At 39.6% G+C, this 144,179-nt stretch overlaps 1 protein-coding gene across 1 annotated transcript; it reads left to right on the forward strand.

Annotated features, from left to right (window-relative positions):
• Nucleotides 1-31,041: 31,041 nt before the first annotated feature.
• On the forward strand, nt 31,042-79,412 carry TES (testin LIM domain protein). The gene is made up of 7 exons (XM_080664109.1): nt 31,042-31,235; nt 53,345-53,430; nt 65,338-65,590; nt 66,087-66,422; nt 68,339-68,554; nt 69,005-69,163; nt 77,945-79,412. The coding sequence occupies exons 1-7, from the start codon at nt 31,209-31,211 to the stop codon at nt 78,131-78,133; spliced, it is 1,266 nt and encodes a 421-aa protein (XP_080520235.1). The 5' UTR covers nt 31,042-31,208; the 3' UTR covers nt 78,134-79,412.
• The last annotated feature ends 64,767 nt before the right edge of the window (nt 79,413-144,179 follow it).

A 144,179-nucleotide genomic window follows, 5' to 3' on the forward strand; every position in this document is an offset into this window, starting at 1 on the left:
ATGTATTACATTTTCTAATCAGCGGGAAGGCTGGGGAGTGTTGGGGAGGGGGAGAAAGAGATCAACCAAAGGACTTGTATGCATGCATATAAACACAACCAATGGACACAAGACACTGGGGGGGGGGGTTGAGGACATGTGACAGGGGGTGGGGGAGGCTGGAGGAAGGTCTATGGGGAAAAAAAAAGGAGATATATGTACTACTATATGTAATACTTTAAACAATAAAATAATTTTTTTTAAAAAAGCCTATCCTCTATTTGCTATATTATAATTAAAAAAATAAATAAAGACAAAGAGAGAAACTTAAGGACAGCAAGAGAGAGACAGTAAGTTACCTACAAGGGAGGTCCCATAAAACTGTCAGTTGATTTCTCAACAAAAACACTGCAGGCCAGAAGGGAATGGCATGAAGTATTTTAAAAAATGAAAAGCAAGGATCTGAAACTAAGACTACTCTATCCACCAAGGCTATTATTCAAAATTAAAGGTGAAATAAAGAGTTTCTCAGACAAAAAATCGCTAAAGGAGTTTATTACCACCAAACCAGCATCCCAAGAAATGTTGAAGGGACTGCTGTAAGAAGAAAAAATATTGGACAACAGAAACAAAGAAAAAAATAAACAAATGAGACTATAGCAAACTAAAGAGTTTTTGTACAGCAAAGGAAACCATCAACAAAATGAAAAGACAATATGGAAGAACATATTCTCCAATTATACATCCGATAAGGGGTTAATATCCAATATTTATAAAGAACCTATAAAACTCAACACTAACAAAACAATCCAATTAAAAAATTAGCCAATGATCTTGATAATCAGAATGGTCTTTTCCCAGATCCTGTCTCCAGATGCCATAGAACGAGCTTCACAGACCAGAAGACTTAAGCAAAAGTATGGAAAATTTATTATAAGCAGATTCAGACTCTCTGATGGGGAAGGTGTCCAAATAATGGGTTTCCCACGAAGCTAGTTGGTCTAGGGGTATCTATGGGTTACAAGCCTGCTTTATATCTATATGTGTCACCACATGATTGATTCCCTCATTGTTTTTGCCCAGCAATGGACCTGAACTTTTCTCTCTTCTATGCATCAGTACACCTTGTTGCTTTAGGCCTTTCCTTGGTTTCTCATGCCTCCCGCTCCATGTTCAAAAACATTTTATTATTTCAACATGGTTAGTTTCTGTGATTAGTCTTGCTCAAGCTGTCTGTCTGCCCCTGCCTATGTTTCCCACTGGACCCTGCCCTGTCTGTCTGCATTTTAAGCTAACTTCTCTCAGTCTGAATAGACATTTCTCCAAAGAGGACATACAGATGATTAATAGACATATGAAAAGATGATCAACATGTTTAATCATGAGATAAATGCAAATTGAAATAAAAAATTGGTATCACCTCACATGTGTCAGAATGGCTACCATCAATAAATTAACAGACAACAAGTGTTGGCCAGGATGTGGAGAAAAGGGAACCCTTGTGCACTGTTGGTGGTAATGCAGATTGATACAGGCACTGAGGAAAGCAATATGAAGTTGGAACTGCCTTATGACCCAGCTATTCCACTCCTGAAAATTTATTAGAAGAAATCAGAAACACTAGTTCAAGAGACTATATGTACCCCTATGTTCATTGCAATATTATTTACAATAGCCAAGATTTGGAAGCAGCGCAAGAGTCCTTTATTAGTTGAGTGGATAAAAAAGCTGTGGTACATTTACACAATAGAATACTACTCTGCCATAAAAAGCAAATAAATTTTACCTTTTTTCCCAGCACAGATGGACTTGAAGAACATCATGCTAAGTGAAATAAGCCAGTCAGAGAAAGACAAGTACCACATGATTTCACTCATATGTGTCATTTAATGAACAAACTGAACAGCAAAACAGACTCATAGATAGAGAGCAGGCAGATAGCTTGGTGATGCAGGGAGTGGAGGGATTAAGAAAAAAAGAAAAAAAAAGAGGGAGAACTCATGGACATGGACAACAGTGTGATGATTGCAGGGACAGGGGTGGAGGTAGAAGAGTGCATAAAGGTGATAAATGGTGACAAAAAAATAAAAGAAAGAAGAAGAAATATATCCATTTGACAGGTGCTATAAAAAATAACAGATATAAATGTATTACATTTTCTAATCAGGTACATACGGGAATTGAATGGATAATACTAATGGGATCAGTCCAGGAAGATGATACAACCCTGGAAAACATACATGCACCTAAACTATGAGTACATAAATATATTTTTAAAAGTCTTGGAGGACTTTAATGGAGAGATCAACAGCAATATAGTCATAGTAGGTGACTTTAACACCCCAATGACATCACTGAACAGATCTTCCAGACAAAAAATCAACAAAGAAACATCAACCTTAAACAACACACTGCATCAGATGGATTGAATTGATGTTTACAGAACATTTTATCCCAAAGCAGCAGAATATACATTCTACTCAAGTGCATATGAAACAGTCTCAGAGATAGACCACATGTTAGGATAAAATGTCTTAACAAGTTCAAGAGGATAGAAATCATATCAAAAGCCTGAAACTAGAAATGAACTACAATAAAAAAATAGTCAAAAACATTAAAAAACATGGAAACTAAGTAGCATGTTATTAAACAACAAATGGATTACCTATGAGATCAACAGAAATAAAAACTTCCTGGAAACAAATGAAAATGAACATATAACAATCAAGAATTTATTAGACATGGAAATACAGTCCTGAGAGAAAAATTCATAGCATTATAGGCCTACCTCAAGAAACAAGAAAAATCTCAAATAAGCAATTTAACCATACAATGTAAAGAACTAGAAAGAGAACAATAAGAAAAGCCCAGAGTAAATAAAAGGAAGGAAATAATAAAGATCAAAGCAGAAATAAATGACATAGAGACTAAAATAACAATACAAACAATCAATGAAACCAGGAGCTGGTTCTTTGAAAAGTTAAACAAGATTGAGGAATCTTTAGTCAGATTTATCCAGAAACAAAAAGAGAGGACCCAAATAAATAAAATCAGAAATGAAAGAGGCAAAGTGACATTATAGAAATACAAGGATTATAAGAAAATACTATAAGCAACTATATGCCAACAAACTGGACAACCTGGGCAAAATGGAAAAATTTCTAGAAACATATAATCCTCCAAAACTAAATCAGGAAGTATCAAAAAACTTGAATAGGCTGATAACAACTAATGAAATTGGTGCAGTAATCAAAGAACTCCCAGCAAACAAAAGTCCTGGTCCAGATCACTTCACAGGCAAGTTTTACCAAACATTCAAAGAACAAACACCTATCCTCTTCAAACTATTCCAAGAAATTCAAGAGGATGGAAGACTTCCAAGCTCTTTTTACAAGGCCAGCATTATCCTAATTCCAAAAGCAAATAAAGACACTACAAAGAATGAAAATTATAGGTCAATATCCCTGATGAAAATAGATGCTAAAATCCTGAAGAAAATATTAGCAAACCAGATCCAGCAATACATTAAAAAGATCATACACCATGACCAAGTGGTGTTTATTCCTGGGATGCCAGTCTTGTAAAATATTCACAAATTAATAAATGTGACACATCCCATAAATAAATGAAAGATAAAAAAAATCACATGATCATATCAATAGATGCAAAAAAAAGTATTAGACAAAATCTAGCACCCATTTATGATAAAAACTCAGCAAAGTGGAAATGGAGGGATCAGACTGCAACATAATAAAAGTCATATATGACAAACATACAGCCAACATCATATTCAATGAGCTAAAATGAAAAGTGCTTCCCTTAAGAACAAGAATAAGACATGGATGTCTGCTTTCACCACTTTTATTCAATACTAGAGGCCTGGTGCATGAAATTTGTGCATGGGGGGGGGGTCCCCTTAGCCCAGCCTGCACCCTCTGCAATCCGGGACCCCTTGGGGGATGTCCAACTGCCAGTTTGGGCCAGGATCGGGCCTAAACTGGCAATTGGACATCCCTCTCACAATCCTGGACTGCTGGCCCCTAATCGCTCACCTGCCTGCCTGCCTGGTTGCCCCTAAATGCCCCCCCACCAGCCTGATTGCCCCTCACTGCCTCTGTGTGTCAGCCTGATCACCCCTAATTGCCCCCCCTGCTGGCCTGGTTGCCCCTAACTGCCCTCCGCTGCCGCCAACTGCCCCCTCCCTGCTGACCTAGTTGCTCCTAACTTCCCCCTCCCACTGGCCTGGTCAGCCCTTACTGCCCCCTCTGCTGGCCTGGTCACTCCCAACTGTGCCCCCTGCTGGCCTGGTTGCCCCCAATTGCCCCCCCGCCAGCCTGGTTGCCCCTCATGGCCCCCCCACTGGCCTGGTCCCCCCACGCAGCCTGCTGTTCAGTTGTTTGGTTGTCCCTCACTAACCCCCCTGCCGGCCTGGTCATAGGCAGCCATCTTGTGAGGGTGTGAGGGTCAATTTGCATATTACCTCTTTATTATATATGATAGTATTGGATGTCCTAGCCATAGGGATAAGACAAGAAGAAAAAATAAAAGGCATCCAAATTGGAAAGGAATAAATAAAACTCATTATTTGCAGATGATAAAATATTGTATGTAGAAAACCCTAAAGACTCCACCAAAAAACTATTAAAGTTAATAAATTAATTATGCAAAATAGCATGGTTAAAAACTAACATCCAGAAATTGATGTCATTTTCATATACCAATAACGAACTCTCAGAAAGAGAAACTAGAAAATCAATCCCATTTACAATTGCAACAACAACAAATAAAATGCCTAGGAATAAACTTAACCAAGGAGGTAAAGGACCTGTGCTCAGAAAACTATAAGACATTGAAAAAAGAAATAGAGGAAGCTATAAACAAGTGGAAGCATATAATGTGTTCATGATTGGAAGAATTAACATCACGAAAAGATCCATAATACCGAAAACAATCTATAGATTCAACAAATTTCCTATTAAAATACCAACAGCATATATCACAGCTCTAAAACAAATATTCCAAAAATGTATATGGAACCAAAAAAGACCTTGAATATCCTCAGCAGTCTTGAGAAAGAAGAACAAAGTAGGGGGGAATCACAATATCGGATATCAAACTGTATTGCAAAGCCATTGCAATCAGAACAGCCTGGCATTAGCACAACAACAGGCATATGCATCAATGAAAGAGAATAGAGACCCCAGAAATCTACCCATACCATTATGGTCAATTAATATTTCACAAAGGAGGCAAGAGCATACACTGGAGTAAAGACAGTCTCTTCAATAACTGGTGTTTTGAAAATTGCACAGGTACATGCAAAAAAATGAAACTAGACTACCAACTTACACCAGACACAAGAATAAACCCTAAATAGATAAAAGACTTAAATGTAAGTCATGAAACCATAAAAATCCTAGGAGAAAACATAAATAGTAAAATATCATACATCTCATGTAGCATTATTTTCGCTGATACGTTTCTTGGGGCAAGAGAAACAAAGGAGAAAATAAACAAATGGTACTAATCAAACTAAAAAGTTTCTACACAGCAAAAACAAACAACAAACAAAAAAACATCAACAAAAAAAAAAAAAGGAACCTACTGTATGGGAGAACATATTTCCAATGATACATCTAATAAGGCATTAATTTCCAAAATATATAAACAACTCATATAACTCAACAACAGGAAGACACACAATTGAATTAAAAAATGGGCAAAGAACCTGAATAGCCACTTCTCCAAAGAGGACATAAAGTTGGCCAATAAACATAAGAAAAAATCTCAATGACACTAATCATCAGAGAGATACAAAATAAAGCTACAATGAGGTATCATTTTACACCTGTCAAAATGACTACTGTCAATAAATTAACAATAAGTGCTGGTGAGGATGTGGAGAAAAAGGAACCCTCGTGCACTGCTGGTGGAAATGCAGACTGGTGCAGCCACTGTGGCAAACAGTATAGAGTTTCCTCAAAAAATTAAAAATTTTTGACCCAGTGATTCCACTTCTGGATCTATATCCTAAGAATCCTGGAACATCAATCAGAAAAATATATGCACCCCTTTGTTCATAGCAGCATTATTCACAATAGCTAAGATCTGGAAACAGCCCAAGTGCCCATCAGTTGATGAGTGGATAAAAAAAGTGGTGGTATCTTTACACAATGGAATACTATGTGCCTGTAAAAAAAGGAAGGATTTTCTACCCTTTGTGAAAGCATGGATGGACCTGAAGATTATAATGCTAAGCAAAATAAGCCAGTCAGAGAAAGTAAATATCACATGACTTCACTTATATGTGGAATCTAATGAACAAAATGAACTCACCAACAAAATAGGTCCAGAGGCATGAGTGCATGGAACAGATAGACAGATATTAGATGGAAGGTGGGTGGGGGGATAGAAAGAGATTAACCAAAGAATATACATATATATACATATACATATATATATCCTATCTAATAAAAGAGTAATACGCAAACTGACCATCACTCCAACACACAAGGTGGCTGCCCCCATGTGGACACAAGATGGCCGCCACAAGATGGCCAGCAGGAAAGGGCAGTTGGGAGGGACCAGGTCTGCAAGGGAGGGCAGTTGTGGGTGATTAGGCCAGCAGGGAAGGCCTGCAAGGGAGGGCAGTTAGGGGTGACTAGGCTGGCAGAGGAGGTAAGTTGGGGGCGACTGGGCCTGCAGGGAAGGGCAGTTAGGGGTGACCAGGCCTGCAGGGGAGGGCAGTTAGGGACAAACAGGCTGGCAGGGGAGCAGTTAGGCATCAATCAGGCTGGCAGGGGAGTGGTTAGGCGGTGATCAGGCTGGCAGGCAGAAGCGGTTAGGGGCAATCAGGAAGGCAGGCAGGCGAGCAGTTGAGAGCCAGCAGTCTTGGATTGAGAGGGATGTCCAACTGCCCGTTTAGACCTGGTCCTACCAGGATCGGGCCTAAACGGGCAGTCGGACATCCCTCAAGGGGTCCCAGATTGGAGAGGGTCCAGGCTGGACTGAGGGACACCCCCCCTCCCCGTGCACGAATTTCGTGCACCAGGCCTCTAGTATATATATATATATATATATATATATATATATATATATATATATGCCAAAGTGACCATTACAACTGGTTGACTGGTCAGTATGATGAAGCACTGACCACTAGGGGCATACACTCAATGCAGGAGCTGCCCCCTGGTGGTCAGTGCACTCCCACAGCCAACTTCCCATGACCGGCCAACCTCCCGCGGTCCCTGCCCCCAGCTGGCCAGACCCAATTGGCTCTGATCAGCCCCAGTTGGCCCCGATCAGCGGCCAGGCCAAGGGACCCCATCCATGCATGAATTCGTGCACCAGGCCTCTAGTAAGCCTATATGTATGCATAGCCAATATAATATAGACAGTAGTGGGATGGGAGTTGGGCAAGTTGGGGGGAAATGAGGGACATCTGAAATACTGTGAACAATAAAAAAATAATAAGTTAAAAAGGAAAACTTAGCACTTTATTATATAACAGCAACATAGAGGTAACACAGAATGTGGTCGTTCCTGAAAAGCATTATCAATAGTTAAAAAAATATTTCTAATATGGAAAATTTTCTGCATAGTATAGAAAATTTTAGAAGCTTTATAAACACTAGTTTCTGTTTCCTTCCTACCCGCTACTTTGTGTCAGAAGACAGATGTCAACAGAAACCCAAAGAAAGCTGGAGTGGCTATTCTAGTATCAGACAAAATGGACTCTAAAATAAAAATTATTACTAGAGACAAAAAGGACCTTTTATCATAATAAAAGGAGAATTCTTTAATTAGATAAAATAATTATAATATATATGTACCTAAAAACAGGGCTTCTAAACACAGAAAGCAATAAATGACAATAAATGGGAGAAATAAGATGATTCAACAATAATTATTGGACACTTCAATACTCGAATTTAAGTAATACATATAACAAGAAGATCAACAAAGAAATAGAAAGTTGATCAACATTATAAACATTGTGATTGATAGAGAACATCTATAGAACACTCCCCCAGCATTAGAATATAAATATTTTTGTCAAGTGCATATGGAACCTTCTCCAGGGAAGATCATATGTTAAGTCATAAAACATGTGTCACTAACTTGAGAAGAATTAAAATCATACAGTGTGTTCTTCAACTTCAATGAAACAAAATTCTATCTAATAAAAAGGGAATATGCTAATTGATCATCACGCCCTCACAAAGATGACGGTGCCCACAACCAATAAGTAGGGAATATGTTAATTGCTGCTATGCCTTCAAAGATGGCAGTGCCCACAGCCACAAGATAGCAGTGCCCAGTCCCCTCAGCCCCCCAGCCGCCCAGGGCCAGCCCGAGGCACAGGCAAGCCTCGGATGGTGGCTGCCCAGCCCCAGGGTTGGCCCAAGGCACAAGCAAGCCTCGAGGCTCAGGTAACCAGGGCCAGCCGAGACTTGTGCTGCTGGCAGTGGCAGCAGCAGAGGTGTGATAAGGGCATCGCCTTCCCCTAATCGCTGGGTCACCTCCCACCCCTGAGGGCTCCCAGACTGTGAGAGGGAGCAGGCTTGGCTGAGGGACCCCCCCCCTCCAGTGCATGAATTTTCACAAGTCCTATATAATAAAAGGCCAGCCATCATAAGCGTAACAACAAGGATGACCAGATACCAGAACCACCACAGCCCCTCCAAGGGCTAGCCCCGCCCCCAAGCAAGCAGTTAAGGGCAATCAGGCAGGCAGGCAAGTGGTTAGGGGTGATCAGGTAGGCATACGGCCCCTCACAGGGCTGGCCCCACCCCCCAGTAAAGAAAGCGGGAGGCCCAGGCCACCAGTGGCAACTCTGTGGCAGGTGTGCAGCTGGCCAGCAATAGCCCTGCAGAGGGAGGCCCAGGCCAGCCAAGCCATTGCACCCCATGCCTGTCACCTGCAGAGGGATCGGGGGGGGGGGGGTAGTGCTGCACAGATGGCAAGCAGTGGCAGCGGCAGGGGTGGGGCCAACTGCCTGCAGCTGGGGGAAGGAAAGCCCCGATAGGCCCTGATCTCAGGCCAGGCCTAGGGACCCTATCCGGGGTGTCCTGGATTGTGGGAGGATGCAGGCTGGGCTGAGGGAGACCCCCGTCCCCCAGTTCACAAATTTTCGTGCACCAGGCCTCTAGTTAGAAAATAACAGAAGGAAGTTTGGGAAATTCACAAATGTGAAGTTAAACAACACACTCCTAAATAATCAAGAGATCTACCTGAGCAGTCCAACTGGGCAGTGTTAGTTCTGTAGATGATGGTTAGTGACCAGCCTCAAGGCTAGAGCAGAAGTTAGGCAAGGCCTAAGAAATGCTGCTGTGTTCAATTCCCAAATATTTCTTGAGCTTGTCTTTGTCTGTAAACAAACAAGTATGTATTTAATGGCTTCCCAGATAAGCTCTCGACCCCATTATAATCAAACCTATGAATCTATTGGTCTATGACTCATTACTGCCCAATCCAACTGCCCAGCTGGGTTGATCCCCAAGTTCTCATAATTCAGGATGTGCCTTCACACCCTCTGTGCCTTGGCTGTGCTATCTTCCTCATTTTGAATATCCACTCTCATCTATTGCTGCCTATCCAGACTCACTATAACATCATGTAAATGCCACATTTTGTAAACTATAAAATAATACATAAATTTTAACTACATTTCCTGAGATTTACTCCCTTCAAGAACCATTTTATTAAGTCCCCCTCCTCCCAAGAGGCCTTACTTAATCACTCCTATTAATTTCTTTTGAATCTTTCCAATATAAGCAAACACACCCATGTTCTTCCCTGTTTTAAAATGAAAAAGTACTTAACCTATTGAAAGGAGTTTAGAGACAGGAGAGGCAGATTAGGTGGAGTGGGGGTCCAGGGGAGAGGAATGCATACCTGATGGGCAGAGACAAATTGTTTACAAGAATGTTACAAGATAAGGGGAAGAAGAAGAGAGGGGCACCTGGTGAGCTTTGAAACACATACCATGCAGGGAAAAGGGGAAAGTGGTCAATTAGGAAAGAACAAAGGACATAAAATAAGGAAGGGTCCAATTAGAAAGTAGAATGAACAAAGAATTACAAGCATTTATAAACCCATAGACAAAGAGACTCACTGGACTAGGTTTTTTCCCATTTTAGAGAGAGCAGGTTTTCACCAATTTGGAGACCCCCTCCTCAGGGAGTTTACCCACTTGGGAACCCCTCCCTATGTGGGAGTTTGTATACACTTCCAGTAAATTTCCACACTTTTGCTAAAAATCTTTTTGTCTGCGAATTTATTCTTCAAACTTCGTGAGACAAGAACCTGTGAGGAGAGTCCCAGCTTGCCATTCGAGGTATAATTATCATATATAAATCTTTCCCTATCTGTATACAGAACACTTTCTCATTCTTTATCTGTGCATAACATTCTATGAAGTGCATGTATTATGGTTTTTAATAGACACTTGGATGTTCTCAAATCTTTTTCTAATACAAGGTTGCAGATAATAACATAGGTGTGTGCACATGTATTACTGCAGGATAAATTCCTGTGAGTGGGTCTCCTAGCTCAAAATGGAAATACATCTATAATTTTGATATGCATTACCAGTGCACTTCATAAAGGATGTACATTTTTATACTCATACCAATGATATATGAATGCTTATATCCCCGCTGCTTCATTAAACTTAGATTTTCATAATCTAATAGGTAAAAAAATAAATCGCATTGTAATTTAATTTGAAATTGTTTTTATTAGGAGAATGTTGTACAAGTTTTTCTTATGTTTATAGTCATTTGTTTAATCTGTGAACTAGCTATTCATTTCCTTTGCACATTTTTCTCTTAGATTGATACTTTTAAAAAAGCAATTCCCAGCATATTAATTCTTAGAATTACACAAGTAAGAATTTTTCTCTCTGATTTATAATCTGTCTTTTGACTTTTCATATGATAGTTTTGCCACAGAGAAGATTTTTTAATGTAATTAATTCATGAGTTTTAAAATAGCTCAGAATTTTTAATCAAAGTTAGAATGTGCTTTCATAATCCGATTTTATGAGGAAATTCTCTTATGTTTTCTTTCGGTATTTAAATGATTTTATTTAAATCTTTGGGTTTTTACCAGTGTATAGTATAAAGACTGGATCTAACTGTATCTTTTTCTAAGTGGAGCTACCTAGTTGCTCCAATATATCATTATGTAGAAGATTCATCATTGTTGATGCATATGACTATAGTTCATTCATTTTATGTGTTAAATTCTATTGTGTGACTATAAACAACTTATTTAACTTCTCCAATGACAATGAGCATTTTGATTATTTCCAGTGTTTCATAATTATGAACAGAGCTGTTATAAAAATGCTAATACATATTTTATTTTAAAAATCTGTAGGCCTGTCTATCACTTAAAACTTGTATTAATTGAATGAATGAGCTACTATTAAGCTATTTTCTATTACTTACTCACTCTTTTCACACTAGAACTTTAGAGAAAGAAGATAACCTTACATCTTTGGGCTATATACCAAATTGACTAGGAGAGGAATGAGCTCTCAGTAGGATATAGATTGAATTGATTTAAATTAAATTGAATGTAATTAGTAGCCTGCTGTAGGCAATGAAATGTAACATGAAATAGTTTATTTCCTATGAATTTACCAAAAGCAGAAGCAACAGGATAAAATTAACTGTACATATTTTAAATGTGTATATGTCTTTATTTTTTTAAGGTTATGGAGAAATTAAATCTTAACAAGAAGCTTACAAGTCAATCCATTCCCCTTTGATACTCTTGGAATTTCTCCTGTGCATATGAATACTTAAATAGCTTCTGAGATCTATCAAAAACAGATGAAATGTGATGAAAATTTTATTGCACAATTTACTCTTCACACATTCCAAAAGAGTAACTTGGCCTTATTTGGCATCTCTAACATCATTATTTTGACTAAGTCATTTGTTTAACTGATAGGCATCTAGAGGTGTTAGTACATCCTCTTATGGTAAAAGCCTTCCAGAATGCATTCCAGACTACAGTTTTATTCAGAGCTTAACAGCCTGAGTTTTAAATGAACAAAATTTATATCTCTTTCAGAACTATAATTGATTTTCTTCCTTACCCAGCTATTACAGCAGCTGTACACAAAATAGTCACCAATACGCTTGTGCCATCCCTTTTTAGGACTGATTCAACTTATGAAAAACAAATTACACTGAGGCTTGCCAGAAACTCATATTTATATTACAGTTAAGAGGCGGTCTTAAAAGTGCACATTTCCATTAGTCATAACATATTGAGCTCTTAGGAAACGCTCTACCCAAAGAAAAGCAGTTTAAAAGTGAGATCTTGTGTACATTTTTAAACGAATAAGTTATTAAGTGACAGTATGTTAGCTAGAGAAATCTTTTACTAGGAAGCAAAATGGTGGTTTTTACTATTAAGTAGTAATACTTAATATTATTAAGGCAAAAGGTTGTGTTATAATTAATGTGGAATTAAAGTGTCTGTGAGATTTGAGCCTTGTAGAACTGCACTGAGCACTGTATTTCACATATAAGCCAATGCCTCTGTTTCTGCACTAAAACACTGCTCTGGCTGTCTCCTAGAAAAGTCATAATTATGATCTTCAGAAAATAATTTGCTACAATGGCTAAAAGAATGTAAGACGATCATAGTTGCTTAGCTTTTGCATAGGTCTTGTTTTAGTCTGTTCAGCTGCAGTAACAAAAGTAGCATAGACTGGGTGACTTCACAACAACTAGCTGTCTGGTGAGAGCCTGTTCCTTGGTTCAGAGTCAGCAGTCTTCCTGCTGTGGTCTCACATAGTAAAAGGAGCAGGGGAGGTGGGTGGGGGGGGACTGAGATCTCTTCTATAAGCACATTAATCCTATTCTGGAAGGCACTCCCCTCATGACCTAATTACCTCCCAAAAGCCCCAGCTCCTATTAACATCGTCACTGTGGGGATTAGGTTTCAATATAGGAATCTGGGACAGACATAAACATTCAGTCTATGGCAGTGCTCATGGTTTCTTATTCACAGAATGTTTCCACAGCTGTTTTTATTACTGAGTAAAACTAAAAATGCCCTCATTGCTTATTGATAAAACATATTATTCTACCAAGGGAGCCTGTTGACATAGACAATAATTCCATAAATACCACTCATTACTCCCTGCATTTATTTTCAAAATGATGTAAAATTCTCCATTCCAAGACGCACAAGGATTCCACACCAGTTACCTCAATAAACTGTAATGCTATAATGTGTCATATTTTTATTTTATAATTCTTTTATATCACATTTTCCTTGTTTGTCTAGGGAAGTAGTGAGAAAATACTTGGTTAACATCATTGTTAACATTGAACATTGACTTGTGGAAGAGGCAGATTATATCTTTTCTATCTGCTTTTTACATCATTTCTAAATTCATCCCGCAATTCAAAAGGTATTCCTCAATGCTCTGGTCTTAGGTTAAAAATAAATCTTACTATTGGTACAATAGTGTGGAGTTTTCCCAATCAAAATAATTTTTAGAAAGTTTTGTTCCTAGAGTAGAAAAATGAGCATTTGTGCCAGTGTTTGCCTTAAGATTATAAGGAACAGAAGTGGATAATAACACCTTGTGACACCTCATTTTAATGAGAATAGAAATGAGATCATTCCAAGGATTTTTCAAACTTGAAGTTGTAAAGAAGAGCCACCTTTTGTTTGGTTATGGAAGATGAAACCTGGAAGTATCTAAAGCTGTGTCCCTCATGACATGGAGAAGCTAGTCTGAGAGAATGAATCCAAAATGCTATAAGGAAGGGAGAAGGCGAGTGGGAGAGAAGAGAGTGAGAGTGAGGGAAGGAAGGAGAGAGAATTCTAATAAAGCTAGTACATTTTCTTCCTTACCCAGCTATCCCAATTGGTTTAAACATGTTCAAACTGTGTTTTTGTCATGTGAAATTAGATAATGGCAACTCATTAAGAAACAGTGGGATACTGCAAAGAAAAGATGTGATTCTGGTGGGGGAGGGAGGCCATAGTGTTAGCAATGCTCTAAAACAATATTAAGAGAATTGGTTAAAATTTCTTTTTACTTTTCTGTTAGGCCACAAGCCATACTGGTGACTCCTTGCAATCTTCAGTAAGTACAAGACAGAGACAAGCAAGGTTCCAAGCTGGCTCATCAGAAAGAAAAAACGACTATTGGGATCAATAAATAGTTTTGTCAAAACAAGCCTTTTCCACCTGTCATCAGAAATCCAATGTAGTGGAAGGTCAAAAATCCTGCTGAATTACAAAGACTGAGCACTTTGTCCTATACCCAGTACAGTGTGCTTGGTGCTTTTAGAAGGAGTCAGAGAAATGGGGATTGTTTAATCTCACATGACTCACTAAATCATCTTCTGTGTACTATCTGCCTGACTCCCTTTCCAAGCCTTCATTTCAAAATACGGTAACCTGGTATCAACACAGCAGCAGAGTGAAGCTTTATATCTGGTTTTTCTAAGTCAGTGGCCTAGAATAGGCATTTAAATTGAGGATTAGAAGGGGTAGATAGAGACCCCAAATTTTTGCTAATGGATAAAATATATGGCTATAAGCTAGAGCAGTGGTCGGCAAACTCATTAGTCAACAGAGCTGCAGTTTGCCGACCACTGCTCTAGAAATGTGCCATGTTCTAAAGTAAAATCTTTGTATCTCTAGCTCAGTGGTCGGCAAACTGCGGCTCGCGAGCTTCATGTGGCTCGCGAGCCACGGTTTGCCGCTCTGTTGACTAATGAGTTTGCCGACCACTGGGATAGGGGCTTAATCACAAGGAACAGCAGCCTGTAATTATTGGAATCGAGAGTCTAGGTCAGTGGTCGGCAAACTCATTAGTCAACAGAGCCGCAGTTTGCCGACCCCTGAGCTAGAGATACAAAGATTTTACTTTAGAACATGGCACATTTTATTTTCCAAAGATGGCCACAAAAATATCTCCCATACCACATTCTTACTATGTGATATTGACATTCTTCCTATTGCATAATACCTATATGTCCTTGATCCTTAGTGGACCTCTGTGCCTGCCTTTACCAAAAAAAAAAAAAAAATAGTGAAAGTGGTGCCATGAGACTTATGAGGCTAGTTTAGAAAGTTGCCATGCAATTTCACCTTGCTCTATTGGGATATTTGTTCTTAGAACCCAGCTACCAAGTGTGAAAAAGTTCAAAGTAGCCCATGCAGAAAGGACACATGCAGAGGCCATTTGTCAATGCTCTTGCTGATAGTACTAGTCAACAGCCATCATCAATGAGACACACGTGAAAGCACCTTCAGATAATTCTATCCCACAACCATGTTTCAAGTCTTCCAGTTAAAGTTCCAGACACATGGAAAAGAAACAAGCCTTTTCTATGTCTTGGGTCTCCAAGGCCACACTCAGTTTTAATAATTCAGTGGGATTTACAGAATTCAAAAAAGCCACTATACTTATGGTTTATTAAAGTGAAACAATAAATTAAATAATTATAATAATTAAAATCAGCAAAGGAAAAAGGAATGCAGGGCAGAATCTTGGAGAGATCAGGCATGGTTTTCTAGTAGTCTTCTCTAAGTGGAGTCTAAACACAGCCCTGAGCCCAGCTGGGGTGACAAAACTCATGAAATATTGTCAACCAGGAAAGCTCACCTGAGCATTGTTGTTTAGTATTGTTATTTGTGGTCATTCACATAAGTATGGAGTGCCTGTTTGTCTGCCTTAGTTACTTTGCTTATAGCTCCTTAAGCGATCAAACTGATACAGCATGGCCCAAGGCACTTACCACAGGCCACATTTTTGGTGTGCTCTAAGTCTCTAGGTATACAATGACATTCTTATCAGGCAGAATATCCCAAGGGTTTAGAGGGTATCTCCTAGGATTCAGTCAGAGCCAGTCTTTATTTAGAATGTTTCGGTTTTGAACAACCCAAGTTTGCTGAGTTAACTACTGCTCAGAAGGCTCATTCAGAAAGAAGCCATATACTTCTACCTTGCTCTCTGAGATATTCACTCTTGGAATCCAGATACTTTGCTGTGAAGAAATTCAAACTAACCAAGGCAGAAATAACACATGGAGAGATCATATATATTAGATGTCCTTGCAGAGTCCTGGTCAACAGCCAGCATCAACCAGGCATGAGAAGATACATCCATATGATTTTGGCTCCCACTGTATCATCCCCAGCCTCCAAGACCTCCAGCTAAACCCCCAGACGTCATGGAACCAGACTTTCCCACTATGTTCTGTCCAAGTTCCTGACCTATCTAAGCCTACTAAAATGGCTATTTTAGGAAAATAACTTTGGGGTGCATTTGTACAAGGCAATACATACTACACCAGCTTTTGGACTCTTGAAGTAGAGTGCTGCCAAAAAAAATCTAAAACATGTGACATTGGCTTTGGCAAAAGTGAGGAGAAATTTGAAGGGTCTTGAGGTTACTATTTGAAAATCTAAAGGGCTTGTAAAAGACAGATGAAACTAAAGGGCTAAAAAGAGACTTTCAGTGAAGGCATAAAGGAAAGTAGGGATATGTTACTAGAAGCTGAAGAAAAGAAAGCAATTGTTATGTAGTGGCAGAAAGTTTGCCAATATTATTATTTGTAGTAATGTAGAAAATAGAAAATACTGAGAACTAAATGGTTGCGAATATTAAAAATGCCACCTTTTTAATGCCACCTTTTTTACTGTCTGAATTTATGATTTATGATAAAATGTGAGAGGAGAGAGGAACTAAAGAATGCACTGTTAAATAAAAATGGATTAGTATATTCTGGATTCAAAGTAAAACTGTTTCTTATATCCAGCATTTTCACATGGCAATTTTTTTAAATGAAGAATTAAGAAGTGATTTCTGGGTAAAGATAAAATCCAGAATTGTTCTGAAGCCTTTCTTAATACTTCAGAAATACCTAACATAGTGACTCATATATAACCTTGCAGATAGACAGCTCCTTAAGGATCTTAGGAGTAAGTCTGCATTTAAAAGAGTTTCTAAGCATACTAAAGAATACTAAACGTGCTATCCCACGGAAATCTCACACTGGGAGCACAAGATAGAGAAAAAGTAATATCAAAGTGTTTGTGGGTGTGGCTTTGGCTTAATAGAATGGAGTATATATTGATACATGAGAAACACACAAGGCTTTTTAAATAATTATAACAGCTGGGACTGAAAGGCACAGAGTCAGTACAAAACAGAAAGAAGCTTTTGGACTCCCAACTTTTGCATGGAAGACTCAGGTTGAGAACATGGTGCACACATGGAGTACTTTTGATGGAAAAGGAGAAAGCAGTCCAAGGAGTTGGAATGAGTCTTAATCAAGAAAGTGACATGTTCCTAGCTGGGTTTCAGAATTGCTATAAAGCAGTGGCTGTTATGTGCTTCTTGTTTTACCTATTTTCAACAATGATCATCTATAGCAGATATTCTAGCACTCTCCCACTATATATTGAGTGAGTGTGAGGGACAGGTATTATGTTTCTTTACCACAGAGATTTTCAGATCAAAAAGAATGATGCTCAGAGAGCTGTAACCAATTAGCTACACCTAAGGAGCATTATCCACACTTGGACTTAATTTAAGTGATAGATACTAGCTAGACTGAATTGAGGAGACTCAAAGAACTTTAAGGTGAAATAATTATATTTCATGTGGAAGTGATATAAATTTTTATTACAATAGGGCACATGGTAGCATATTATATTTTCCAAAGAAGATTGCAACAGTATCTCCCATCCTATATAACTACTCTTCTTAAATCGTGATTTTAGCATCCTCTCATCAAGGTGGGTGTCTGTCTCCTTCCCTTAAACTGGAGCAGATCTTTGTGATTATCTAAAACAATAGAGCATGATGGCAGTGACTCTATGTGACTCTCATAGCCGGATCATTAAACTGCCATAAATTCCAGTTCACTGTCTTGGAACACTTGCTTTTGCAGCCTAGTCATGATGCTGTAAAGAAGCCCAGGCAGCTCAGAGAGGCCATGCTAGAGAGCAGCTGAGGCCTCCCACCTGCAAACGTCACTGAGGTCCCATCCAACAGTCAGCACCAACATGATTCATGTGAAGCCATCTGGCATTATTCCCGTTCACCCATCTCAGTTGATGTTGTATAAAGCAGGGACAAAGGATCCTTGCCTTTCTGCTCAAACTGAAGATTTGTGAGTAAAATAAATGTGTGGTTTTTTAATTTTTTTATTAAGGTATTATATGTGTACATATCTTACCATTGCCCCACCCACCCCACTCCCATACATGCCCTCACCCCCCAATGTTTTGCATCCGTTGGTTACTCTTATATGCATGCATATAAGTCCTTCAGTTGATCTCTTATTTCCCCCACCTCTCTCTAACCTTACCGCTGTAATTTGACAGTCTGTTTGATGCTTTACTGCCTCTGTATCTATCTTTTTGTTCCTCAGTTTATACTGTTTTTCGTTATCCCCAAATGTGTGAGATCCTGTGGTATTTTTCTTTCATTGACTGGCTTATTTCACTCAGCATAATGTTCTCTAATTCCATCCAGGTGCCTACAAATGGTAATAATTCCTTCTTTTTTATGGCAGCATAGTATTCCATTGTGTAGATGTACCATAGTTTTCTGATCTAGTCATCTGCTGACAGGCACCTAGGCTGTTTCCAAATCTTAGCTATTGTAAATTGTGCTGCTATGAACACAGGGGTGCATATATCCTTTCTGATTGGTGTTTCTAGTTTCTTAGGATATATTCCTAGGAGTGGGATTACTGGGTCAAATGGGAGTTCCATTTTCAGTTTTTTGAGGAAACTCCATACTGTTCTCCACAGTGGCTGCACCAGTCTGCATTCCCACCAGCAGTGCACGAGGGTTCCTTTTTCTCCGCATCCTCGCCAACACTTGTCGTTTGTTGATTTGTTGATGATAGCCATTCTGACAGGTGTGAGATGGTATCGCATTGTCGTTTTGATTTGCATCTCTCGGATAATTAGTGACTTTGAGCATGTTTTCATGTGTCTCTTGGCCTTCCTTCTGTCTTCTTTCGAAAAGATTCTATTTAGGTCCATTGCCCATTTTTTTATTGGATCATTTATCTTCCTTTTATTAAGTTGTATAAGCTGCCTGTAGATGTTGGAGATTAAACCTTTATCATTAATAACATTTGCAAATATGTTCTCCCATATAGTGGGGTTTCTTGTTGTTTTGTTGATGGTCTCTTTTGCTGTGAAAAAGCTTTTTATTTTGATGAAGTCCCATTTGTTTATTTTCTCTTTGGCTTCTGTTGCCCTAGGGGCAGTATCAGTGAAGAAGTTCTTTTGGCATATGTCTGAGATTTTGATGCCTGAGGATTCCTCTAGTATTTTTATGGTTTCCCATCTTATATTTAAGTCCTGTATCCATTTTGAGTTTATTTTTGTGTATGGTGTAAGTTGGTGATCTAGTTTCATTTTTTTGCATGTATCTGTCCAATTTTCCCAACACCATTTATTGAAGAGACTGTCTTGACTCCATTGGATGTTCATGCCTCCTTTGTCAAATATTAATTGCGCATAGTGGTTTGGATTGATATCTGGATTCTCTATTCTATTCCATTGATCTATATGTCTGTTCTTGTGCCAGTACCAGGCTGTTTTGAGGACAGTGGCTTTGTAATACAGCTTGAAATCTGGTATTGAGATCCCTCCTACTTTATTCTTCTTTCTCAGGATTGCTGTGGCTATTTGGGGTCTTTTTTTATTCCAGATGAATTTTTGAAGAGTTCTTTCCAGGTCTGTGATATATGCCGTTGGTATTTTAATGGGGATTGCATTGAATCTATAGATTGTTTTGGGTAAATGGACATTTTAATGATGTTGATTCTACCAATCCATGAACATGGTATGTTCTTCCATCAGTTAACATCTTCCTCTATCTCTTTTTTCAGTGTCCTGTAGTTTTCCGCATATAGGTCTTTTACCTCCTTGGTTAGGTTTATTCCTAAGTATCTTAATTTTTTTGGAGCGATGGTAAATGGGATTGCTTTTTTAGTCTCTCTTTCTGTAAGTTCACCATTGGTGTATAGAAATGCCATAGATTTCTTGGCGTTAATTTTGTATCCTGCTACATTGCCGAATTCATTTATTAAGTCTGTTAGTTTTTTGATGGAGTCTTTCGGGTTTTCTATGTACAATATCATGTCATCTGCAAATAAGGACAGCTTTACTTCTTCTTCTCCAATTTGGATGCCTTTTATTTCTTCTTCTTGTCTAATTGCAATGGCTAGTACTTCCAGTACTATGTCGAACAGGAGTGGTGAGAGTGAGCATCCCTGTCTTGTTCCTGTTCTTAGGGGAAATGGTTTTAGTTTTTGCCCATTGAGTATGATGTTAGCTGTGGGTTTATCATATATAGCTTTTATTATGTTGAGGTATGATCCTTCTATTCCCACCTTGTTGAAAGTTTTTATCAAGAAAGGGTGTTAGATTTTGTCAAATGCTTTTTCTGCATCAATTGATAGGACTATGTGATTTTTCTCTCTCAATTTGTTTATGTGATGTATCACATTTATTGATTTGCGGATATTGTACCATCCTTGCATTCCTGGGATAAACCCTACTTGGTCATGGTGTATGATCTTTCTGATGTACTGGTGGATCCGATTTGCTAGAATTTTGTTGAGGATTTTGGCATCTACGTTCATGAGGGATATTGGCCTGTAATTCTCTTTCATTGTGTTGTCTTTATCTGGTTTTGGTATTAGGGTGATGGTGGCTTCATAGAAGGAGCTTGGAAGTGTTCCTCCCTCTTGAATTTTTTGGAATAGTCTGAAGAGGATAGGTTTTAGTTCTTCCTTGAATGTTTGGTAAAACTCTCCTGTGAAGCCGTCTGGCCCCGGGCTTTTGTTTGCCTGAAGCTCTTTGATGACTGCTTCAATTACTTCCATAGTTACTGGCATATTGAGCTGTTTAGATTCTTCCTGATTGAGTTTTGGAAGGTTATATTTTTCTAGGAATATGTCCATTTCCTCCAGGTTGTCCAGTTTGTTGGAATAGAGTTGTTCATAGTATTTTTTAACAATCCTTTGTATTTCGGCGGGATCTGTTGTTTTTTCACCTCTTTCATTTCTGATTTTGTTTATTTGGGTCCTCTCTCTTTGCTTCTTGGTGAGCCTGGCTAGAGGTTCATCAATCTTGTTTATCCTTTCAAAGAACCAGCTCTTGGTTTTGTTGATCTTTTGTATTGTTTCTTTGGTCTCTATGTCGTTTATCTGTGCTCTGATCTTTATTATTTCCTTCCTTCTGCTTGCACTGGGCTTTTCTTGTTGCTCTCTTTCTAACTCTTTGAGTTGTAGGGTTAGGTAATTTATTACCATTGTTTCTTGTTTTTTGCAGTAGGCTTGTAGAGCTATGAACTTCCCTCTCAAGACTGCTTTCGCTGTGTCTCATAGATTTTGGATTGTAGTGTTTTCATTGTCATTTGTTGCCATGATGTTTTTTATTTCTTCCTTTATCTCTCTGGTAACCCAATCATTGTTTAATAGCATGCTGTTTAGTCTCCATGTGTTTGATTTCTTTAGGTTGTTTTTATTGTAGTTGATTTCCAGTTTTATGCCACTGTGGTCTGAGAAGATGCTTGTTATGATTTCTATCTTCTTGAATTTGAAGAGACTTTGCCTATGTCCCAACATATGGTCTATCTTTGAAAATGACCCATGTGCACTTGAGAAGAATGTATATTCTGTGGCTTTGGGGTGAAATGTTCTGAAGATGTCAATTAATTCCATCTGGTCTAGTGAGTCATTTAGGATTGATGTTTCTTTGCTGATTTTTTGTTTAGAGGATTTGTCCAATGGTGATAGTAGGGTATTAAAGTCTCCTACTATGATTGTATTGCTGTCAATCTCTCCCTTGATATTCTCCAGGAGTTTTTTTTTATGTATTTGGGTGCTCCTGTAGTGGGTGCATATATGTTTACCAGAGTTATTTCTTCTTGTTGGATTGCTCCCTTTAGTATTATTAAGTGGCCTTCCTTATCTCTTGTTATGTCCTTCACTTTGAAATCTAATTTGTCAGATATAAGTATTGCTACCCTAGCTTTTTTTTCAGTTCCATTTGCCTGGAAAACCTTTTTCCATCCTTTCACCCTCAGTCTGTGTGCGTCTTTTTTTTTTTTGAGGTGGGTTTCTTGTAGACAGTAGATATATGGGTCTTGTTTTCTTATCCAATCCGTTACCCTATGTCTTTTGATTGGGGCATTTAATCTATTTACATTTGAAGTTATTATTGATAGGTACTTATTTGTCGCCATTTTTATCCTTTACCCCTGTGTTTCTTCTTCACTTCCTATTTCTTTTTTTTTTTTTTTTTTTTTTTTTTTTTTTTTTTTTTTTTTACAGCAGACCCTTTAGCATTTCTTGCATTTCTGGTTTGGTGGTAATAAATCCCCTTAGTCCTTTTTTGTATGTGAAGCTCCTGATTTCACCTTCAATTTTGATTGATAGCCTTGCTGGGTAAAGTATTCTTGGATTCAGACCCTTCCTTTGCATGACTTTGTATATTTCATTCCATTCCCTTCTGGCCTGATGAGTTTCTGTTGAGAAATCAGTTGCTAGTCTGATGGGGGTTCCTTTGTATGCAACTTTCTATCTCTCTCTTACCACTTTTAAGATTCTTACTTTGTCGTTGGTGTTTGCCAATTTAATTATGATGTGCCTTGGCATCGGTCTTTTGGGGTTCATTTTGCTTGGGACTCTGTGAGCTTCTTGGATTTGTGTGGGTTTTTTCTTCCCTATATCAGGGAAGTTTTCTGTCATTATTTCTTCAAACAGGTTTTCTATTCCTTGCTCATCTTCCTTTCCTTCTGGAACCCCTATTATGCGGATGTTGTTTTGTTTCGTGTTGTCCCAAAGTTCCCTTAGGCTCTCCTCCTGCCTTTTAATTTTTTTTTTTTCTAGGAGTTGCTCTACTTGGGTATTTTTTCCCATCTTGTCTTCTAGCTCACTGATGCGGTCCTCTGCTTCTTCTAGTCTACTCTTGATGCTTTCTATTGAGTTCTTTACAGCAGCGATGTCATTTTTCATTTCTTCTTGGTTCTTCTTCATTTCCTCTTGGTTCTTGCTCATATTGTTGAATTTGTCTTCCATTCTTTTCAGCCACCTTATGACCATTTCTCTGAATTCTTTCTCTGGAAGGTTGCTTGCCTCCATTTCGTTTACTTCCTTTTCTGGTGATGCCTGCTTTCCTTTCATATGCAGGCTGTTTCTTTGTTTCCCCATGGTCTCTCTTCTCTGGGTGTCTGGTTATGTAGTTCTCTCTCTCCTTATCCCAGGCGAAATCTGACCTTTCCGTGGTGGAGTGTAGAGCTCCTCTGAATCCGCGTGTTTGTGCCAATTGGGGACCGGTGTTCTGGGGCTCGCAGCTGTTCCGTGGGTGCCGCAGTTGTCAAAATAAATGTGTTTTTGTTGTTGAGGTTTAAAGCCACTAAGTTTTGAGGTGGTTTGTTACACAACAATAAATTATAGATTTCTGGTATCATTTAAAGTAATGATTCTCAACGGGAAACAATTTTGCTGTCCAAAAACAACCTGCAGACTCTTTTGGTTGTCACAACTGGGTCAGGGTGCTACTGGCATCTGGTAAATCAAGACTGGGGATGCTCTTAAACATCCTACCATATGCAGAACAGCCCCCTACTACAAGAATTATCTGGCTCATTATGTCATTGGTATCATGGTTGAGAAATACTGATTTAAAGTTCCGCTGACATAAAAATGACAGGCATATGGTTACCTTAAGTCTCAAGCCTAGCAAAACTGGCCTACCACTTATTTCCTTATTGGAATATCTCAAATATTCCAATCCTTCAAAAGGTGCTTTTATGGTAGCACAATTCTCTAGAAAAATCTCAAACAATACCTTTCTTGGCATTCACCTTAGGGTCAATGGATAAGGAAGAGCCTTTCAAAAGTAACAATCCAGTGCATCTAAAAGGGAATATGAAATAACTAATTCCATTGACAATAAAGTTAGTTCTGATATGCCCGATTCTGGAAGATATAGTGTTTGCCACTGATTGGTCTGTTTTTCAAACCATGAGTTTTATTGTGCTACTAGAGGCCCGATGCATGAAATTCATGCATGGGGGAGGTTCCTCAGCACAGCCTGCACCCTCTCCAATCTGGGACCCCTTGAGGGATGTCTGACTGCCCGTTTAGGCCCGATCCCAGTGGGATAGGGCCTAAACGGGCAGTCGGACATCCCTCTCACAATCCAGGACTGCTGGCTCCCAACTGCTCGCCTGCCTGCCTTCCTGATTGCCCCTAACCGCTTCTGCCTGCCAACCTGATCATCCCCTAACCACTCCCCTGCCAGCCTGATTGATGCCTAACTGCTCCCCTGCCAGCCTGTTTTCCCCTAACTGCCCTCCCCTGCAGGCCTGGTCACCCCTAACTGCCCTCCCCTGCAGGCCTTGTCCCCCCCAACTGCTCTCCCCTGCAGGCCTGGGTCCCTCCCAACTGCCTTTCCCTGCAGGCCTGGTCGCCCCCAACTTCCTTCCTCTGCCAGTCGGGTCACCCCTAACTGCCCTTCCCTGCTGGCCTGATTGCCCACAACTGCCCTCCCTTGGAGACCTGGTCCCTCCCAACTGCCCTCCCCTGCTGGCCATCTTGTGGTGGCCATCATGTGTCCACATGGGGGCAGTATCTTTGACCACATGGGGGCAGCCATCTTGTGTGTTGGAGTGATGGTCAATCTGCATATTACTCTTTTATTAGATAGGATAGAGGCCTGGTGCATGGGTGGGGGCCAGCTGATTTGCCCAGAAGGGTGTCCCAGATCAGGGTGGGGGTTCCCTTGGAGCGTGGGGCAGCCTGGGTGAGGGGCCTGTGGCGATTTGCAGGCTGGCCACGCCCCCTGGCAACCCAAGCGGAGGCCCTGGTGTCTGGGGTTTATTTATCTTCTACAATTGAAACTTTGTAGTCTGGAGTGGAGCCAAGCCTTCTGCTTGCTCCGTGGCGGCAGCCATTTCTGTTGGGGATTTATGTATCTTCTATAATTGAAACTTTGTAGCCTTAAGCGGAGGCCTGGGCCGGCCAGGGCTGCAGAAGCTTGGCTTCCTCCATCACCAGGGGCAACCCTAGCCTCCTGCTTTTTTCAGCTCCGTGGCTGCCACCATTTCTGTTTGGTTTTATGTATCTTCTATCATTGAAACTTTGTAGCCTTGAGTGGAGGCCTGGGCCGGCAAGGGCAGGTGGAAAGCTTGGCTTCCTCCATTGCTGGAGAAACCCAAGCCTCCCTTCTACTCTCTGTGGCCGTAGCCATCTTGGTTGGGTTTATTTGCATATCTGCTCCTGATTGGCTTGTGGGCGTGGCTTGTGGGCGTGGCTGTGGGCGTGGCTTGTGGGTGTAGTGGAGTGAGGGTTAATTTGCATATTACTCTTTTATTAGTTAGGATGTTGCTTTCAGTACTCCACTGCAGTGGGTTGACTGTTGTCACCCCACATTCATTATCTACTGAAACCTCAGAATCTGACCTTATTTGGAAATAGGTGTTTTGCAGATATAATTAGTTAAGATGAAGTGATGCTGGATTAGGGGTGATCTCTAAATCCAGTGAAAGGTGTCGTCATGAGAGAAAGGAAAGAAAGGTTCACACACACACACACTCACACACACACACACACACATACACACGAGCCATGTGAAGGTGATTCCTCAGGAAGGGGCATGAGAACTGTGTTTCCTGAGTCTTACCTTGATAAAACTTTGCCTATGCCCTTTATTCATGAAAGTCATCTCATATAAAATCCTGGCTCATGCTAGCTTTCTTGAATATCTTTAATATGTTACTCCTCTTTATTCTGATCTAAAGGATTACTGTTGAAAATGTATCTAATGTATTTTTCTTCCCCTTACCAGTCATATTCATCCCTCAATCTGGAGGGATACCCAATGTATTTTTTTTCCTATTTTTCAAAATCCAGTAATTTTACCAGAATATGTCTTGTATTGGTTATTTTGAGTCAATATTCTTAGGTACGCAGTAAGTTTTTAAATATGTAGTTTCATATCACTTATTTTTAATTCAAGAAAGTTTTCCGGAATCAGATATTTTAGTATATATTTGTTACTTTGGTTTAGTTTTTGTCTGTGGGGACTCATATTGTCCACATGTTTGATCTTTTCATCCTAATTTTTTTTTCCTTTAGAATGTGGATGAAAGGAGCCACATGCTAACCTGACAAGCTCAGGGGAGGCCTGCATGGCAGTCTTGCAAACTCAGAGACCTAAAATAACCACAAAAGATGGTCTGAAAATTAAATATTTAACTACAAACAGGTTATAGTGGGTAGTCATGTCCTAGGCCAGTGGTCCACAAACTGCGGCTCGTGAGCCACATGCAGCTCGCGAACCGCGGTTTGCCGTTCTGTTGACTAATAAGTTTGCCAACCACTGGGATAGGGGCTTAATCACAAGGAGCAACAACAGCCTGTACTTATTGGAATCGAGAGTCTAGGTCAGTGGTCAGCAAACTCATTAGTCAACAGAGCGGCAAACTGTGGCTCGCGAGCCGCAGTTTGCTGACCACTGGCCTAGTCCATGTCTACTTGTTTCTATGGCTTGGGCTTCATTGGTCTTCCACTCTCCCCTACATCATTTGCTAATTGATTGTCTAGCTTGGGAGCACTAAGCACAGCCTGGATCAAGAGCAGAACTCTGAATCTCCAGTGCTGGGGACCACTTATCTTTCAGAATATCTAAATATATTCTTCCCAACTTGTCTACATTAGGGTGAGAAATTTTGGTCATGAAATGTACTTTAGGTGCTGCCATCAGTTATTCTTCTGGAAGGAATAGTTCAAGTTTAAAAGTCCCTCCCTCAAAGGGGATTCCTGGGGTCACATGAAAATAACAGGTGTTGCTCTCCTCTGGTTCTGCTTTCATGCTGGCAGTAAACTCTGCCTGCAAACACTCTGGTCTCCTCGGTAATCCTGCATGGCAGCCTGGCCATCTTGTCAGATCCCTGTTAGGACTCTGGCCTAGTCTCTGACTCCACTAACTTCATGCATGAGTCTTATCCTATTTTCAATGTTTGTTTCTTATCTATAATACTTTATATTTCTCTTTTCATTTCTTTTCGAATTTTTAACAAACTTTCCTATTGGTGTTTCCTTTCCCCAGTGCTTTTAGTATGTTTACTGTGTCTGTGTTTATATGCACATATGTATTTGTGTGTATGTATATGCCTGTGTATTTATAATCAATCATCTGTATCTCTCTCTCTCTCTCTCTTTCTTTCTTTCTTTCTTTCTTTCTTTCTTTCTTTCTTCTTTCTCTCAAGTATATTTTATTGATTTTTTACAGAGAGGAAGGGAGAGGGATAGAGAGTTAGAAACATCCATGAGAGAGAAACATCAGTTAGCTGCCTCCTGCACACTCCCTACTGGGTATGTGCCCACAACCAAGGTACATGCCCTTGACCAGAATCGAACCTGGGACCCTTGAGTCTGCAGGCCGACGCTCTATCCACTGAGCCAAACCTGTTAGAGCTATTTATATCTTTCTTGCAGGTGAAAATCTTAGGGGAGGTTTCAGGAGATTGTCTCAATAGAATTTTGATCAGCTTTTCAGATATGCTCTTTCAGGGTTGTGGTCTCCACTGATTGGCCAATGCCAGGACAGGGGGTCCTGAGGCAGCCACAGCATCACTTGTCTGGTTTTGCTGCTTTTCTGGGCCTGGAGCTGGAATACAGTGGAGGCCTAGATGTTATCTTTAGGGACGAAAAGGTCACGGGAGTCTAAATCACCTGACTGGTGATATGAAAGATCAGGAGTCCAAACCACATGACCAGTATATGCTAGGGGAAAATAGATTACCCTGAGGGTGAGGTTCTTGTTTTCCCAGTTTTGCCCCTTTCTAGGCATCTGGGACTTTCTGCCCTGGTGAGTTTCTGTACTTGGCCCATTGTCCTTGCTCTGCTCATGTCTAACAGCTGGCATTTCCCAAGTTTACCAATGATTTTCTTTTTAAATCCAATGGGTATTTGATCCTCCTCTACAATTTGATATTGTTGACTAATTTCTTCTTGAATTTCCTCTCTTGATCATTGGGACTCCACTACAATAGTTTTTTTCTCACCCTTTGACTAGTATCATCTCCTTTCTGTGCTTCTCTTGCTCAGTTTTGCTCAATTATAGTCACTGATATTCTCTTATTTTGCAATCTCCCATGCTAATCTTATTCCACTGTAGTTTTCAATTATTTAATTATGTAGGATGTTTACTCCTAAATCACTATTCCAGTCCAGGTCTTATCTTATATTTAGCTACTTCACTTCAATATCTCAACCTAAAATCCAATATATTTAAAACAGTGCTCTTTATCTCCACCATCCCCCAAATAAAGTAAAACTAAACAAAATCCTGCCTCTCATTCTATATTTTCTTTTTTCCTGAATCTTTTACAAAGGTGATCAAGCCAGAAACGTGTGTATCATCTGCTAATCATTCGTCTATCATCAACACATCTAGTCACCAAGTAGGGCAGTTCTAACACATTAATATCTAGCTTAACACTTTAATAGCTGAATAGGGACTCACAATCTAAGCCTCCTAACTTAGCACTTATTCACCTTAATTTTATTTTCTGTATAATTTGTACAGTAATGAGTCCAGATAGAAATCACTGAATTTCAATTTCCATCCTTGCCAATGATACACATACAAAGTGATGCTGGAGGGTGGGCAGGAGAGGAAGGGCAGAATGTAATAGTTAAAATCAATTTTTAATGGTTACAGATTCCTTAGTGTCATCTCTGAAATCCCACCAACTAAACCAAAAATTTCTGTTACATTTGTTTGATGCCTTATTTAAACTGTTTTACTGGATATTTTCCACCTGTTAATCTCCCTGAAAGAGACTGAATTGCCTTGTCATAAACTCATGTCAATGGATTTTACACTGGATAAACATTGTAGGAGACCAAAGTTTTAGGATGCTTTGGGAAAACAGGATGGGAAAGATTTACTTCAACTAAGTAATAATCCATTTTGGCCATTCCACTTTTAGTTTATTAATAAGATAAGGAAAACATGCACATTATAAATCAATGTTGTGTTGAATATTGTTAACAAATAGCTAAGTAGGCAAAGGGTTGGAAGTATTGGCTTAAAATAAATTTTGAATGTTTTCAGTTACCAAATTTTTGGAGGCAAAGGGGAAAGACATCTGGACCCAAACATTTACTTTATTTGGGATTGTTTTCATTTCATTTCATTTATTTTCTTTATTAATTAATTAATTAATTAATTATTTAATCTTCACCCGAGGATATTTTCATTGGTCTTAGAGAGAGAAGAAGGGACAGAGATAAAGAGAGAAGCATCAGTTGCCTACCATATGTGCCCTGACCACAACCCAGGCATGTGCCTTGATAGGGAATCGAACCCATAACCTTTTTGGTGCATAGAAGGAAGCTCAACCAACTGAGCCACCCAGCTGGGTGAGACTTTTTCATTTTATTTTTTAAACATTTTTTTTTGTTGAAAGTATTACATAGATCCTCCCTTTCTTCCATTAGAGACTTTTTCATTAAAAAAAAAAAAAAGGCCGAAACCGGTTTGGCTCAGTGGATAGAGCGTCGACCTGCGGACTGAAGGGTCCCGGGTTCGATTCCGGTCAAGGGCATGTACCTTGGTTGCAGGCTCATCCCCAGCAGGAGGTGTGCAGGAGGCAGCTGATCGATGTTTCTCTCTCATCGATGTTTCTAACTCTCTATCCCTCTCCCTTCCTCTCTGTAAAAAATCAATAAAATATATTTTAAAAAAATAATAATAAAATAAAATAAAAAAAGGTTGCAGATTAGGAAGTCACCTGCTGTCCACCATATATTATATATATATATATATATATATATATATATATATAGTCATAACATCAAACAAAACCTGAACTTCATTCTTTTATTTAGTGAAAATGCTGTGTTTACATTCTCAAACATGCTGGATACATTGCTTAAATACTTATGAGCACTAACTGCCCCAAGAGACTCTGCAATTGAGCAGGTCTTTGCATCTCTGGTATCCGCAGTTTCCTGTAAAATTAGAAAGTCAGATCCCTTCCAGATCCTCCAACCTGAGGGTATTTATTTCAATTGTCCCTGAATGAGGCCATGAAATGGATCCCGTGCTGGTGCTCCAGCGGGGCTTCTTAGAGCTGTGAAACTGCTTCCCCAAAGCAGGAAGACACCTGAGCAGCCTCGCACCACTCCCCACAGCAGGGTCAAAAAGGCTCCACTTCCAAAGGAAGGACACAACCTGTCTCACCATTCTCACACCATTCTCACACCATTCTCACACCATTCTCACACCATTCTCACACCATTCTCACTTGGGAACAATCAAATGCTCAGAAAACATACATAACAATCTTCACTGATGCTGAGACTATGAAATGATGTTCCCCCCTTTTTTTAAACCATGCTCCCAGGGTTCCCACTTAACACCCTAAGTCTCTCTCACTCCACCCTAGAATCAAATCCCAAGTCCTTATGTTTACTTATTTATTGAATTTATTGGAGTGGCATTGGTTAATAAAATTATGTAGGTTTCAGGTGTTTAATTCTATAATAGGTTCTTTGTCAGTGCTTGGGACTGTGGAGAAAGCATTTGCGAAAAGGCTACCTTCACAATTCAATAGTGAAATGTGGGTGCAATGCCCATCCTCTACAATATCTTTGCTTTCTCCTTGCCCTGAAAATAAACCAAGAAGCTAGTGGTGGGATAAGCACTCCTCAGCATACAGGTGGAAAGCAGACCCAAGTACAAGCTGCCAGAATGGAAAGGGCTCTTCCTCATCTGAAACTGGAGGCACACCGGGCCCCGTACGTTACAAGCGGGTCTGCAGATGACCCAGGCAACCACAGAGGCACTGGGTCCCAGCAGGGCGAGGGCGTTCCCAGGGCGCTGCTCGGGCCGTAGTCCCGCCCCTCACCTTGACGGCGCCGCATTCCGGCCTCTTAAGGTGCCTGCAGCGCTCGCTGATTGGCGGCGGCCCGGCGCTGCCCCGCTGCCATTGGCTGCCCGGGCCTCTTTGTTCCCGGTCCTCCGCAGGAGGGCTGCGGGGCTGCGGAAGTTTGACGGCGCCGGGGTTCCCGCAGTCACCCCGACCTCCCTCACCCCCAGTCGCCGCGGCGTAGCCTGAGGCCAGGCGAACCTGTGGGTGAGATCCTGGGCGGGAGAAGGAACCTCGCCGATTCACCAACATGGACCTGGAGGCCAAAGTGAAGAAGGTACGGGGCGCGGGCCGCCGCTACACCTGGCCGCGGGCGGTGGGTGGGGCGCGAGGGCCTGGGACCCAAGCCTGAGGCACAGGTACCTGCCCCCGGGGGTAGAGGGGGTGCCCGACTTCCCCCTGAACTCCTGAAATCCCGGGAACTCTCTGGTCTAACCGCGTCGCGTCCGTGGTTGGAAGTATTTGAAACTTTCCTTAAGCGGTTTCAGCTGCGCCTCGCCGCCCGCAAGAGAAATGGGAGAGCGGAGGGGCACTTGGGGCGAGACCCTGACACCACTTCTTCCGGCCTCAGGAAGTTCAACTTTATGTAGCCTCTGTGGCTTAGATACTGGGGTGCCTTTGACCGCCCAGACCGCCCCTCCCAGCGAGGCTGCGGTGGGCTCTCCAAAGTGAGTGCTGATTTAATGCCCTTGCTTCACACCCGAGGGGGTGATACCGTGAAAAGTGATTATTGTGGTGTGTGGTGTGTGTGTGTTTTGCCATTCATTTCTTTACTTCCAAAGCACTGCCTCCCTCCTAGGAAGTTATCTCTTAAAAAGAAAACGTTCTCCCTCTTGGCAGCGAGCCCCAAAGGCGATGGTCACCAGTGCTTTCAGCGCCCAGAGATGATTCCCGCCGAGACCCAGGGCACTACCCGAGCTGCTCCCTCTTTTGCGGGAGCCTCGCGTCTCCTGGGAGAAAGGGATGGGGTGCAGGCTGTGACTCATAAGGAATGCTGATGTCACATTCCGGTGTCATGTTCCGTGTGTAAGGTCTGGTTCCGAGGAATTGCTCATATTTACTTTGTCATAAAGTTAAGCCAGCTGCCCCTTATCAAATAGGGAAGGAAGTTTTGCAGAGAGAGAAGAGAACCTAATGTTCTTCTCCTGCCCACTATGGTTGTCCTCTATGGCTATTATTTTATCTTCTAAAGACAAAGTCCTGACTTGAGCATGAATTCTGTTCATGCCCCAAATTGGATTTTTGAAAAGGTATGAAAATTCAAATATTAGGTTAGGAAGCTGTTGGAAAAACTTGCAGTGGGAAACAGCTCGTCCCTTATTGGAACCAGCATTCAAAGGCAATCTAAGGACAGGAAAAGAAAATATAAATTTCACAAGTAGTGTGATTGCCTTCCAGTCTTTTCCCACTTGGTTTCTTAGTTCTTTAATTTGCTTTTAAATGACACTAATGTTTTGTTGCTGTTAATATTGCTTGCCACTAAGAAAGCATTTTGGTTGCTGCTTAGTTAGCCTTCTGTTGAGGAACATTGTTTTTTAAATGGGTAACAGTTAATTGAGTAGTTGTCTAAAGTTTGGAGGGGTCTTTAATGCTTATAAATATTGATTCAAAACTACTTTTAAAAGTCCATATTCTGCAGGTGCCCAGCTAGCTCAGTCGGTAGAGCACGAGACTCTTAAAAGTTCATATTCTTTGGTGAGGGAGGGAGTGAGGGAGGGCTGAATAAGTGAAAGAGAGGTTTTTTATTAGGTCAGTGAAGTTATTTTGTATGATACTGTAATGGTGGATACATGTCATTATATATTTGTCAAAACCCATAGAATAAAAAACACCAAGAATGAACACTAATAAAAACTGTGGATTGTGGGGGGATAATGATGTGTCCATGTAGGTTCATCGTTTGTAACAAATATACCACTGTGGCGTGGGATATTGATACGGGGGGTGGGGGGAAGCTGTGTGTGAGACAGATATATGGGAACTCTGTTCTTTCTGCTCAGTTTTGCTGTGATCCTAACACTACTCTGAAAAATAAAGTCTACTTAAAAAAAGAAAGTCAACATCTAAAATGATTTTGAAGATATTTGAATATTGTAATGAAAGAAGATTTGACTTTGAGTGGTGGGCACACAATACAATATACAGATGATGTAATATAGAATTATACACTTGAAACCTATATAATTTTATTAACCAATGTCATCCCAATAAAATTATTTTTTAAAAAGAAAAAAAGAAGTACTTGAGACAAAGAAGAAATATTTCCAAGGGAGAAAGTTCAAAGTTAAGAATTAACTTTGTGCTTGCAAGGGAAAAAGGCAGACATTATTTATAAACCATTTTCTTAGTTTTAAAATGTGGGTTATGATGAATAATGCCCTTGATATATGGTATAATTATTTTCCTTCATCGCCCCTTTACTTTAAAAGGTTATCTTTTCAACCAAGAATCTTACCCTTCTCTCTAATGTTCCTCCTTTCCTTCCTGAAGAAAAAGGATACCATAAATGTGAAACTTTTACAGATAATCTCATGACAATAACAAGTCCTTGTTTCACTACCTTGTCCTCAATCAGTCAATTGGAAACTATTAAAAGATCCCAAACATAACCAATTTGACTGCTAACTATACGGTCTCTGTGGCTTTGTAGGACTCTTGAAAGAATTGATGTTCTGTGGGTTCCACAAAAAGTTTCCCAGTCCAAAGGTTAGAGATTCCAGGAATAAACTTTATAGTCTTAGTCATAATCTAAAAACAAACAAACAAACAAAAAAAGCCCTTTCATTCCCTTTATAAATTCTTTTCTAACACATCAGAAGAAGGACTCATTACAAGATTATCTCTGATCTACTGGCAAAGCCCTCTCACCCTATTTTGGTACCTAGATAGTGTTCAGGTGTCCTTTTTTACTTGGGTACAAGAACAGTAATAGTTTGCGTGTAACTTTTAAAAAGCCAGGTCAGAAGTTGGAGCAAAGACACAACCAACTATTTAAATAAAACTAAATTTGACTTCTGTTTTAAGATATGTGGCATTTTCCCCTTCTAAAACCCGTATACTGTTGTTTTCATAGGAATTTCCCCCAGGTAGATAAAAGATGTTATTTTTTTTTTCATTAACATTTTGTATAAGAATTAAAGAAGGTTGTCTTTATTCCACAACAAATGAAGTGAATGATCCTATTTTAGGATTCTTGGTTTATAAAAGGAGAAGTTGGTTTCCATTTATCATTTGCACACATTTGGATTAATTACCAGGTAAAACCCATCATCACAAAGACAAGGGTTTTCATAAGTAGATTTCACTATGTTTTGTTTTGTTTGAAGTAATTGAGTTGTTGCTAGGATGTGGGAGCTAGTTTGGTTATGCAGAGTTTTTGTCTTAATATTTTAGAGTAGAATTTGACTTTTACATCTCTGCACTATCTTCTGAATTATACATTTATATCTCTTCCTTATGTCTCAGTCTCTTCATTATAACTGACTTTGTGTAAAGAGAGCCTATGTCTACTTGGCGAAAAACAATGGCTTTTGGAAAGCAGGAACAGAGTCTCATTTTGGGGTGAATGGTAAAGCATGGCCCACAGCCAGCTGTTTTCCTCTTTCATTTCTATGTTACTCTCCCATGACAATCACTTTTTTTCTTTTCTTTAAAAACATACCAGAGAGAAAGAGAACCATGCTAAAAGGAAATAGAACTCCAATAATTCCCATATGCTGCCTGAAATTGCTACAAGGATTTTAATTTTGTACCTTATTTATTCTGCCTTCTAACTTCTGTCTTTTGATTCTTCCTAACATCTTGCATTTCTTGCTAGTACTCTTCTTTGTTTATTTTATTTTGTTTTAAAAAGATGAGATGCACCCTGGCCAGATGGCTCAGTTGGTTGGAATGTCGTTCCGTACACCAAAAGGATGTGGGTTTGATTCCCAATCGGCACATACTGAGGTGGCATGTTCTATCCTGGTTGGGCATGTTGGGAGGCAACTGATCAGTGTTTCTCTCTCACATCAGTATTTTGCTCTTGTTATCTCTCTCCCTTTCTCTCTCCCTAAAATTAATTTAAAAAAACAACATATTCTTGGGTGAGGATTTAAAAAAAGATGAGATGCATTTTAAAGATTATAGGTCACTAAAAATCCTCTTTCTTAGCATCCAAACTTTGTTTTAAAAGCTTTTGTCATTAAACAAAAAAAATCACAGTGAAACCAATTGGAAAGAGTACTGAACCACAGATATTATTTCTGTTAGAAATTAAAATAAGCATTTTCTTTTAGGTGGATCCTGATCGAAATGGAAAATGCAAGTATATAGTGACCTTAATGATCAAATCTGTAGTTGGATTTCTGCATGAAGCCTGTCTTGCTGCAAGAATCATTGGCAAGGCGAGGTAGAATGGAGGGCAGGGCAAGGTAGTTCCAGGGCTTTGCCTTAGAGGCAGTTACTCTGTCTTTGAGAACAAGTACAAAAGGAAGTGAAGTGGTCCTCAGCTTGGCTTTTCTCTCTTCTAACCAATGATGTGATTCATTACATTAATTGGATATGAAAAATCACTTTCTCGAACTTGCCTTGAATATTGTTTTTGAATAGAACTATAGTAGGTTTTCTATTCCTCTTGTTCTATTATGCTATACTATGAAGTAGAATTGGGGATTTATATCTCAGCTGGCTATTAGCTGTGTACCATCCATCACCTTACCCCTTGGCTTTACTTGCCCATCTAAAACACTGTATCTTACTCATCCTTTAAGACCCTCTCCCCCACCATGTACCAACAACTTCCATGAAATATTTCTTCTTGTTCCTAAGCTAGATGCAAAAATCTCTTCTGTAACTCTTAGGACAGTGTTCTGTAACTCTTAGGACACTCATCACTTTTTCCCTCTAGATCAGTGATTTTCAATCTTTATCATCTCATGGCACACATAAACTAATTACTAAATTTTTGCAGCACACCCAAAAATATATTTTTTGCCAAACTGACAAAAAAAAAAAAATACCCAATCAGAAGAGAAAAAAAAAATCCAAAAATATGAAGAAAGTATAAGGATCCCTGGGACAACTCAAGCAAACCAACATTTACATTATGAGGGTGCCAGAAGAAGAAAAGAGACAGCAAGATATTGAGAGCCTATTTGAAGAAATAATTACAGAAAACTTGTAAGAAATAGACTTACAAGTCCAGGAAGCACAGAGTCCCAAACAAGAGGAACCCAAAAAGGCCCACACCAAGACACATCCTATATAGTAAAAGCCTAATATGCAAGTGTCCGGTCATCTGGTTGGCTGTTCAATCAAAGTGTAATATGCTAATGATATGCTGAGGCCACTCGCTATGACCTGCACTGACTACCTGGGGGCAGACAGTTGACTGGTCAGTTGTTATGACATGCACTGACCACCAGGGGACAGACAGTCATATGATGTCCACTGACCACCATGGGGCAGACACTCCAACTGGTAGATTAGCTTGCTGCTGGGGTCCAGCTGATCGGGACTGAGTGAGATGGGCTGGACATGCCCTGGAGCCCTCCTGCGGTCCCTCCCTGGCTGGCCAACCTCCTGCTTCCCTCCTCAGTCCTGATCGTGCACTGGTGGGGTCCCTTGGCCTGGCCTGCGCCCTCTCGCAATCTGGGACCCCTCGGCGGATGTCGGAGAGCCAGTTTCAGCCTGATCCCACAGGCCAGGCTAAGGGATCCCACTGGTACACGAATTCGTGCACCGGGCCTCTAGTCATATATAAATGCCAAAGGTTAAAGACAAAGAATCTTAAAAGCATCAAGAGAAAAGCAGTTAGTAAGAAGGTGAAGGAAAAAAAGATTAAAAAATATGAACAATAATTGTATCTAAAAATCAAAATAAACAAACAAGGAATCTAATGAACAAAATAAACTGATGAATAAAATAGAACCATAGGCATGGAATAGAGTGATGAATCTTAGAAGGAAGTGGTGGGGGACTTGGAAGAGATTGACCAAAGAACTTACTAGTATATGCATATATGCATTACCTATGGACACAGACAATAGGGTGGTGAAGGCCTGGGGTGGGGCAGTAACTGGTTGGAGGAGGGTAATGGGGGGAGAGAGAGGGGGCACCTGTAATACTCTCAACAATAAAGAGTTAAAAAAAACTGTCTTAAGTGTTGTAAATAGAGAATTACATTTTGATATTTTGCTTTTCAGCTCTCCAGCTCCAGTCAGATTTAGAGTAGTTTTACTTGTTTTTTTCAAAGCAATCAATCTACCCAACTCGATCTACTATATAATGGGGAATTAAAGAGAGAGGGGTATGTATAACTATAATTTTCTAATGCAAGTTCAGGCTGTGACCCTATAATGACTTTTCAATTGCTTTCCTCTTTCTTAACCAACCTGTTTAATTACTATATTCATTGTCAAAAATATTAGAGAAGAGCAGACGGTGGTAGGGAAAAATCTACAAGAAACTCACTAGCTGCCATTGGAAGCAGTGCTGTGGAAGTATTTCATGTTTCTGTCACACTCAGTATATACCTATAAAAATTGGTTGAATCCAGGTATTACTACCTTTATTTTAGATACTAGAGGCCCAGTGCACGAAATTCATGCCTGGAGGGGGGGTGTCCCTCAGCCCAGCCTGCACCCTCTCCAATCTGGTACCCCTTGGGGGATGTCTGACTGCTGGTATAGGCCCAATCCCACAGGCCCGGTCGCCCCCAACTGCCCTCCCCTGCAGGCCCGGTTGCCCCTAACTGCCCTCCCCTGCTGGCCTGATTGCCCATAACTGCCCTCTTCTGCCGGCCATCTTGTGGTGGCCATCTTGTGACCACATGGGGATGGCCATCTTGTGCAAGGGTGTGATGGTCAATTTGCATATTACCTCTTTATTATATAGGATATTAAAAAAGGATAAAGTATAGTTTAAGTTACTAATTTCTCTGATCCTTAGGTAGTTTGCTAAGAATTGGGGGCTGCCCTAGCTGGTTTGACTCAGTTGATAGAGTGTCAGCTTGTGGACTGAAGGGTCCCAGGTTCGATTCCAGTCAAGGGCACATGCCTGGGTTGCAGGCTCGATCCCCAGCAGGGGTTGTGCAAGAAATATCTCTCTCATCATTGATGTTTCTATCTCTCTCTCCCTCTCCTTTCCTCTCTGAAATCAATAAAAATATATTAAAACAAACAAGCAAAAAAAAAAGAATTGGGGGCTGCTCAGGTTTGAGCAAAGAGAGGAGCTGTATGAGAAGCCGGCAATGGGAATTGCTGGGATTTCATCTGCTAAATGACAGTAAGACTACTATTATGGATACTAGAGGCCTGGTGCATGAAATTCGTGCACTCAGGGGAGAGTGGGATCCCTAAGCCCGGCCTGCATCCTCTTCACAGTCCGGGAGCCCTTGGGGGATGTCCAACTGCTGGCTTAAGCCTGCTCCTTAGCGCTGCCTTGGAGGTGGGAGAGGCTCCCACCACTGCTGCTGCACTCGCCAGCCATGAGCCCGGCTTTTGGCTGAGCAGCACTCCCCCTGTGGTAGCACAATGACCACCAGGGGGCAGCTCTCGTGTTGAGCTTCTGTCCCTGGTGGTCAGTGCGCGTCATAATGACCGGTTGTTCCGCCGTCGGGCCAAAACCAGCTCTCCGACATCCCCCGAGGGGTCTCAGATTGCGAGAGGGTGCAGGCCAGGCCGAGGGACCCCACCAGTGCATGATCGGGGACCAGGGAGGGACGCGGGAGGTTGGCCAGTTGGGGAGGGACCGCAGTAGGGCTCCAGAGCGTGTCCGACCCGTCTCGCTCAGTCCCAATCAGCTGGACCCCAGCAGCAAGCTAACCTACCAGTCAGAGCATCTGCCCCCTGGTGGTCAGTGCACGTCATAGTGAGCGGTTGAGCAGCCTTAGTATATCATTAGCATATTATGGTTTGATCAGTTGAACAGCCAACTGGACACTTAGCATATTAGGCTTTTATTATATAGGCTATGTTTAATCTCTGAAATGCTGAATCATCCTCTTGTGTTTATTATAATGACATTCACCACGCACTATTGCAAAAGCGATTCTTTGTGTCCACTGCACAGCTTTTTATCTGACCAGCAAAAAAGATTGAAAGCCTCAGACAAAATGCCTTGGTGATGAGTCTACTAATAAGTCTGTAGCCACAGTGAACTTGCCTTTGCTTTCTTGAAGATACCATGTCTCATTGAAAAATGATCATGCAGATATTATGTGGATATTTTGTTTCTCTGAGTAGCATCATGAAAGCCATGACAGAATGAGTCACAAAGTGAAGGTAAAGAAACTTTGCCTCCATTTACTGGTATTGGCCTACAATAAAAACAGTCGGGACTAAACAAAAGAAAGTTAACCTTTGTGTTTCATAGAGATTATTAAGAGGGCAATTTAAATGTAAAACTACAGAAAAATCTCAACTCAGTTTCTATCAATATTACCTTTTGAGCTCTTATTCCCCAAAACACTGTGGTATCAGCTTGGGCAGATTTTAAAAAATGCAGGCTGGCAAGCTAGCTAGTGGGCAAGATAGGTGTGTGAATTAACTACAATGCTGGATAAAATGAATAAATGCTATAATATGGTATTTCTCAAAATATCTGTGGTGCTAAACCATTAATAAAAATGAATTACTAAAAAAAGACAAATGCAAGGCCAATTAAAAAAATTATTAAGTGCATCAATTTGCTTACTATTTGCTAATTGCTTACTCTCAGTTTGCTTATGTGTCTCATGGACAGCCACAGTTTTTGTAGTGCTATAATAATAGGAATATAGACCACTATTATGAAGTCTCAGAAGCAGAATTTATGTAATTATGTGGATTGGGAGTATTTTATGGCAGAAACAACATTCATAGGAAAAATTCAGTTTCATTGGGCAAAAAAAAAAAGGCTTTTCAGGAAGAATACATAACATGAACCGAAAGAACATGGCTGTGAAAAGTCGGTAAACTCTTGCTATTCATACTATTACCTTTTCAGTTTTGGTTCTTCTACAGTAAAGCCAAGGTACATGGTCAGCAGTAATTACTCATTTTTCCAGGTCACGGGTTTGAATTAAGGAAGTGTGTCACTGAGCTAGCATAGGAGCCAAGCCTACAGTTAAGGATCTATACCTCTATCCTACTTTTGATTCTTTTTTAATACATTTTGTCAACTCTTGAGGTAGAGGAGGAAATGTCACACTGAGGTTTAGCTGATGTAGGCTGTGCTTGGCTCCCCTTTTGGGTCGGGACCATGTTGACTCCACAAATCTTTCATCTTCCTTAGATCATTGGATACCATTGGATACCTTTAGCAAAAGTTTGGAGCACAGGAGGGCGTTGCAGCAAGACTGATTATCAGCATTAGAATCCTGGGTTCACTTCTTAGCCCTCGAACTTACTGTGTGAATTAGGCAAAGTTACTTAACCATCTAAACTTCAGGATCATTATCTGAAAATGGGTTACAGCCACCTATCTTACCAGGATAAAAGGATAACGGAGATGAATATTTTAAAGCTGCTGTCGCCAACCAGTGGTCTGTGAGGTCCGAAAGGTTGGTGACCGCTGTTTTAAAGCACAAAGTATAGTGTCTGCATAGACAGTAAACAGATGTATCATAATCATTATTGAGAAATCCAATGTTCAGGGAGGAAAATCCTTCGTGGATCTTCAAACCATTCAATTGGCACCTGAATATATTATCAAGCATTTTATGACAACATGTTTTTCGGGAAACTATTGATACTTGGTGCTTTGTTGGGCACAAAGAAATGTTGATTTAAAGTTTAGTATTTTAGATATATTAAATTATTAGATTTAATTTTTTCCTTTTTATAATTTGCAAATTACTTTGATTTCAATTTTTATGATAAAAGTAAACATTTATAATTAATCATTTTCCATACTTGTTTGAGTACCTACCAAAGCTATATTAATTAGGTTCTCTAGAGAGGGGGCATTTGATTTAACATGACCAGGTGTTCTGGTCTAGTATAGGGAACAGATATGTTTTCCTAAACAGAATCTTCTTCAGAGTTTTTGTGGTAAATTGCAAATATGGCCACAATTTTTTTTTTAATTTTATTTTATTGATTTCTTACAGAGAGGAAGGGAGAGGGAGAGAGAGTTAGAAACATGGATGAGAGAGAAACATCGATCAGCTGCCTCCTGCACACCCTCTACTGGGGATGTGCCCGCAACCAAGGTACATGCCCTTGACCAGAATTGAACCTGGGACCCTTCAGTCCGCAGGCCGACGCTCTATCCACTGAGCCACGCCAGCCAGGGCTGGCCACAATTTTTTTACAGCACTTCCTATTTAGAAATGAAGTCTATTTTCCTACCTTGTGAATTTGGGCTGCCAATGGACTGATGGAAGTAGTGTTATGCGAACTCTAAGCTTGTACCTCAGGAGACCTTTTTGCTTCTACTTTCTTGGAACCCTGCTGCTACCATTTGAAGTAGCCCAGCTCAGCCTGCTGGAGGATGACAGACCCCATGGAACAGATGAAACATCTCAGCTGAGGCTCCTCTAGAGCAGTGGCCGGCAAATTCATTAGTCAACAGAGCCAAATATCAATAGTACGACGATTGAAATTTCCTTTGAGAGCCAAATTTTTTAAACTTAAACTTCTTCTAACGCCACTTCTTCAAAATAGATTCGCCCAGGCCGTGGTATTTTGTGGAAGAGCCACACTCAAGGGGTCAAAGAGCCGCATGTGGCTCGCAAGCCACAGTTTGCCGACCACGGCTCTAGACCATCTGTCCCAAGGTGCCTGCAGATGCAGTGTGTCCAGCTGAACTCAGCCCAGGGTGCTAAAATGCAGAAGCATGAGTGGAATATCATGATCAGAAACTACAGTATAAACAGTTATAACAAGCCACTATGTTTAAGGGTGATTTTCTTAGGTAACAAATCATAACTTACACTCCCGCTACTACTGGGATGCAAGTGAGCTATGGAAAGGGTTTTCCCACTCTGAATTACCCTCATAGCCCTCTGTACATATGAAAGAATAAAGAGTCAGGATATTGTAGCTTCCTTGATATCATTGGTCATTTCAGAACAGCCCTCTTTCTAATATAGTCAAATCTAATTTTGATTTGCTGGTTGTTCCATCAAGATAAAGGGAAATTATATTAATTTACAGCTAAAATTTGATCCTAGTTGTCAAAAGATGGTATAGGCATGTTTTAAAAGTTGTCTGTTTCCTCTAAATCATTAGAGAAATCTAAAATGACGTCTATGTACCTTTCATGCTGAGAAGTCCTTGGGCTATAGTCTAAATACAGAACAAAAAGCATATGAAATCAAACCACTTTTCTAATAGAAGAAAAATCAAAAGATGGGTCAAAAATTAGTTAAGATTCTTATGTTTACACACCACATGTAAACACAATTCATTTTTTGCAGGGTAAGGGAAGGTGTGAAAAGGCCTGGCAGTAAGTAAGTAATTTAAGGCATCTGGCAGGAGAGTTCCTGCATCTCTCCCCTCCTTTTCTCCATTTACTCAAGACCCTCTATTTGCGCTCGAAGATTGTTTTTGTTCTAAATGCCCCTGGATGCCATTCTTGAGTAAAAGTGGGTGTCTGTTGGACACCCCCTCCCCCAATTCTTGTTTTCTGTGTCTTCTCTTCATTGGGTTTTACTCCCTAGGTCCCTTGGATCCTCCTACTCCCCTGGGTAGCCTCCTCGAATGGATCTCTCAGCCAGTGCCCCAAGACTTTCCCTTTATTCTCTGCTCTGTGAAAAAACACATCTGTACAGTAAAACCTCGATATAAAGGACTAATTCCGGTGAGGGGGCGTGTCTGTTAAAGGTAAAAGTCCGTAATATAATAAAGTAGGTTTTCCAAATGCATATGTTAAAAAATTCACAAATTAGTTTACCTATTTTTACTTATGTAGACATGTTTGCATAATTAAAATTTGGAACAGACTGTGGAATCTCAGGGGGAAGTCAAAAATCCATTATATAATAAAGTAGGTGTTCCAATACATTACGTTAAAAAATTGACAAATTAGTAAGTTTACCTGTCTCTATGTAGACACGTTTGTGTAATTAAAATTAAGTATGTATGAAAAGTTTAATTTCACAGAAAAGTTTTCTATATGTATTACTATAATTTTAAATTTATACTGAATAGGTCTAGTTACTATGCATTCACCAGTCACCATGAGTAAACAAATGAGTACGGCTGGGGCGGGGCTTAGTGCACGTGGGAACAAGGGCTGGCAGGTGTTAAAACTGCTGCAGAAAGTCACCTAAGTGACAACAGAACCAGTTACTGTGGGTGATTGATGTAATCATGTGAAGTAATCACGTGCTAATCGTCTGTCAAACATTGTTTACAAGCAGTGACACTTGAATGTAAATATGTAGACTATAGTTGTATATATGTAATATTTGTGTTGGCGAAATTACTACAGTGTTTTTTCCAACATGGGACCTATTTGCTAAAATTTGTTAAAAATAACTGAATTAATAACAAAAAATAGCCAGGTAATTTCATTATAAGCAAATCTTGGTTAAAATCATTTTAAAATTAGCAGGGTGTTAATTTTCACATATGACACATGGACCGGAAATTTTGTCCATTTAATCTGAGATCTGCAAAATTGAGGGTTTATTGCACTATTTTCTTTTCTTGCATGTGCTCTGATTAGATATTTAGGGAATTAGTGCCAGTAAGTCACATGATTGTACAGTCACCCTCCCCTTGCCCTCACCCATCTGTTACAACAGGTTACTCCTAAAGAAATAATACTACAGCCCTTAGGTCTGGCACAAATGGTGGCAATATTCAAGTGTTGGGTTACACAGAATCTATAATAAAAGTATAATATGCTAATTAGACTGGATGAAACTGGGGCTGCGAGGGAAGCCCGGGTCCCGGCAGCTGGGGGAAGGAAGGCCTGCTCTTGCACGAATTTCGTGCATTGGGCCTCTAGTATACATATAAGATAGGTAGATGAATAGACATGTACATATACATACAGACAGACAAAGGAAGGGGGAATATATATATGTACATTTCATATAATCTACTTTGATCAGCTTCATTTCAAGATTATTAAAGAAGTCTTAGTAACACTACCCCTTTTAGTAATGACATGTTTCCTTGCTCCAGAAGAAAATTTAGTTATGAAAACAGCATGATCAGATGATCTCACCCTGAATAATGCATAATATCTTCCAGATCCAAATGGTCTCCAAATCACTCAAACTATGTTTGAAACACTATATGTTCCCCACCCTTCTTTTTTTTTTCTTCCCTCCATCTGATATTCAATACCCTTTTCTGGGTCTGAAGGGTCACCCGAAATGTTGGCTGAAATTATGAATATGGAGAAATTTATTCCATTCCCATTTCTTACTCTAAAATAAGCAGGGGATAAGAGGGTATTTGGAGGCACAGATCATAGGGATATAAGTTTGGTATCTGGAGCCTATCGTTAAGGATATTTAAAAACTTATTTTTCTATGACTTGTATTTCAGGATAAATATTATGGTTGTTTTTATATTTTCAAAGGAACTTGGTAGGTATTCTCAAAGTCTGACTATAGTTTTTACAAATATAGTCAATCAAAAAGATCTGCTTTCTTTGGTACTGAAGAAGAAATCTTAATCTGTTATATCCTTGTATGGATGCTGTCCAGAATGTGTTACTAAAATTAAGTGAAATAGACAGCTTTGGGACTTGTCACCAAGTGTCACTTCTGCAGGGGATAATATATCATATTTACTGTTGAAATAATTACATGCAACAGAACTGAGTCTTATCCCTCAGAACTTAAAGTTTTTTTCTTTCCTATGTGTACTTTATGAACTATTCTTCCAAACTAAGTTCAGACAATTCTGAGCCAATAATATATTCGCTTTCTCAAATAATTATTTTCTATTTAGTGTTTAAAACATTGAGCAGATGACCATATTGAATAACAAACTAAGATAAAGTTAATATGAAACATAATTTGCAGTCATAATTATAGAATTAAGAGGTGTCTTCAAGTTTATGTAGTTGATTAGTCATAGATAAAGCCTGGGGCGGGGTGTGGGGGGTGGAGGGGGAGACGTCTAAAATCACTAAAACTTGACAGTGATGCCTTGTGACCAGATCCCAGTTTTCCTGACTCTTCTCCAGTAATCCTTCTACATTCCTATAGTTCTCTCTTTCTTTAGTTCTCTAGTATCTATAACCATGTAATTTTTAAAATTGAGACATAATTGATATATTGCCATGTAATTCTTAATCATTTCACTTTCTTAACAGTCAGGGTGCCTTAGCTGAGGAGCTTGCTGGGCTCTCCACCAACCCCTCGCACATACCTTTCCTTTTCTTACCCCTCACCACAAATTCTCAAGCCCAGACACCTGGGCAGAAACTAACCTACATAATCTAGATGTCCAAGAGGAACAGTTATGGCTCTTGAGGAAAGGAGAAGGACCCTGCCCGGAGGGTATGGTGTTTGTTGAGGGTAAAGAGAAGGGAGGAGGTATAGTGAGAAGAATTCTGGGTCTTGGACTGAGGGAATCCTGAACACAGCATGAAGGAGGGAGAGAAATTAGCTGGACAGCTTGGGGCAGGTGAGGTTTCAGATCTTGAACTGAGACTAGGAAGAGTTAGGGAATCCCAGCTCCTGTGAACCTCGGCCCCGAAAGGTATGGGATTCAGCCTTGAGAAACTGTGCCTGGGCAGCTCTGGCTCTGAAGCACATTTTATTATAGAGTAGAATTAGTACCAGTACATTTCCTTTATCTGATATGTGCTTGACTTGTGAAGGGGAGAATACTGATGCCTAAATTGGGTTGGGAACAGAAGCAGAAGAAATTTGCCTCACTCTAGTAGATATAATGTCTTCTCCAGTGCAATGTTATATACATTGGGTTTAACAGGATTAGAGAACACTCTGGTTATAATTCAGTCTGGAACATGCAGTCTACTAAACAGAGAAAACATTAGCTTTGAACCACTTATCTTTGTTGTTTGAGTGGCATTGTGGTTTTTTTATCCTCACAGGTTGATAAAGAGGGTAAGGATATGAAAGAAATTGCCACCCAGTAATGTGGTATAAGAGATCTTCAGTGCTGAGTGTCAATTAGGTTTAAGTTTTATAGCTATACTAGAGGCCCGGTGCACGAAATTCATGCTCGGGGGAGGGGGTTGTCCCTCAGCCCAGCCTGCACCCTCTCCAATCTGGGACCCCTCGAGGGATGTCCGACTGCCCATTTAAGCCCGATCCCAGTCGAACATCCCTCTCACAATCCAAAACTGCTGGCTCCCAACTGCTCGCCTGCCTGCCTTCCTGATTGCCCCTAACCGCTTCTGCCTGCCAGCCTGATCACCCCCTAACCACTCCCCTGCCAGCCTATTTGCCCCTAACTGCCCTCCCCTGCAGGCCTGGTCACCCCTAACTGCCCTCCCCTGCAGGCCTGGTCCCCCCCCCAACTGCTCTCCCCTGCAGGCCTGGGTCCCTCCCAACTGCCTTTCCCTGCAGGCCTGGTCGCCCCCAACTTCCCTCCTCTGCCGGCTTGATCGCTCCCAACTGCCCTCCCTTGCAGGCCTGGTCCCTCCCAACTGCCCTCCCCTGCTGGCCATCTTGTGGTGGCCATCTTGTTTCCACATTGGGGCAGGATCTTTGACCACATGGGGACAGCCATCTTGTGTGTTGGAGTGATGGTCAATCTGCATATTACTCTTTTATTAGATAGGATAGAGTCCTGGTGCATGGGTGGGGGCCAGCTGGTTTGCCCTGAAGGGTGTCCCGGATCAGGGTGGGGGTTCCCTTGGGGCATGAGGCGGCCTGGGTGAGGGGCCTGTGGTAGTTTGCAGGCCGGCCACGCCCCCTGGCGACCCAAGCAGAGGCCCTGGTATCTGGGGTTTATTTATCTTCTACAATTGAAACTTTGTAGCCTGGAGCGGAGCCAAGCCTTCTGCTTGCTCCATGGCGGCAGCCATTTTTTTTTGGATTTATGTATCTTCTATAATTGAAACTTTATAGCCTTAAGTGGAGGCCTGGGCCAGCCAGGGTGTGCGGAAAGCTTGGCTTCCTCCATCGCCGGGGGCAACCCTAGCCTCCTGCTCTTTCCAGCTCTGTGGCTGCGGCCATTTCTGTTTGGATTTATGTATCTTCTATCATTGAAACTTTGTAGCCTTGAGTGGAGGCCTAGGCCGGCAAGGGCAGGCGGAAAGCTTGGCTTCCTCCATCGCCAGGGAAACCCAAGCCTCCCTCCTGCTCTCTGTGGCCGTAGCCATCTTGGTTGGGTTTATTTGCATATTTGCTCCTGATTGGCTGGTGGACGTGGCTTGTGGGCGTGGCTTGTGGATGTAGTGGAGTGATGGTTAATTTGCATATTACTCTTTTATTAGATAGGATGTTTATATCTATAAAATAATTTCTCTAAACAAAACTCCCAAAGGAAAATAAGTGCATTTCCAGTCTGAAACTCTCTCTTGTTGCTTTAGCTACTAACTAATTTTGGAAACTATGTTTGTTTTTTATTTGGGTGTTTATTTTAAATTAGAACTGTTTCCGTGGGGTTATCATAGGAGAGAGTGTATCATATTGCCACGACCTCATTCCACTCTCTTTCATGTACTTGTTCTCTCTCTGGGATATTTTCAGAGTCCCTCTCACTCCTTGTGTTTGAGCATTTGAAGAAAATGAAATGCAGGGAGGAAATACTTTTTTTAGGTGGTCCCAACTGTGCTGGAAGGAGCCTAAATGGAGATGAATTTGGGCTTCCAGTCAGGCGAACTAGGATGGAAGAACACTGGAGCAATGCTTTCTGAGCTTTCCAGGGGAGGCAAAGCCATTTCCCCAAATTACTGCTTTTCTCAGTCAGGTCTCCTACTTTCCCTGAGGGTGCCCCCTCTGAGGTTTGGGTAGCAGAGATGAGAGGGGCTCTTGTCCCCCACACTCAGCCCCGTTGCCTGGGTTTTTGTAGCACTTCTCCCTTACAGTCTCATCCTGTCTGGGAATATCTTTTTCGCTGTTAAACCTGGTAGCCCAAGACTTGGTACCAACTACTTGAGAACATTTATTTATTCCTTGGGAAAAGGAAAGGAAGAGGGAGGAAACACCCACTCTGTCTACTACAAGGCTAGCCCTGTCACCTCTTGTGTTCGAAGATGTCTTTGGCTTCTACCATGCCTTCTTCTGCCACAGGCCTTCCCATATGGTGTCCCCTCTGCCTTGAATGAACTTCTTCCTCCTCTTTGCTGACTTAGATTCTTCCCATTTTTAAAAAAATCACAATTCAAGCATCACTTGTTCAAAACAGCTTTCCCTACTTCCTGAAAGATTCAAATCTTCGCTTTCTAAAGCTCTCTGAAAGCCTTCCTGAGAGGCGTTGCAGGCGGCTTTGGAGGCTTGCAGTCCTTTTCCTTGAAACCAGAGTGAGCCAGGACATCTCTTCGGAAGACCGAAGGGCTCCTGTTGGACACTCTATAGCGGTCTCCCCCTCAGCTCAGTGGAGCATGAGCCAGACATCCCGTTTTAGGTTAACCTGCTGTTGACTGTGTGACCACGAGCGGGTCACCTCCTCTGGATTTTATCTTCCTGATCTCTTATATTGGGAAAGCCTAGGCCTGTTCAGCACTAAAAATGTGTGGGACACTTTATTTTTTTTTATTTTTTATTTTTTTAATAAATCTTTATTCAGATTATTACAATTGTTTCTCCTTTTCCCCCCCATAGCTCCCCTCCACCTGGTTCCCACCCCACCTTCTGCCCTTACCTCCCCCCCACTGTCCTCATCCATGGGTGTATGATTTTTGTCCAGTCTCTTCCTGAACCCCCATACCCCTTTCCCCCTGAGAATTATCATTCCACTCCCTTTCTATGCCCCTGATTCTATTATATTCACCAGATTATTCTGTTCCTCAGGTTTTTAATTCACTTGATTTTTAGGTTCACTTGTTGATAGATAAGTATTTGTTGTTCATAATTTTTATCTTTACTTTTTTCTTCTTCCTCTTCTTTAAGAATACCTTTCAGCATTTCATATAATACTGGTTTGGTGGTGATGAACTCCTTTAGCTTTTTCTTATCTGTGAAGCTCTTTATCTGACCTTCAATTCTGAATGATAGCTTTGCTGGGTAGAGTAATCTTAGTTGTAGGTTCTTGCTATTCATCACATTGAAAATTTCTTGCCACTCCCCTCTGGCCTGCATAGTTTCTGTTGAGAAATCAGCTGACAGTCGTATGGGTGCTCCCTTGTAGGTAATAAACTGTTTTTCTCTTGCTGCTTTTAATATTCTCTCTTTGTCTTTTGCTCTTGGCATTTTAATTATGATGTGTCTTGGTGTGGTCCTCTTTGGATTCCTTTTGTTTGGGGTTCTGTGCGCTTCCTTGACTTGTAAGTCTATTTCTTTGACCAGGTGGGGGAAGTTTTCGGTCATTATTTCTTCAAATAGGTTTTCAGTATCTTGCTCTCTCTCTTCTTCTGGCACCCCCATAATTCTGATGTTGGTACGCTTGAAGTTGTCCCAGAGTCTTCTTACACTATCTTCAACTTTTTGGATTTTTTTTTTTTTCTTTTTGCTTTTTCGGTTGAGTGTTTTTTGCTTCTTTGTATTTCGATTCTTTGACTTGATTCTTGTGTTCCTCTAGTCTGTTTTTGGGTCTCTGTATAATATTTTTTATTTCAGTCAGTGTATGTTTAATTTCTAGTTGGTCCTTTTTCATATCTTCGAGGGTCTTGTTATATTTATCGGCCTTTTCTAGGATATTCTTGAAAAGCCTTATAACCATGGTTTTGAATTCTATATCCAGTCGTTTGTTTTCCTCCATTTCTTTCGTTTGTGATCTGATTCTTTGACGCTGCATTTTCACTGCTTCCCTGAGTTGGTAAGGTATATTTGTGTGCTAGGTTTCCAATTTGGCCCAGTGGGTCTGCCTCCCCAGTTAACCTGAGGTGGACACTCTTGGTGAACCCCTTTGTGGACTGTGTGTACAGCCTTGTTGTAATTAAGTCTTGATTGTTGTTGGTATCACTGGGAAGAATTGACCTCCAGGCCAGTTGGCTGTAAGGATCAGCTGTGTCTATGCTGGGAGAAGTTCGGTGCTGGAGACAGCCTTATAGGATTAGACTTGCCAAATTGCAATAGCCTCTGTGCTCGGCTTGGATGGGGTGGAGTCTCAGGGCGGAGCAGACAGTCTTGGCTTCCCGTCAGCCTTGCCCTTGCGCGCACGCGTGCGCCTTCAGACCTCTGCCTTCCCCGGCTCCCGAGTCTCCGCCCAAGAGTCCAGACTCCCCCCACAAGAGCGTGGGTCCCCAAGGGCTCGTCTGGAACCGGGGTTCAGTGCAGTCAGAACTGGGGCCCAGTGCAGTCAGGAGCCTCCAACTCCCTTCCACTAGGGAAAGCCTGTGGCAACCTCCACAGCCTTTGTGCGCACTGGCACGCACGCGCCTTCAGACCTCTGCCTTCCCCAGCTCCCGAGTCTCCGCCCGAGAGTCCAGACTCCCCCCGTAAGAGCGTGGGTCCCCAGGGGCTCCCCCGGAACTGGGGTTCAGTGCAGTCAGAACTGGGGTTCAGTGCGGTCGGGGGCTTCCTTCCCCTTTCCGCCAGAGAAAGTCAGCCAGGTTCTCAGCCACCCTTCCTCTCTGCGTGCACAAAGACCCTTTGCCGTACCTCCAATTCTCTGTGAGCTTTTCTCTTTCCTTCTAGTTGTAGAATTTTCACTCAGCCAGCTTTCCTGTGGTTCTGGATGGTGTCCGTTCTGTCTTTTAGTTGTAGTTTTGAAATTGTTGTGTGAGGCAGCAATTTAGGTGCTTATCTATGCCGCCATCTTGGTTTCTCTCTGGGACACTTTAAAAGAGCAGATATTCATGGAGTACTACCAGTTTTAATAATTCTAATAAAAATTTTATAGCTATTTTAAGAAGATAAAAAGCAGTTAGGAAAGAAACAACTTGTTCTTTTCCAAGGCTGATTTTGTAGATCAGCAGTGAGCTACTTAGTGTAAAATGTCTGCTATCTGAGGTTCTATTAGTGGTATTAGCTGACCTTCCAAGTTTCATTCAGAAAAAAAAAGGTAATGGTATTTTTTCAGTATGTTTTAGTATTTTGTTAAGCCCAGTGCTGCTCAGACCAGGGGATTCAGATTTAAAAACAGGCAGGAATTTGTTTAGGTGCCCATTTCACTTAGAGGCAGAAGCATACTTAGTCTCGGTTATTTGTTTCAGGGTTTACACATACTTATACACACATGAGTTTGTATGTGTGTATGTAAGTTCTGTGTCATGAGTAACATATTTCTAACTGTGAATTATACATCAGAGAGTTTAAAAGTAGTTGATTTAAGCTGAGTTATGTGATTAAGCCTTAATAATGTAATCTTAATTTTCATTTAAGATCAGAGTTTAGCAGGTGATGCATGGAATACAGTAGGAAGCAATTCCATACACCAGGTGAATTCAGGATTATTAACTTTCCTTAATGAAAAACTAGAAAGGGCTTGAAAAAGAATACACCTTTGTAGATTAGCTGTTCATTTTACTATGAGTATTGTGATGGAGAAAACGCTTTAATTGTCCTATCTAATAAAAGGCTAATATGCAAATCAACTGAATGCCAGAACAACCAGTAGCTATGACATGCACTGACCACCAGGGGGCCGACGCTCAATGCAGGAGCTGCGCCCTGGTGGTCAATGTGCTCACACAGGGGAGCACTGCTCATCCAGAAGCCAGGCTCATGGCTGGCGAGCGCAGCAGTGGTGGCGGGAGACTCTACTGCCTCTGCAGCAGCGCTAAGATGTCCGACGGATGGCTTAGGCCCGCTCTCTGTGGGGGAGCGGGCCTAAGCCGTCATTTGGACATCCCCTGAGGGCTCCCAAACTGCAAGAGGGCACAGGCAGGGCTGAAGGACGCCCCCCCCCCCCCCGTCAAGTGCACAAATTTCATGCACTGAACCTCTAGTGCATTTATAAAAGACCAGAAAACTCGAATTAGTCATCTCTGGCTTTGCTTAGCCCCTTTTATTTCTGTACTGCAAACTATAATCATCTGTGATAAGGAAATGATTTGATTCCTCAAAAGAAAAAAAAAAGGTGTATTCTAGTGTTGAAGTTAAATATACAATTTGGAGAATTATTCTTTTGAAAATTGGTAATGTAGACATGGCAAAGGTGATGAAGTTTAGTTAATGTTGGACAGCTTTTTTTCACCATTGGAAAGCATGCTTGAGATGGTCTTACTTAAAATAACCTGGGTTCTCCCAAGCAGCTGGGTGGACCAGCTGGTTTTGAATATGCCCTTAGTTTTGGTAAGAGGATGTGGTGTTTTTCTTCAGGAAAAAAAGGAAGGGCTCTCTTTATGTAAAAAAAAAATTATTAAACTTCAGGGCATGGCCGAGCTGATCTTTCAATAAACAAGTTATAATGTGATTTTGAATACTTAGTGACAAACACAATTTGGTAACATTACAAAAAGGTGCCATTGAAAAAAATCTGTTACTTGTCTGTCTTGAATGAAATATTTCTCCAGGCACTAGCAGATAATGATTTTTTCAGTAGTCACTAATGTGGTATTTAAAACACAAAATAAGCTATTTTTTTGGCCAATGTGCTGATACAAAGCCTTTTGATCTTTTTTACTATACTATCAATAGTTGGGTAAAAGAGCTTCCATTGCCTTCTTGTGTCCTTCCCTCATCTCCTCCTCCCCTACTCAGCACTCAGGTCATGTGACAGGAAGTTCCTGAGAATTATTATTTAATATGGTAAAGAAAAATATCCTTTTGTTACAATAAGGGCAATCGTAATTCCCCTCCTCCCACCCTGGCATAAAAGCACATGCCTCAGAGTTAGCCAGACCTGGACTTATTAACACTTTGATCTTAAACAAGTTCCATAACCTCTCTGAATTTCAGTTGTTCATCTCTAAAATTGAAAATAATGTTGTCTACTTTATAAGCATTTTATGAGGGTATACATACTTATCTCAATTCCATGGCATTCAATATATGTTTGTTGTTGCTATTATTATATTTATCATGATGTAAATAATACTTGTACTGCCTAAAATATTTCACACAAAATAGGTCATTTGGGGCCAGGCTTACTTTCTAAGCTCCCTGTACATATTGTATACAGGGCATGTAGTGGCCAAAGATATCAATTCATGACTTTTTGCAAATTGCAATATTTGTAGTTTTCTATATAGTTTTATTCTGATGCTTTTCATGAAAAAAAGCAATAAGAATACAAGTATGTTATGTATGTACTTGGAGTCATCATATACATACTTGAGTGTCATCATTGAGTGTCAACAGTATAATACTCATAAAAGATTTGTTTGAAAGTTTTATAAACAGGAGTGGTAAGTGGAATTAAAAGTGCAAATTATTGAATTTTTTAGATTTCTAAAATACGTAATAATAAACCTACATTGTTTTCTTTTTAACAGATGGGCTTAGGTCATGAACAAGGATTTGGAGCCCCTTGTTTAAAATGCAAAGAAAAATGTGAAGGATTTGAATTGCACTTCTGGAGGTAATAATATTTTGAGAACTACAACCACATTAGGAATTTCTACTGTTTGGCAATGCTTTCTCAGACAGTGCAAATCTCTTACAAGTTCTCTTGCTTGGTTGCTAAGTTGGAGATCTGTTATTTTCTTTTATAAGAAATAAATAAAAAATAAAGCTAGTCTGTCTTCCTGACAAGTTTCAGCTAATTGGGCCATAGTAACTATATTTAGAATTGTTTGATTTGTTTGCTGTCCTTCAGATTTCTTGTGAATCTAGAATACTGAGTATGTCTCTTTATGGTTTGTGGTAATCTCCCAGGACTGTTTATTAATTTAATGATTAGTCTTTTTATAATTATTGGTAACTTTGCACATTTTGTCTGTATATTTGCAATAAACAAGTATGAATGATGAATTGGGCATTCTGGTCCAGATTGTCAGGAAACTTGAATCTGGATTTCTTCAAAATTTTCAGCTATAAATTTATTGCTGAGAAACTTTGAAGCACTTGAATTTATAAGAATAACAACAAAATGATAACTCATTGCCAGTGTCTTGATTTGAATCAAGTGCCTATATATGGAGGACAAATATTAGTAGGTGAAAAATGTGAATTTTGTATAGATCTTACCTTCATGTTTTAAAAGTAATAGTGTATATCATATAAAGCTAAAATTGTATTTAAAACCTGTTCTTAGGAAGAACATGAATGGTGTTCATCAGTGGTTGTCAAGACCATAACGGTAGTTTCTAAACCTGTTCAAAGCTAGAATCAACACATTATTGTTAGAAGGAAAAAAATAATCAGAATACATCATTAGGATGTCAGCTGCCTGTTAGAATGAACCTCACTTGAGAACCACTTCTGAACTTCCTATTTCCATAGGAAACTGTCTATAGGAAAAGTCTGTGTACAGCGTAAGTTAAAAAAGAATGTAAAAAAGTAAAAATAAACGATGGGATATTAGGTTATTTTAAAGGCCAATTTATTTAGCCCTGGCCAGTGTGGCTCAGTTGGTTAGAGCATTGTCCTGTTCACTGAAAGGTTGCTGGTTCTATTCCTAGTCAGGACACAAACCTAGGTTGGGCACATACAGGAGGCAACTGATCACTATTTTTCTCTCTCTCTCTTCCCCTCTCTCTAAAAGAAAAAAAAAAAAAAAAAAAAAAAGCTAGCTTTTAAGTTTTAGGAAACAAAAAGGCAGTTGTTTTAAATAGTGAAGACAACACAAACCTCAGCCCTCATATCGTTTTTTTATTTGTAGGGAGCTACATTTTTCCAGGGAGTTTTTTAATTACTACAAGACTTTAATAGCTCATCTTTGTGCTACCTTTTCAAGGATAACTGTTAGGCAATATGTCTGACATGTTTTAGAAAAGTAAAGTCACTAGACAGACACACAATAGTTTTAATGGGTTAGAATATTTCAACCCCTTACATGCTCACCATTCTCTGTTGTGCTCATAGGGCTTTGTGGAGAGCTACACTGCCCTCTGCTGGGCATAAACTTTGCTATTTTAAAATACTCTAGTTCTGCTATACAGTTGCCAAAAATTGCTATGAGATTTTTAAAGCTCATTCCTAAATGATAACATCTTTTCTGTAAACCAGAAGGTTAGTTTAATGTAATTTTTGTTTGCTCTATATTATTTTCCTATTTCAGGTCATAATCTCATATTTTAAGGTAAAAATATATCAGATAAGAGCAGATCTTTGTGGCATGAAAATTACAATTTTTTCTGTCACAGAATCATTTACTTGTCTAGGTGTAGTCTTAGACTATGTTAAGAGCCATGATAGACTAGGGCTTTCGCATGTCCCCCAATCTAACTTGGCCCCATCCACATGGTACTAGTTCTGTCTTCTTCCTGGCAGGAGTCCAGATACGTTTTTCTGAGAATTCTTGATAATTCTTTGACTTTTTCACCACAACTGGAAGGCTTTGAGGGTACTGCCCTTGACCTACAGATGACCCATTTTTTTCAGTAGTCTTTGAAGTAAAATATTATAGGCTGGTTGTCCTGAGTGTAACAAAGATTCCAGGTCGAGTCTAGGGCCACAGAACTGCTGTGATTAAAGTGGGGATGGGGTCCCAGGAACCTGCCCACTTAGCCTCCTTCTTCGTTTTTATGGTGACCCTTGACTTCTAGGACCCATGGGTTTCATGAGGCACAATGTGAATGTCAGAGCTAAATTATTCTCCACTTTATATCAGTCTGTCCTTCTACACAGCCACAAGAGTGGTCCTTTGAAAATGGATACTATTATATACTTCCCAATACTTAAGAACCTTTGGTGCTATCCCACTGAACTTGATCCTTTAGGTTAAGTCTTTGTCCTTTGATTTGAAACCTCAGTGTCTGGCCTCAGCTTGCTTTTCTAGCCTTCTCTCCCACTCCCCTTCCAAGTACCAAACAGCTTGGATGGATGCTGCTACCAGAAATTTCTGTGCCTTGTTGCATGTGCCTTGTTGCCTGGAAAGACCATGTATCTCACCACCAGGAAACACAAAGTCCTTCCTATTCTTCATGCTTCAGCTCAAGCACTACCTCTGACAAGTCCTCCTTGCCCCCAGTATTAGTCTGTCAGGCTTCAATAACAAAGTACAATAGACTGTGTGACTTAAACAACAGAAATTTACTTCCTTATAATTCTGGAGGCTAGTAGTCTAAGATCAGGATGCCAGCATGGTTGGGTTTTGGTGAGGAGCCTCTTCCTGGTCTGTAGACGGCCACCATCTTGCCGGTCCTTACATGGCCTTTCCTCCTCAGTGAGTGTACATGGAAAGATATCTCTCTCTCTCTTTCTTTCTCTCTCTCTCTCTCTCTCTCTCTCTCTCTCTCTCTCTCTCTCTCTCTCTCTCTCCTCTCTTCCTCTCTTCCTCTTGTTTAAGTCCTATTAAATTAAAGCCCTACTCTTATGGCCTCATATAACTTTATCTCCTGAAAGCTCTCCAAATATATTCACATTGGGGGTTAGGGCTTCAACATAAGATTTTTTGGTGGGAGGCACAAGTTAAAACAATACCTATTAATAGACTCAATATCCGTTTATGCATTAGGTCAGAAGTCTGGGCAGGCTTATCTGGATTCTCTGCTTAGGGCCTCAAAAGGGTGAAATCTTGGCCAGTTTGGGCTCTTATTTGGAGACCCTGGGGAAACAATCTGCTTCCAGACTCATTCCTGATGTTGGTAGAATTCATTTCTTTGAAGTCATAGGCCAAGTCCCAGTTTTCTTGCTGGCTGTCAGCCAGGGGCTGCTCTCAGCTTTCAGAAGCTGCTCATATTCACACAGAGCCACCTCCATCTTCAAAGCCGACAACAGTGCTTAGAATCCTTTCTGCACCTCATATCTCTCCTCCTTCCTCTTCTGTTCTCAGCCAGAGAAAACTCAGCACTTGTTAAGGGTTCATGTGATTAGATTAGGAAAATTTGGATAATTTCCCTTCTGCCATGTAAAGTTACACGATCATGAAAGTAACACTGGGAGTAAAGGTGATAGGAACCATCTTAAAATTCTCCTTATCACAACATTTTATGTACCTGGTTGTACCTTTGAGATAAGTGGTAGTTTTCCCATCCTATCTAATAAAGAGGGAATATGCTATTGACCCTCACACCGTCACAAAAGATGGCAGCGCCCACAGCCAATAAGGAGGGAATATGCTAATTGACTGCCTCGCCCTCAAAGATGACGGCGCCCACAGCCAATAAGGAGGGAATATGCTAATTGACTGCCATGCCCTCAAAGATGGCGGTGCCCACAGCCACAAGATGTCGATGCCCAGTCCCCTCAGGCGCACAGCAAGGCTGGGTCCGCCCCCGCCGTGCGCCTGCCTCTGGAGTCCCCCAGTCCCCTCAGCCCCCCAGCCGCCCAGGGCCAGCCCGAGGTGCAGGCAAGCCTCGGATGGCAGCTGCCCAGCTGCCCAGGGCTGCCTGAGGCTCAGGTAACCAGGGCCAGCCAAGGCTTGTGCTGCCGGCAGTGGCAGCAGCAGAGTTTTGATGGGGCATCACCTTCCCCTGATCACTGGGTTGCCTCCTGCCCCTGAGGGCTCGCAGACTGTGAGAGGGGGCAGGCAGGACTGAAGGATCACCCTCTCCAGTGCATGAATTTTCCTGCACTGGGCCTCTAGTTTTATATATGAAAAGTCAAAGACTTAGGAAAGTCAAATAACCTACCAATGACATAGTTTAAAGATGGCTGGAGTTTGGATCCAAAGCTTGCCAAAACCTTCCTTATCACCACCACCTTTCTACATGGCAGAGCAGAAACTAGAGCCCAGGCTTACACTGTCATGACCAGTGAACATCAAACAGCATTAGGCTATCTTCTCTAAAGTGTGGTATTTTTGTGATATAGACATCTTAGTGGACAATGGGATCCTTTAACTATGAGCTCTCCCCTTCGTCAGTCTTCAGTGTGCCAATGATTACAAGACTAGAGGAGAATAAAAGATTAAGGATGCCTGACACTTACTGACTAATATTTAACTATTACACTTTCAAGTAATATTTAGAGATAACAAATATGTATGAAATGTAAGACATAAATCCAAGATTTTAAGAAGTTTATAGCCAATTATTTTATATTGAAAGTATAGCAATATTATTGGAGCCATAGATCAGTTGAGAGAATGTCTGATTGGTGTAGAGCTGGCTGAAACTAAAAATTTCCCACCATAAATGGACTCATGCCTGTGTTGAATTCTATAACAGAGGCCCACACTTAAGTCCATATATGTATATCCCTGTTATAAAAGGGCATCTTCCAACCCTTTTAAAATTAGGGTTTGTAGCAGTGCCTTGGCCATGCCTCTAAATCACTGTGAATGCTGGCAACTTGTTAGAGCACTCCAGTTGCTACTACTTGCCTTGGGAAAATAATTTTTACAAATAGAGACATAAAAATATTTCTCTTTTCAGAGGATGAGAGATAGTTTGAATGCCTTCAGCTTGAAATTGGAAATCTATGTGTGTGTTTTTGAGGCAATGCTTTTGGTAAAATTTGGTACTGTCTAGGATTTAATGAAAGAACACTGAAGTTGTAATGTAAAATTGTGAATATGAAGTTTTGATTTGTCATGCATATTAAATCTTTGTATGTGTATTCGTTAACATGCTAAACTTTTTTGTACAATGAGCTTTTTAGTACAAATAATCCTCCTCTCCCAACACCTTAGAGTTTCCCAGTCTACCAGTCTTCCTTTGCATTTTTTAAAAGTCATAAAAATGGCTGTTTTAAACTAAATTCTGACATTCCTTACCCCCTTTTCCACCCCGTATAATTACCATCCCATGGAGAGTTTGGGGAGAATTACTCTACAGAACAGTTTAGAAGATGTAGAGATTTGGCAATTGCACTTGAGTATGGGAATTGATTTATATGCTCCTGAAATAACTGCTAGCAATTAGTATAACTCAAATGAATATAATAAGCACAAAGTATTCTAAGTGTACATATATCATCAAGACTTATTTAGGACTCATTTGAGGAAAGATACTATACTAACTTACAAACGTAGCCCCTACCAGATAGGTACTGTGCTTACCCATGTCCTGTTTTTGTTTTCATTTTGCATAAAACCATTTTTTAAAATTCCTTCATTTTCTTAAGAAGGATGGAATCTGGGTTACAGACTGAAATTAAATGAGATAAATGCTCCACTCATTCTCATGCCTTCTTTTGGATAACAAGATACCAGTATCCTTTTCTTCCCCAATTCCTTAGTAATGTTTTCCTTTTAATACTAGAGACACGGTGCACAAAATTCATGCACTTGCAGGCGGGGAGTACCTCAGTCTGGCCTGTGCCCTCTTGCAGTCCAGAAGCCCTCAGGGTATGTCCTACTGACAGCTTAGGTCTGCTCCCCATGGGCCTAAGCCGGCGGTCAGACATCCTTAGCACTGCCGCAGAGGCAGGAGAGGTTCCCACCACTGCCGCTGCGCTCGCCAGCCGTGAGCCCAGCTCAGGGCTTCTGGCTGAGCAGTGCTCCCCTTGTGGGAGTGCACTGACCACCAGGGGGTGGTCATATGTTCCCTGGTGGTCATCTGTTCCCTGGTGGTCAGTGCGCATCATAGCGACTGGTCATTCTGCCGTTCGGTTGATTTGCATATTAGCCTTTTATTATATAGGAAGTTTTTCAGATATCTACCAAATGACTTTAAAAGTTCTTAAAACATATTTCTAAAAAATAAATTTTCCTAATTTAAATATGGGAGGTTAAAATATAAAGCACTGCTGCAAAGGATTTAAAACAATTTTTAAAAACTGGTTTAGTAAAGAGCACAGGTTTCCACAATGGATAGCTCTTAGGCCCTGGCCCACATTTTATAGATTTCTTTTTGTGTGGTGTTTTGTAGCCGTCCCTTTTTATTGCATAAATGAAACGCAGTGTAAGTGTTTGGAAGGTATGTAGTCATTGCAACTGTTTCAGTGATGACAACTCCAGCTGAAAGAGCCATTCCATCTTAAGTCACATTCCTGCCAAGTGGTCTGTTAGTACAGGTCACCTTGCACCTGTTGGAGCAAGGATGCAGATGAGCCTTGTTATATATTTGTGACTTTAAATATTCTAATTAATCAATGATAGGTTTTTCCCCCACTCAGAAAACTGATAATTGAGCACATTATGACTTTTTTAGCTACTTCTTTTCCCTCATTCTTGCTGCTATTGGTGTACTGTTTTAACCTGATTTTTACTTGCTTAATAAAGGTATATGGGGTGGGTTAAGGGGTCAGTAGAGAAAACAGATTTCCTCAAAATGTGAATCTTCCAATAATAGCCAAGACAGAAAGTAAGAAAAAGTATACAGGTGGCTCTGATATCATTGGTTAATATGCCTTTATATATATAACACTTCCATAGTAAATGTAATTTATTTATCCATGCTACTGTTTGTTATAGTTCATGCTTTAGAAGTCAGCAGGCTTTATTTCACTTACTCTTTTACTATTTATCTTGCAGTTTCTAAAAATCTAACTCCCCTTGTTTTGTGGTGCACATGTTATATAGCTGTAGAAGCCTAGTATTCATCACATATCCTTGTGACATTATTACTTCTTTAGTCAATCACTTGCTAATTACTAGGATGTATGCCATAATTCACAGCCATATATGAACCTCATTATCTATATTCAGAACTGAATTCCCACCCACCTCCTTTGCCTCAGAAAGGTGTGATTTTACACTTGATCCAAAAGCAGTGTGACAGTTTTATGCTTAATTATATTGTTTTTGTTAACCAAAGAACAAGAATGAAGACAACATCCTGTAGTAGAATAGTATGTTCCTTTCCACTAGATGGGAGTATGAGATAACCAGATGTAAGAGTCTTTAATCAGAATATGCAAACTCTTCAGCAGATTCTTGCCAAATAAACATTTCTGACTAGTGTGTGTTCAGAGAAAGTAGTTTATACTTCTCCACCCTTTATACTTCTCCATTGCTGTCTCTGTCTTTCTCTGCTTCAGTTTTTCACTTTCTGGAACTGTACAGGTCAGATCTAATATCTTCAGTTTGTAAAACTCACCTCAAGAAAACTCAGAACATAAAAATCTGTAATTATTTAATAATTTATTTGGCAAAGAAATTCATTTAAGAGCTTTTGTTGGTTTCTTCTAACTTCCTGATGTAGAGAAGTCCAATTACTTATATTAACTTCAAATCCAGAAAACTTATTAAATTATTTTTTTTAATTTATTTTTTTTCTTTATTGATTAAGGTAATACATATGTGTCCTTATCCCCCCCATCGTTCCCCCCCCCCCCCCACACTCATGCCCTCACCCCCTTGGTGTCTGTGTCCATTGGTTAGGCTTGTATGCATGCATACCTTTGGTTGATCTTTTCCCTCTTACCCCCACCCTCCCCGACCTTCCCTCTGAGGTTTGACAGTCTGATGGATGCCTCTCTGTCTCTGGATCTGTTTTTGTTCATCACTTTATGTTGTTCATTATAAATTCTTATTGATTCTAATGCATTGCATTTTATATGATTAGTCACAACATCTATGAATAACAATAGTTTCTTTCTTTTTGATGACTCCTTATAATTTCCATTTCTTCAATTGTTCTTGTTTGCTCTGATTAATACCCACAGGGCAATATGAATGAAGTAGTGATAGCAAGGTTGTTTTCTTGCTTCAGGTCCTAAAATGAATGTACTAAGTATGATGTATGCTGAGTTTTTTTGGGTTGTTGTTTTTCCCAGAAGCCCTTTCTAAAATTATTTCCAGTTCTCTACAATAGCTAAAATTAATAAACAAATTGTAATCAGAAAAGATGTTGGAATATGTTATTGAAGGCTTTTTCTGCATTTACTTTTATTAGTTTCTGCTATTATCTTTATTTCCTTTCTGTTTTAGGCTTACTTTGCATTTTTCTAACTTCTTGAATGGAACACTTGGCTTATTAATCTTTTTTCTTTCTAATTTAAGCATTTAAGCTATTTATTTCCCCCTAAGTATTCCTTTAGATGTGTTCTACAAGTTTCAAGAAGAAAGTTTTCTTTTTTTCTGAAAATATTTTTGTTTTAATTTCTATTGTGATTGTTTTAACACTGAGGTTTGTTTTGTGGTTTTTTTGTTTTTTTTTTTTTGTAAGAAGTATTTTCTAGTTGTTTTATTGTTGTTGATTTTTAACATAATTGCATTCTGTTCGGATACTGTGGTTGATGATCAGTCCTTGGCATTTCTTGAGACTTGCTCTATGTTCAGTTTTTCCCAGTATTTCAAATGCCTAAAAAAGAATGTGTATTCTCCAGCCACTGTTTATGGTATTTTTTATGTGTCTTCTAGATAAAGCTTATTGTCTGATTCAAATCTTTATTTCTAATTTTGTTAGTTTCCCTATATGATGGGTTTGTCCATTTGTTTCTTAGAGTTCTTTATTTTTGCATATATTTTGTAGATAGGTTATTAGGTTACTATTAAGTTCAGAAGGTTACATCATAGAGGTGTTTTTAAACTTTTGTCACTGTGTAGTGAGTTAATACTCATTAAAGGAAAAAACAGCCCTGGCTGGTGTCCCTAAGTTGGTTGGGCATTGTCCCATGCACTGAAAGGTTGCCAGTTTGATTCCGGGTCAGGGCAGGTGCCTGGGTTGTGGGCTCCACACGCTGTAGGGGGCATGCTGCAGGCAACCAATTGATGTTTCCCCCTCAACTCTCACGTCAATCTCTTTCTCCCTTCCTGTTGCTCTAAAAGTCAATTTTAAAAATCTTAAAAAGGAAAAAGCATTAAAGCCCAATTTGTATTATATTAATAGAGGTATCGAACTTAATTTTGCTGGTATTTGCCTGTACTATCTTTTTGGATCTTTATACTTTCATTCTTTCTCTGTCCTTAAGTTTTAACTGTCTTTTACAATAGTATATAGTTGGATTTTGTTGTATTATCCAATGAAAACCATTGGCTTTTAACTGTAGAATTGAGTCCATTTATTGTTACTTTTGATATATTTGTATTATACCAGCCATTTTAATTATTGCTTTCTACATGTCCTAATCTCCTGTTTCTTTTTTCTTGTTGCCTTCTGTTTGACTAATGCATTTTATATTTTCACTAGGGGCCCAGTGCACAAATTTGTGCACCTTGAAAGGAACTGTGGGCCGTGGTGGACACAGGGGTGGGTCTCGGCCCATCCTCCACATCCCCGCCCGGCCCCTCTCGCCACAGCCCCCTGGCCCCCTGTCTGCCAGCAGCCCTGCTCCCACCACCAATGCTCCCATGCACTGATGGTGCCGGCCCCGTTCACACCCGCTGATGGGGCAGAGTGATTGGGGCTGGCACCAGCAGCAGGTGCGAGCAGTGGCTGCTGCCCCGATCACCTCTCAGGAGCAGGAGGAGGTGAAGAAATCCTCAGGGGCAATCGGGGCCGGCAGCCGCTGCTCCAACCCGCTGATGGCGCCAAGCGATCAGGACCGGCACCAGGTGCCAGCAGCGGGTGCAAGCGGGGCTGGCGTCGGCAGCAGGTATGAGCACCAGGCGGGACCACGGCATGCAGGAGCAAAGAATTTTCAGTAACCACCAGAGGCTTGCCCTGATGACAGCGACCAGTGCCCCACCTTGGTCTGGCGCCCCCGTTCACCTGCTCCACCATCCTGCCGCAGTCGACGCTCCCCATGTTCCACGCTCTGCTGCCTGCTGCCGACGCCTGCCATGTTCCGCACATGCCCCCTGGTAGTCAGCACGTGTCATAACACTGTTCAGTTGTTCCACCGTTCGGTCTATTTGCAGAATAGTGTTTTATATATATATATAGAGAGAGAGAGAGAGATTCCATTTTTTCTGTTAGTTTAGAAACTATATGCAATACTTCTCTCTTTAGTTATCTAGATATTTTTAACATGCATACTTAACATCTAATGTTAATTTATATCTTTAATATTTTCCTGACAATGTAAGGATATTAGAATGTTTCTTAAAACTCTCATATGCCCCCTGATTTACATGCTATCATTGCCTTGGATTTTGGTTTGTTTTTAGCACCACAGTCTCTCTATTTCCAGTTTTCTCTGTCACATTTTCCAGATCTGCTCTTCTGCCAGATTCTTTCCTGAATCTTCACCTTTTTTCCTCCACTCCTTCCCCGGATTCAACTCATGATGCATATTCATCATTCCCTGGCTCTTGAGTTTATATATTTTAACAGGCCACAGTTTTAACACTAGATCTGTATATCCTACAATGTACTTGAGATCTTTACCCAGTCTCATAGATATTTCAAAATTAACAGTAATTCAGTTGTGGAGTTCTCTCATCAACCTTTCTCCCCATACCTCAGATCTGTTTGTTTGTATTTACTTTCTTAATAAATTACATTTGTTCTACCAATTTACTCATTCCAGAAACCTGTATTCATTTTATGACCCCATCCCTTTTTGATAAGCCAGGCCTTCCCTTCACCATCACTACATCCAAATCAACCACAATGTGTGGTCAAGTTTACATTCAAGGAGATCTTAAATTTGTTCTTTGATTTGTTCTTTAAAACCATTGACATGTTAATTGGTCTCCCTACTTCCAATTATGTGTATCCCTCATCTTCCCTCCACAGGGCAGGTATTACAGTTTTTTTAAATGATAGATCCAATCATGTAATTCTGTTACCTAAAAGCCTATAGTACCTCCTGAATGCTCTTACAATGAAGGCCGGATCCCTAAAGGTGTCCTACAAGTCCCTGTGTAATCTCATGGCCACCTCACCATTATGTCCTAGTATCAAGTACATTGCTTGGTATACAGACACTCATATATGTTGCATGAATGAATGAGTAATTATGTACTAGACCAGATTGGGGGAGCTGGCAGTGTAAGAAAGCAGAAACGTTCATGTATCTCTTTATATACATAATGGAGCACATGGTAAGTGATCACTAAGTGTTTGAAGAAATAAAAGAAGAGGGCAGAGAAAGGAGGAAAGAAATGGAAAATGGGAAAGGAAATTGGTCAGAAAAGATAAACCTAAATCTAGAGTTATAGTCCTTGATGAGAAAAGTTATATCAATCTCTCTATTTCTCCTTTTAAAGAAAAACTTGAGTAATGGCTATGAAATGTGATTATTTAAAAAAGAAAAGAAAAGAAAAGAAAATTCTTGCTGTGATACTTTTCTGCTGGATTTATTTATTTATTTATTTATGAGAATGAAGAATACCAGGTGGTGTTACTCTCAGAATGGCCCCTTGGGCATGTATTTTAAAATAAAAAACTAACTTTTTTAAGGTCTTGTAAAGTGAAGGTAAATTTTTATGTTTCCTTATTTAAATTTATGGATAGCTACTTAGTATTTCCCCGACAAAAACAAAAGATTTTCCCTTGAGTACTATAAAATGGAATATATGTAAAAGTATTTTATGAATTATACGTGTATGCATATAATTATAATTGATTTTGTAGAATTAGTCATTGCCTACTTTTCTCCAAAATCATAGAAAAATATGTCGTAACTGCAAGTGTGGTGAAGAAGAACATGATGTCCTATTGAGCAATGAAGAGGATCGAAAAGTGGGGAAACTTTTTGAAGACACCAAGTATACCACCCTGATTGCAAAGCTAAAATCAGATGGAATTCCCATGTATAAACGCAATGTTATGATACTGACCAATCCAGTTGCTGCCAAGAAGAATGTCTCCATCAATACAGTTACCTATGAATGGGCTCCTCCTGTTCAGAATCAGGCATTGGTAAATAAGTGGGGGGCGGGGTAGGGGGGTGGGGAGAGTCTCTTTATTAAGCTTCCCGAACTACTTATTTAGGGCAGTTCCTTTAGTGACCTAATCAACTTCAGTGATGAGAGAGAATCATTGATTGGCTGCCTCCTACACTGCCCCCCACTGGGTATTGAGCCTGCAACCCGGGCATGTGCCCTTGACCAGATCGAACCTGGGACCCTTCAGTCCACAGGCAGATGCTCTATCCACTGATCAAAACCAGCTAGGGCAAAAATCTTAATTTTTTTGAAGAAAAATGTGTTAATTTTTATTGAATTAAATCTATTCTGTATATCACTTTTCAATATGCTAATATCTCAAGATATTTATATGATGAAGATAATTTGTTGGTAATAGATAAAACCAACTTCTTCGTTAAGTAACTTGCTTCTGATGTGTCTGTAAAATAATATTGCCGTCCTAATGGCCAAGTCATCTCCTAGTTAACACTGGTCTCCTTGTGGTTCAGGCCAGGCAGTACATGCAGATGCTGCCCAAGGAGAAGCAGCCAGTGGCGGGCTCAGAGGGGGCACAGTACCGGAAGAAGCAGCTGGCAAAGCAGCTCCCTGCACATGACCAGGACCCTTCAAAGTGCCATGAGTTGTCTCCCAAAGAGGTAAAGGAGATGGAGCAGTTTGTGAAGAAATACAAGAGCGAGGCTCTGGGAGTAGGAGATGTCAAACTTCCCCGTGAAATGGATGCTCAAGACTCCAACAGAATGTACATCCCTGGCGGAGGCAGAAGCACCATGGCATCAGTGGGGACCATGGAGGACAAATCGGCAGAACACAGAAGAACTCAGTATGTGAGTACAGTGGTCACATCATTGGTCCAGTTGGTATATTTTACAGGTTCTTTCTCTTTCTTTGAACCTTTTTGGAGACCACTCCTCTGTTTCCAAAAGGGAGTAAGTGAGGGAAATAAATTGAATTAAAATTTAGTTTATGCTGATTTTAAAGAATCATCATGTTTGAAACCTCTGTCTAGAGCAGTGGTTCCCAACCTTTTTGGGCCATGCCCCACCTAAGCATCTCTAAAATCCTGATGCCCCCTCAACCTTCATGACATATAATTCTTACTATTCAAAAAGTGAACTCCTATTCACATGGAGGAAGCCTAAAAGGCCATTAACTAGGTCTAAACAAGCTTCCAAAGAACATGGCATCCATGAAAGAGAAAAATAAAAGAACGAAAGGACAGTTGAAGTACTGAGGAAGAAAGCATTAAGAAATTGTTAAAAAAAATAATAATAATGTGAAGTGATATGAAAAAATAGCAAATAAAGTTTCAAAACATATAATAGAGAACTGAAATGCATAAATATGTCACTATATATTTATATACTTTATATGAGGTCCCTAGAACCATAAGAAATGCAAAAAATTCACTGTTAATAACTCATTCTCGAATTGACCCCCCTTAAAAAAAATTGCCACCCTGTTGGGTGAGTGCCCCACATTGGGAACCACTGGTCTAGAGCCAAGTTTTCTGACTATTGCCAACAATAATTGTGAGTTTTAGGTAAACACAGTAGTTAGCATTGGTATCAAGCTGGAATACAGCATGCTAATCTAGAATCTATTTCTAAACATAATTTTGGTGTTAATTATTTATTCCCATAAATAAGATTAATATATATGATTAGATTAATTAAGTTTTGCTTGCTACATTGCACCTAAAATTAAAACTTAAATTTATGTGGATATATATTCAATCACAGTTTTTAAAATCTCTCCTAAAGAGGGAAATTGAAGTCTTTTTTATGGCTTGAAGAAAATTGTGATACAGATGTACAAAAACTTTTTTTAAAAATTTAAATTATTTGTTGTTGAAAGTATTACATATGTCTGCTTTTCCCCCCATTGACCTCTCCCTGGCTGCTCCCACCCCCCAGCACATGTCATCACCCCCGTACTGTCTTGTGTCCATTGGTTATGCTCATATGTCCATTAGTTATGCATGCATACAAGTCCTTTGGTTGATCTCCCTGGCGGCTCACACCCTTCTTCTCCCCTCCCCTGCCTTCCCTCTGAGGTTTGATGGTCTGTTCGATGTTTCTATGTCTCTGGATCTATTTTTGTTCATCAGTTTACGTTGTTCGTTATATTCCACAAATGAGTGAGATCATGTGATATTTATCCTTCTCTGACTGGCTTATTTTGCTTAGCGTAATGCTCTCCAGGTCCATCCGAGAACTAAACTTAATGTAATATATTTCTCATAGATTCTATTAGCACCTCAACAAATAAGACTTAGTTTTATAAAAAAAAAAAAAAAATTCTTTTTAAAAAGTACTAATAAGCTCTAAGGTAATAATTTTTTAGAGACCCACTCAAAATTTAGGTGAAAATTTTCTTTTTTGCTCGTTTTTCTCACTCCCAACAGCCCCCTGCAGGGTGGAAGGGCATGGGTGGAGGTGAAAGAGGGCACAGAGAGGATAAATGATGATGGAAAAATGAAATAAATTTAGGTGAAAATTACTATTAGCCTTTTTCCATAAGTGCTTTAATTCAGGAAACATTACACACATGGTGCAAGAATTAGGTTTGAACAGCCTTGAGAAAGTCAAGGATTGTTTCACCTTATGTCTACATGAACAAACTATAATTTCAGTAGAAATTATTTCTCTTTAAAGTGGTGTCTCTGAATTTTTACTAAAGCTGATGATGAGAAATGCCAGTTGTGTGATGACTAGATTGTTTTGGATGGATTCCCTTTCAGTCCTGCTACTGCTGCAAACTGAGTATGAAGGAAGGTGACCCAGCCATCTATGCTGAGAGAGCTGGTTACGATAAACTGTGGCACCCAGCTTGTTTTGTCTGCAGTACCTGCCATGAACTCCTGGTCGACATGATTTATTTCTGGAAGAATGGGAAGCTATACTGTGGCAGACATTACTGTGACAGTGAGAAACCCCGATGTGCTGGCTGTGATGAGGTAAGTTCTCTGGGGCCACTTGCATGCAGCCTCATTTTGTACCCCCATATGGTCCCCTTACCATCATAAGGCTCCCCTTAGTGCAGCGGTCGCCAACCTTTCGGACCTCACGGACCACCAATAATCCATGGACCACCAGTTGCCTTAGTGAGAAAGCAACATAAATTAGCCAGGCATCAGTTGCTTTATTTACATCCAAAGAAGTTGAATGAAAAACTTTAATTTCAATCATTCTGTGTGCTGTGTTGTGTTGACTAAGGAAAGGTTGTCCAGAAACGTAAAAAATTGATTTGGACTAAACTAATGACCTAAGTTCAAGTTTTAGGTTATTTTCAGACAAGAAAGTAAGTTGATGTACTTGTGGATCTAAATCCCTTATTGTCTAAAGAGCCTAGCTTTGTTATTTGTAGCAAAAATACACGATTTATCTTATTTTCATCCTCTTCCCAGCTGATATTTAGCAATGAGTATACCCAGGCAGAAAACCAAAATTGGCATCTGAAACACTTCTGCTGCTTTGACTGTGACAACATCCTCGCCGGGGAAATATACGTGATGGTCAACGACAAACCCGTGTGCAAGCCTTGCTATGTGAAGAACCATGCTGTGGTAAGAAGCATGCTAGGGGTACCTGCTTTATCGCTTGACTTTATGCCTTTATTTAAGCCTCCTAGAAGTGAGAAATAGAAAGTACTACTTCAAATACGAAACGTAATTCCTACCTCGGGTGTTAAAATCCGGATAATGCAAAAACAATATGTGTGTTCACTGTGGGCCACCTCAAGATTTCTATCTGTGCATCCTAAATGCTACTTGATAATCAAATTCCCATTTTAAAAACAGTTTCTTAATGAGAGTGGGATTGATTGATTCTGATCATGCAGATCAGATTCCATTTAAATTAAGATTTCTGGGGGGCTGTTCATATTCTTTAGATTTGTTTTAGTTATTTGTGGTTTCTGTTCATGTTACTAGACCATCCACCAGAGCTTTGTTTTTGCTGTTTGGAGCCTGTACAGAGCTTTTATTTATTTATTTATTTATTTATTTATTTATTTATTTATTTATTATTTATTTATTTAAAATATGTTTTTATTTTTTTTTAGAGAGAGAGGAGGAAGGGAGAAGGATAGAGAGATAGAAACATCAATGAGAGGGAGACATCAATTAGCTGCCTCCTGCACGTCCCCTACTGGGGATTGAGCCCAAAACCCAGGCATGTACCCTGACCAGAATCGAACCAGAGACCTCTTGGTTCATGGGTTGACGCTCAACCACTGAACCACACCAGCCAGGCAGTGCACCTTTTTTAAATGCTCATGGAATTAATTTAGTATAACAAAATTTGGCCTGCAAGTTTTGGTTTGGATTTGTTAAATCTAAATGATTTACTATGTACTATTGGGTTGCACTAAATAAATCTAAATGATTTATTTGAATGGACCAAACACTCAAGTATTTAATATGAGAGTATTTTTTTTTTTTCTTGGATCTTCCCTATGTACACAGAGCTGCTATTGCATGATGGCCAAGAGATAATTTAGTAAATAACAGGTTGACCGCATATGGTAAATAAGCCAGGGGATATGAAAAGAATAGACATCTTTTTATATGCAGAAAAATACATACTCATTAAAGATACTCCTGAGCTATCAAGTAGTGGAGACTCCTCATTAAGAAATAAAATGACATATTTATATAGTTCTAGGAGTGTGATACTATGAAAATAAGGTAACAAGTTTCGGTGTCAATGCCAATTTTCAACTCTTATCCATTGTCCCCAGATATAATTAATTATTTTTTATCAATTTTGCCTCATCAACATATCTCAGAACCTTACATTTACAGCTACTCTACTTCAGACCTTTATTTTTTGTTGTTTGGATTATTGCAGTGGTCTCAAGTTTGGTTTCCCACATTCACTCTTGATCTTATTCAAAGCCACCTTCCATAATGATGGAAGGTAATCTTTCAAAATAACATATCTGTTCCTTAAGCATTTGCTTAACAGATGCACCAGTCTCTTCTTGCCTATATAGCTGCTTCTACTAGTTATCCAATCCAAATCATACATTTCTATAAGTTACCAGTATTTCCTAGCTTATACACTGTTCTTTATCTTCTGCTCACTTATTCCTTTGTCTGATATACCCTCCTATTACTGTTTTACCTGACTATGCCAGCACTTTCCTCCAGACTCAGTTTAGCCTTAACATATTTCAGAACACTTTTCCTAATTCCCTACCGCAAGTCCCACCCCTTTGTCTCTGACTAGGCTGGCTACCTCTCTGTTCCCCTGAGTCCCTGTGTGTGCTTGCACACATGTGTGTGCTTGCACATGTAACTCATCTGTCTCCTCCACTAGACTATAAGTAGTTGGAACATAGAGCTTGCCTTTTTATTTCCATATCCTCATTGTCTGTACCTAGGAAACATTTAAGTAACTGACTTGCGCTCTGAGATTTTCATTTGTTTTGAGGTCAACATGGACCCTCCTTATACCTGGGGTAAAGATGCTGAATCATCATGTGGCCTGATACATAATTTAGCCAAAAAACTGCTTTTCTGAATAGAGTTGCAAGTTTCTCTACAGAAGAGGGATGTCATAATGTGTATTTTATTGTAGGGTGAGTGACCTTGGTCTCAAGGACTACAATGCAAACTCTACGAGGGCAGGGATTTTTGTCTGCCCTGTTTTCTGTTCTATTTCTAACACTAGAAGAGTACAATAGATAATAAATACTTATGAATAAAGCTTTAAATAGATGAAGCTGATTAACTGTTACAAGCTTCTCTACATTGCATTTTATCAATTTAGTGGAGGATTATAATCACATATACGATTTTTTAAAAAGAGATACTCTCTAAATTTCGCTTTATAATATGATATGATTTTAAAAGTTTACTTTTATGTAAGATATACTATGATCCTTTCCCTAATATCAAAATGAATATATCACCACCTAAACAAATTCCAGCTGGTGGCAAAGAAAGTATGCAATATGCTAAATGATGTAAAATTTTGAAGAAGGTTATTTAGTGTAGGGGATTGATCTACTTAGATCCTTTAATTTTCTTTTTATACAAAAGGAGAGAGATACAAATTATGTTTATAGTAGGTCCTCGGGTTACATTGGAGATCCATTCCTACGGCACGATGTAAAGTGATTTTCGCCATAAGTCGGAACCCACCTACATAAGCACCTGCGTCACTCACATGGAGCACATACACAGCAGTAATGAAGTGAAACAGTAAAAAAATTTAAAAGAAAGATAACAATTCCTGACCTTTACTTGTGGTAACAAATAATAAAAAACATAAAGCACATATGTACATATGTCGAAATGATGGAACTTTTTTTTTATATATAAATAAATGGGAGACGGTGACGTAACCACGAAACGACATATGTCGAGTCCGAGGACTGCCTGTAATCTAAAGATAAGAACTCAGCTCAACACAAGGCATTTCTGAGGAAAAACCCTAACCTAGAAGGAGGATAATGGGAAATGCACTGAGCTTGTCTCTGCACGGTCTCTGGAATTCCAGTATCAAGTGGCCTTCCCCTGAATTCACATCTACAGCATTTCACAGGGCCCTGCTGCCAGAGCGCTCCTTACAGCAAGTGCCATGAGCTATTTCACCTTGTGTTCATGAATAAAATAAAAGAAGTAGGAGGGCTTGAAGGAAATAAGAGCTCTGAAATATTTAAGCACATCATCTCCCTGCAGGGTTCTGTAGTCCCCCAACCCTCAGTGAGGGCTGGGCTGCTTCCAGGTTTACGAAGAATCAGAGATCAGTACATTTTACCTAGGATTATGTGTCAGACCTTGGGATGCATGGCAATCAAATTATTAATAAAACTAAATTTTATGAAACCATAAACAAATTTAGTGTGTTCATAGGTTGTGTTTTAACATAAATAGTTTATTTAATTTTATGTATAGTTGAATAGTAGTTACCTCTTATAAGTTACAGATAATAGTGTGTGTTTTAAAAGATTATAAAAAGATCCAAAAATGTAGGCTTAGATAAAAAAGATAGTTCATGATATAAAAGCAAGGGAATAAAAAATTGAGTGTTAAGTCCTTCTATTTTACATAAATAAGTTTTAAAATATTGAAAAGTTAATATAAAGTATAGAAAACTACAAAGGAGAACATTCAAAATGAATTATAAATCTATAAGTGAATATATAAAAAGCAATTGTTTTCATGGTGCAGCTAAAAATAGGAGGGTATTTGTAATTAAAACACTAATTTTTGTTATACTCAGGAATTCTGTGTTGATTATGCAAAGAGATTCTCTCCCTTGCTTCTCAGGGAAAACTGGGTAGACACTGTGTGAATTAAGCAGCTACAGTTTCTGTAATTAAAGGTCATGGAGCGCTAAAAAATATGGAAAGTATACTGCAGGCCCGAAATAGGTATCTGTAACAAGGTCTCACTTCACACCCTAAGCAGTTTGCCCACTGAGGAACAGCCACATTTTGAGGTCTAGTCAAGTAAGGAGGCTCAGGCTGGATGACCCTCCTCAACCCACCTACCCCTCATCTCTCAGAGTGCCAAAGTTTAATACTGGACAATCTTGTTGGCTTTTTCACTTGTCATGAAATATTTAAAGCAAAACTTTATAGAGTCACACTCATTCAGAATATGCATAAACAAGAAGGCATATGAAAAATATAGCATTTTGGAGGTCTCAACTGTAGTTTGCTTTCTGGTATAATGAGGGTTATTTATTTTCTTTATATATATATATTCAGTTAAAGAAGGTAATCATGTCTGTTATGTGTGTTTGTGGGTGTGGATATCATAAATATTTGTATGTAACATATACACTGAATGCTATACGGCATTTAAGAAACATTCTATAATATGTTTATACATAAATTAGAGGCCCAGTGCATGAAATTCATGCATGGGTAGGGTCCCTAGGCCTGGCCGGCGACCAGGGCCGATCAGGTTCCCCGCCTCCCGGCCGCCTCCTTCCCTTGCTCCCTCAGCGTGCCGCTGCTGGTCGCCTGCCATGTTCCACACTGCCCCCTGGTGGTCAGTGCACGTCATAGCGAGTGATCGAACTCTCAGTCTCCCGGTCAAACTTCTGAGGGGACACTTTGCATATTAGCCTTTTATATATATAGATTATGACTTATGACAGAACAGAAGCCAATTAACTACAAGTTATGTTTTTATTGAAAACTAGTTATTCTCAAACACTGTATTTTTAATTAAGTCCTTAATTACTTTCAACATGATTTTCATTTACTACTATCTAGAAATTAGTGGTGTTAATAATCTTGTGTCATAGGTAAGACTGATAAAATTACCACTTCAAATTCTAAAGGAGTGAAGAAAAGTCTTTTATTAAGACTTTTTGGGGAGCAGTTTTAGATTTACAACAAAGTTGAAAGGAAAATAAAAGACTTGCCATATACCCTTTATCCCTACATATGAATAGCCTTGTCCATTATCAATATCATTCACCAGAATAGTACATTTTTTACCAAGGGTGAATCTACACTGACACATCATAATCACCCAAAGTCCAGTTTACCTTAGGATTCACTCTTGGTGTATATTCTTTGGTTTTGGACAATGTATAGAATGGACAAATTCTTTATATATAAATACCTATATATATAAAACCCTAATATGCAAATAGACCAAATGGCAGAACAACCGGTCGCTATGGCGTGTGCTGACCACCAGGGAGTGCACACAGAATGTGGCGAGCATCGGCAGCAGGCAGCAGAGTGCGGAACATGACGGGCATCAGCTGCGGCAGGATGGTGGAGCAGGTGAGCTGGGGTGCCAGACAAAGGCAGGTCACTGGTTGCTGTCATCGGGGCGAGCCTCTGGTGGTTACTGAAAATTCTTTGGTCCCACTGCGGTCACTCGGGCCCTTGCACCCACTGCCGGCGCCAGCCCCGCTCTTACCCACTGCTGGCACTGGAGCTGCTGCTTGCACCTGTGTCCGGCGCTGGCCACAATTGCTCGGCACCATCTTTAGGTGTGAGTAGCAGCTGCCAGCCCCGATTGCCCCTTAGGGTTTCTCTACCTCCCCCTGCTCCTGAGGAACAGTCGGGGCCAGCAGCCGCCTCTCGCACCCACTGTTGGCACCACCCCGCTCACACCCACTGATGGCGCTGGCCCTGCTCGCATCCGCTGCTGGCACTGGCCTCAATCGCTTCGCACAGTCAGTGAGTGCAAGCAGGGCAAGCACAGTCAGTTGATGGGAGCAGCAGTGGTGGGAGCGGGAGCAGGGCTTCTGGCAGACAGGGAACTGGGAACTGCAATGGGAGGGGCCGGACGGGGGCATGGATGGGCCGAGACCCACCCCTTTGCCCACCACAGCCTCGCAGCCCACAGTTTCTTTCAAGGTGCACAAATTCGTGCACTGGGCACCTAGTACATATATCCTACCTAATAAAAGAGTGATATGCAAATTAACCATCACTCCGCCATGCCCACCAGCCTATCAGGAGTGAGTATTCAAAATAACCCAACCAAGATGGCTGAGGCCACGGAGCAAACAGGAGGCTTGGGTTTCCCCGTCAATGGAGGAAGCCAAGCTTTCTGCACACCCTGGCCAGCCCAGGCCTCCACTTAAGGCTACAAAGTTTCAATTATAGAAGATAAATAAATCCCCCAAAAAATGGCTGTGGCCACAGAGCAAACAGGAGGCTTGGCTCCACTCAAGACTAGAAAGTTTCAATTATAGAAGATAAATAAACCCCAGATACTAGGGCCTCCACTTGGGTCACCGGGGGGCATGGCCAGCCTGCAAACCACCACAGGCCCCTCGCCCAGGCCACCCCACGCCCCAAGAGAACCCCCACCCTGATCTGGGACACCCTTCAGGGCAAACCAGCCGGCCCCCACCCGTGCACCAGGCCTCTATCCTATCTAATAAAAGAGTAATATGCAAATTGACCATCACTCCAACACACAAGTTGGCTGCCCCCATGTGGTCAAAGATGGCTGCCCCCATTTGGACACAAGATGGCCGCCACAAGATGGCCAGCAGGGGAGGGCAGTTGGGAGGGACCAGGCTTGCAAGGGAAGACAGTTAGGGGCGATCAAGCCTGCAGGGGATTGGTTAGGGGGTGATCAGGCTGGCAGGCAGAAGCGGTTAGGGGCAATCAGGAAGGCAGGCAGGCAAGCAGTTGGGAGCCAGCAGTCCTGGATTGTGAGAGGGATGTCCGACTGCCCGTTTAGGCCCAATCCTACTTGAATCAGGCCTAAACGGGCAGTCGGACACCCCTTGAGGGGTCCCAGATTGGAGAGGGTGCAGGCTGGGCTGAGGGACACACACCCCCGTGCATGAATTTCGTGCATCGGGCCTCTAGTAAATTTGTATTTATACTAGAGGCCTGGTGCATGAATTTGTGCACAGGTGGGGTCCAGCTGGCCCGCTCCGATGGGAGCCCATCGGGCCGGATCGACCAGGGGGAGGGGCCGTGGGCCACTGGCCAGGTGGTCCCACCCCAACTAGAATGTTGGGGGCTGACGGGGTGGGGCCAGCGGGAGGGGGGGCCCAATCAGGGCCCAGATCAGGCTAGTTGGCTGCTGCAGTACATGTCATAGCCACCGGTCATTCTGATCGTTCTGCCTTTCTGGTCGCTGGGCTTTTATATATATAGACTAGAGACCTTGTGCATGAAATTCATGCATGGGGGGTCCTCTCAGTCCAGCCTGCACCCTCTCCTATCCAGGAACCCTCAGGGGATGTCCGACTGCCGGTTTAGGCCCGATCCCAGGGATCGGGCCTAAACCGGCAGTCGGACATCCCTTTCAAAATCCTGGACCGCTGGTTCCGAATAGCTCACCTGCCTGCCTGCCTGGTCACTGCCCCTCCCTGCTGGCCTGATCACCCTCACTGCCTCTGTGTGCTGGCCTGATCGCCCCTAACTGCCCCCTGCCAGCCAGGTCACCCCCAACTGCCCCCTCCCTGCCTGCCTGGTCGCTCCAACTGCCCTCCCCCCCTGCCGGCCTGGTCACCCCTTTACTGCCCCCCCTGCCAACCTGGTCACCCCCAACTGCCCCCCTCTGCTGGCCTGGTTGCCCCCAACTGTCCCCCCACCTGCCTAGTCGCCCCCAACTTCCCCTCTGCCGGCCTGGTTGCTCCCAACTGTCCCCCCACCTGCCTAGTCGTCCCTCACTGCCCCCCCCGCCAGCCTAATCGCCCCCAACTTCCCCCTCTGCCAGCTTGGTTACCCCCAACTGTACCCCCCCACCAGCCTGGTTGCCCCTAACTGCCCCCCCCCTGCCAGCAAGGTCACCCCTCATGGCCCCCCCCAATAGCCTGGTCACCCCACACAGCCTGCTTGTTAAGTTGATTGGTCGTCCCTCACTAACCCCCTTGCTGGCCTGGTCGTAGGCAGCCATCTTGTGAGGGTGTGATGGTCAATTTGCATATTACCTCTTTATTATATATGGTAATATTTACATATTTATATAAAATTATATATATATGTATATATATATATACATATATATATATATATATATATATACACATACACACACACACACACACACACACACACATATATACCTACACACATCATTATACTGTCATAAAGAGTATTTGCTGTGCTCTGACTTTTTATTTCTTTATCTCTCCCACCTCCCTACCACACATTCCACTCCTGACAACCACTCATCTTTTTATTGTATCCATAATTTTGCCTTTGCTAGAATATCATAGTTGGAATCATACACTATGTAGCCTTTTCATATGAGCGTCTTTCCCTTTATAATTTTCATTTAATTTTCCTCCATGTCTCTTTCTGACTTGATAGCTCGTTTCTTTTTACCACTGAATATTTCATTGTCTGGATATACCACCATTTATCCATTCACCTAATAAAGGAAATCTTGATTGCTTCTAAGTTTTGGCAATTATGAGTAAGGCAACATCCAGGTGCAGGATTTTGAGTAGACATAAGTTATTAACTTCTTTGGGTAAATATGAAAGAACATGATTATTGGATTGTGTGATAAAAGTATGTTTAGTTAAGAAACTGCCTAATGGCCTTATTTTGCACTTCACCAGCAATGACAGAGTTCCTGTTGCTCCACAGCCTCCCTAGAATTTGGTGTTGTAGGAAAAATCATAAACTTTTTTGTAATTACTAATGTGCAATTATAATAGAATGCCCTTGAACCAGATGCACTGCTTTGTAACTTGACATCAAGATTATCTGCCTTGAATACCATGGGGATATTTTGCAAGCATCAAATTACCTGCTTGGCCTTCACCTGTTATTTCTCACTGTGCTCAGCATATAAACCCCATTAGCAGTTGTTGGCTAGAAAGATTAATTGAAAGGTCAATCTCATCTCTTTTTTTTTTTTTTTTTTTTTGTATCATTAACTTAACAGGTATGTCAAGGATGCCACAATGCCATTGATCCCGAAGTGCAGCGAGTGACCTATAACAATTTTAGCTGGCATGCATCCACAGAGTGCTTTCTGTGCTCCTGCTGCAGCAAGTGTCTCATTGGGCAGAAGTTCATGCCCGTGGAAGGGATGGTTTTCTGTTCAGTGGAGTGTAAGAAGATGATGTATTAAGAAGAGAGCACCAAGCAGTATTGAGCCACAGCTATCCAAAGTGGTCTGCATTCCTACTGTAAAATGCAATTTAGAAAAATAAATGGAAAAAAAAAAAGAAACTATAAAGGAAACCAGAAGATTTTAAGTATCTCTCTTTGCTGTTTTTCTCTCACCTTTTTTTCATCTCAACATTTAAAACCTACTTTAAGCATTTAATTTTAAAACGGTAAAGAATGTTATCTTTCTTTAGCTTTCTAGATATAAAATCTTTGAGTTGGAAGGTTGGGTTTATATCTTTATATCTCTATTCCCCTTTTGCCAAACAGTATATCTGAAACACTTAAAAGGTAGTGTGCTGAATGGAGAGATGAGCATTTCTAGTTCTATATTCTTGTTTCCCTCTAGTGTAAAATGAAAAATAATAAACTTTCCCTAATGCCAAAGCTCTACATTTATTACCTCATCATATTCACTAACTTTGTAGTGTACACAGTGAATTCTTTTGACAGAGGAAATAAAAATGCAACATAGTTTGGGGAGCTGTTATTTTAATGCCAATGCATTCACTGTTTTCTAATTTAGGCAGAGGTAGCTTCATTGCATTTCTTATAAAAAAATTTTTTCCTACCTCTTAGTATTCTCTTTGTAAGCTGGTGACCCCCATATGTGGCCTTTAATATTTTATTGTCACAAGTGGCATTCACACTTTTTACTTTAGATGATGTTCAGCTTGGACTTAAAATCCATGCCACATATTTATAAATTATTTTTTCAATCCAAAGAACATATATACTTTTTATACCCAAGAAACTATAATTTGTACTGACTGCACTTACCATGATTTGAATATATTTGTGCATGGTTTTTATTTTTTTCTAATGGATACTGTCCTGTGATGCTACTAAGCCTGTATATCGAAAGTCTTCTTCACCCATATACTTCATTCCATAGGTATCCCTAATGTTTATTTTTCCTTGCATACTTACATATACTATGCACTATGAAAAATAAATAAAATTAATGATATGTATATTATTCAAAATAAAATTTCTTTTACTTTAATAATTGTATCTTTATTCTTCATATTCTTTTTAAAAAATTTTTATTGTTAAAAATATTACAAATGTCCCCATTTATTCCCCTGTTGACCCTCTCCACCCTCTCCTGCCCCCTCCCCAGACCTTCCCCTCACTTTTGTTTGACCATTGGCTGTACATATAAGCATATAAGTACTTTGGTTAATCTCTTCCTGCCCCCTGCCCATTCCCTCTGAAATACACCAGTCTGTTATATGCTTCAATGTCTCTGGATCTATTTTGTTCATTAGTTTATTTCGTTCTTTAGATTCCAGATATAAGTGAGATCATGTGATACTTCTTTTTCTCTGACAGGCTTATTTCACTTAGCATAATACTCTCCCAATCCTTTCATGCTGTCTCAAAGAGTAAGAGATCCTTCTTTTTTACTGTTGCATAGTATTCCACAGTGTAAAAGTACCACAGCTTTTTATCCACTCATCTACTGATGGGCACTTGGGCTGTTTCTAAATATTAGCAATTTTAAATAACACTATGAACATAGGGTGCATATATTCTTTCTGATTGATATTTTGGGATTCTTAGGATACATTCCTAGAGGTGGGATCACTGGATCAAAAGGGAGTACCATTTTTAATTTTTTGAGGAAACTCCACACTTCCATAGTGGTTGTACCAGTGTGCATTCCCATCAGCAGTGTACTAGAGTTCCTTTTTCTCTACACCCTCATCAGCACTTGTTTGTTGACTTATTGATGGTGGCCATTCTAGCAGGTGTAAGGTGGTAGCTTGTTTTAATTTGCATCTCTCTGATAATTAGTGACATGGAGAATTTTTTCATGTTTCTTGGCCATTTGTCCTCTTTGAAGAAGTGTCTATTTAGGTCCTCTGCCCATTTTTTAATTGGGTTGTTTGTCTTCCTTTTGTTGAGTTGTATGAGTACCTTATGTATTTTGGATATTAATCCCTTATCAGAGGTATCATTGGCAAATAGGTTCTTGCATATAGAAGGTTCCCTTTTCAATTTAATAATGGTTTCTTTTGCTATACAAGCTTTTTATTTTGATGTAGTCCCATTTATTTATTTTTTCCTTTGTTTCTCTTGCCCTAGGTGATGTAGCAGTGAAAATTCTGCATGAGATATCTGATATTTTTCTGCCTACATCTTCTTCTAGGATTTTTATGGTTTCACATCTTATATTTAAGTTTTTTATCCATTTTGAGTTTATTCTTGTGTATGGTGTAAGTTGGGGGTCTAGTTTCATTATTTTGCATTTACCTGTCTAATTCTCCCAACACCATTTATTGAAGAGACTGTCTTGACTCCATTGTATGCTTTTTCCTCCACTGTCAAATACTAACTGAGCACAATGGCTTGTGTCATTTTCTGGATTCTCTTGCTGTTCCATTGATTTATATGCCTGTTTTTGTGCCAGTATCAGACTGTTTTGATTACAGTGGCTTTATAGTATAATTTGGTATCTGGTATTGTGATCCCTTCAACTTTGTTCTTCTTCCTTAAGATTGCTGTGGCTATTTGGGGTCTTTTTGGTTCCATATGAATATTTGGAATATTTTTTCTAGATCTGTGAAATAAGTCATTGGTATTTCAATAGGGATTGCATTCAATCTAGAGATTGCTTTGGGTAGTATGACCATTTTAGTGATGTTAATTCTAATCCATGAACACGGTATATTCTTCCACTTGTTTATATTTTCTTCTATCTCTTTTTTAAATGTCCTGTAATTTTCTGGGAACAGGTCTTTCACCTCATTGGTTAAATGTATTCCTAAGTATCTTAATTTTTTTGTTGTTGTTGAATGATAAATGGCATTGTTTTTTAGTTTCTCTTTCTGAGTGATCATTATTGGTGTATAAAAATGCCATCCAATCTGGGTGTTAATTTTGTATCCTGCTACATTACCCAATTCATTTATTAAATCTAGTAGGTTTTTTGTTTGTTTGTTTGTTTTTGTGTGTGTGGAGTCTTTAGGGTTTTCTATGTAATATCATGTCATCTGCAAATAATGACAGTTTTACTTCCTCCTTTCCAATTTGGATGCCTTTTACTTGTTCTTCTTGTCTGATCACTGTGGCTAAGACTACCAGTACTATGTTGAAAGAGGTGAAAGCAGACATCCCTGTCATGTTCCTGTTCTTTGGGGGAATGCTTTTAGTTTTTGCCCATTAAATATGATGTTGGCTGTAGGTTTGTCGTATATGGCCTTTATTATATTGAGGAATGATCCCTCTATACCCACTTTGCTAAAAGTTTTTATCAAATATGGGTATTGGATTTTGTCAAATGCTTTTTCTGCATCAATTAATACAATCGTGATTTTTGTCTTTCAGTTTGTTTGTGTGATGTATCACATGTTTTGGTTTGTGGATATTGTACCAGTCTTGCATCCCTGGGATAAATCCCACTTTTTAAATATATTTCTGGATCCAATTTGCTAATATTTTGTTGGAGATTTTAGCCTCTAGGACTAGGTTCATCAGGGATATTGGCCTGTAATTCTCTTTCTTTGTAGTGTCTTTATTTGGTTTTGGGAGTAGGATAATGCTGGATTCATGAAAATAACTTGGAAGTATTCCTTCCTCTTGGATTTCTTGGAATAATTTGAGGAGGGTAGGTGTTAGTTCTTTGAATGTTTGGTAAATTTCTCCCATGAAGCCCTCTGGACCAGGGCTTTTGTTTGCTGGAATGTTTTTTGTTTTGTTTTTAATTACTGCTTTAATTTCATCAGTTTTTTATTGGCCTATTCAGGTTTTCTGATTCTTTTGGATTACGTTTAGGAAGATTGTATTTTTCTAGCAATTTGTCCATTTGTCCAGATTGTCCTGCTTGTTGGCATAGTGCTTTCTTACAATCCATTGTATTTCTGTGGTTTCAGTAGTAACTTCACATCTTTCATTTCGGATTTCATTTGGGTCCTCTCTTTGTTTCTTGATGAGTTTGCTTAAGGTTCATCAATCTTGTTAATCTAAAAAAAAAAAAAAACAGCTCTTGGTTTCACTGATCTTTTGTATTGGTTTTTAGTCTCTATGTAATTTATTTCTGCTCTGATCTTTATTATTTCTTTCCTTCTACTTTGGGCTTTTCTTGTTCTTTTTCTAATTCTGTTAGTTGTATAGTATTAGAGCTTTTTCTTGTTTCTTGAGATAGGCCTGTAATGCTAAAAACTCCCTATTATGACTGCTTTTGCTCTATCCCATAGATTTTGGATTGTTGTGAGTTTATTTTGGTTTGTCTCCAGGCAGTTTTTTATTTAGTCCTTGACTTAATTGGTAACCCATTCATTGTTTAATAACATACTATTTAGCCTCCATGTGTTTGAATGTTTTTATTGTTGATTTCTAGTTTCATGCCACTGTGATCTGAGAAGACGTTTGATATGATTTCAATCTCCTTGAACTTGTAGAGGTTTATTTTGGGTCCTATCATGTGGTCTATCTCTGATAATGTCCTGTGTGTACTTGTGAAGAATGTATATTCCGCAGCTTTGGGGTAGTATGTTTTGTAAATGCCAATTAAATCTCTCTGATCTAATTTGTCATTTAATGTCTCTGTTTCCTTATTGATTTTTCTGTTTGAAATATCTAATTATTGATGTCAGTGGGGTGTTAAAGTCCCCTACTATGACTGTATTACTTTTGATCCCTCTCTTAAAATCCTCTAAAAGCTTTTTTTATTTATTTAGGTGCTCCTGTTTTGGGTGCTTATATGTTTATCAGGGCTATATCCTCTTGTTTAATTGATCCCTTTAGTGTTATGCAGTGGCCTTTTTTTTTTTTTTTTTTTTTTTTTTTTTTGTCTCTTGTTATGGCCTTTGCTTTGAAGTCTGTTTTGTCAGATATAAGTATTGCTATTCCTGCTTTTTTTTGTTTGTTTGTTTCCATTTGCATAGTAAATTTTTTTTCCATCCTTTCACTTTAATCCTGTGTGAGTTTATGTGCTGAGGTGGGTCTCTTGTAGATAGCATATATGCATGTCATGTTCTCTTTTCGGCTTCCCTGTGTCTTTTGATTTGAGCATTTAATCCATTTACATTTAAGGTTATTGGTAAGTATTTATTGCCATTTTTATTCTTTATGCCTATGTTTCTCTTTCTCTGTATTTCTTATTACAGATGTCCCTTTAACATTTTTTACAATGCTGGTTTGGTGGTAATAAACTCCTTTAGACTTTTTAGTATGGGATGTTCTTTATTTCACCATCTATTTTGAATGATAGCCTTGCTGGATAGAGTAGTATTGGTTTCAGATACTTGCTTTTCATGACTTTAAATACTTCATGCCATTCCCTTCTGGCCTGTAGTGTTTCTGTTGAGAAATCAGCTGACAGCCTTATGGGAGCTCCCTTGTAGCCGCTCCCTTAAGATTCTCTCTTTGTCCTTAAAGTTTGCCATTTTAATTTTGATGTGTCTTGGAATGGGTCACTTTGAGTTCATCTTGTTTGGTACCTTCTGTGCTTCCTGAATTTGTGTGGCTTTTTCCTTCACCAGCTTAGGGAAGTTTTCTGTCATTACTTCCAAAAGGTTTTCTTATCACTTGCTCACTTTTTTCTCCCTCTGATATCTCTATGATGCACATATTGTTTCGTTTCATGTTGTCTTAAAGTTCCCTTAAATTGCCCTCATGCTTTTTAAGTATATTTTTTTCTTTTTGCTACTCTTAATATTTTTTTCTTCCTTACCTTCTAATTCACTATGTGATCCTCTGCTTCATAGAGCCTGGTTTTAATTCCTTCCAATGTATTCTTGATGTCAGATATAGTATTCTTCATTTCTGCTTGGTTCTTATTCATAATATCGATATCTTTTTTCATGCTGATGTAGCTTTCACTAAATTCCTTGTAGTACCCACTAACTCCCTGGAAGTTCCCACTAAGTTTATTATAGTTCTCACTGAGTTTCTTGAGCATCTTTATAACCATTACTCTGAACTCTAGGTCTTATAACTTGCTTACCTCCATCTCATCTAGGTCCTTTTCTGGCAATTCCGCCTCTTAAATTTTAGGGATGTTTTTCTCCCCATGTTAGTTGTCTCTTTGTGTTTGTATCTATGCATTATATATATATATTTGTTATGACTCCCAGTCTTGTGGGGTGGGCTTTTGTAGTAAATGTCCTGTAGTACCCAGTGGTGTGTTTTCCTTGTACTACTTATCTGTATGTGTGTCCCTTTTGTGTGTTATTTGGGTTCTCATGTTGTGATTGGGTCTAGATTGTTGTTGTCCTATTTGTCAGAGAGCTGTCCTCTCAGGCTGGCTAACTGTGGGGCTCAGCCACAACCACACTGTGTGAACTGTTGTACAGGTGATGACAGGGCAAAACAAAACAAAACCGACAGGAAATAAACTGGAACATACAAAATATCCCTATAACCATGATTAAAACAACCAAAGAGAATTAGGAAAGAGAAAAGAGAACACAAATACTAAGGCAATAAAAAAAACAATGAAAAGGATATTGCTAATATTAAAAAAAAAAAAAAAGTAAAGAGGTTACTGGGCAGAAAAAAATGATTCTGAAAGAAAGGAGAGCAAAAAAGGGTAGAGAGTAGGAAAATGAAAACAGTAAAAAAGACAAAGAAAAAAATGCTATGCAAAGGTAATGAGATATAAAGCAAAGGAAGGAAAAGAAAAAGAGGAAGGAAGCCAATAAGAAATATGAAATAAATGAGAGAAAAGCAAAAACTTAATAATTATAATAATACCAAGGCAATAAAGCAGAAAATATTTAAAATAGAACAACAAAAACAAGCAAAACAATTTTTTTTTTTTTAAAAGAAAGTAAGCCAAGTGAAGTTTGTCTCTGCAATGCTCACTGTTTTGTATACTGATTTCAGGCCTCCTGAGAGGTGCCTTTGTGTCAGCCAATGGTAGGGGCTGTACAAGTTTGGCTCTTGGTGTCCATTTGTAGCTGGTCAGTTTGAGGCTGAGGACTGCCTCCATCTGTCAGCTACTCCACTTCCCCTCTGTAGTTGCCTGGTCTTTCTCCAGAGTCTTTTGAAGAGTGTCTTTAGGGTGGAGTCAGGCTAACATAACTAGGGCTAGAGGGCCCATTCCTTAGAGATTTCGCCATCAGGCACTCACTGAGGGGAGATTAATCTCTGCTTTGAAGCCAACTCTTCAGTCTGTACCATGTCCTCTGACCTTAGTTCCCCCTAAAATGGCCTGATGCAGGTTCTGTTTGGATACAGCCTGCTGCCTTTTCTGTATGGGCAATTTCAGCTGTCCTGGGTTCAGTAGGATTGATCAAAAGAGTCTCCGGTGAACACATTGCCTTCCCAGCCCCCAGAGGGATGTTAAGCTTTTCCTCCTGATCCCAAACAATAGTCCATGAGAGTCTGACACTTGGAATGTCCTCCTCTGAGCTGTTCTCCCTTTCTCCACCAAAATTTGCCCAGTGGGAGTATCTGGGGCTTCAGAGAGCTAACCCAGCCCCTTTCCTATTGGGGGAGGTGCTCCTAGCCTATAGGAGAGGTAGATGTACTCCACCTCACCTTTCCCAGTAACCTCTGGCTGAACTCACAGGGCGTTTGGGTCAGCCTCGCCACAATGCAGACAGAAAGTGTGACTCTTGCTGGTCTTTCTCCCCATTATAAGACTTCCCAGTGGATGTCATGGGGTGCCATCCAAAAAACAAAACAAAACAAAACAAAAAAACGACAAAAAAACCCCATAAAGAAACAAGCAGAAAACTTGCTTTGCAGGGACTCATCGTCCTTGCACTCCTATCAAGGAAAAGAGATTACAAAGTCAGCCCCATGCAGGTCTGCACACAGCTGATCTCAGTAAAGCTGAGGCCGAAATTCCCAGCTCCGCTCATGATTCCAGCTTTCTTCAGTGTGGGTCATATATCCCTGCTCTCTGCCCAACCAGCATAGCTCAGTGGTTGAGTGTCGACCCATGAACCAGGAGGCTGTGGGTCGATTCCTGGTGGGGACACATGTCCAGGTGGAGGGCTCTATCCCCAGTGTGGGGCGTGCAGGAGGCAGCCGACCAATGATTCTCTCTCATCATTGATGTTTCTCTCTCTCCCTCTCTCTCAATCTCTAAAATCAGTAAAAATACATATATTTTAAAATCCCTGCTTTGCCCTGCTGGCAGCTGCAATTGCAGCTCAGTCTCTCTCTGGAGGTGGGAGGACCCTCTTTCTCTTCTCTCTGCCACACAATTTAGATGCTTGCTGGGGCTCTGTACTATGCCTTTCAGGAAAGCAGAGGGTCACTTTAGGTCACCGCTGGTTGCAACCCACAGGCTGCTTTCTATTCTGGAGCCACACACCCTGGTGAATCTCTCCTGCTCTTCTGCTGACATTAGGCGTGTTCTTTCCCTGGGAAAGCACAAACCCGGCTTCCCAGGCAGACTGTTCCCCTGGGTTCCTCTGCCCAATGCTTCACGGGCTCTCCTTCCATCTCCATTGCTCAGGGTTTGAGATCCTTGCATTGGATGCTAGTCCACACTCCCTAAGTAAGAGAGCTTTGCAGCCACTATCTGTTGGGCCTCTCAGTTGAGCACCATCTCTGGGGGGGCTCCCCCTTTCTGCAACTCCCCCTTGTGCTCCTTAGACAAAATACAGTCCAAACAGCTATACTTCCCTTGTTTTTTCAAGCAGGCTGTGCAAAATTTTAGCTGTAAATTCAGTCTATGGAACTAGGGCACTCAGCCTCCTGTTAGAGTGCAGCCATCTTTGCTCCTTATCATTGGAAAGCAAAAAAATTAAAAATAAAAAAATTATCCTTCTGCAATTAAGCACTTATTACAGCAGGGGGAGCTGTCTCCAAGGATTAAAAAGGACCCAAAGGCTGCTTCTGACAAAACAGAAACTAGACTTTCCATTATAATAAAGGGATACGTTTTATGAAACGTTAAAAATAAATCAAGGCATTTAAGTTGTTAGTTTTCAAGTCATGTGGGAGTTTTTTTCTTTTAGGAAGAAGGAAAAACTCTCTTCTCTTGAGGAAAGTCTAACAAGGATTACTCCGATACTCAAATTGCAACTCTATTTGGTTTTCTAAGAATTTTTTCATGGCAACCTATTGTGAAAAGGAAACAAATGTGAAATAGTAGTAGAATCATTCTTCTTCAGATTAGCAAATCATGAATGTTTTTTCCCTCAGTGTGAAGTATTTCTGTATAGTGGGAATAGCACCTTACTCTGGCAAAAACCCAGAATAATTTGATTTTTTTCAGTTTCTGTTTGTTTGACTGATATTGCTTCTCCTTAAATTCACTCCCTCTTTCCCCCAAGACATGGCTAAATGGGAATAAATTGAAACAATTTTCCTACATACTAACATGGCCACTCTTCATATGTCTGTCTGCCTAGCCTCCACTCTTTTGGGTCTGAGGTAGAAACAGACTGGTTGGGGGATGTAAAGGCCCAAGAAATTTGACCAAAGCCACAATTCACTACAAAAGATGGTAACTGCATCCATATTAGGAATTTCCTAGAACAATAAACTGCTTTGCCTGGGAGATACAGAATCACTAGATTTGATTCCTTGTCCTGATTTATGTTTAGTTTGGCCTTATAAGAGAATGAACTCTCTGTATGAAAGGTTTTAAAGTTTCCTGCCACTTTAAAGTGTTAACCAGGTAAAAAGGAATTGTTTCAAATACACTGTCCTATGAACACTTCACAAGAGAATAAGATAGTTAATAGATTAGTTAAATCCTCTTGCAGTGAGGAAAAGATAGGGAAGTAATAAAAGTTTTTATCTAGATTCATGCTTTTTTTTTCAAGGTAGATAATGAATAATCTTTTGTTCTACTTATTTCCTATTGGTCAATAAATGAAAGTTTCTATCATCCAAATGCCATTTAAGTTCTAAGATATAGCTTATCCTTTTTGCACTCCATATAGCAGGCATTTAACAACCATATTTGTGCAGTTAGCAGTAGAGAGACCCTCACCCTGAAAGGGATTAGATTAGAAGGGAGAAAATAGCAAAATATGAACCATGATAAAGGTACCTTAGAGAGTAAGAAAAAAGCTGTGCTTTTCCCTTTGGCAGAAGCCACTATCTTGGATCTTAGAGAAGGTATAATGATGAATTCTGATTCTCTTACCCCCTAATCAGCAGTGGGTACTTGAGAACAGAGGGGTTACACAAGAAAAAAGAGGAGAGAAATGTCTTTCCTTAGACCCAGGAAGTTCAAAAAAAGATTTTGACACAGATTTTGACACATTAACAGTTGCTAAAGTATATTAAGGTAATACATTTACTATCTTATTGGAACAGACCATTAGAATAATAAATCATGAACTCATTCACAGAATGTACACATATCCTATTCATCTCTAAGCAGAAGAAATCTTTCTTGTAACACTTGGATAGCAGTTATAGTTTTGAGAAATCAGTGGATTGGGTTATTTAATTCCATTAAGAAACACCAGTTGCTCAAGAGACTCACTGGCCTTCATGTTTGTTGTAAGGTATCTTTTTTTTTTTTTTTTTTGGAAATGGGGAGCTAAGACTTGTTTTTCTTTAATCAAGGATAGGCGAAACTTCTATGACTCTGAAGTCTTCCCGCATAGATTTCAAAATCTGACTTTGAAATATTTCAGCCCAATTTCATCAAAGGCAAATGATGTATTATTGACTCACTCTTAAGGAATTTCCAACACAGTGTTTAAGCTCACCCAACTTCACCATGGTTACGAAGTAGACACCACCACCCAAGATCTGTATTAAGCCTTTGTCTCAAGATCGGCCCTAGCAGATCTGAACTTGTCTTCTATGTGCTCACTTACTTCCTCAGAAAACTTATGATTCCTGTACTGTCTCCATTTAACAGCACTTTACCACAAATTCTTACTAGCTTCTCTCTGCCCCTCTTTGACCACTCCTGGTTTAAGTGTTCAATGTCAACTTTCATGATTATACTGAATACTGTCATATGTGAAAAGGAATCATTGTGTTGGGTACATGGGTGCATTTTTCATATATTTACCATTAGCAAAATTATATTTAGCTTAGCTAATTATTTTCTTCTCTTCATGGGAAACAACATGCCATTGTAGTTTCTATTTAATCTGATAATGTATTTTGAAATATTCAAAACAAGATATTAACTTTCATGCCTGTTTTGAATTGCATTTCATGCTCACATTTGTGAATGCTACTATTGATTTTTATTCAATAATAATCTTCCCCAGGATATCTTTTTTAAAAATCTATCATTTTATTGATTTCAGAGGGGAAGGGAAAGGGATAGAGAGAGAGAAACATCAATGATGATGAGAGAGAATCATTGATCGGCTGCCTCCTGCATGCCCCACACTGGGGGTCGAGCCCACAACCTGGGCATGTGCCCTGATCAGGAATCAAACCATGACCTCCTGGTTCATAGGTCAATACTGAGCCATACTGGCCGGGCTTCTCCAGGATATCTTGACCTTCAGACAATAACACACATCCACACACATTAAAAAAACAACACACAAAAACAAAATCTTTATACACAGTTATCTTCACTAGAGTCAACTATTATCAAATGCAGAGAGAGACATTTGAGTTGATATCACCAGATATAGTGATGTGAAGGCATTATGGTATAGTTCAAAAAGGAGGGCTATGCTTAGGAGTCCAGAGACCTGGCCAAGTCCCATTGATTCTTCCTCTCCTCAGAGTTACAGCTAAGTAGGATAGAGGACAAGATTGTTAGATTTGAGGAATTTGGGAAATAACAGTCCCAAATGTGGATGGACATCTGTGAATATGTTGAAGTCACCAAGAGTAACAAGGAAAATAGTGGGGAGAAGAGTGATCTAGAGGCTAAAGTTATCAAAAACACAGAGTGTCCTGGAATTTGATAGATGTCAAGTAAGGGTAGAAATGAGTGGTTAAGTCTGAGGTCATTTACTATACTTCAAAGAACTTTGATTATTAGGAAGAAGAAAAAAAAGGAATTAGTGGAAATAACAATGGAGAATAAGTAAGACACCTACCTCATAAGCACTGGGAAATGCCCATATGGAGAAAAAATAACTGGTCTCTACTTGAAGTACTACAGAAGAAACAGAGACCTCGCTGGGTAACAGATCATCAGCTGGAGCAAACAGATGAAGATGTTGAGAGTACAAGTGAGCTTGCAGTTCACAGAAGGTGGACTCCCTAAGAGGTAATATTAGGGAGTATAGGAAGGATAGGGCCAGATTAGGGGATTTACAAAGCAGAATGGATATCAGGTTCCCAAATGAGGCCAAAAAATATAGATGCCTAACGTAAACAGGGCTGAGTGGCATACCAAGGTTAGTTCTGACAGTTTGCTAGAGAGGGATGAGTCATCAGTTAGGAATGCTTTTGGCAATAAGTAACTAAAAACTAAGAGTGCTTTAAAGACAAGCATAGCCTAGCACAAATTTGGCTTCTAAGAAGCTTTCTTTTAATCTCTCTGCTATGCATCCTATATGTGTTCCATTCTCCGGTTTATCTTTTTATTCAAGCACCACTCCCTCACATAATAGCACCCAAAGTATAAAGCGGAGAGAGGGAAAAGGGGTATTTTGTTCTCTTAGCAAGAAGGAAAATCTTTTTCTGGAGCTCCTAACTGACTTACTCGCCTAGTGTTCCATTTCATGGGCTAGAACTAGGCCACATGCTCAGAGGAAAATAAAATAGTAGCTACGGTTGACTTATCCAATCATAATTCATGCTCTGAGGGCTGGGCACAGAGCTACCCAGAACAATAATTTTCTGATCTAGGAAGAAAGGAAATGACTCTTGAATTGGCAAATGAGAGGGAGCACTATGATGCATAATTATTTAGAATTCAGTCTTGAGCTGGAAGATATGCGATTGCCAGGCAGCTGTTTAGTTCTGAAGCTTGGGTTTCTGTTGGCTGGAGAGATGAAATGAGCATCATTTGGGGACATCTTTCTTAGGCAGGGTGCCTCTTACATAGCCAGGGATGGTGTGGAGTCAGTGCAAAAGACATGAGGAAGTGCCTGAGGGGACTGGTTCTGGAGTATGCTTGGCTTGCTCCCCTCATCATTTCATTCTTATCTGACCCATTTTCAAATCACAGGTAATTGTTCTCTCTTGAGAAAAAAATGATGAGTTTGCTTTGGAATTTGTTGAACTTGAGTCAAGTGGAAGGTTATGGTTTGGAACCTGAAATCTGAATCTGAAAAAACAACCACCATGCACACACAAAAAAACAAAAAAGCAAACCACTGGTTGGAGATGAAGATGAAGAAGCCAGTGGATAAAAGTTAAGTTAACATCTTATATTAACTTACAAAAAGAGTCCTATTCTTCTTATCAGATGTGACTATATGTCAATGATAGTTTTGAAATGTTTTTCATGTTACTCTATTTTTCTCCAGGTAAAATTAAGCGAAATTCCATATATTTCCTTTTTTTTTTCTGAAGAAATAAATAATCACTAGACATTGAATGTTCTGAACAACCACGAAAATTCTCTGTCTTAATTTCTCATCTATAAAATGGAAATATAAATTCCTAAGTGGAAGATTGCGTTTTCAAAATAGTCATCGTAATATTTCTGGTCCCACATGCTGTTCCAGAGCCTTGTCACTCATTACCTAGGGTCTGTCTTCCCTCTCCTTGAACCTGAGAGGGACTTTGTGACTTCCTGGATGAACAGAATGTGGCATGCCTGCCTTCCTAGTTTAGGTCATACCAAGTGGTAGGACTTCCCCAGGCTCTCTGTCTCAGGGATGAAACCCATTATCGCCCTGTGAGGAAGCCCAGGGCAGCTCACTGGGAGCGTCCATGTGGAGAGGTCCACATGAAGAGAAACGGAGGCTATAAGCTCAATACCAGCATCAACGTCGACAGGTGACTAAATGATTCTTCAAATGATCCCATTCCCCTGCCTCGCTTCTTTCAAATGAAGGCCCTGACATGAGCAGAGACAAGTTGAACCACTCAGTCCTGTCCAAATTCCTGAAGCATAGATTCCATAAACTCACATGAAGGGTTGCTTTATTTCATAAAAGTTTGGGGTAATTTGCTATGCAGCCATGGTATCTGCAACCTCTGTTGAACAGAATTATTCGATACATATAGGAGAATTCCTGCAAAACGTGAATTTATTCTGCATGCTACTAAGTGTTGTTCTATGGAGTTTATAAACATCAGGAACATATAATAACCTAGACTCAGAAAACCTGGTGAGTACTATTTCATCACAGTACATTCCAGGCTATAGGTCCATGATCTGGGAGCAAGCAGGAGGCTTGTATTCCCATGGAGAGTCTTCAATTTTTGAATTGTTTTACTCGACAAATAGAATCCTCAGCACTCCAGTTGCCAAGGTAAGAAACACCTTTAATGCTGCTAAAGATTCAAGGGGAAAGTACTTAGAATACAGGGCCATGTTATTCTCCAAAGTCTATGAAATATAAGGAAAATTGAGGGAAGATTTACCCATCATCCACAAGCTCCTAAGTACTGTGGGTATAAAACTATATACATTATAAGCCTTGCCCTCAAGAAGTTCACAATCTCATATCTCATAAAGGAGACAGGTATTTAAATTAGCAACCCATTGAAGAAAATCAAATAGAAGAGAGAATCTTGAGATTAGACCAGAAGTTTGTCAAGACATATAATTTACAAAAAAAAAAAAAAAGAAGAAGAAGAAGAATGGCTTGTGATCCTGTTTCTAATCAGTGATTTACCTTATTTCTTGAAAAAAAAATTGAAATTGAAAAATGAATTACTTCCTTTGAATTGTAATTTATATAACTTAGGGATCATACCCTTCAAACTTAAGAGTGTATGTAAAAGTGAATAGCAAGGGAGCACATGAGAGTTTTGGCAGCCCTGATTGACAAAGACTTATAGTACATTACTTTTATCCACACACATTCTCTTTCCCCTGTTCCAAATGAAGTTCTGCTAAAGGGCTCGAAATGGGGGCTGGAGAAGCGGGGAAGAGAGAAGCTGGAGGACAGCAGAGGACCACAGTGGCATACAATACTTTCATTCTGAATTGATTGTCCACCAAATAGCACTGTACCCAGTATTTTCCAATATCAAGAAGTGCCCTGGAGAGTTTTGCAAAATCTACGCGCTAACTGTAAGGCACTATTGTGAAATCATCCTCATCAGGGAATATTTACTAAGGGTTTCTCTCTGCCCACTCCTATGGCAGCATGAGACAGAGCGAGCAGGCAGGCGAGGTCCCTGTGGCCAGGGGTGCCTCCCCGAGGGAGGGTTCAACATTCCCATCAAAGGCTGAGAATAATTCCTGCTTTTTTTACTTATAAAATGAACATGGGAATTTCCATTACTTATCTGCAGCCAAAAGACCTTTGGGGGATAATCACAGAGCATTTATCAGAATACTTAATATGGATTTTACCAAAGGAAGAGTTAATAGCTTTACAATGACCTTTCTTGTATGTGTATGTGTTAGGGCAAGCATTATCATGTGAGAGAAAATTTTGGCTGAAACATTTTTTTAAAACAAAATTCATTCTTAGTCATTCTTTTCTGTTAAAAATTGCCTTAATATCCTTTTTGAAGAGCTGAGCTAGTCAGTGTTCTAAATGCTCTATACATATACAATCAATCCTCATAGCAACACTGAAGGTAAATACTTTAAAAAAATATTTCCATTGATTTCAGAGAGGAAGGGAGGGGGAGAGATGGAAACATCAGTGAGAGAGAATCTTCAATCAGCTGCCTCCTGCCCATCCCCCACTGGGGATGGAGCTCACAACCCGGGCACATGCCCCTGATGGGAATCGAACCTGGAACCCTTCAGTCCGCAGGCCAATGCTCCACCCACTGAACCAAACCAGCTAGGGCTGAAGGTAAATACTTTTATTATGTCATTTTATAGATAAGGAAACTGAGGACAGTTATGTAATCTGATCAAAGCCACTAAGTGAGGACGCCTAAGAACCGTAATTTGAACTCTGGTAATAGACCCGAAGGTCTGAATTCATATTTATTTCACCGTACTGCCACACTCTGTACGTGTCCCTTCCCTTCCGTATAAACCATGTCAGATACACATGAAAGTAGTTTTCCTTTGCTTGTTTGGTCTTCCACAGAGATTCTTCCATGCACCTGTGCATCTCCCAACAGCTTCAGGTCTTCCCTGTTAAGGAGCTGCTCCGCATCGCATTGATTCTGGGCCATGCAACCAGCAGCAGCTCCGTACAGCCTGTTAAAGACAAAACTCTTTCTGTTCCTCAACCAAATCTTTCATATTTTGCTGAAAATAAGCACTGCCCTGCTGAGATGCCAAAGGAAACATACTTAACATTATGAAGTGTTTCTAACAAATGTTTTGGAGATTTTAAAGGGGCAGCCTTCTAAATATACGGGGCATTTGCAAACAACCCAGACACACAGGCCAGCTTTGCAGGCCAAGCATTGTTTCTGGGTTGTATAATCTTGAAAACCAGCAAAGCTGTCTCAATGCCCGTTTGTCAATTGCCCAATGATACCAACAAAATGGTATTCCAGGACTTTGATTTGAAATGGGCATTGTTACTATAATTTTGGCATTCTTTAGCAGGTTTCAAAGTGGAATCAGAGGTGTATGTTTACAACGTTTATAATCATTTCGCAAAGTTCAAGATGTTTGGCAATGCTTGGGAAACTTTAAAAGAGTAATAAAAGGTTAACATGAGGAATTCAAAGCTGCCTTGTATGGTAATGCTGATGCAAACGAGCACATTCTTCAGCATTACAAGTTTAGCGATCTTAGGGATAGATCAGTGTGGAGCTGCGGAAAGAGCTAAGTATAACACTGAGGCTGGCCTGTTACATAAAGAGTAAGGGACTTTGGAAAATTTACATTTAATGTCTCAGCTTTGAAAATACAGTAACGAGAAAGAGAGCGAAAGGAAGAGAAACAGACAGAGAGAATTATTACCTTATTTACTCCCCCCTCATTTACTAAGGGTTTGCCCTCATTTGCTAAGTATTTACAGTCTCCTTGACTCTTTTTCAGCATCAACAGCTCCACCTTACCTTGCAGTGGCAAACTGCACTCTTGTCCACCCGGAATGCACACCACGTTCCAGCCCAGCCCAGGCCCGCTCTGAACACATGCTCTCAAACCCTGCTCTCCCAAGCTCTTGACGTGTTGGCAGCCGATAAAAGGGGTTTCCGTGTGAGTCACAGTGTGTAGGGAGGCTGAGTGGTATAACCTACACTTGTGCCGTAATCTGTATGGAATGTATTTGAAATAGAAGACAGAAATCTAGAGTTTAGTTCAACATCTGACTTCATGCACATTCTCGAGAAACTGGAGTGCAATAAGGAAAATCACGGTGACTCTCCTGCTATGGAAAAATTACTCCCATAACATTGTCTCCGAAGCCACAGGAGCCAAGTTGCGCATGGTCAGACTCCTAGGTCAGACTCCAGTGTCTCTGGAAAGAGTCCGTTTCATGACCCTTTTAGATGACCCAGCTTTTCTGTTTGGGAAATAAAAGCAGTCCCTCCTTTGGTGAGCTGAAGTGGAAATATGTGCAGTTGAGAATACACAGTTGCCATTGACAAAGACTTTGTATCAATTCTGTAAAATCTGATGGATCACATCCTTAAAGGCAAGAAGAAGGCTAAAGAATATTGTAAGATAGGTGTGTTTATAAAAGTCAGAACATCCCTGGCTGAGTGGCTCGGTTGGTTGGAGCGTCGTCGCATGTAGCAAAAGGTGATGGGTTTGATTCTGGTCAGGGAATATACCTATGTTGCGTGTTTGATCCCTGGTCAGAGCGCATACAGTAGGCAATGGATTCTCTCTCTCTCTCTCTCTCTCTAATTCAATAAAAAAAACATATCCTTGGTGAGGATTAAAAAAAAAAAAATCAGAACAGATGTGAAAAACTGTTTCCCACCATGTTTCTTCATTTATTTACAATAAGTGGAAGAAAATAAGCTTTCTTATCAATCACAGGCACTTATCTGGCAAAACAAATTAAGACACTTACTAATTTTGATTAATATTCAAAGAAACAAATCAAGTTACTTATCTCGCATACCCTGTAAAATATAGTTCCAAATATAGGTCAGTGATGTGAGAAAAGGTAATGGAAAATAAATAATCTATTTTGAATACTTACCATTAAGACTTGATACAAAAGTCCCTTCAGTAACTGTAATCTGATATGGTCACTAGGCACAGCTGATGTCAGCAAGTTTACCAGATGATGGTCTCCTCAGCATATAGAAAATGTCATGTGTTCTTTCTCTTATTCAACAATCACTTAGTTTCCCAAAACTGTGATGTTTATGGGGTGTACCAGGAGCTCAGGGGCTCAACAAGCTCACTATGTGGGGATAGAGGAAGACAGGCAAACAGTAATTATCCTACACGTGGTAAGCCTTCAGCGGAAGGGTGCAGGGAGGGAGCTGAGATAAGGAGAACAGAGCCGACTTTAGGGAAAAAGGCAACATTTGAACTGGGTCATTAACAGGAGTGTAAGTGACACCCTACACTGAGTGTTTGTGGCACAGAGCTTCTACAACCCTGGAATTTCCTAAGTGATGAGAGAGATAAAGGTGTCTTTAGTTATTCAGAATAAGGCCCTTTCAGCCATACCCGAGTTTGCCAGAGGAACCAACCATGTGATTAGAGTGTTGGAACTTTCAGCACCACCCCCTGACCAGTAGGGAGGGACATCAATGGCCAATTATGCTTTGTTAAATGGATTGAAGAAAATACACATATAGAAAAGTTTAGTATCATTAGTGAACATTGCAATGCATTTTCACGTCATAGGTGGGCCATTAGCCCTCAATCAAGATATAAAACATCACTAGTAACTCAGAACCCCCTTCTAGTCTATAGCCTCTAAGGGCCACCACTTTCCTGCCGTCCAACACCATAAATGAATCTGTACTTTACGTAAATGGAATTATACAGTGTATGTTCTTTTGTGGCATGCTTTTTTTTCACTTAGCCTTATCTTGAATTTTATGTTATTACTAGAGGCCCAGTGCATGAATTCATGCACGGGTGGGTCCCTCAGCCTGGCCAGTGATTGGGACCGATCAGGAGGGCTGGCCTGCTGGGGGGAGGGACCGCGGGAGGTTGGCCTCAGCAGCAAGCCAACCAATGGCCGATTTCGTGAGGAATCGAGCTCCCTCCTCCCACTTGTCTGGGTCCAGGGTGCAAGTGAAACAGATTCAGGGCTGTCAGGGCCCCAGCAGCAAGGTCTGGGTTAGCGCACGTCATAGTTACCAGCCAGTCATCTGGTCATTCTGGTCATTCCGGTCGTTCAGTCGTAAAGGTCGCTTAGGCTTTTACATATATAGATGTTATCAATTAGGTTGTTTCCTCTTACATGTATTACCATTTTATTCCATTGTGCAGATATAACCATGCTATTAGATATTTAAAGTAGACATTAACAATGTTTGCTAGTTTGGGTTATTTTCTGACCACCAATTCCTAATGTCTGAATATCTGGGAAATATTTTCATGTGTCATCGATGTCCTGACACCTTGATTTCAGTCTTTTGGCCTCCAGAACTGCAAGAGAATACATTCTCATGGTTTCTAAGCGACCAAATCTGCGGTGATTTGTAGAGCAGGGCCCTTGTCCACAATAGGCAGTGGGAACTGGGGAGCTGGTTGCTGAAGTGAACAGGAGTCACTGGCTGCTGCGTCCTGTCTGTGCAGAGTGGTAGGAGTGGGCGCCCTGCTGTGTGGACCGCAGCAGCCTCTGGCTGCCCTCTGAGGAGGCTCTGCCACTGGGCCTTGCTCATTGCCCCAGGATGAAGCAGATTTGATATCGCAGCACATCCCCTGAGCCCCTCTGGACACACTGTCCCAGGGCAGCCACATCAGGCTGCCATTAGCATTTAACTCACCCTCTAATTGGGATGCAGTTTCTTCTCACGAGGGTTACTGACAATTTGTGGTGGAAAGACAAATTATTTTCTATAAAAATATCCATAGTTTTGGTAGGAAAAGTATAGGTTCATGGTGAATCTGTACCAGGAAAACCACCTATCAGAAAGTATATACAACTTTTATTTTGATTTTCATTCAAGCATTCCTTCAGTACAATACAAAAGCACCTGAAGAGGTGGCAGATGATGGTAGCAATGCTTCACTGCCTTCTATGTTTGAGTTTAGAATCACCCTAAATCTGTCTTAGTCTATTTGAGCTTCATTTTTATGAATTCTCTGTGGGTAGCTCAAGAAGTGGGTGTAATTTTGATTCATTCACACTGGATGGCTATTGTTGTATTGGCTGCTGTCATTGTTTTGTTTTTTTAATTTGACAATATAAGGGAAAATAGGTCAGTGCCCCGACTATATAATCAGGTATTGCATGTTTTAAAATTTTTGTGGCACACTGGTTAAAAATCGCTGACCTAGTTCATCCAATCTCTTGACTTGGGACGTGAGGACTCAGCACCTAATCTATTGTTCTTAGCCTTTAGGACTTGGATTGAGATATACTTTAAATGGTATTATATAATAATATATGAGATCTGTATGTGAGGATTATGTTAGTTTAAAAAACTAAATCAATCTCTGTACCCTATAGACAGAAATATATATCCCACCTTTCAAGCCATGCAACTTTTAAGAAATTGTTGTAAAGGTTAGTCTTTGAAAAGACAGTAAACCTAGAAATTCATTATATAGGGATATTAGAAAAACTCAACTGTTTTAGTGGGGTTTGGAATGTGATCAGGCTGGCGGGGGGCATTTGGGGGGGAGCTGGCCGGCAGGCAGAGTGGTTAGGGGCAATCAGGCAGGCAGGCGAGTGGTTAAGAGCCAGCAGTTCCAGATTGGGAGATGGATGTACAACTGCCGATTTAGGCCCAATCCCTGTAAATCAGCAGTAGGACATCCTTCGAAGGGTCCCAGATTGGAGAGGGTGCAGGCCGGCCTGAGGGACACCCCCCCTGCATGAATTTCATGCACCGGGCCTCTAGTATATCTGTTAAAAATGGTATTTCTAAATCATTGGCATATGAAGAAGATATCAACGAATATGCAACCAAAAACATAGGGAAAAAGGTATTTTAGAAGTCTGTCAATCAGTTAATTTTTTAAAATATTGTTATTTTTTAATTTTGTGAGATTTAGGGTACTTGTATGCTTTTAAAAATATTTAATTGGTTCTCATTTGTCTTCATCCTCTTAGTAAATATTCACATTCATTCCTAATTTTGCATTTGTTCTTTTGTGTTCTGTTTGTTAACACCCCCACAAAATTGTATCAACTTCAGGCCCCACAAAAGATGGACGGCTCTCTGGTGATCACACACCTTCAGTGACTAAAGAATGAAGGTGAAAAGTTTAAAGAGAAGATTCATTTGTGTCCCCTTATATCAAGCCAAATAACCCACACTTTGATGGATAAAGATGCTAGAGAAGTTGTTAGATCACTGTGTGTCCCCACAATCCCCCACCCCTTCCCTCTCGGTCAGGTGAGAACAGCTGTGAGAGAATAATCTTGGGATATTAGTTAGTAGATCCTTTGGATGAAATAGTGTCTGAGGCTTCCTTAGAGATTTCTATGGTTGGAATTGCTTCTTTTTCTTTAGAAACAGGAAATTGGAACATTGGGCACAAACAATACTTCCCAAGGAGTAAAGGCAAGGATGCCTGACAAGAGTTAAGTAGTTCCCTGGAGAGAGTAGACTTAGGAAGTTTTAAAAGGGCCCCTTCTCAAGAGAATTGCCTGGAGATGTAAAGAGACTCTGACAGAGAGAGGCTGTGTGGGGTTAATTGCCCCCTCTCTGAGGAAAGGGAGAAAGCTTCACCTTAAATGAAGCCTAGAGTTGTGATTACTGTATAAACTGGGCATGTTAATTATTGATTGTGAGTTTCCTTGTGGCTGAGTGACCTATCTGAGACGCCATTCAACAGTGGGGAAAAAAACTGAATTGAGCTTGCACTTAAGGTACTATGGGGAAAGAATAAAGTTGCTCTAATAAGTCCAACTTATTCAAGAAAAGTTATACCCATTTAACTTAAACTTTCTTAATCTACCAAGGATATTTGTGTAAAAGTCTGCATGGTTTTTCTTTAGAACTTTTTTCCTATTTTTTACAAATTAAAAAATGTATTTCAAGGCTGTGTAATATAGCATATAAAGGTTTATAATCTTTAACTTCAAAAAACATGTCAATAAAAATAGCATCCCTTGCCTTTTATTTTTCTTTTAGCTTTCAGAGATGAGGCTGTAGCCTGAGTAGTTTCTTAATTTCTACCTTTTGGATTTTTTAAGCTTTCTTTGTTGCATTAATAATAATTTTAGTATTTTTATAAATGTTCCATGATGTTTGAAAGAAATCTACATTCTCTTTAAAGTCAAGACACGTTTTTCTGTACATCTGTATTATTCATATCTATAGCAAAATATAAGGTAAAGGATTTTTCCCAAAAAAGTACCCATCAGAAAAGAAAGAGAGAGAAACATCGATGTGAGAAACAAGGATCAGCTGCCTCCCACATGAGCCCCAAGCAGGAATTGAACCCACAACCTGTGTATGTGCCCCGACCATGAATAGGATGTATAGGATGACACTCCAGCCAAACAAGCCACACTGGCCAGGGCAGATGACAAGTATTATTTTTCAGAGGCCAGGCCTTCTGAGTAGTTTAGATATTATAGTTTTAATGTGAATTACTGTAATTGGATTGCTCCCATCCAAGACTCTGAGTTCTCAAACAATGTACTGTGGATGGAGAGTATACTAGTAGTTGGGTAGAGGGCTAAGGAAGGTGAAATAATGAACAAAGGTAATTTTAGAGTAAGAGCACTGTGGAGAGCTATCACAGGAGTCCATCATCAGTGGTTTGGGGGCTGGGGAGAGGGTGTGTCAGGATACAGGAAAGTTGTGAAGAAATTGTGGTAGAAGTAGACTTGATTATAAAAAATGATGTTGATAATGCCATTGTTGATCATGCTACTCCCAATATGACCAGCATTCTAGTGTGCTTAACCAAGAGCCAGCCACTGATACACCCTTTATATATATTACCTTATTTACATGTTATTTAATTGAATCCTCACAAAAATCTATAATAATAAAAGCATAATATGCTAATTAGACCAGAAGTCCTTCCAGATGACCTTCCGGACGAAGCTGGCGACCAGAGGGAAGCTGGGGTCTGGGGTGCCAGAGGGAAGCTGGTGCCAGTATCCAGGGGAAGGAAGGCCTACTCTTGCACGAATTTCGTGCATTGGGCCTCTAGTCTTATTATACAGATAATATTTTTTTTAAATATATTTTTTATTGATTTTTTACAGAGAGGAAGGAAGAGGGATAGAGAGTTAGAAACATCGATGAGAGAGAAATATCGATCAGCTGCCTCCTGCACACCCCCTACTGGGGATGTGCCCACAACCAAGGTACATGCCCTTGACCAGAATCGAACCTGGGACCCTTGAGTCCGCAGGCCGATGCTCTATCCACTGAGCCAAACTGGTTTTGGCCAGATAATATTTTTATCTCTACTTTGCAGATGAGAAAATGTAGGCTTAGAGACATTGAGCAACTTAAGCAGTTTATGTTAGTAAATAAATAGAGCCAGCTGGAATAAAATTCTTTTTAATTTTGTTTATTGATTTCAGAGAGGATGGGAGAGGGAGAGAGAGATAAAAACATCAATGATGAGAAAGAATCATTGATCAGCTGCTTCCTGCACACCCCATACTGGGGATTGAGCCCACAACCCAGGCATGTGCCCTTGACCGGAATGGAACCCAGGACCCTTCAATCCACAGGCAGTCGCTCTATCCACTGAGCTAAACCCTCTAGGGCTGGAATAATTTTTAATATTTTCTAGCATCAGATTTTTTATTCATTGGGGAAATTATCCAAGTTAATTTTATGAAATACCAGTATGTATTAATTTTAGTATTAAAAATATAAATAAAAACCTATACTTAAATTTTTATGGCTTAAATTTTATTTTAACCCTAAGTACTCCAAACACAAAAGGAACAAATGATCTCTGAGGGTCAAGGAAAATCTGACAACTGAAACCATAGAATTCTTACTCAGAAGTGTTCTTATTTTCTTACATTTCATGTGAAAGCTCCCCTCATCTAAAGATTCCTCATCATGGCCTTCAACATGACTCCCTGGCTTCCCTCACTACCTTAGTTTTCATATGTGCTTTTGGGTCACTATGGCTTTGTTTCCATTTTGAGCTCTCTATGACCTTGCTGTGAGCACTTCACTGTTACCTGACACAGGTGAGTCTCAGTGTCGAATTTCTAACATTGCACATTTTGATTGACCCAGTTTGAGGCACTTTTCCACTCCTGGTATAATCAGTTATCGTCATGATCCATGTGATAACAAAGCTGCAGTCTTTGGGGGCTTGTAATTGGGAGGATTTTTTTTTTCTAAGAAAAGAATATGAATGAAGAAGAAATAATTGGTGTTTTTAGCACTATGGCTTTGAAGCAGTAGATGGAAAAGCCAAACTTTATTGGAGGGAGAGGTGGCCTGAAGAAAGTAGGAGACAACCTGTAAGAATAAACAGAAGAAGACACTGGGGGGGCGCAGGTAAAGGCATGTACTGGGGGGAAGGGGAGGCTGGGGGGAGGTCAATGGGAAAAAAAAATGAGACATATGTACTACTATTTGTAATACTTCAAACAATTAAAAAAAATTTAAAAGAAAAAAAATAAAAAAGAATAAACAGAAGAGCAAGAGATATGGGTGGTAGGGAAAGTACTGTGAAGAGAGAGAAAACATCACAAGGTAATTTAAATGTAATATAAAACTCAAAGGAGAAATACTTGGAGGCAAAAGAGAATGATGTTGTTTTATGCCAAAACTCGGGCAACAGCCACAGAGAATGAAAGTGTAACATCACTTAGGGTCAGGTGGGAATTCTGCACCAAGTGATAAAACCCATCTCAGATTTTGGGTAGAACTGAAAATTCTACAAGTTCTATTGGCCCAAATCTAATTTAATGTAAAATTTTGTCTTTTTTAAGTCTTTGAGACCAACTCAGAAATGTGATTTTTAGAGTGTCTTTCGCTTTTTCTTTGTTCACTTCATTCCATTGCTATTTTAAACTTTCTAGGTATCAGGGAATTTGTCAAGAGAAAGGAATAGATCACCATCTACACCACTAGACTGTGGGTAGCTCAAGAAGTGGGTGTGTGGATGTTATTTAACTCTGCATACTTAGCAACCAGCACAGCAACTGGCATGCTTATGGCTTCTAGCAGTTGCTCATAAATATTTGCTAAATGATTCAGACCTGAATCATAACAACCCCTCCCCCACCCCCCAGGTTGCCAGGTGTCTTGTTAGCAGTCATAGGCCAGATGAAGGACAGTGGAGACTGGACAATTGTAGCAGGCAGTGAGAAAGAATTTCAGAATAATAAAATTCAACTGCAAACATGATTTGGTATTGCTGAACACATAATTACAAGGCCCAAACTGGGACTAGATAGACTACCATGCTTGGGTCTAACCTTAAACAACTAATGGAGCAAAATTGTTTAAACCTTTTTAGAAAAGTCTGAAAGTAGAGCTGATGATCACACAGTGCACTCACCATTTAAGCAATTGACCCACACACTCACCCATTACTGAGCACCTAAGAAGCATCCTTTGATAGGTGAGGAACTGATGGAAGCAATAGGTTACTTTTTCCAACACTCTTGCCAAACAACTGAATCATAACTATACTAAAGAGATTGCATGGGCCAAGTAGAGATAATGGTGTTTTTCACCAACTTTCTTGAATCCAATAAAATATACCATTGAACAGAAACCTTGTCTGCCAATTCATACCAACTAGGAGGCAAATACCAGCCTTTGATCTGTGGAAAAGTCTAAATATATGACGAAGGTAGATTTCTTTTCAGAGACTTTTACTAACTAAATTCATTTAAAATACATGAAAATGTGGGCAAGGGAAGCAAGGAAATCCTGAAGTCACTCATTCTCAATCCCCACATAGTTTACTTTAACTTAAATTGATATAATATTTCTCTTAACATTATCTCAAACACCACCATTTCTCTCCATCTATGCTGACAAGAACAAAATTGTTCTTCACAAAAATATTAGAAATGAGTATATATATTTTAAGTCTGATATTCACATATATTTATTTCAAGCATACAATTTAATTTAAATGGAAAAGTTTCTAATTTTCTGAGTATCCATTCGGAGATAGATCTTGGTTAGTGGCTTACTAGGAAGGACAAAGGCTTTGAATAACTTGTGATCTTTTACTGCATGGAGTCACGTGAGATTTCAATTTATCGAAGTGCCAAATGTCACTCTGATAATGAATGTGACTTCTCAGGCACCTCACAGTTTTCCTTAAAAAGCCTCCTTTTGCCGTGGCCGGGTGGCTCAATGGGTTGGAGCATCGTCCTGTACCCGCAAAGGTGGTAGGTTCAGGTTCAGTTTCAGTCAGGGCACATATTAGGTTGCAGGCTCGATCCCTGGTTGGGGCACATAAGAGAAGCAACCAATTGATGTTCCTTGCTCACATCAATTTTTTTTTCTCTCTCCATTCCTCTCACTCTAAATGTCAATAAACATATCCTCAGGTGAGTACTAAAAAATAAAAAGCCTCCACTTTTTCTAACTAGCGTATTTGGTGCCTGTGTTGCTCCTATCGCTTCTATCTTAGAGTTTGGCTTTAACACAACTACTGCAGCTGGACCAAGGCCCGCCCCTGCCTGGCAAGAACTGTGGAATTTTGAATTCATGCTTTAGGAAATTTTCATTTTACCCTCATGTTAATTGTGATGTCAGATTCAAAATATTCCCAGCTCCAGGGTGGGATGTTTTCTTTTCCCCTACATCCCCTCCCTTTACCCCACCATTATGGAATTAAACCCACAAATACTGCTAAATCCCTTAGCTCTTATTGGTTTAGCATATATCCTGTTAAATTAGCATTGACATGGAGTACCTTCCAATATACTTGAGTGATTTTAAAATAATAATATATACAATCCTCACCAAACCTCTAGTACCTGTAAAAGTAAGTGCTATAGGGAATATATATAAAACACAATTTGTATCTATATAAATGTTTTCATAAGTTGGTGCAGCTTCAGAAATGGATAAAATTTAGCTTCCTTCCCTCCTAGCTAGCACCACACCTATCTTTTGGTTTATAAAGATCCCAGGTTGAGACCACACTCTCAAATCAGAACCGGTATATTTCATGAGGAAATAAAAGATTCATATCTATATTTTTTGTCTTAAAGTGATGCTGTTAATTCACCTAATTACTTGTATGGATGCATCTGATTGAATCACATGCCTAAATTCTAGATGTTCAAAAGAAACTGGAAAATACAGTTATGGCTTCCTAAAGTATAGAAGTGTATTAAAAAATATATAGCTCAGCCACAAATATGAGTCATGTCCATGAACTATCCATAGCTGCCCAATGTCAACACTTATCCCTCTTTATTTAAACTTCCAAAATGCTATTTTTCTCATCCAACATTATGCCACTATTTATCATGTAAATAAAGCACTCTTACTCTATGGTAAATGAGACAATACAAATTTCATTAGGTATTACATTTGATTCCAAGTTAGGATTCCTCAGAAATATTCATCTCCCCTCTAGTTCCATCATGATCCTGTGGATATTTTGTGAGCTATGGACTAAATACTAAAGTTAGCTCCTACCTACCCCTCCCTATATTAAATAGTAGGAAAATAGGAGTGATGGAGTGGGGAATAGGGTAGTTATGGCAGGATGAGATCTCTACTGGAAACCCAATTATTTCAATGCAGGCTTAATTTTTTTTCTAGATTTCTATTTGTACTTCTTTATTCCTATTTAGTAGAATTTACTATCTTAATTTTTCTAAGTAGAGGCAACTGAAAGGGCTTTTGTGTGCTGGGGCCAGGTGGTAAAAAGTTGGGATGTAATAGTGACGTCAGTGATCAATGCACCAGACTCCCAAGAGGGAGAAAGACCAGGGAGAGAGTCAGAGCTGCATATACATCTGGAGCTCTTTTGGAACCCCTTTCTGCTCAAATCATAGAAAGAACTGCTTTGTTTTCATTATTAAAAATACCACCTATAACAGAAAATAAATTTAATGAATGCTTGTTATAAATGATTCATATATGTATAAAAGGTAAACTCAAAAGTCACTGAAGAGCAATTTGCAGAAAGCAAGACAAAGCTTTAGTTGGGTTAGCATCATATTCTGATTTGATTGAACATGCAGATTTATTGATGTTTAAAAATGTATTAACATAAAATATGAATAAAAGGGGATAGGTGATAAATGAACAGCACAATAGATTTTTGGAAAATGAGCACACATGAAACTACCACTCTCCCAGCCTAGCTCCTTCAGAATTCATTCGCACATATAACCCCAAATTTTTGCCAACAAAAATTACTAAAGTCTTTCTTAAAAATTTTTTTTCAATTACAGTTGACATTCAATATTATATTGATTTCAGTGTACAGTATAGTGGTTACACATTTATATAACTTACAGAGTAATCCCTCTGATAAGTCTAGTACCCACCTGGCACCATACATATTTGTTGACTATATTCTCTATGCTGTACTTTACATTCCCATGGCTATTTTATAATCATAGATTTACTCAGTAGAGTACTCTTGGTTGTCGGTTCTTGCTTTTGATCCTTAATATTTTGTGCCAATCTCTTCTGGCATGCAAAGTTTCTGTTAAGAAATCTCCTGACAGTCTTACTCCCTTGTAAGTAACTAACTGCTTTTCTCTCGCCACTTTTAAGATTATCTTTTTGTCTTTAATTTTGGCATTTTAATCATGGTGTTTCTTAGTGTGAGATTCTTTGGGCTCATCTTATTTGACACTCTTTGCACTTTCTGGGCTTGCATGTCTATTTCCTTCACCAGATTATAGAAGATTTCCATCATTATTTTTTCAAATACATTTTTAGTTCCTTGCTTTTTCTCTTCTTCTGATAACCCTATGATGCAAATGTTGGTGTGCTTGATACTGTCCTAGAGACCTTTTAAACTGTTCTCATTTTGAAGGCATAGTTTTTTTTTTTTCTTTTTGCTGTTCTCATTGAGTGTCTTCTGCTACCTTGTATTCCAAATCACCGATTAGATCTTCTGCTTCCTCTTATCTTGTTGATTGCTCTAATGTGTTCTTTAATTCAGTTATTGTATTCTTTATTTCTGAATTTTTTATGGTTTCTATCTCTTGGGATAAGTTCACACTGAGTTCATCTATTTTTTCCCTTAGTTCATTGAACATCTTTATAACCAGTATTTTGAACTCTGCATCTGGTAAATTGCTTGCCTCCATTTAACTTAGCTCTTTTTTTTTTTAGAAGTTTTATCCTGTTCTTTGATTTAGAACATGTTCTTTGGTTTTTTTCATTTTTGCTGCTTCCCTGTGTTTGTTTCTATATATGACATAGATCTGCTATGTCTCCCAGTCTTGGCAGAATTACCTTATACAGTAGGTGTCCTGCAGGGCCCAGTGGTGCAATCCCCCCTGTCACCTAAAACAGGTGCTTAAGGGTGTCCCTGGTGTGGGCTGTGTATGTCCTCCTATTATAGTTGAGACTGGATTGCTGTTGGTATGTCAGTGGGCAGGATTGACCTCTAGCTGACTGGATATGAAGACTGGATATGGCTCTAGCTGGTTTGACTCAATGGATAGAGCATCAGCCTGCGGACTGAAGGGTCCTGGGTTCGATTCCAGTCAAGGGCACATCCCCAGGTTGTGGGCTCGATCCCCAGTGTGGGGCATGCAGGAGGCAGTTGATCAATGATTCTCCCTCATCATTGATGTTTCTATCTCTTTCTCTCCCTCTCCCTTCTCTCTGAAATAAAAAAAAAAAAAATAAGACAACATGACCACAGCAGATGAGCGGTTGTGCAGGGTCTGACAAAACAGAGCAGGACTCTTTATCAGGACTCTGATGCCCACTGTGTTTACCCTTTGGATATGTCATTTGTGGAGGTAACGCTGGCACTCTGGTATAGTCTGAAGCCAGCTATCAGCTGTGTTGCATCTGGGGCCTCTTTCAAGGGGATCCAGTAAAGGCTTAAGGTCAGCCACGTCCTGTGCCTAGCCCAGGGCCACCTGTTGGAGCTACAAAGTGACCTGAAGTTGGTAGCTGCCTGCTCTGAGCTTGGAGGCTTCTGGGAGATGCTTTGTTATAAACCAAGGCTGCCTGACCCTAGTGTTGGATTTGGGGCTGCTTAGTAAGTGGCACAGGACATGCCAAGGCCAACAGTGCTTGTTTGGGGTTTGTGGACCTTGGAGAGATTTTAGGAAAGTCCTCAGTGCAGCTGAGGCTGGCCACTTTTGCAGAACAGCTGCTGAAAAAGGTTTGGGCTCATGGTTGAGTCAGTAGGGTCAGGGTTCGATGGAATCACCATATGGTGAGAGCATGTTAGCCAGGTCGCTGGAGACTCAGATTTGGGGCCTGCCTGTGCCTGCATGGTAGGTGGGGTGAGAGCTCAACAAAGGAACAGTGGTGCCTGCAGGCACTTATGTCTTAAGAGAGCTGCCCCTCCAGGCCGCATCCTGAAGCCACTCAATTTAGTTCCTCTCCGTATGTTCCTGGTGCTTTTCAAGCCACTGTCCCTTCACTGGAGCTGAGGAAAAGTGCTTGTGAGTGAGGGAGTGAGTCTGTGCTCAGGCCCTTGAAGAAGCCTGTTTCAGCAGCCCTCTCTCTCACTGGATTGAAATCCCTGCTGATTTTCACAGCAGATATTATGGGGACTCCTCTTCCTGGCACTGATGCTCAAGGTTGGGCAGCCCAGTGTGGGGCTGGGACCCTTTTCCCCTTAAGGGTGACCTCTACAGCTGAGATATCCCTCTAGATTCTTAACCACCCATGTGGGTGTGGGACCAGCCTAACCCATTTTAGTCTCCGCCCCTCCTGCTAGTCTTCAAGTGACTTTTTTATATCTATAGTTATAGGAGTTCTATTCAGCTACTCTCCACATGGTTCTCTAGTTTAGTTGGAATACTGATGTGGTTTTACTATTCTGCCCTCTTGACCAGAAGTCTAATAAAGTATTTGTAATTATCTGGTATATAAACTTTCTAATCCCTGTTTTATTTGAAAGTTGCCCCCTAGAACATCCTGATATATGACTTGAGTTATACTAATGTCAGTGAGAGGTTGTACAGGCAGACTTGAAGAAAAGCAGGTTCCTTTTGCAAGGCCCCTGTCTTAGGCAAGAGTGTTACAAGTCTCCAAGCAAGCCAGGGAAAGTGCATGACAGGAAGAAGAAAAATGGATTTCTGCTGACAGAGGAGAGTCTGCAGAACTTGGGAGTTTATATACTCTCATAATCTGATTCTTCTCATTTAGCCCTATATAAATACATAGTTTTCCATCTTAGCCAAGAAATGCCCTAATTTTTACATGCGAACAGACTACAAGTTAAAATATATTTGTAATTTGGTAAGTCTCAGGATAAAAGTTTGAATTTTATTTTCAATTACAACTTTCTATACCAAACATTTTAAAAGATTGTTTTGTATGATCAAGGAAATAATCTACTCTTGAATGCATCAAGACAAGGATTTTGGATGTTGAGCATGTTGTTTAATTTCTATAAGTTCTCCAGTGCACTTACAAGTAACCAGCCTAACCCACAATCCTTATATTTCTCATGTATATTCCACTGTTCTCGATCAGTGGTTGTTCCTAAAAGCTGCCATTCCACGTAATCATAGGTGAAAAATTAATTAACTATTTTGCCACTGTTTGCCATAGATGGCAGAGTCCCATTATTTGCTAACAATTTTATTCTATGTTTCCTCAGACATAAGCAGGCCATATGATCACAGATTTCCATTTTCTTTAGGATCTGGATGCCTGTACCTTTTTCTTTCTCTCTTCCTTCCCTTTCCTTTCCTTCCCTTCCCTTCCTTTCCCTTCCCTTCCCTTCCCTTCCCTTCCCTTCCCTTCCCTTCCCTTCCCTTCCCTTCCCTTCCCTTCCCTTCCCTTCCCTTCCCTTCCCTTCCCTTCCCTTCCCTTCCCTTCCCTTCCCTTCCCTTCCCTTCCCTTCTTTCCTTCCTTCCTTCCTTCCTTCCTTCCTTCCTTCCTTCCTTCCTTCCTTCCTTCCTTTCTTCCTTCCTTCCTTCTAATCCTCACCTGAGGATATTTTTCCCATTGATTTTTAGAGACCATGGAAGGGAGAGAGACAGAAACATCAATGTGAGAGAGACACATCTATTGGTTGCCTCCTGCACGCATCCCAGCCAGGGCCAGGGAACCTGCAATCAAGGTACATGCCCTTAACCAGAATTGAATCAGGGACCCTTCAGTCCATAGGCCAATGCTCCAACCACTGAGCCAAACTGGCTAGGGTGCCTGTATCTTTTTCTGTTACCATTTATTATTTTGGTCAGAGTACTATGCTGTGATTAGCAGAAATGATGCTAGGAAAATTGGAGAGCCACATGCAAAAGAATGAAATTAGACTAGTATCTGTCACCACACACAATAATTAATGCAAAATGGATAAAAAACCTAAATATAAGATCTGAAATAATTAATTACGTAGAAGAAAACATAGGTCCTAAATATATGGACCTTACTCTTAGGAAAGACTTTATGAATTTGACCTCAAAGGCAAGAGAAGTGTCCTTTGATAGACGATTGGATAAAAAAGATGTAGTACATATATACAAGGGAATACTACTCAGCCACAAAAAATAGAATATTTTTGTAACAAAATGATGAATCTTGAGAATATCATGCTAATTGAAATAAGTCAGATAGAAAAAGTCAAGAACCATGTGATTTCACTTATATGTGGGATATAAAACTGAAAGCAATGAATGAACAAACTGCAACTTCCCAAGATGATGTTTGGGACTAAATAAGAAAACCTCACCTCTGCTGTAAACACACTATCAGATACCACCACTGCCACACTCATTGAGAGAACACTGCCTTGAGTGCCTAACCAGTCACATTCCGGGTCAAAGTTTCATACAGCCGAGTAGTGAGTGGAAACCTTATCATATACACATGTCCTAGCTATAAGGAAGGCTGGTAAAATGGCTTCAGACTTTATCTTTTCTTGAGATTTTCACCAACTATTGCTGGGTGGTGTTTTTATTACCTCCTATTCACCCTGCAGTAGGGAAGGATTTCTGCTCTGTAGCTGTGGGACTGGCTGAACACATGCTACCTGACACTGAACAGGTGAGATTGATACAGTCTATTAATCACATACGCTCACAACCTGGGGGAGGGGGACACTTGGTAAGATCAAGAGTGTGGAATGATCCTTCCATCCAGCAGGAGATGTGATTGTCTTGTTTAAATAATTCCATGGGCCAGCAAAGAACTGAAGCCTGCTATTCAGGAATAAGCAGGAACCATGCCTAATCCTTGTGAGGATTGCTAACCTTCGTAAGTTTGGCTAGGGGACCTTATCCGTGGGAGCAGAGTGAGGAGGGGAACTTGCAGTGATGCCATTTGATACCCTCCCGATTTTACCAAATGTCAAGACAGCTCATAATATTCAGCCCTAATTTCAAGTCTTATGACATAGGTGGCCACATATGTAACAAATGCCTACTATAATATATTTATTTAAAAATGTTCTTTTAAACAAATTTTTTTATATTGAAAATATTGTTTTATAAGCTGCTTTTAAATTTTACTTTGTATCCTAAACATTTTTAAATGTCAAAAATAATCTTTAAAAGAGTAACCACAACTACTCTTTCTATGAGTCTGGATTTGTTGGGTGCCACATGTAAGTGATATTACAGGATGTTTGTCTTCTACCTGATGTATTTCACTTGATAACATCCTCAAGTTCTCTGATGTCACAAGTGGCACAATTTCCTCCTTTCTCATGACTGAAGAATATTCCATGTATATATACCACATTTTCTTTATCCCCCCACTTATTAGCAGGCACGTAGTTTTTTTTCCATATCTTAGCTATTGTGATTAATGTTGCAGTGAACATGAAAATGTAACTACCTATTTTATTTTTTAAATGTATTTTTATTGATCTCAGAGAGGAAGGGAGAGGGAGAGAGAGATAGAAAAATAAATGATGAGAGAGAATCATTGATCAGCTACCTCCTGCATGCCCCACACTGGGGATCGAGCCCTCAACCCAGGCATGTGCCCTGACCGGGAAGCAAACTGTGATCTCCTGGTTCATAGGTCAATGATCAACCCCTGAGCCACACTGGCAGAGCTTAAGTACTTTCTTAGATCCTGTTTTCCTTTCCTTTCTATGCAGGGTGAGCAAAATAGGTTTACAGTTGTGAGTATGTGAAACACAGAGTTTATTCTGGTATTATTATTTATTAATTATTATATTATTTCCATATGAACAACTGTACACTTACTTTTGCCCCACCCTATATATACTCATAAGTGGGTTTACTGAATGATAGATTAGTTCTATATTTAATATTTTGAGGACCCTCCATACTGTTTTCCACTGTGGCTGTACAAATTTACATTTTGGGCCAGATCTTGAGAAATGTAGCTAATGTGCCAAGAACAAAATAGTTTCAGATTCTTGAAATATCCACTTAATGTTTCAACCCCTTAGAAATATATTTTATAAAAGCAAGAAATATTAACTAGCACAAGTGGTTAAAACTACTGAGACTTTATTTACTAGTATAATGATGTTTTGAAGACCACTGTTTCCAAATGAAGCTCTTCATTTTAAAATGAATATCACTTATTTCAATTAGCCTATTTAAATTAATCTGAAAACTCGATTATTATTTTACTGTCAAATTTAATACTCTACCAACAATCTTAGTTTACCCTGTAAATATTAGTGGAAAGGATTATTTGCATTCTTGAGTAGGCCCTGAGCATTCCTGGTGCTAGGCTGGATTTAGATATAGGGCAGCTGCTGTTGGCCAAGTCTCTGTCTGTTATCTGGATCCCGATCTGAGCTGCGCGTGGGAAGCAAAGCAGCCACGGGGACAGGAGATCTCCCTCAGATGGGGTGAAAGTTCAGGCCCCTGAAAATTTGGGGGGGAGTGAGGGTCTGTGCCCCACCTCTGTTGACCCCCAACTTCTCTCCTGATGGCCCCTCTGTGACTGTGCCTGTCTTAGGTTGTTCCTTCCCTGAGGAATCTTACCGGTCTCTGGCTAACCAGTCATCCTCCGGGGCCAAGCAGGGTGATGTGAGGTTCAGTTCTGTCTCCTTGGTAGCCTATGCCCCCATGGCCTCCACACCCAGCACCTGCCTTGGGATCCCCTGGCCTGCTGGTGGGGCCCCAGCACTGATCACATATGTCGGGGAACTCAGGTTTCTTCACCAGGGAGGGCCCAGCTCACACAATTGGGAGAGAGACAGATCTATGGTACCAGCCACCACGAGGCTTCAAGCTCAGCATGAACAGAAAGCTCAGGCAACAGCTGAGGGCAATTGGATTGTGAGAAGAGGGTCCCTCTTGGCACAAAAGGCAAGAGGGGCCAATATAGAATGCTCAGGTGCCTTCCCAGTGCCTTAATTCCTTCTGAAAGGGATTATATCCTTTCATGTCCTTTTTTTAAAAAATTGCTGCCAAACATTCAAAGAATTAGTTTGGAAGTTTGTTTGGGATAATTGTACAATATGCTGTTGTAAAATATCTAAAATTATAATGACATTGTAGAATAAGTGAATATTCAAGAAAATTTAATTGTACTGGACAAAAAGCTGTTCCTAAAGTGGTAACTAAAATTTCTATTGGTAGTTCATCTCATGGTAAAATTCCTGAACATGCAATGAAACTAAAGCAGTCATATTTTTGTACAAAAAATTAAAATTTAAAGTTATCAAGACTGCATTATAAAATTTACAAAAGCCTCCATTAATCAAAAAAAGGGGGGATAGTAGGGTAATAACATGTAAGGAAAATATCCTATAAGTAAATTACATCTAGAAAATTTTTACTTTACAAAATTAATTCTCATTTGTAATGCTAACAGCAAGACACCCATGAAAAACACACATGATGTCTAAGACAAAGGAAAATCGTTTGGGCAAAAATAAAAAGGATCCCAAATCAATTATATAGAAAAGATTCCTTTATTAACTTTTGGTTGAGAATATGTTTGTATATTTTCAGAAAACAACTCCAAGACCATGTGGATTCCTGCAACAGAGAGGAATTGACAGGTCTGCTCCAACCACGAAGACAAGAGGAGAAACAGTCCAGAGATGGGAGACGCTGATGACGCCTTGCCACGCTAGCAGTCAGCAGCTGTGCGTCGCAGCAGGTTGCCTAGGACCAAACCAGAGAGGGTCGGACCTACATTGCCACCATGTGCCCACCATCCAGATATCATTGCTGACATGTACATATAAGGAACTGTTTGACATTGAAACGGGGACTCAGAACTGTTGGACATTGAAATTGGGACTCAAACATTTTTTGTTATTATATGTTTATTTCTAGTCTGCAGAGGCAAGATTTTTTAAAGGAAAGAAATGGTGGAAAAATAGATACAGAGGTAAAGAAGCATTGAACAGACTGTCAAACTACAGTGGGAAGGCAGGGGAGGTGGTGGGGGAGGTGCTGTAAGAGATCAACGGAAGGACTTGTACGCATGCATATAAACATAACCAATGGATACAAGACACTGGCAGGGGTGGGGGGCTGGCAGGTAAAGACACATACTAGGGGGTAGGGGAGGCCGGGGGCGGGGAGGTCAATGGGGAAAAAAAAAGGAGACATATGTACTACTATTTGTAATACTTCAAACAATAATAAAAAAAAAAAAGGACAGGAATAAATAAATAAATAAATAAATAAATAAATAAATAAATAAATAAATAAATAAATAAAATGAATATCACTTCTTCAGGTGTTAAATGTACCCCCTTGAAGCTTCATCACATTTTCCACTGCTTTAATGTTCTATGGCCAGTGTTTTACAGAATCACAGTTATTAAAGGGCTTGAAAAGAAAAGACTATTTTAAAAGTTTCAAGAAATATGTTTATTTTACCGAGAGTGATAAAGAGAGCTAATGTAAATATTCACATGTATGAGAGGCTCTTTTATAGAGAAGGAAAGCATAAAGTGAAGGTATATGTTTAACTTAGAGAAATGTTGACTGGAGAGTGTTATCAAAATAGAGAACCTCTATTTTTAGATTTTTTTGAACGAATAGATAGTGATATAGTTTCACTTTGGCAGATTCTTGCCTAGCATGCCCTTTGTAAAATATAACAACAGACAGCAACACCATTTATAGTAGAGAATGGAGTAAGCACACTCCTTCAATTTATTCAACAAACATTTATGGAGTCTCACAATGTACCAGGCACTGGGGATTCAACTTCCAGTTCGCAGTGTGCATGTAAACAGACATGCAGATAGAAATGCAGACAAACAGTTGCGTGCAGTGTGATCAGCACTGAGCTGGAGAATGATAACGGCCAGTCCAATAATCACAACCACCTTATCCTGTGCTCTCTCAGTGTGCCAGGCACTGTGCCAAGTGTTCTGTGCATATTATTTTGTTTAGTGCGCACAACAACCTTATGGAATATCTACTATCATTTGCCAGATTGTATTGATGAAGAAACCAAATCTAGCAGAGATTAAATAACATTTTCCAAGGCTATGCAGACAGCAAACTACAGAGATGTTTTCAAATGCAGAATTCTCATGTTGTAGAGCTCAAGGTTTTTAAACACCAGGTCAGCCCGTCTAAACCTGAGAGAGGCCATGGAAGGCTCTCAGTGGGAATTGAAGGGATGGAAGAAAGCCTTCCAGGGGAGATGCCACTAAACTGAGTATTGAATGAATAGAAGTTGGCCACCTCCATAGGGGGGATGGTAGAGGGGGTGGTCCTGGAAGGGTGAGAGATGGAAGGATGGGAGAGTAAAGGATGGGAGGTGGAGGAGTGGGAGGTGGAGAAGACGTACTTTTTAGTGAAAGCAGCTTTGGAAGGACTAAATTTTAGTGACTTGTTATTTAATTAAAGACTTTGTTAATCTGAAGTCCTCACTAAGTTCTTTTACAATGAAAGTAGGGTTTCCAATAAGATGTGCTCAATTTATAATAAGGAGGGTTAATGAATCGTCATTTTCTTTTTCAGTCCAAGTAAACAGTGTACGCCCTTGGAGATCTGTATTTCAGTTGCTCTGCCTATTTTTGGTCAATTCACTTTCCATTCCCATTATTTGTCCCACCTCCCCGCCCCCCAGTCTCCAGCTTTATTGTAAATACCCTTTTAGTTCTCCCTCTTTCTCTCTTGAAGGGCAGCTCTCTCCCTACAGTAGAGAACACTCTTGCCTCTGTCCAGGGGGCAGCTTTTCATGCACAGACTCATGGCATTTCATGTGCCCTATTCTGACTGATCTTTTATATAAAACTTAATTAAATCCTGGAGTCAATGACCCTTAGTCTGCAATCTGACTTTATTGCATGGCCTCATAGTGCCTATGGCCATGCTTCTCTCGCAAACATTTTCAAATATTTTTCTTTTTTTTAAAGAAGGAGTAAGGAGCAAAATTCATTTTTCTTTTCTCCTTTCAGGTTTTTTGTGATGCTCCATTTCTTCTCTGGTTAATCTCATCTAAGTGGTTCTCTTTTATACATCTGCTATTTTGATATCCTACATTAGAATAAACAAATAAATATCATAGAATTTAGCTTATATTCTTTATCCAGTTTTGCTTCTTAGAAAAAAATAATTCTAAACAAAATACTTATATACACCTCTTGCATCTCATATAATTTTAAAAAATCAACTATTAGAGCTTTATCTAGATCTAAAAACATCTCTTCTCTTTCTTACCTAAATTCAGAACCATCTGAGAGACAGAGGCAGAGGCAGACCAGTAGCCCCATAGAAGGTAGATTTAAGAACATGGCTTTATAAGCCATTCAGAGAAAGACAAATACCACATGATCTCACTTTTATGTGGAATCTAATGAACAACATAATCTGATGAACAAAATATGACCAAAGGCATTTATACATGGAACAGATTGACAGATCTCAGAGAAGAGGTTTAGGGGGTTGGGGGGGTTAGGGGATTGGAAGAGATTAGTCAAAGAACATATATGCATAGATGCATAGCCCATGGACACAGACAACAATGTGGTGAAGCCTGGGGTGGGGGTAGAGGGGGCAAAGAGGGGGGGAAATAGGGGACATCTGTTATAGTGTCAACAATTAAAAAATAAATTATTAATTAAAAAAGAAAAAGATAAAAAAGAACTTGGCTTTAGATCTGTTTCCATATTAGCCTCCACTACTTAGCTCCTGAATGAGAGAAGTAAACCCAGTGAGTCCACAGAAGAAATTCAGGATTGTTGTTCTTCCCCAGACCATCCCCACCGGCCCAGAGCTTACCCTGAGTTTCTCATCCCTTAGGGAGGGTGACCAAGCCTGGAACTGACATGTTCAAGGAAGTTTCTCCCATGGAACACAGGATATGAGAAAAGGAGATGTTTGGTTATGAAAAGAAACATAATTTATGCTCATCTTTTTTATAACATTAACTCTTATTCTCTTCAAATTGGCCTTTGTTTTTCATTTTATATAAAGAATTGTCTTTTTTTTTCTTTTTTAAAATATATTTTATTGAATTTTTTACAGAGAGGAATGGAGAGGGATAGAGAGTTAGAAACATAGATGAGAGAGAAACATCGATCAGCTGCCTCATTCACATCCCCTACTGGGGATGTGCCCGCAACCAAGGCACATGCCCTTGACTGGAATCGAACTTGGGACCCCTCAGTCTGTAGGCCAATGCTCTATCCACCAAGCCAAACCAGTTAGGGCAAGAATTGCCTTTAAGTAACCACTGAGGCAATACTCTTGACCGAATTATTTTTTTAAATATTTTTATTGATTTTTTTAGAGAGAGAAACTTCAATGTAAGAGTGAAATATCCCTGGTAGGAAGCCTCCTGTGCGCTTCCTACCAGGGATCGAGCCCACACCCGGCATGTGTCCTGACAGGGAATTGAACCAGCAGCCCTTCAGTACATGGGATAGCGCCCAACCAACTGAGCCACACCGGCCAGGGCTTGAACATAATTATTTAAAACTTGTGCCTCCTCAAATTTCTCTAATTGAGGCCCTTTTACTATCCCCTTAAAGATATATCTTTGTTCTATTGTACCTGATTTCCAGTAAAAATAATTGGTATTTTTAAAACATGGTCTTTAACAATGCTCATATTTTCATATTTACAGAGTACATTTTTCTGAGCTGATTTTACTAGTGACTTTACTTCCAAGTTATTTCCTTTTAGGAAGACATCTGAACAGCACACATAACTGTCACCAAATTATATCTGAAATAAGATTACTTGGGAACATGATTCAAAAGATGTATAATAAGCACAACTCTGATAATGAAATAAGTTTCCCCAGGCAAGCAAAAGATCATTGTAGGTTAGTTGAGGATATCAAGAGGTGGGGCATACATTTCAAGAATGTCAAACAAAAGGCAGAACGGAGCCCACTGAGATGTTTCACTGCTTTATAGTTTGTGCCTCTATCTGGCCTTCTAATGATCTCCCATATACCCCTAATGAAAGAGAGAAAGAGAGAGACACTCTCTTGTAACTAGTCTAATACATGTTCTTAAAATCATATATTTGGACTCCCTCCAGCTGGTAGCTTTAAACACCCATTGATTAACAGACAAATAAGATGAATTCACTAGGAGAAGTGAATTCTTTGCTTCCACAAGACTCTTTTAGCTTCATTGTCATCAGATCTGTCATTTCATTCAAAATTCTTAGGCTCCCTCTCACTCCTCTCACTCATCTTTGAAATGGTTCCAACATGCCCTTTGTGTGGTCCAATTGCCTTATCTAATTTGCGTTAGGTTGATTCATTTATTCCCCAGCAGGGACATTTGATGTGCTTTCCCCCCAATGGCACCCATCATGTAAAATTGTCACTTACTGGCTCTTATCACACCACGATTTAGAATCCTCATTTTGGGAAAATGGCAAGTCTTAATAGATGATAGGGAATTTGATCAAATGCAGAGAGTTTAAGAACTGTTTTTATAAAACTTGAAATCCATTTTGCTTATATTAACATAGTTTTCGGTAGATGGCGAAGAATCCTGCCGGAAATCAGAGGATTGTGTGGCATTCAGCTCTGCCCAGAGCAAGTGGCCAAGCAGAGCAGTCTCTGGTTTACAGATTTGCATTGTTCTGCTAACTTTCCTATGCCAAAAGCACTCAGTTGCTCCATTTCACCAGCCTCTAAGGTCACAAGACAGACAGTTCTTTCTTGATTACTCAAACAAATACACGTCTGATTCAGAGGGGAGGAACGAGAGCTGCCAACAGCCAGCACTTAGGAAGGGCAAGGCTGCTTTCACTTTTCTAGCCAACCTGATGAATCACCACATCCATGACTAATCGGGGTATTAAAATGTGCCCAGTAACACAGCCTGTTTTTCAGAAGGAAAGTACCAGAGGAGACGACACATTGAAATATGGAAGCAAACTGGATACTTTGACATGAATACATAGATGGCCCAATAATCACAATTGGCTTAATACATATCTTTATATAGTCTTTCAATCAAGTGCTAGAAAATGTGGGATTGGCATTGCTCTCAACCTGGTTTTCCTCAGAATAATTAACTTCATGGCTCAAAAAAGTTTTCCAAATATTTTCTGAATCTTAGAAGGCAGTGACTTTAATAAATTATAAAGCTGAAGATTTCTGTTTTATGGAAATGGCAAAAACAGACTGGCTTTACATAGTATATGTATACCCATATGTTATATATACAATATAAATATACATATATAATATAAATATACATTTATACATATATGAATTATATAGGGATAGGCAAAAGTAGGTTTACAGTTGTTTGTATTGAAAAATACATGCAGGTTATGGTTATTAAAGTGGCTTTATTAACCATGTGTTTCATGTACTCACAACTATAAACCTACTTTTGCCCATCCCTGTATATGTGTGTAATAGGTACATATATATGTAAATCCCATGTGTTCTTTGTGTGGGTGCCAGCGATATGGAATAAAAAGAGGCACAGTTCTTGTCCTCAATTGTATAGTCTGTTGGGAAGGAATTACATAAACAGAAAACTCTTAATATAGTGATAAAAGCAATGATAGTATGTGCAGTTGTTATGGAAACAAAGGAGGAACTCTTGAGGTAAGGGAGCATATCAGGGAAAGTCTTAGGAAATAGATAAGTGAGCTGATCTTGTAAAAACAATCTTGTAAAGATAGGCGTAGGGGTGGGCAGGGAATAGAGGGAATTCCAGGTAGAGGAGACAGCATATATTTTAAAAAGGCAACTAAGAAATAAACAGCATGAGATGTATAAGGAACAAAAAGAGTTCGAATCAGGTAGACGACGGGGAGGCAAAGTCTGTGGGCCAAGTCCAGGCTGCTACCTGTTTTTATATGTCCCATGAGCTAAGAATACTTTTGTCCTCTTTTCCCCCAATTGACCTCTCCCAAGCTGCCCTCACCCCCAACCCCAGGCCTTCACCCCCTATTGTTTGGTCTATGGGTTATGCATATATGCATACAAGTTCATTGGTTGATCTCTTCTCACCCAACCACCTTTGCCCACCTTCCCTCTGAGGTTTGACAGTCTGTTTGGTGCTTCTATGTCTTTAGATCTATTTTTGTTGACCAGTTTATGTTGTTCATTAGATTCCACATATGAGTGAGATCATGTAATACTTATCTTTCTCTGAGTGGCTTATTTTGCTCAGCACAATATTCTCCAGGTCCATCCATACTGTTGCAAATAATTAGAGTTCTTTTTTTTATTGCTGCTTAGTATTCCATTGTGTAAATGTACCATATTTTTTTATACACTCATCTGCTGATGGGCACTTAGGCTATTTCCAAATCTTAGATATTATAAATTGCACTGTTATGAACATAGGGGTGCATATATTATTTTTGATGAGTGTTTCAGGTTTCATAGGATATATTCCTAGAAGTGGGATCACTGGGTCAAATGGCAGTTCCATTTTTAATTTTTTGAGGAAACTCCATACTGTTTTCCACAGTGGCTGCACCAGTCTGCATTCCCATTAGCAGTGTACTAGGATTCCCTTTACTCCACAATCTCTCCAACACTTATAGTTTATTGATTTACTGATGATAGCCATTCTGACAGGTATAAGGTGATATCTCATTGTCATTTTGATTTGCATCTCTAGGATGCTTAGTGACTTTGAGTATTTTTTCCTATGTCTCTTGGCCTTCTGTATGTCCACTTTGGAGGGATTGTTTGTCTTCCTTTTGTTAAGTTGTATGAGTTCCCTATATATTTTGGAGATTAACCGATTATTGGATGTATCATTGGCAGATATGTTTTCCCACGTACTGGGCTTTCTTGTTATTTTGTTGATTTTTTTTTTCTGTGCAGAACCTTTTTCTTTTCATGTAATCCTATTTTTTTAACTTAATAAATCTTTATTGTTCAGATTATTACAATTGTTCCTCTTTGCCCCCATAGCTCCCCTCCACCCGGTTCCCACCCCACCCTCTGCCCTTACCCCCCCACTGTCTTCATCCATAGGTGTACAATTTTTGTCCAGTCTCTTCCCGCACCCCCACATCCCTTTCTCCCTGAGAATTGTCAGTCCACTCCCTTTCTATGCCCCTGATTCTATTATATTCACCAATTTATTCTGTTCATCAGATTTTTAATTCACTTGTTTATAGACATGTATTTGTTGTTCATAATTTTATCTTTACCTTTTTCTTCTTCTTACTCTTCTTAAAGAATACCTTTCAGCATTTCATATAATACTGGTTTGGTGGTGATGAACTCCGTTAGCTTTTTCTTATCTGTGAAGCTCTTTATCTGACCTTCAATTCTGAATGATAGCTTTGCTGGGTAGAATAATCTTGGTTGTAGGTTCTTGCTTTTTATCACTTTGAATATTTCTTGCCACTCCTGTCTGGCCTGCATAGTTTCTCTTGAGAAATCAGCTGACAGTCGTATGGGTGCTCCCTTGTAGGTAATTAACTGTTTTTCTCTTGCTGCTTTTAATATTCTCTCTTTGTCTTTTGCTCTTGGCATTTTAATTATGATGTGTCTTGGTGTGGTCCTCTTTGGATTCCATTTGTTTGGGGTTCTGTGCGCTTCCTTGACTTGTAAGTCTATTTCTTTCACCAGGTGGGGGAAGTTTTCGGTCATTATTTCTTCAAGTAGATTTTCAGTATTTTGCTCTCTCTCTTCTTCTGGCACCCCCATAATTCGAATGTTGGTACGTTTGAAGTTGTCCCAGAGGCTCCTTACACTATCTTCATATTTTTGGATTCTTTTTTCTTTTTGCTTTTCCAGCTGAGTGTTTTTTGCTTTTTTGTATTTCAAATCTTTGACTTGATTCTTGCAATCCTCTTGTCTGCTGTTAGATCTCTGTATAATATTTTTTATTTCAGTCAGTGTATGCTTAATTTCTACTTGATCCTTTTTCATATCCTCGAGGGTCTCACTAAATTTATCGGCCTTTTCTAGGAAATTCTTGAAAAACCTTATAACCATGGTTTTGAACTCTATATCCAGTAGTTTGCTTTCCTCTATTTCTTTCATTTGTGACCTGTTTCTTTGTCTCCGCATTTTGGCTGCTTCCCTGAGTTGATAGAGTGGCTTTGTGTGCTAGGTGTCCTTTGGGCCCAGTGGCTCAGCCTCCCCAGTTACCTAAGGTGGACACTCTTGGTGCACCCCTTTGTGGGCTGTGTGCACAGTCTTGTTGTAGTTAAGCCTTGATTGTTGTTGGTATCACTGGGAGGAATTGACCTCCAGGCCAATTGGCTGTGAGGATCAGCTGTGTCTACGCTGGGAGAGCTTCTGTGCTGGAGACACCCTTATGAGACAAGACTTGCAAGAGCCTCTGTGCTCAGCTTGGATGGGGCAGAGTCTCAGGGCGAAGCAGACAGCATTGGTTTCCCATCAGCCCTGCCCTAATAGGCCCCTGTGTCTCAGTGTCCCGTGGTAATCGCTGCAAGCACCTCTGAGAGAAAGCCGCCCTTGAGTTCCACCCACTGCCAAACAGTCCAGTTTCTCCCTGAATGATTCTGGGTCCCCAGGGTCTCACCCAGAACTGGAGTTTAGTGTAGTTGGGATCTTTTGTCTCCCTCCCACTTGAGAAAACCAGCCACGTACTCAGTTGCCAGTCCTCTCCACGTGCGCATCACAGTACCTCTGCCTCTTGCAGCTCCTCTGAATCTCACTGTGCTTTTCTCTTTCCTTCTAGTTGTAGAATTTCCACTCAGCCAGCCTTCCTGTGGTTCTGGATGATGTCTGTTTTGTCTTTTAGTTGTAGTTTTGAAATTGTTGTGCGAGGCAGCAGTTTAGGTGTTTACCTATGCCGCCATCTTGCTTTCTCCCCAATCCTATTTTTTTTTTATTGTCTCCTTAGTTTCCATTGTCCTAGGAGATATATCAGTATACATATTGTTACAAGAGATGGCTGAGATTTTGGTGCCTATGGCTTCTTCTAGGACTTTTATGGTTTCACGTCTTACATTTAAGTATTTTATCTATTTTGAGCTTATTTTTTTGTATGGTGTAAGTTGGTGGTCTAGTTTCATTTTTTCATGTATCTGTACAATTCCCAATACCATTTATAGAAGAGACTGTCTCTGCTCTAATGAATGCTCTTGCCTCCTTTGTCAAATATTAATTGAGCATAGTGGCTTTGTTTGATTTCTGGGTTCTCTGTTCTATGCCATTGATCTATATGCCTGTTCTCATGGCAGTACCAGGCTGTTTTGAGCAGAATGGCTTTGTTGTATAACTTGATATCTGATATTATGATCCCTCCAACTTTGTTCTTCTTTCTCAAGATTGCTGTGGCTATTCGAGGTCTTCTTTGATTCCATATAAATTTTGGGACTGTTTGTTGTAGATCTGTGAAATATGCTGTTGGAATTTTAATATGGACTCCATTGAATCTGTAAATTGCTTTTGGTAGTATGGACATTTTAATGATGTTGATTCTATCAATTCATGAACACGATATATTCTTCTACTTGTGTTAGGTTTATTCTTAAATTTCTTAATTTTTTTGTACCAATTGTAAATGGGATTTTTTTTTTAGTTTATCTTTCTAAGAGTTCAGTACTGGTGTATAAAAATGCCATAGATTTCTGGGTCTTAATTTTGTATCCTGCTACATTGCCAAATTCATTTATTAAATCTAGTAGCTTTTTGACAGGAAAAAAAATGGCGGCGGAATAGACAGACGTGTTCCAAGCCTTGTCCCGGAGCAGAAAGAAAGAACAGCTGAGGGTCGCACTAGGAGTGTTTGTTGGCAAGTTGGGGGACAGCTGAACTCCAGAAGAAGGTGGGAGACTGCTAGACGGGGTTCCCCTGACGTGGCAGCTCCCACTGCGAGTGGGTCCCCTCCCAGAGCTGCGGGCTTGGACGCAGAGTCTGCGCCATCTGGAACCTGAAAGTGGAGCTTATCGGAAGCCTGAGAATCCACAACTGCGGCACCCACGGAATAGCTGCGAGCCCCAGAACAACGCTCCCTAATTGGCGCAAACACACGGGTTCAGAGGAGCGCTACACTCCACCACGGAAAGGTCAGATTTCGCCTGGGATAAGGTGAGGTCTCTGGTCCCAGTGCGAGAGAGGAACGCGCATTTTGCGGGAGCTGGAGGACCAGGGAAGTCTGTGCCTAGATAAATCCGTGGCTGTTGGGGCTGGCGTGATCTGTGAATGTGGAAGGGGGTCCTCAGAGCTGCTAACAGAAGGGCTCTCTAAAAAGCAACCCATTTTGATCTGACGTGCAGGGACACCCTAAGAATTTCAGGGGTGTGCTAGACTTACGCGCAGCCACTGAGTGCGCACACTTGGGCTTTTTCCTCCTGAAATTCTTGCTTCTGATTACTAAGCCCAATACATAGGATCACCCAGTTGGGGACACCCTGGGAGACTGCAGGGGAAAGTTGTTTTTCTGGAACCTGGGGATTGGAGCGGGGAGTGACCATCGGAGAGCCAGCTCTGAGGCAGCCCACTCCCACAAACCGGTAGTGAGTGCCACAGGGAAAGAAGGCTCTAACACTGCCTACAGAGGCCATAGATAAACCCAGAAGTCAATCCAGAAACACTGCCACCCAGGGGCTGAATCACAAATTGACTCTAGTGTAATAAAAAATAAAGGAATACGAATTAAGACACACCGCCTGCTTAAAATCAGGACTGGCTTACATCACTGAAGAGCAGTGGAACGCAGGGAACCGCAATACTGTCCGGACTGAGAAACAGGCGTGCCAAACAGAACAACAGAGGAAGTGAATGACCTTCACTACTCCACATTTTATTTTTATTTTTTTATTTTCATTTTTTTTGCATCTTTTACTCAAGAAACTATTTTTTTTTCTTTTTTCCTCACTTGATTTTACCTTTTTAATTATTACATTTTCATTTTCAATCCGTATTATTACTACTGCTATTTTATCTTTCTTAAGTGTCATTTTATTTTCTCTTCATTTTGTTTTGGGATTAATGTTCTACATTCTATTTTTATCTTTCCTTTAGCATCATTTTACTCTATCACAACCCTACCTTTATGCCATCACTCTCTTCCTCACTTTTCCCTTTTCGGTGTCCTGTTTATCTTACCCCTTTCCTGCTTTAGATTTTCCCTATTCTTTCTGTTTACCCCCTGTTAAAATTTCACCCTACTTATATATCTAATCTCCAATCCCCTGCTCCAAGTTCATACACACCTCTCTCTTTGCTGTCTTAACTACCCAAAAAATTGTTTTTCTCTCTGTACTTTTGTTGTTGTTTGCTTGAATGTAGATTATATAGAATTTTTATGCTTTTTTGTGAGATTGTTTTGCTTATTCTTCTTTTGTTTATTTTTTTGTTTGTTTAGTGCTTCTGTCTTCCCTTGTCTCACTCAATATTAGTTGGTGTTGTAGTTTGTATTAATCCCCAGGTAGTTGTTGCTGGCATTTGCTGGGATAAGTGATTGCTCTATTGGAGTTTTATCCCCAATATATATAGTCTGTTTCCCTTTCTCTCTTAGGCTCTTTCCTGTCTCTCTTACTTTTTTTTTTCTTCTTTTTTTCCCTTTTCCCAATTTCATTTTGACACTCTTTTTTTTCTTCATCTTTCTTTCTTTTTCCTCTTCTTCTTTCTCTCCTATCCCCTAATTTGCCTTTCTCTGGTGGTCACCTTTATTGGAGGTTATTAATATCGTGAATACATTTCTGTTCAGTGCCTTGTGTGTTGTACCTGGTAGTGCTGTATTTTGTGCCTTTAAATCAACACAGGAGAGAGAGAACTACATAACCAGACACCCAGAGAAGAGAGACCATGGGGAGACACAGACACAGCCCGCATATGAAAGAAAAGCAGGCATCACCAGAAAAGGAAGTAAACGAAATGGAGGCAAGCAACCTTCCAGAAAAAGAATTCAGAGAAATTGTCATAAGGTGGCTGAAAAGAATGGAAGACAAATTCGACAATATGAGCAAGAACCAAGATGAAATGAAGAAGAACCAAGAAGAAATGAAAAATGACATCGCTGCTGTAAAGAACTCAATAGAAAGCATCAAGAGTAGACTAGAAGAAGCAGAGGACCGCATCAGTGAGCTAGAAGACAAGATGGAAAAAAATACCCAAGTAGAGCAACTCCTAGAAAAAAAAATTAAAAGGCAGGAGGAGAGCCTAAGGGAACTTTGGGACAACACGAAACAAAACAACATCTGCATAATAGGGGTTCCAGAAGGAAAGGAAGCTGAGCAAGGAATAGAAAACCTGTTTGAAAAAATAATGACAGAAAATTTCCCTGATATAGAGAAGAAAAAACCCACACAAATCCAAGAAGCTCACAGAGTCCCAAGCAAAATGAACCCCAAAAGACCGACTCCAAGGCACATCATAATTAAATTGGCAAACACCAATGACAAAGTAAGAATCTTAAAAGCGGCAAGAGAGAGACAGAAAGTTACATACAAAGGAACCCCCATCAGACTAGCAACTGATTTCTCAACAGAAACTCATCAGGCCAGAAGGGAATGGAATGAAATATACAAAGTCTTGCAAAGGAAGGGTCTGAATCTAAGAATACTGTACCCAGCAAGGCTATCAATCAAAATTGAAGGTGAAATCAGGAGCTTCACAGACAAAAAAGGACTAAGGGAATTTATTACCACCAAACCAGCAATGAAATAAATGCTAAAGGGTCTGCTGTAAAAAAAAAAGAAATAGGAAGCGAAGAAGGAACACAGTTGTAAAGAATAGGAATGGCGACAAATAAGTACCTATCAATAATAACTTTAAATGTAAACGGATTAAATGCCCCAATCAAAAGACATAGGGTAATGGATTGGATAAGAAAACATGACCCATATATCTGCTGTCTACAAGAAACCCACCTCAGAAAAAAAGACGCACACAGACTGAGGGTGAAAGGATGGAAAAAGGTTTTCCAGGCAAATGGAACTGAAAAAAAAGCTGGGGTAGCAATACTTATATCTGACAAATTAGATCTCAAATTGAAGGACATAACAAGAGATAAGGAAGGCCACTTCATAATACTAAAGGGAGCAATCCAACAAGAAGAAATAACTCTGGTAAACATATATGCACCCAATACAGGATCACCCAAATACATAAAAAAACTCCTGGAGGATATCAAGGGAGAGATTGACAGCAATACAATCATAGTAGGAGACTTTAATACCCCACTATCACCATTGGACAAATCCTCTAAAAAAATATCAGCAAAGAAACATCAGTCCTAAATGACTCACTAGACCAGATGGAATTAATTGACATCTTCAGAACATTTCACCCCAAAGCCACAGAATATACATTCTTCTCAAGTGCACATGGGTCATTTTCAAAGATAGACCATATTTTGGGACATAGGCAAAGTCTTTTCAAATTCAAGAAGATAGAAATCATAGCAAGCATCTTCTCAGACCACAGTGGCATAAAACTGGAAATCAACTACAATAAAAACAACCCAAAGAAATCAAACACATGGAGGCTAAACAACATGCTATTAAACCATGACTGGGTTACCAGAGAGATCAAAGAAGAAATAAAAAACATCATGGCATCAAATGACAATGAAAACACTACAATCCAAAATCTATGGGACACAGCGAAAGCAGTCTTGAGAGGGAAGTTCATAGCTCTACAAGCCTACTGCAAAAAACAAGAAACAATGGTAATAAATTACCTAACCCAACAACTCAAAGAGTTAGAAAAAGAGCAATAAGAAAAGCCCAGTGTAAGCAGAAGGAAGGAAATAATAAAGATCAGAGCAGAGATAAACAACATAGAGACCAAAGAAACAATACAAAAGATCAACAAAACCAAGAGCTGGTTCTTTGAAAGGATAAACAAGATTGAAGAACCTCTAGCCAGGCTCACCAAGAAGCAAAGAGAGAGGACCCAAATAAACAAAATCAGAAATGAAAGAGGTGAAATAACAACAGATCCCGCCGAAATACAAAGGATTGTTTAAAAATACTATGAACAACTCTATTCCAACAAACTGGACAACCTGGAGGAAATGGACATATTCCTAGAAAAATATAACCTTCCAAAACTCAATCAAGAAGAATCTAAACAGCTCAATATGCCAGTAACTATGGAAGAAATTGAAGCAGTCATCAAAGAGCTTCCGGCTAACAAAAGCCCGGGGCCAGACGGCTTCACAGGAGAGTTTTACCAAACATTCAAGGAAGAACTAAAACCTATCCTCCTCAGACTATTCCAAAACATTCAAGAGGAAGGAACACTTCCAAGCTCCTTCTATGAAGCCAGCATCACCCTAATACCAAAACCAGATAAAGACAACACAATGAAGGAGAATTATAGGCCAATATCACTCATGAATGTAGATGCCAAAATACTCAACAAAATTCTAGCAAATCGGATCCAGCAGTACATCAGAAAGATCATACACCATGACCAAGTAGGGTTTATCCCAGGAATGCAAGGATGGTACAATATCCGAAAATCAATAAATGTGATACATCACATAAAGAAATTGAAAGATAAAAATCACATAGTCATATCAATTGATGCAGAAAAAGCATTTGACAAAATCCAACACCCTTTCTTGATAAAAACTCTCAACAAGATGGGAATAGAAGGATCATACCTCAACATAATAAAAGCTATATATGATAAACCCACAGCTAACATCATACTCAATGGGCAAAAACTAAAACCATTTCCCCTAAGAACAGGAACAAGACAAGGATGCCCACTCTCACCACTCCTGTTTGACATAGTACTGGAAGTATTAGCCATTGCAATTAGACAAGAAGAAGAAATAAAGGGCATCCAAATTGGAAAAAAAGAAGTAAAGCTGTCCTTATTTGCAGATGACATGATATTGTACATAAAAAACTCGAAATACTCCATCAAAAAACTAACAGACTTAATAAATGAATTCGGCAATGTAGCAGGATACAAAATTAACGCCAAGAAATCTATGGCATTTCTATACACCAACAGTGAACTTACAGAAAGAGAGACTAAAAAAGCAATCCCATTTTCCATCGCTCCAAAAAAATTAAGATACTTAGGAATAAACCTAACCAAGGAGGTAAAAGACCTATATGCGGAAAACTACAGGACACTGAAAAAAGAGATAGAGGAAGATGTAAACAGATGGAAGAACATACTATGTTTATGGATTGGTAGAATCAACATCATCAAAATGTCCATACTACCCAAAGCAATCTATAGATTCAATGCACTCCCCATTAAAATACCAACAGCATATTTCACAGACCTAGAAAGAACTCTCCAAAAATTCATCTGGAATAAAAAAAGACCCCGAATAGCCACAGCAATCCTGAGAAAGAAGAATAAAGTAGGAGGGATCTCAATACCAGATTTCAAGCTGTATTACAAAGCCACTGTCCTCAAAACAGCCTGTTACTGGCACAAGAACGGACATATAGATCAATGGAATAGAATAGAGAATCCAGATATCGACCCAAACCAATATGCGCAATTAATATTTGACAAAGGAGGCATGAGCATACAATGGAGTCAAGACAGTCTCTTCAATAAATGGTGTTGGGAAAATTGGACAGATACATGCAAAAAAATGAAACTAGATCACCAACTTACACCATACACAAAAATAAACTCAAAATGGATACAGGACTTAAATATAAGACGGGAAACCATAAAAATACTAGAGGAATCCACAGGCAGCAAAATCTCAGACATATGCCAAAAGAACTTTTTCACTGATACTGCCCCTAGGGCAATGGAAGCCAAAGAGAAAATAAACAAATGGGACTATATCAAAATAAAAAGCTTTTGCACAGCAAAAGAAACCATCAACAAAACAACAAGAAACCCCACTGTATGGGAGAACATATTTTCAAATGTTATCACTGATAAAGTTTTAATTTCCAACATCTACAGGCAGCTTATACAACTTAATAAAAGGAAGATAAATGATCCAATAAAAAAATGGGCAACGGACCTAAATAGAATCTTTTTGAAAGAAGACAGAAGGAAAGCCAAGAGACACATGAAAACATGCTCAAAGTCACTAATTATCCGAGAGATGCAAATCAAAACAACAATGCGATACCATCTCACACCTGTCAGAATGGCTATCATCAACAAATCAACAACGACAAGTGTTGGCGAGGATGCGGAGGAAAAGGAACCCTCGTGCACTGCTGGTGGGAATGCAGACTGGTGCAGCCACTGTGGAGAACAGTATGGAGTTTCCTCAAAAAACTGAAAATGGAACTCCCATTTGACCCAGTAATCCCACTCCTAGGAATATATCCTAAGAAACCAGAAACACCAATCAGAAAGGATATATGCACCCCTATGTTCATAGCAGCACAATTTACAATAGCTAAGATTTGGAAACAGCCTAAGTGCCCGTCAGCAGATGACTGCATCAGAAAAATATGGTACATCTACACAATGGAATACTATGCTGCCATAAAAAAGAAGGAATTACTACCATTTGTAGGCACCTGGATGGAATTAGAGAACGTTATGCTGAGTGAAATAAGCCAGTCAATGAAAGAAAAATACCACATGATCTCACTCATTTGGGGATAATGAAAAACATTATAAACTGATGAACCAAAAGATAGTTACAGAGGCAGTAAAGCATCAAACAGGCTGTCTAATTACAGCGGTAAGGTTAGGGAGAGGTGGGGAAAATAAGAGATCAACTGGAGGACTTTTATGCATGCATATAAGAGTAACCAACGGATGCAAAACATTGGGGGGTGAGGGCATGTATGGGAGTGGGGTGGGGGGGGGGGCAATGGTAAGATATGTACACATATAATACCTTAATAAAAATTTGAAAAAAAAATAAATCTAGTAGCTTTTTGATGGAGTCTTTAGGATTTTCTATGTATAATATCATGTTGTCTATAAATAACAACAGTTTAACTTCCTCCTTTCCAATTTGGATGCCTTTTATATCTTCTTCTTGTCTGATGGCTATGGCTAGGACTTCCAATACTATGTTGAACAGGTGTAGTGAAAGTGGGCATCCCTGTCTTGTTTCTTATTCTTAGGGGAAATGGTTTTTGTTTTTGCCCATTGAATATGATGTTGGCTGTAGGTTTGTCATATATGGCCTTTATTATGTTGATGTATGATCCCTCTATTTCCACTTTCCTGAGAGTTTTTATCAAAAATTGATGCTGGATTTTGTCAAATGCTTTTTTTGCATCTATTAATATGATCATGTGTGTTTTATCTATCAGTTTGTTTATGTAATATATCACATTTATTGATTTGCAAATATTGTACCAGCCTTGCATCCCTGAAATAAATCCCACTTGATCATGGTGCATGATCTTTTTAATAAACTGCTGGATGTGATTTGCTAATGTTTTGTTCAGGATTTTAGCTCCTGTGTTCATTAAGAATATTGACCTGTGATTTTTGTTCTTTGTAGTGTCTGTATCTGGTTTTGGAATTAGAATAATGCTGGCTTTGTTAAAAGAGCTTGGAAGGTTCCTTCCTCTTGAATTTTTTGCATTAGTTTGAGGAGGATGGATATTAGTTCTTCTTTTAATGTTTGGTTAAACTCCACTGTGAAGCTATCCAGATCAGCGCTTTTGTTTGCTGGGAGGTTTTGTTTTTTTATTTATTACTGCTTAGCTTCATCAGTAGTTATTGGCCCGTTCAGGTTTTATGATTCTTTCTGATTAAGTTTTGGAAGATTGAGTTTTTCTAGAAATATGTCCATTTCATCAAGTTTGTCCAGTTTTTTTGGAATAGAGTTGTTCATAGTATTTTTTTATGATCCATTGTATTTCTGTGGGGCCAGTTGTGACTTCACCTTTTTCATTTCTGGTTTTGTTTATTTAGGTTCTCTCTGTTTGTTTCTTGGTGAGTCTGGCTAGAGGTTCATCAATCTTGTTGATCCTTTCAAAGAACCAGCTCTTGGTTTTATTGATCTTTTGTATTTTTCTTGGTCTCTATGTCATTTATTTCCACTCTGATCTTTATTATTTCCTTCCTAATACTTAGTCTGGGCTTTTCTTGTTGCTCTCTTTTTAATTCTTTAAATTGTAAAGTTAGATAACTTACTACATTTTTTTTTGAGGTAGGCCTGTAGTGCTATAAACTTCTCGCTAAGGGTTGCTTTCACTGTGTCCCATAGATTTTGGATTGTTGTGTTTTCTTTTTTTTTTCTTTATTGATTAAGGTATTACATATGTGTCCTTATCCCCCCATTGCCTCCCCACCCCACCCCTACTCATGCCCTCACCCCCCTGGTGTCTGTGTCCATTGCTTAGGCTTATATGCATGCATACAAGTCTTTTGGTTGATCTCTCCCTTACCCCCACCCTCCCCTACCTTCCCTCTGAGATTTGATGGTCTGATCGATGCTTCTCTGTCTCTGGCTCTGTTTTTGTTCATCAGTTTATGTTGTGTTTTCATTGTCATTTGTTTCCAGGATGTTTTTTATTTCTTCTTTGATCTCTTTGGTAACCCATTCATTGTTTCATAGCACGCTATTTAGCCTCAATGTGTTTGATTGTTTTTGAGCATTTTTATTGAAGCTTATTTGTAATTTCATGCCATTGTGATCTGAGAAGATGCTTGATATATTTTCATCTTCTTGAATTTGTAGAGACTTAGCCTGTGTCCTAACATGTGGTCTATCTTTGAAAATGTCCTACATGCACTTGAGAAGAATGTATATTCAGTAGCTTTGGCATAAAATGTCCTGAAGATGTTAATTAGTTTCACCTGATCTAGTGAGTTATTTAGGATTGCTGTTTCCTTACTGATTTTTTTGTCTAGAGGATTTATGCAGTGATGTCAATGGGGTATTAAAGTCCCCTACTATGATTGCATTGCTGTCGATCTCTTCCTTGATATCCTACAGAAGTTATTTTATATATTTGGATGCTCCTATATTAGGTGCATATATTTTTAACAGAGTTATATCCTCTTGTTGTATTCATCCCTTTAGTATTTTGAAGTGACCTTCCTTATCTCTTATTATGACCTTCACTTTGAGGTCTGTTTTGTCAGATATAAGTATTGCTACCCCAGCTTTTTTTTCATTTCCATTTACCTGAACATTTTTTTCTATCCCTTCACTTTCACTCTGTGTGAGTCCTTTGTTCTGAGGTGGGTCCCTTGTAGACAACATATATCTGGGTCATGTTTTCTTATCCATTCAGCTACCCTATGTCTTTTAATTGGATCATTTAATCCATTTATGTTTAAGGTTATTATTGGTAGGTACTTGTTTGTTGCCATTTTTATTCTTTACTAGAGGCCCGGTGCACGAAATTTGTGCACACAGGGAGGGGTTCCCTCAGCCCAGCCTGCACAATCTCCTGTGGGATCGGGCCTAAACCAGCAGTCAGACATCCCTCTAGCAATCTGGGACCGCTGGCTCCTAACTACTCACCTGCCTGCCTGCCTGATCGCTCCTAACTGCCTCTGCCTGCCAGCCTGATCAGCCCTAACTGCCCTTTCCTGCCAGCCTGGTAGCCCCTAACTGCCTCTGCCTGCCTGCCTGATCACTCCTAACTGCCTTCCCCTGCCGGCCTGGTCTCCCCCAACTGCCCTCCCCTGCTGGCCTGATCTCACCCCCAATGGCCCTCCCCTGCCACCCTGATCTTGCCCCCAACTCTCCTCCCCTCCTGGTCTGGTTGCCCCCAACTGCCCTCCCCTGCTGTCCTGATCTTACCCCCAATGTCCCTCCCCTGCCAGCCTGATCTTGCCCCCAACTGCCCATGCTTGCAGGCCTGATCTTGCCCCCAACTGCCCTTCTCTGATGGACAATTTGGTTCTGATTAGTCAAATTTTATGCCACTCAGTGTCAAAAGCTCCACTTCCTAGGCAACCATTGGCTCCCCACAGCACCCAGATTTGATTCTGATTAGTCGGTTTCAATGCCAGTCAGCATCAAAAGCTCCACCTGCTAGGAAGCCATTGGCTCCCCACAGCACCCAGATTTGGTTCTGATTAGTCGGTTTCAATGCCAGGCAGCATCAAGAACTCCAACTGCTAGGCAGCCATTAGCTCCCCACAGCACCCAGAATTGGTTCTGATTGGTCTGTTTCTATGCCAGTCAGCATCAAAAGCTCCACCTCCTAGGCAGCCATTGGCTCCCCACAGCACCCAGATTTGGTTCTGATTGGTCATTTTCTATGCCAGTCAGGGTCAGAAGCTCTGCCTCCTAGGCAGCCATTGGTTCTTCACAGCACCCACATTTGGTTCTGATTGGTCAGTTCCTATGCCAGTCAGCATCTCTGGGCCAATCGATGGGGCCTGATCAGAAAGGTGGGGCTGATCTGCAGCCCGGTGGAGGCCTGGTGAGAAATGGAGGTGCAGCTGCTGGCCAGACTGGGAGAGAAAGAGAGAGGCAAGTGCTGATCAAAAGCTGCCACAGAGGCAACGAATCAGTCCCTGCTTCTCTCTTCAGGCCTCTCTCTGGGCCTGATTTGCAGCCCTCTCAGCAGTCAGTGCTAGGGCACCGCGCCAGGACTGACTTCCAGTTGGTTGAGCCTCGGCCGTTACTGGTCATTAAGACCCAGGGTTTTTACATATTAGGATGCCTGTGTTCCTTCTTCCCCTTCTATTTCTTCTTTTTTTTTTACAACAGTCCCTTTAGCATTTCTTACATTTTTGGTTTGGTGGTAGTAAACTCCTTTAGCCTTTTTTGTCTGTGAAGTTCCTGATTTCACCTTCAATTTTGAATGATAGCCTTGCTGGGTATAGTATTCTTGGATTCAGTCCCTTGCTTTGCATCACTTTGTATGCTTCAGATCATTCCTTTCTGGCCTGATGTGTTTCTGTTGAGAAACCAGTTAATATTCTAATGGGAGATCCCTTGTAGGTGACTTTCTATCTCTCTCTTCTAGCCTTTAAGGTTCTTTCTTTGTCTTTTATATTTGCCAATTTAATTATGATGTGTCTTGGTGTCAGTCTTTTTGGATTCATCTTGATTGGGACTCTCTGTACTTCCTGGACTTGTATGACTTTTCTCTTCCCCAAGTTAGGGAAGTTTTCTGTCATCATTTCTTCAAACATACTTTCTATTCCCTGATCAGCTTCCTCTCCTTTTGGCACCTCTATTATGCAGATGTTTATAACACCTTTATTTGTCATTCCTGAAAAATGAAATGTCTTTTTGCTAGTGACAGGATAAGCCAACTGTGGTACATCCATATGGTTGGATACTTACGATTCATTCAGGAGTTAAAGTGAATTAACTACTTATAACACAACATAGACAAGTCTCAAAGGCATTTTGCTAAGTGAAAAGAGCCAGACTTAAAAGGCTGCATATTGCATGATTGAATTTATATGATATTCTTGAAAAAAATAAAACTATAGGGACATAGAGAGGATCAGGGTTGCCATGAGTTGGAGGCAGAGCAAGGAGTTGGCTCCAAAGAGACTTGGAAAATATTTTGGAGTGATGGAACTGTTATATCTCTTTATTATGGTGGTGGTTACACACACACACACACACACACACACACACACACACACACACCAACCTACACACACAAAAATAAAACTGTTGGTCAAAACCCACAAAACTATACAATAAAATGGCTAATTTTTATTGTATTTAAAGTGCATCTTAATGAAAAATCAAGAAAAATTAAAATGTCATCAATAAATAATAAAATAAATCATTATTTAACATATATGAATTGCCACAGCTTATAAATAAATAGTAAATTTTAGTGGATTACAATTTTACTCTTTTACATTTTAATTTGTAAAGCTATCTGGAACAACCCTCTGCTAAAACCAGCTAATAATCCTAAATACATATGTATTCTTAAAAGTCATTAATGAATTGCCAAGGTTAAAAAGTAGTCTCAGCACTGAATAAAAGTAGAAATCCGTCAGGTAAGGAGAGGTGTACAGCCTTCTTTTCTTCTTATGGCATTTGGTAATTAAGGTGAATTTGATTTAAAATGCTCTAGCCTCCTGAGGTGAAATAAACAAAAAACAAGAAGCCCAGAGCTGTTTATAAAAATGACATTTGGAACCTAATGATTCAGAAAATTTGAAAGTAAAATAATTAAAAAAAAACTACAACAATAATACACACTAGTCAAAATATAAGAAAAAGAAAGGTGGTAAAGTAGCCTCAAAATATGGTAATCAAAAGTTGAGAGAACAACAGGAAAAAATATCAATAATAATGGTGGTGTTTAATATAGTCCTCTCATAACTAAAAGAACAGCTGATAAAAAAACATAATATTAATGATTTGAAAAATATAATTAACAAAAGTTATTGATGAAAATATGTAGAACACTACACCCATCTACTGCAAATTATAAAAGCTTTTGAAGTAGACACAAAACTTATTGTGAAATTGGCCATATTCTTATACAAAAGTAGTCTCAGCAACATTCAAGGAACTGAGACATGCAGGTCATGTTCTCTGTCTATAATGAAATTTTGCTTAATATCAAAACAAAAAGATATCTAGAAAAAGCTATCTGCTTGGAAAGAAAAGATCTCTAAATAGCCCAGGGATAAAAGATAAAGTCATAAAAAAAATAAATAAAACTAAATGGTAATGGTAATGAAAGTACTACATCAAAACTTATTAGACAAAACTAAATGAGTACTTAAGTCTCAATTCTATAATGTTAGAAAAGAACAAAAGCTAAGTAACCATCTAAAAAGAAGTAAAGTAAAAACAGAAACAGTATAAATTATTTTTTAAATAAAGATATATAAGAGAATCAAAATAGCCAAATTATGATTCTTTGTTAAGATTAATAAAATTAATCAGCCTCTGAAGAGACTGATAAGCAAGAGCAAAAATACAAGTAGTCAACATTAGGAATGAAAAAAAGGATATGTAGCTATCTTGTTGCAGATATTGAAAAGATAAGATATTAAAAACAACTTTATTCCAATAAATGATATTTTATATAAAATGACAAGTTCCTCAGACAATATATCTTAAAACTAATTGAAAAAGAAATGGAGAACCTGAAATTTTGGGGGAGAGTTAAAGAAATTGCATCATCTTGCAAAACACTTTCCAAAATGAAAACACCAAACAAAGATGGCTTCAACACTGAATTCTAGCCAAACATTGAGAAAGCAAATATTGGCAATACTATGTAAATTCTTCCAAAGAATATAAAACCAAAAATATTCTTTAACTCTCTAACTTGATGTCAATACCCTAGGGCAGCTTGGGGAAAAAAAATGATAGGCTAACTCACTCATTAACTTACACACAAAAATATTAAACCAAATATTAACCAAATGAATCCTACAGTGTACAGAAAGGCATCAGGACCAAATTGGTTTATCCCAACCATGCAAAGTTGATTTACAACAGAATATCAGTTCACGTGCTTTACCACATTAATAGATTAACCATCTAATTGTTTCATTAAATGGGGGAAATTAATATTCATCATCCATTCATTATTTTAAAAAAAACAAAACCTTTTAACAATGGTTAAAAATCAATACAAAAATCAATATAAAAAATAACTTCATTTTTACATACTGGCAACAAACTTTTAGAAAATAAATGTAAAACAAATCACGGGAAATATAAAAGCAAAGCACCCAATAGATAAATCCAACAAGAGATGTATATAAAATTTTTTTGATAGAAATGAAAGAAAATATAAAATAAAAAGATAAGTAATATATACACCATGCTAATAGATTGGAAGATGGCCTATTGGAAGAGATTTAAAAATGATGATCCCTATTTCTTCAATCATGTTTGGTTTGTTCTTCCAGAATTTGATGCATAATGACATATTTGAACTAAATCTTTGAGGTTTTAAAAAAATATATTAAACACACTTTTTCATAGAGTTCATTTTATTTATATTTACTTATCTCAATAAATTATTAAAATATCAAAACAAATGCTTGTTCCCATCATGAGCACCAAACATGCATTTATTAAAAGATTTCAAGAGTCAAGTTTGCTATTATGCTGTATAACAACCAGTTCTATTTTTGAAATTTTAAAAATTAATCTAAATGTCCACATGAGATACTAAATTATTTAGACTGGCTATCTACACAACCTACATTCACCAGGAAATGCCTCAGTATTCCCTGTACTTAGTCACAAATTGTCATTTATATTATAATTCTTACACAAGATTTATGTTTTATTAAGTAAAAACAGAAAAGTGTCCATTTTAGAAAAATATGATGTAGTTAACAAAATCCAGGAAAGGGATGAATTAATAAATGGAGAGGGAAGGGCTAACAGTTATAGGGAGCATTCTACATGCAGGGATGTGCTGCATACTCTAGGTTCACTCTTTCACTTACTCCCCACAGCATTTGTATCTAGTACTTGCCGCTGTGATCCCATTTTACAGACCAGGAAGTGGAGTCCTCACAGTGAGTAACTTGCTGAAGGTTACTTAGCTGACTAAGCTTGGGATTTGAGGTGGATAGAGTTGAAAGAGTGTATGCATGTGTTTGCACGTGAAAAGGGAAGATGTGTTGAGTGCCTTAGGAATCAGAGGGTGAGTAATTAATTTTATTTTGTCAATTATCAATTTTATAAGCACTTAAAATTATGCTTATAAATTATTTTGGTGTAGCAAATTACTCCCCATTGAAAGACTTGGGCAAAAGTTCATTATTTTGGAAGACAAATGTATTATTTCTCTAAAGCTTGAATTTGTAAAAGGCGAAAGATTTATATGATCCAAAGAGAAACCAGAGTATCTAAATTTTGAGTTTGGAATTAGAATATATATCCAATGTACATTTGAAAGAAGGAGGTCAGAAACTCAAAACTTTAAACACAACTTTATGAGGCAGGCAGGATTCCTTTGGGACTTCATATTAAGCTATTTTCAGTAGGGAGTACAAATATTTTGTTCAAAATGCTAAGAAACACAGTTAAAACATCTCCTAATAGGGTCATAAAACGAACAGAAACCATTTGCTCTTCTGCCTGTGATATTATTATTGTACATGAGAAATCAGCATTTACAACTATTAATTTTTTCTAGCTAAACAATAGCCAACTTTGAGTCAATAAATGTAAATGTGATGAAAAATAATTTTGATAAGGAGTACATTTTTTAATTTGATGCAGAATCCACTTTTTTTTTTGGTCTTAGTTCATTAGGATGGCAATTTATTTCCAAGATTACATTGTTTTTCCTTTCCTTCTGCATTATTTAAAACTGGCTATTACCTTGTACTACTTTACCTTCCTTATAGTATGTATTTCAGTGCTAAACTTAAATATTTATAGACTGATTGCCTCTTTTTTTTTTTCTAATGAAATGAATACCAACATTTGTAGAGCAAAAGAATATTGAACTCTCACCACTTGTGGGTAATCTCCTACATTTTGGGGTAAATAAACGATTAAGTCTAAAGTTGTGGAAGGAATATAATACTTTTCTGCCTGTAGAAAGCATAAGACTAGATAAGCCAATTCTAGAGGAAGCGGTGTGGCTGTCCTTTCCCTGAGAGGTGTCTCTCCTCACACCTTCAGGAGTATCTAGTGTTGGCTCTCACAATTTGCTCCCTTAAATAGGCTCTGATATAGATCAGTATTTTTACCTTAGTGAAAATTTAAACTCCTGTATATGCTCTCCTAAAAGGATTTTTTATTTTAAAGCATGTTTATAATATGACATGGGAAGTATTATCTCCCACCCCGTAAAAAACATTTGAGCATCAGAGATTAAGAAGAGATGTTAGTGAAGGTAGAGGAGTAGCCTTGAGAACTATATTTATGACTATAAATCGCATAGCTATGAATAGCTAGTCCCAAAATAATCTACAAGAAATTGCATGAACTAATAAATGAATCTGAGGTAGCTGATTAATAGAAATGTAGAACTAGATGATACCTAAAATTGTATTCCTCCCTCCCACCCAAGGCAGTAATCTGCTATAGGAATACTAATAGAGGATCAACAATTTATACCACTATTTTGGCTTTTCAAACAGCTAGATTTCAGAAACTTTTTGGCAAGCAGCTATTCAACTGCAGAAATGCATCTGCTCAGAAACCCAAAAATAAACATGTTTCCCAAAGGAATCAAGTATGTTCTATAAAATTCTGGCTGTTCATAGAATGTGAAAGGCATGACTTTTATTGCAAGTTAATTCTACCATGATTGTTGGTGAGGTCCTTCATGCCAGATTAAAAGGTGCTGAAAACAGTCAGTGATGGCTCAAATTAAGGACAGAGAGCTGTGCACTGAGAAACGTATGCTCCAATTTTGGATGTATCTTGACATCAAATTTCAGAAAGTTAAGAAATAATGTTTCATAAGACAGTTTCATTTCACAATTTAAAGTTTAAGTCATTATACATGAAATCTACTATTATCCTTAGACCCAATATCCAAGGAGTAAATCTGAACCAAATATGTCCCTTAACTAACAAAGCCAATGGGTAGAGACCACTTCTTGAGCTCCAGGCACATTGGCATACCAAGTACCTCTGAGACACCAAAACTTAGCCAAAAATTTGGACAAAGGGAGTTTTTGTAGCACAACATTTTAGTCTGTTTGCATTTCTACATGGTATACTATACTTGCAAGGCTTCTTAAAATGTAACTATTCTACAAATGTTTATTTTTTATATAGTCATTAAATTTCAAATGTAGTCAGTAGATGATATTACTGCACACGTATCAAAATTTGATAAAGGACCTTTCATTCCTTTAGTCCAAGCATGTCAAACTCACGGCCCGAGGGCCTCATGCAGCCCACAACAAATATTTTTGCAGCCCAGCCAATATAACGGTATGTAAGAAATGTTTTAATAAAAATTTCATAACTTAATTTTTACAACATCCTGTTATACATAATTACTAATAATGCACTACAATGTTCGCTAATGACTGATTATTATAATCGTGTTGCATTCATTTCCTTTATATGCCTTACGCACAGGTGCACCATTTCTCTCCATTAATACCAGCAGCGAATATTTTAGCAGCTGATGGCCACGTCATTAGTCTTGTACTGACTTATTTGGTGTGCGCAACAGAAAATATTTTGCTTTTGGAGAAGAAAAATAGGTTTATTTGCGTTACGCTTATTAATTTGTGCAGTTATTCAGTGTCCAGTAAGTTAATGTTCAAGAAAAAATATTATTTTTTATTAAAATGTTCTATTATTTTATGCTAACAATTACTCATTTATTTCAGCCCTTTGTATTCAGCATGTCTCTATCGAAATAAACCTACATTTCTACGAAAATTGAAGCTGTGTTTTTGCGGCCCACATAAACTTAAACCTTGTTTATTTGGCCTGTGTAAGCCTTTGAGGTTGCTTGCTTTAGACAGAGTGATAAACTTAATGATCTCTGTTGTGCGTTATACTTCCTTGCTCTCTTTACTTTTGGACATTCTCATGATTCATTTATGGGGGAAAGGTTACATTAATATTCAGTGATAGATAACCAAGCATTTAAAATAATTTCTACTCTAATCTGGAGAGAAAACAAGACATTTTGAAATCTAACATTATAAAAATACTATACTTATAAAAATATGTGGATACTAGTTATATTTAATTTTTTCCCTTCTTTAAAGGAAAGATTGATTTTTTTCCTTTTTTAAAATATTTTTTATTGATTTTTTTTAAGAGAGAGGAAGGGAGAAGGAAAGAGAGAGAGAAACATCTTTGTGAGAGCAGAACATTGATAGGCTGCCTCCTGCAGGCACCCTACCAGGGATTGAGCCTGCAATCCAGGCATGTGCACTGACTGGGCATCAAACTGGCAGCTTTTCTGTGCAAAGGAGGATGCACAACCAACTGAGCCACACCTTCCAGGGTGAGATTAATTTTAAAAAGTGATTATACTGTGCCACACTTAGTATTGATATGAACAACACAGATATCATGTTTTAAGACTTAATTTGATTATTTTATAAATTTTGTCATTTTAAGAACATTTGTTCATGATCCTGATTCTAACTCACAATATGCTCTTCTTGCTGGTCTTCTATTTCTTCTTATTGTTTGTTTGTTTGTTTTACCACAATATGTCTTTTTGTTGTTGTTCATCCTCAATTGAGGATATTTTTTCTATTGATATTTTAGAGAGAATAGAAGGGAAGGGGGGAGACTGAGAGAGAGAAACACCAATGCAAGAGAGACGCAACGACTGGTTGCCCTGACTGGGACCGGGGATAAAGCCTGCAACCGAGGTATGTGCCCTTGGACAGAATAGAACCTGCGACCTTTCAGGCTTCAGGCTAACACTCTAACCATTGAGCAAAACCGGCTAGGGCTACAATATGCCTTTTTATTAGCTTTATACACGTTGGGTGACTTTAGAATATTCCATAATCAATAATTTCTCCATTGGTACCCTGAGAAAACAGATATTCAAATGATGAAGAATAATCTATGGAGACTAATCATAATGCCTGAGATGTTTCCTGGGGAAAAAGCTTCCTCACAATTTTTGTAGAAACAGAAATACTATGATATTTCTGGAAGGTAATAATACAAGTACGGTCCCCAAGATGTCAGTAGATTAGCTTTTAATCTTTACAAGCTGTCATTACTTTTCTTTACTATGCTCCTAACTCCCTCTCCCCAACACCACCAGCAAAAAAATAAACATTTTAACTTTTAAAAAAGCTTTATTTTACTAAAGTTTTTATATTTCAAATGGTGCTTACAAAACTTTTGGATAATTCAAGTGCAAACTAATCAGAAGCACATGTGATTGAATTCCCTTTGAGATTTACAATCAGGGTGAAAGGACTTGGCCAACTGCAATGGCTTAACAACAAAAAATCAAGAATATTCCATTTCACAAGTCTCTGAATTTCTTCCCAATTCACTTATGTTTAAAAGGGGCACCTGCACTAGAGGCTCAAATTAGAAAATATACCTAATTATCTGATCTAGCATTCTCATGCACTAGCACCTCATTCACTACCCACCAACTCAAAATTATTATCTCAAGCAAGATGATTTTTATTGATTTCAGAGAGGAAAGGAGAGGGAGAGAGAGAGAAACATCAATGATGAGAGAGAATCATTCATGGGCTGCTTCCTGCATGTCCCTCACTGGGGATCGAGCAACCAGGGCACGTGCCCTGACTGGGAATTGAACCATGACCTCTTGGGTCATAGGTCAATGCTTAACCACTGAGCCATGCTGGCTGGCTCAAGCAAGATGATTTTGAGTGAAAAGGACAACCAAAAGTGGGATGTGTAGTCATTCTATTTATATCCTGTATCTATTCTGAGTCTCTGGTGGGCTCTGAAAACTTTTGTAGTAGAAAAATAATTTACCATTCGTCCTCTTATAACCTGAAGCAAAAATTATCAAGCTTTTATATTTATGCTAATCTCAACTTTCTGCCAGAAACATTCTGATCTGTGTGCTTATTATTTCTGAGCTATATATTTACTACACAATAGGCAACTGGTGCATGAAACAGCCACCTTCCTTCCCCTCCGAGAGCTTGTACTCTAGTGGACATTTCAGAGGCCTAATATCTGTAGAAGAAGTTTGGGAAAGCACAGCTTTGGGTAGAGTGATATGCTAGCACTGGGCAGGATAAAGACGCAGTGAAGGCCCAGGGAGGGAGAAGATTTGCAGCAGTCTAGGTAGAAAGGAAGGAGGATATAAATCAGCAAAATGGAA

Source organism: Plecotus auritus, assembly GCF_963455305.1.
Source record: "Plecotus auritus genome assembly, chromosome: 4".
In the NCBI taxonomy this organism is placed as follows: Eukaryota; Metazoa; Chordata; class Mammalia; order Chiroptera; family Vespertilionidae; genus Plecotus; species Plecotus auritus.

Coding starts and splice junctions, on each gene's coding strand:
- TES (XM_080664109.1), top strand. CDS start 31,209: ATGGACCTGGAGGCCAAAGTGAAGAAG. Junction 53,431..65,337: donor TTTGAATTGCACTTCTGGAG/GTAATAATATTT, acceptor CCAAAATCATAG/AAAAATATGTCGTAACTGCA. Junction 65,591..66,086: donor CTGTTCAGAATCAGGCATTG/GTAAATAAGTGG, acceptor CTTGTGGTTCAG/GCCAGGCAGTACATGCAGAT.